Source organism: Mauremys mutica, unplaced genomic scaffold, assembly GCF_020497125.1.
Source record: "Mauremys mutica isolate MM-2020 ecotype Southern unplaced genomic scaffold, ASM2049712v1 Super-Scaffold_100270, whole genome shotgun sequence".
Lineage (NCBI taxonomy): Eukaryota > Metazoa > Chordata > Testudines > Geoemydidae > Mauremys > Mauremys mutica.
In genome coordinates, this window is record NW_025423299.1 from 285,110 (window position 1) to 420,535 (window position 135,426).

The 135,426-nt window shown below is 55.3% G+C and overlaps 1 protein-coding gene and 15 non-coding genes across 16 annotated transcripts in view; 11 read left to right on the top strand and 5 right to left on the bottom strand.

The window, feature by feature from the left end:
- The first annotated feature begins 1,300 nt into the window (after window positions 1-1,300).
- On the top strand, window positions 1,301-1,372 carry TRNAG-UCC. Its single transcript has one exon. It is a non-coding gene; the product is annotated as a tRNA-Gly (tRNA).
- A 13,804-nt stretch (window positions 1,373-15,176) lies between these two features.
- TRNAI-AAU lies at window positions 15,177-15,250 on the top strand. The gene has a single exon. It is a non-coding gene; the product is annotated as a tRNA-Ile (tRNA).
- Window positions 15,251-24,309: 9,059 nt separating this feature from the next.
- TRNAS-AGA lies at window positions 24,310-24,391 on the top strand. Its single transcript has one exon. It is a non-coding gene; the product is annotated as a tRNA-Ser (tRNA).
- A 1,820-nt stretch (window positions 24,392-26,211) lies between these two features.
- TRNAI-UAU lies at window positions 26,212-26,305 on the bottom strand. Its single transcript has 2 exons — window positions 26,268-26,305; window positions 26,212-26,247 (listed from the first exon to the last, which is right to left on the bottom strand). It is a non-coding gene; the product is annotated as a tRNA-Ile (tRNA).
- A 9,979-nt stretch (window positions 26,306-36,284) lies between these two features.
- TRNAI-AAU lies at window positions 36,285-36,358 on the bottom strand. Its single transcript has one exon. It is a non-coding gene; the product is annotated as a tRNA-Ile (tRNA).
- Window positions 36,359-36,470: 112 nt separating this feature from the next.
- Window positions 36,471-36,543, top strand: TRNAA-CGC. Its single transcript has one exon. It is a non-coding gene; the product is annotated as a tRNA-Ala (tRNA).
- A 19,076-nt stretch (window positions 36,544-55,619) lies between these two features.
- Window positions 55,620-55,693, top strand: TRNAI-AAU. The gene has a single exon. It is a non-coding gene; the product is annotated as a tRNA-Ile (tRNA).
- Window positions 55,694-66,834: 11,141 nt separating this feature from the next.
- Window positions 66,835-66,916, bottom strand: TRNAS-AGA. Its single transcript has one exon. It is a non-coding gene; the product is annotated as a tRNA-Ser (tRNA).
- Window positions 66,917-72,045: 5,129 nt separating this feature from the next.
- On the bottom strand, window positions 72,046-72,118 carry TRNAR-UCG. Its single transcript has one exon. It is a non-coding gene; the product is annotated as a tRNA-Arg (tRNA).
- Window positions 72,119-78,992: 6,874 nt separating this feature from the next.
- On the bottom strand, window positions 78,993-79,066 carry TRNAI-AAU. The gene has a single exon. It is a non-coding gene; the product is annotated as a tRNA-Ile (tRNA).
- A 14,507-nt stretch (window positions 79,067-93,573) lies between these two features.
- On the top strand, window positions 93,574-93,647 carry TRNAT-UGU. The gene has a single exon. It is a non-coding gene; the product is annotated as a tRNA-Thr (tRNA).
- A 5,435-nt stretch (window positions 93,648-99,082) lies between these two features.
- On the top strand, window positions 99,083-99,155 carry TRNAR-UCG. Its single transcript has one exon. It is a non-coding gene; the product is annotated as a tRNA-Arg (tRNA).
- Window positions 99,156-105,623: 6,468 nt separating this feature from the next.
- TRNAS-AGA lies at window positions 105,624-105,705 on the top strand. The gene has a single exon. It is a non-coding gene; the product is annotated as a tRNA-Ser (tRNA).
- A 2,739-nt stretch (window positions 105,706-108,444) lies between these two features.
- Window positions 108,445-108,517, top strand: TRNAF-GAA. The gene has a single exon. It is a non-coding gene; the product is annotated as a tRNA-Phe (tRNA).
- A 5,288-nt stretch (window positions 108,518-113,805) lies between these two features.
- TRNAQ-CUG lies at window positions 113,806-113,877 on the top strand. Its single transcript has one exon. It is a non-coding gene; the product is annotated as a tRNA-Gln (tRNA).
- Window positions 113,878-133,331: 19,454 nt separating this feature from the next.
- The window catches only part of LOC123360517, an 8,959-nt gene continuing 6,864 nt past the window's right edge, over window positions 133,332-135,426 (top strand). Inside the window, exon 1 of the mRNA XM_045001219.1 lies at window positions 133,332-133,393. The gene's annotated coding sequence lies outside the window, so the exon portion shown is untranslated. The remainder of the gene's footprint in view (window positions 133,394-135,426) is intronic.

Sequence of the window (135,426 nt, forward strand, 5' to 3'; positions counted from 1 at the left end):
GTGCTCCTGGCTGGCCTTGGTGAGATCAGCCGGGGGTGCCTGGGCAAAAATGGGAATGACTCCCAGGTCATTCTCTTCTTTAAGCGTCTCTCAACACCATCCAGTAGACATGCGGTGACAGTGAAAAAATGCTGAACGGCCTCCATGGTTGCCATGCTATGGCGTCTGCCCGGGCAATCCAGGGAAAAGGGTGTGAAATGATTGTCTGCCGTTGCTTTCACGGAGGGAGGATTGAGTGACAACATTTACCCAGAATCACCCACAACACTGTTTTTGCCCCATCAGTCATTCGGATCTCAACCCAGAATTCCAATGGGCGGGAGAGACTGCGGAAACTACGTGATAGCTATGGGATAGCTACCCACAGTGCAACGCTCTGGAAATCAAAACTAGCCTCAGTACATGGACACACACGGCTGAATTAATGTGCTTACTGGGGCTGCGTGCACTCGACTTTATACAATCTGTTTCCAAAAACCGGTTTCTGTAAAATCGGAATAATCCCGTAGTGTAGACATACCCTGTGGTTAACAACTTTGGTGGCCAGGAGCACCCATGACAGCAGCAGATGGTACAGTATAACTGGCAACTGTCATTGTCAACTTGCAAAGCAGCAGACGGGACGGTATGGCTGGTAACCATCTTTGCTAACTTGCAAAAGGCAAGGGGATGCTGCTGTGTAGCGCTGCAGTACCGTGTCTGTCAGCACCATCCACTAGAGATACGGTGACAGTGCAAAAAGGCTGAACGGGCTCCATGGTTGCCGTGCTATGGCGTCTGCCCGGGCAAACCAGGGAAAATGGTGCGAAATGATTTTCTGCCGTTGCTTTCACGGAGGGAGGATTGAGTGACGACATTTGCCCAGAATCACCCACGACACTGTTTTTGCCCCATCAGTCATTCGGATCTCAACCCAGAATTCCAATGGGCGGGAGAGACTGTGGGAACTATGGGATAGCTATGGGATAGCTACCCACAGTGCAACGCTCTGGAAATCAAAACTAGCCTCAGTACATGGACGCACACCACCGAATTAATGTGCTTAGTGGGGCCGCGTGCACTCGACTTTATACAATGTTTCCAAAAACCGGTTTCTGTAAAATCGGAATAATCCCATAGTGTAGACATACCCTGTGGTTAACAACTTTGGTGGCTAATTGAAAGGCTGATTGTTCAAACCCAAGTGAAGATGGAGGTGTTTTTTTTAGTGATGAGAATCCAGTACATTTTAACAGGCAGAAAATCTCCTCAATGCTACTCTAGCCTCATTGGACAAGCATAAGTAGCATTTTTGTCAGAGGCATTGGTGGTATAGTGGTGAGCGTAGCTGCCTTCCATGCAGTTGACCTGGGTTTAATTCCCAGCCAATGCAGGAACATGATATTTTCTCCCCTGGGAATTGGTTTTATTTCAGTCACATTGTATCAGTTTATCAATGAAACGAGAGAATCAATGTCCTGCAGGTCATTGAACACACAGTGGAGGAAGAAAGGGGTGGGACTATACAATGAGCTGTTGGAGTTATTCTGGTATTACAATGTTTGGTTTATTTAAAAAAAAAATTATTTACTTCCCTCTCCATTTTAGACTCAGAGCCTTTAAGGTCAGAAGGGAACAATGTGATCATCTAGTCTGACCCGTTGCACCTTGCAGGCCAAAAGACCCCACCCACCCACTCCTGTAATAGACCGAGGAGGGGAGGCAGCTCTGTGCACTGCCCCTACCTCAGGCAGCACATGGAGACCCTCTGCTCCCCTCCCCAATGGGTGTGCAGAGATGTGCCAGCAGCACTAAGGTGGCTCCCTGCCCACTCTGCCTCCGTCCCTCCGTGCCGTTCCCAGAAGTGGTTGGCACGTCCCAGCATCCCCTGGGGCGGGGGGAGTGTCTCCATTCACTGCCCCTGCCACGAGTACCAACTCCACAGCTCCCATTGGCCAGGAACTGCAGCCAATGGGAGCTCTGGGAGCGGCGCATGCAGGCAGCGGCGCACAGAGACCCCCTGGCATGGCCCACCTAGGAGCTGCTGCCGCAGGGTTGTGTGTACTGGTCACTTTGGGAGCTGCACTGCCCGGGGTAAGCGCCACCCCTCCTGCACCCCAACCCCCTCCCCCAGCGCAGAGCCAGCATCCCGCACCCAAATTTCCTCCCATAGCTTTCCTTGTTTTCCTTTCACCCAGAACCATCCTTCTTCTCCTGGGCTGCAAGTAGCCATCCCTGGGAAGCCAAGAGGTAGGCACAGGATTCTACCTCCCAGTAGCCAACCGCACCTCCCCAGGCTTTGCAGAACGACTGGTGGTACTCTACTAACCCCACTTAGCTGCACTGAGGCGCTTAGCTTCTGCCCTGCCTTCCTCAGCTCGACTTTCCTCTTTTGCCCCATTCCCGCCTCACTCCCTCCTTTGGCAAGTCACGCAAAGGAGCCAGCAGGAAGAGCCGGCCACCATAGGCCAACCTCCAAGGGCAGAGGAAACCAAGCCATAAGGCTTCAAAAGGTGACTGGCCCAGATCCTCTAGCTTTCCCCTGCTGATGCCAAGGCTTTTTCCTCACTCATTTCACCACCCTCTGTCATGCAGGGGTTGGGGTTATCGCAGGTGTTACCCAAAATTGGGCCAGCTAGTAAGCGAAGGGAGCACTAATGACCCACCAGAGTTTGGCAGAAAGCAGCACATTTATTATACTGACAGCTAAGCTCAAAAGAAGAAGTGGGGGGCAGGGCCGGCTCCAGACCCCAGCGCGCCAAGTGCACACGTGGGGCGGCATTTTGCCGGCAGGGCAGCAGGCGGCTCCGGCGGACCTTCCACAGTCATGATGAGACCCTCTTCTAGCAGCTGAGGTGTGAACACCAAGGGAGGAGAAACTGCTTTTGTAGTTGGATAGCCAGGCACAGAATTCCCACTCCATTCATCTGACCAAGTGGGGATTCACCCATGAAAGCTTATGCTCCTGTACGTCTGTTAGTGTATAAGGTGCCACAGGACTCTGTCACTTTTTACAGATCCAGACTAACACAGCTACCCCTGTGATACTCAAAAAGACAGTGTCCCCTGTTGGGTGTAAATCACTGACCTCTCTCCTCTCTGAGCACTGACTGCCCCTCTGTTTCCTTGCCTCTCAGTCTGTGCAGATGGGACCTTTCCCTCCAGTGCTGGAGGATTCTCCGGTCTCATCTACCCTTGTCCCAGGCAGCACAGCTGGTGGGAATCTTACATGTACTGAGGTAACTTAGAAGCAGAAACACCCCCAGACCTTGCATTCAGTTGGCACTTGCCCCTTCCTCAGCAGGATTAAAACTCCTGCAGGGAGACTGCTGGGCCACATCCCAGCTGGGCATCAGCAAAGTAGCCGGGTGAAAAAATGAACTGGGAGATTGAACACAGGACCTCATACATGCAAAGCATATGCTCTACCACTGAGCTACATCCCCAGGGGGGCTGCTAGCTACTCTCAGAGCTGTCCTATTTCCAGAGCATCCAGTGGCCTAAGAGCAGCATGGGGGACACATTCCCTGCTCTGAGGGCCATACCTGCTGTCCTGGAGGCTGCTGGTTCTTAGGGTCACTTTGCAGCAGGGCCAGATTCGATGTGTGGGGCAGAGAGAGTGGGTGCCCTGGACGCAGGCTGCAGAGATGCACTCAGCCCTCTCCCCTGCATTGGGTAGCGGGTGCTGCCACCTCCTGCTGGAAGGTAATGTGTCGGGAGGGGGCACTGTGAGTCGCTCAACACCTGACCCTGGTGGCAGCAGTGCTGTGTGGAGCGCTAGGTGTTTCTAGGATCTGCTCTTTCCACCTGCCTGTAAAGTCCAGCTTTCCCCAGCACATTCACTGCGGTGCAATTGGGTCACTGTTTCCATGGCTGAGCAGCAAAGAATCACTCCGAGTTTCCCTTCTATCTGCGGCAGGATTAGCCTGTGTCAGTGGTTAATGAGGTGGATCTAGTTGTAGATTGTTATTCTTTCCCCACCTTGACAATTCACAAAGTCCCTTTCCCAAGCAGCAAAGAATCCTGTGGCACCTTATAGACTAACCTTAAGATTCGCTATTGTGTGGCCAGGGAAGTTGAAGTGTTCTCCTACAGGTTTTTGTATATTGCCATTCCTAATGTCTGATTTGTGTCCATTTATCCTTTTCCTTAGAGATTGTCCAGTTTGGCCGATGTACATAGCAGAGGGGCATTGCTGGCATATGATGGCATATATTACATTGGTGGAAGTGCAGGTGAAAGAACCGGTGATGTTGTGGCTGATCTGGTTTGGTCCTGTGATGGTGTTGCTGGTGTAGATATGTGGGCAGAGTTGGCATCGAGGTTTGTTGCATGGATTGGTTCCTGAGCTAGAGTTACTATGGTGCGGTGTGCAGTTGCTGGTGAGAATATGCTTCAGGTTGGCAGGTTGTCTGTGGGCGAGAACTGGTCTGCCACCCAAGGCCTGTGAAAGTGTGGGATCATTGTCCAGGATGGGTTGTAGATCCCTGATGATGCGTTGTAGGGGTTTTAGCTGGGGACTGTATGTGATGGCCAGTGGAGTCCTGTTGGTTTCTTTCTTGGGTTTGTCTTCCAGTAGGAGGCTTCTGGGTACACGTCTGGCTCTGTTGATCTGTGGGTGGCCATCCTACAGCAAAAAAACTTTAGGACCAGACTTCAAAGAGAAACTGCTGAGCTCCAGTTCATCTGCAAATTTGACACCATCAGCTCAGGACTAAACAAAGACTGTGAATGGCTTGCCAATTACAGAAACAGTTTCTCCTCCCTTGGTTTTCACACCTCAACTGCTAGAACAGGGCCTCATCCACCCTGATTGATCTAACCTCGTTATCTCTAGCTTGCTTCTTGCTTGCTTATATATACCTGCCCCAGGAAATTTCCACCACTTGCATCCGAAGAAGTGGGTATTCACCCACGAAAGCTCATGCTGCAAAACGTCTGTTAGTCTATAAGGTGCCACAGGATTCTTTGCTGCTTCTACAGAACCAGACTAACACGGCTACCCCTCTGATACTTGACACCATGCAAGGCACTGCATTTAGCCGTATGGAGTGGAAATCCATCAACCTCATGAAGAAACTTGCACAAATACAGACAGATATCATCTTCCTTTCCAAATGCAAACGGATGGACATCATACCTAATGGACTAAAGGTAAAAAATCCACTACTATCTACATACTACACAGACCACAGTGAGAGATTATGCCATACTCTATCGAAGAAACTTGCTGTGCTAATGTCCTGTCCCTGGCCAGGCACATTGGAGGTTTGAGCTACTCCCTGTGGATCACCCCACTCAAGGAGCGTTTGTTCTAGGAAGCAAGTCGGCTAGACAGGAAAACATCAGACGCTGCTCCCAATGCTACACTCAATTTTTCAGAAATTAGTCGACTTTATGGCCACAAGAGACCATTAGAGCATCTAATCTGACCCCCTGCATATCACACGCCTCCTGTATGACATAATAGCTACTTTTGGAGCAAACACATTCCAGAAAGGCATCTAGTCTTCATTAAATGACATCAAGAGATGGAGAATCCACCACTTTCCTTGGTAGCTTGTTCCTGTGGTGAAACATCCTTGCTGTTGAATTTTTGTGCCTTAGTTGTAATATGAATTTGTCTCTTTTCACCGTCCAGCCATTAGGTCTTGTTATGCCTTTCTCTGCTCGATTCAAGAGCCCTTTAATACCCAGTCTTTTCTCTCCCCTGCGGCTCTGCCTGAAGCCAGCCAGCTCCCCACACCCCGCTGCCCGCACCAGCCCTACACCACCGGCCCTGCACCTCCTGCCCTGCCTGCAGCCAGCCCCGCACCTCCTGCCCTGTCTCCAGCCAACCCCTGCTGCACCCCCCTGCCTGAAGCCAGCCAGTCCCGCACACCACGTCTCCAGCCAGCCCCGCACCCCTTGCCCTGCCTGCAGCCCGACCCTACCTCCAGTCAGCCCCTGCCCTGCCTCCAGCCAGCCCCATGTCCACTGATGCCTGCAGTTCCCAGGGCAGTAACTCTGCTCACCTGTTTCAATGAGGGGGGCAGGGAGCAGCTGGAACCCACACATGTGCACACCGTAGGGTGACCAGACAGCAAGTGTGAAAAATCGGGACGGGGGTGGGGGGTAATAGGATCCTATATAAGAAAAAGTCCCAAAAATTGGGACTGTCCCTATAAAATCAGGACATCTGGTCATCCTAGCACACCCCCAGAGAGTGGCAGGGACCCACACATGTAAAACGGAATTCGTTTCTAGTTCAGGCCCATCTTTTTAAAAAAGAACTTTAGGTAGGGTTAACATACACCCATAGTTTCCTGGACATGTCAGGCTTTTTGGTTTTTAAATCACTGTCTGGGAGGAATTTTTAAAATTTAAAAATTTAAAAATTCCTCCTGGGAAAATACGGACGCATGGTAACACTATTGGTACAAAAAATACATACTGTGGCACATCCCTTAAATCAGAACTTTTTATAGGGAACCGGTTCCTAAGGAATGAAAGCCTTTTTTATATATACATATATAAATCTATATAAATTTTTAGTTATCCCTGCCGGGGCCCGGCTGAAAATGACTGCCCAGAGTTCGAGAACTGTCCCTGTTCTCATTGGACAGATGGGGAGAAGCCTGAAGTACAAAGAAGGGAAGTGACCTTCCCAAGGGCCTACACAGCAAGGTGGTGACAGAGCCAGAAAGAGAAGCCAACAGTCCTGACTCCTGTTCTAATGGACAAAAAAAACCCAGAGAAAGGGATAGAGCCCAGGAATCGAGATGGTGGGGAAATTTCATTGAAACCATTTCTGTCAGAAAATCCCCTCAGACTAAACCAGTTTGTTTCTCGAAATCAAAACAAGTGGGATGAAATTTCTTTGCAAAAATATTTTGTTGCAAAACAAAAGCATCTCCTGTTTGTCACAGTGTGTTAAACTGTCTCGTCGCACACAAAGAGGAGACACTTAGATCTCAAACATTAGATAAGATGCTTCAGTCTGAGCTAAGTAGTTGCTGCTCTTAACAATTTCAAAATAAAAAATACAAAGAAAATAGACTATTTCAGCTATTCTATTATGTCATAATCTGCTCGGAGCAAATGTGAAAGGACACCGCATATTACACACTACTCCTAGTGACACTCGCCAATGGATCCCTACCCACTGTGAGGTAGGTAGGAGCGGATCATTATTATCCCTACTTGAAAGAGGAAGAAGCTAAGGCTGAGAAAGGAGAATTGACTTGTCTTAGGTCACACAGCCAGCCAGTGGCAGAGTTGGGAATAGGACCCAAGAGCACTGATTTTCAAACTAACCATCAGATCTTGAATTTCAGACACTGAATGACCTGAATAAAGTGCTCTCAGATGAGCTCCAGACCAACAACAGTGCACAATAAATATTCAGCAAGTATTTGAGGAGAACTGCAATGTTAGAGAGAATCATGAACTGCTCAGACACAATTAATGCAGAGGAGCAGCAAAATTCATCAAACATATGACTGGTTCTGACTTATTTCCTTGGGCTTAAAAGAGAACAACAAGGACCTGAGTCTCCTCCCTGTCAATAACCCCCTGCTCAGCCAATCAGGGTAGAGACTGAGGACGGGAGGCTGAGGGTTCTCGCCCAAAGGATGGCCCAGGTCACCGGTGGGGATCACTGCCTGAGCACTATTTCAGCCCCACATTTTCGGGTGGACCTCCCACAGTGGGAGCTGCCGAGCACTCCCCTGAGACACATACGCACACCCCTCCTGGTGTTGGGAGGGGAACAGGAGAAAGGACAAATGAAGCAAGAGAAAAAGAGAAAGGAGGGAGGGATGGATGGAGGAAAAGGTGAAACCAAAAGGACAAACCCTAATGACCCCAGTGATTCAAAGGGACAAAATCCCAGGTGCGGAATAAAATTCTGCCTCCTTAAGCTCGTGTTTTCCATGCCTAGAATTCAACGGTCACCAGATGGATCAGACCGAACAGGTTTCAAACCTCGAGGAGGCTCTTACCTTCTAAACAGGGACGGCTGTTTTCTAGTAAAATCAGGAAAAGGGAAGGAGAAAACTCGAAAGAGGTTCCTCCTGGCGCTCACGTGCCTGAACCCGAATACTCTCTCAGTCCTCAAAGAGAGACCTGGAGAAGGAGACTTGCTGAAGCAAAGCCACAGGGGTCTCTGAGGTTTCCCTGGCCCCTCGCCCCTGTCCTGCCTGCCTGATGTCAGCATCTCTCTGTGAGGTCACCACCTCCCCACCACCTTTGACCAATAGTCTGAGGTCCTGCAAAAGGCCTTTGTGATGTCACTGCCACACCCCTCCCTTGCTGTGCTAATGTCCTGCCCCTGGCCAGGCACTTTGGAGGCTTGAGCTACTCCCTGTGGATCACCCCACTCAAGGAGCGTTCGTTCTAGGCAGCAAGCCGGCTAGACAGGAAAACATCAGACGCTGCTCCCAATGCTACACTCAGTTTTTCAGAAATTAGTCGACTTTATGGCCAGAAGAGACCATTAGAGCATCTAATCTGACCCCCTGCATATCACAGGCCTCCTGTATGACACAAGAGCTACTTTTGGGGCAAACACATTCCAGAAAGGCATCTAGTCTCCATTAGATGACACCAGGAGATGGCAAATCCACCACTTTCCTTGGTAGCTTGTTCCTGTGGTGAATCATCCTCGCTGTTGAATATTTGTGTCTTATTTCTAATATGAATTTGTCTCTTTTCACCTTCCAGCCACTGGGTCTTGTTATGCCTTTCTCTCCTCGATTAAAAAGCCCTTTAATACCCAGTCTTTTGTCTCCATTATGGCCCTTTAACACTTCAATGAAGTCACCTTTCAATCTTCTTTTGATAAGCTAAACAGGTTGAGCTCATTCAATAGCTCACTAGAAGGCATTTTTCTCCAGCTCTCAGAACACTTTGTGGCTCTTTGGTCATCAGACTCCTGAACTGCAGCTGGATGTGGCTCTTGTTCTTCTGCACAGCACAGCTCCTGGAGAAGAGGGATCTGCAAATGTACATTCATATGATACCTTTGTTTAACTGATGAAAACATAAACTAGACACTTAGAGGATTGGAACTGATTTCAGCTGATGGACAGCTTTGCTAGGTTTTTATGCATTTGGACAGTGAAATGTTGAGTGTTTACATTGATATCAAGCACGCCCGTATAAAGGAGCCCCTGAACATAATGGAGAATGGAAATGAAAATGTTTTCCTTTTTTTAAAAAAAAGAAAGAGGGTTATAAGACAACAGTGGGGTTTGAACTGAGGACTATTTGAACTGCAGTTAAGCACTCTACCACTGAGCAATATCCCCATGACACTAAGAGGGTGGAATCGTGATGTCCAGGACTTTGAAGGACAAACCCAGATTCATCGAGCTCCTTTGCCATTCCCAGACCACAGGTGGTTTTAAAAATGGGGTTTGATTAAACTTCTTAAATATGACAAACACCACAGCTTGCACACCCACCGATATAGCTTCTCCCAGTGACATAGGTGCCACCTCTTGGGAAGTGGATTAACTGCACCCACAGGAAAACTCTCTCCCATCAGCATAGAGCAGTGGTTCTCAAACTGAGAGTCAGGACCCCAAAGTGGGATGTGACCCTGTTTTAATGGGGTCGCCAGGGCTGGCATTAGACTTGTTGGTGCCTGGGGCTGAAACCAAAAGTCTGAACCCCACCACCCAGGGCTGAATCCCTTCAGCTCTGGTTTTGCCCTCCCCTCACTGGGGCAGGGCTCAGGCTTTGTCTCCTCTGCCTCTGCTCAGTGTAGAGGGGCTTGGTGCATCTTTCTAGGGTCATGTAGTAAGTTTTTTTTGCAAAAAGGGGTTATAGTGAAAGGAAGTTTGAGAAACCCTGGCATAGAGCCTCTGAATATGTCTAGACTTGGCTCCCTGTGGCAGATCAGACACTGAAAGTGCAGCCATGGAGACACCACACACCAGCCTTGCCTAGCAGGCAAGAATCCAACCTCCACAGACAAATGCCTGTTGCTTTCTAACCCATCTCCCTAAGCCCTCAGCCACCACCACTTAACAAAGGGGCTTTTCTACACGATGGTTCTGTTCTCACTGAAGGGTCATTTCCAACTGTTCGCTCAGACCAGCATTAGGGGAAATGGTGCCCTGGGCAAAGCTTGTACTTTGGCACTTCCCCATTGCCCCTGGACGATCCCCACTCCCCCTTTACCGCTAGCCCCTGCACTCCCAACCCTTGCACCTCCTTCACCCCTAACTCCTGCCCCTCCTGTGCCCCCTTTGCCCTTAACTCCCTGGGCCACCAGCCATTGCCCCTCTCCTGCAGCCCCTTCACATGGCTCCAGTGCTGGGGGCCCCGCACTTGTTCTCCCTTTCCCTGGGCTTTGGCATCACTAGCCCCTGCTTAGCCAGTAGGGTTCAGTGGTTCCCAAAATGTGGGGCATGACTCCTAGGGGGACACAGAGGAACATTTATGGAGTCAATGAAATCAGTTGAGCTTCTTCAGTCTCTCGCTGGAGACATTTCCCTTGTTTTTAAAGGCAAAAATCCTGATCTTTCCAACGGGAGCTGCTGCTTCAATGTTCAGTTTGGGGAGGGATTTGGCTGCACTCAGAGATCTGCCCGCGGGTTACAATCTGCAAGCTGAAGGGTCGAACGCAAACAGCGTTTAGATGGGACCGTTAGTGCCGCCCCCGTGTGGCCAAAGTTCAGAACTGACCAGCAGAGTTTACAGCTGGAGCCTGGGATGCTCCTGAACAAACTGGGCCCAAAGCCTCTCGCGTGGGACCCTCGCTGTGCAGCAAGAGGCGGAGGGAAGCTGATTGTCAGGGCTCAGGGCTGCACCCTGCCATGCTGAGCCGGTGTCTGTGCTAAGCTCGGCATCAATCAGGTGATTCTGGGCAGTTCGGGGTCCCCGGGCTCCCACAGGAGGGTGAAGCAGGTCACCCCTGGAGCAGGTTAAAGCTGCAGGTTGACAGTGGGGTTGCTGCCCCTGTGAACAGCTGCTGTAGCACCACCTGGGCAGGACAGGGAGAGTCAGTTATACCCCCCCCCCCAGCCTGTATCGGGGGATGGGAGCACTCACACCCTGGGGACCCACCCACCAGAGATCTACTGGGGGGGAGAGTGGCACCCACACACCCAGGATGTTGTGGGGGGGGACAAGGGCATCCACACTCCGGGATCCTCTGCAGAGGGACGGACACCCACACAGCCAGGATTCTGTCTGGGGGGCAGAGGTACCCGGACACCTGGGTGGGGGAAGGGGGCACCGAAACAGCCGGGATCTTACCTGGCAGGACAGCGGCACCTGCAGCTCGACATGAGACGGGGACGGGGGAAGCAGGAGCATTTCCCAGTCCCAGGCTGTCCCCGTCTGGCCAAGGCACAGAGCTCACAAGCAGAGTTTAAAGCTCCAGCTGCCAGGCCACAAAACAAGCCGGGCTCTGTGGCTGGCGCCTGTCATCCCAGCTCCTGGGGAGGCTGAGGCCGGCGGAGTTCTGGGCTGTAAGGGGCTGTGCTGATCAGGTGTCCGCACTAAGTTCAGCATCAATATGGTGATCCCGGGGAAGCTTGGGGTCCCCAGGTTGCCTAAGGAGGGGTGAACCGGCCCAGGTCGGAAACGGAGCAGGTCAAAACTCTTGTGCTGATCAGTAGTGGGATCGCACCTGTGAATAGCCCCTGCAGCGTAGCCTGGGCAAGACAGTGAGACACGGTCTCTTTTTACAGGTTTCAGAGTAGCAGCCGTGTTAGTCTGTATCCGCAAAAAGAACAGGAGTACTTGTGGCACCTTAAAGACTAACAAATTTATTTTAGCATGAGCTTTCGTGAGCTGCAGCTCACTTCTTCGGATGCATAGACACCCCTACCCCGCAGAGCCTGGCTGGGGGGATGGGAGCACCCACAGGATGGGGATTCTGACTTGTGTTGTCCCCTGCAACACAGATCTTGAAAATAGAAACAGCGACACCCACACACCACAGATCCTGGATGGGGTCAGGGGAAACCACACACGGGAGCTAGTTCATGGGGTGGGGGACACACCCTTATGCTCCGTTGCACCATTCTTAATGAGAAGAACGGGGGCATCCACACAACACGGATCCTTAACGGGCGGGGGGTCACCCACACACTCCACTATTAACCAGGAGGGACAGGGGCACCAGACACCCCCAGTAACATGGGGAACACCGACATCCACCAGATCCCTCATGGGGAGTAAGACAGAGGGGATTGTAATGGGGCCCGGCGCACCAATGCACCGGGGATTGTTAAGGGTTGAAGGGACAGGGACACCCACACACACTGAGATCACGGCCTTGAAGGAACGTAAACCCTCCACAGAAGGACCTGGTCTGTTCCATGATGGCACCCCAGCCTGGGTGAGTCAAAGTCTCTTTTTATACAGGCACGCCCCAGAGATCCTGACTAGGGGAGAGAGACACCCACCCCCCAGAGATCCTTAATGGTCTAGGGTGCACCCACACACCAGGGATTCTTATGGGTGGGAGGAATGGAGACAGCCAGACACACTGAGATCACTTCCTCCCAGGAGCCTGGGCCAGACAGGGAGACACAGTTCCCCTTTACAGATCTGCCAGACAACCTTCCTCCCACTCCCTCCACACAATGTACTTATTTGGAGGTGAAGCCAGGGAAACCACATGGAGGATTCTTATCTGGGGAACTGGGGGACCCACTTACCACCAGAGATTCTTAAGGGCAGGAGGAACAGGGACTCCCAGCTCTGCAGCATGGGGGTGGGTCGCCTGCTGGGATCATCGGGGCATATTTCACCTTGTCAGCTCCCTGCCATTGCCTTGGGGGGCCCTGGTTCGCTGCCTCTGGCACCCAGTTTAGCCTCCTTCCTGAGGGCTGAAACGCTTTGATCTGTCTAAGGTCTGTGGGATCAATGTGTGTCATGGTGTAATTCTGTGTTATTCGGGGCTCAGACTAGCTGAGCTAATGGCCCCTTCTGCCCTTAAACGCCATGAAAACATTTCCCTGGTTTCTCCTTGCGCCTGACAGACACCGCGGTGAGGGGCCCAATAGAAGATCCTGGACACCGCGCTCTGGCTCTTACTTTACTTGGGGACGTCAGCGCTTTCCTAGCAAAGCTGCTGCTAAAGCGCTGGATTTGGGGAACTGTTCGGCTCCGATTCAGAGATCTGCCTGCGGGGTGTGAACCTGCCACGAGGAGCGGGAAACGCAACCAGCAACGGGAGGCGTTGGCTGAGCTCCACGCTGCCCCCGTGTGGCCAAAGCTTAGAACTGAGCAGCGGAGTTTAAAGCTGGCGCTGGGAAGGACCTGAACACACGGGGCACGAAGGCTCCTGCGTGTAACACTTGTTGGGTGGGCAGCTGGGCGTAGCTGATTGCCAGGGTTCAGGGCTGCAACCCGGGGTGCTGAGCAGGTGTCTGTGGTCAGGTTGGCCTCGCTATGATGGTTTCTGGAAAGTTTGGGGTCACCAGTCTCCCTAAAGAGAGAGGAGCCAGGTCAGCCCACGAAAGGAGGCCGGCAAAACTCTGGTACCAATTGGCCGTGGGACTGCCCCTGTGAAGAGCCACTGCAGCCCTGCCAGGGAGAGCCGGTCTCTCTTTATGCAGCCCCGTCCCACCGCCACCATTCCTCAGGATGAGGGTTGTGCTCAAAGATCTGTGCCCCGTGTTTTCACCTCCATGTGAAGCGCACAGTGCAAATAACCCTCAGCACATCAGCTCAGTTCCAGGCTCCACTTCCACCGGCTCATGCAAGATGGTGCAGAGGAGCCCCTGGGTGGCTGTGGGCCTGGGGAGGATGGCTTTTGATTTTTCGGCTTGACTGCTACGGGCAGCAAGGCCAAAAGTCAGATGGCCGACTCTCCCGTCCACCACGCTCATCAGCAGCCCTTAGTCGACAGGCTCGGAGAATGCGGGCAGCGTCCCCCACTACCTCTCGCATGCAAAGCGAGCGCTCTGCCGCTTGAGCTAATTCCCTGCAGCTGGCCTGACTCTCAGGCACCGGGCAAAAAAAGGCAAGAGCTCTGTGGCCTTAAGCAGAACACAGCCTGAAATGGGGGCGGGGCGCTACCCAGAGCTGGGGAAGGGGGTCCGAGTCCCAGCCACGCTCGTCGGCACAAACACCAACGCTCCCTCCCTGGAGTGTGTCTGGGCTGAGAGTTAGCCCCTGAAACAAGCACCAAGCTTCAGAAGACAACGCAGGGATAGATCACTTGACGATTGCCTGCTCTGGCCATTGCCTCTGAAGCGCCTGGCATCGGTTACTGTCAGAAGACGGGATAGTGGCCTAGCTGGACCATCGGTCTCACCCAGGAGGGCCGTTCTTATCTTCACCACTTTCCTCTAACCCAAGCAAAGCCCGGAGCAGGCCCAGCTCAGCAACTCTAGCAGACTCCCTGGCCCCTGGCCCAGCATACAGCAAAGCGACCCTGCCTCCCCCAGGATAGACAGCCACCCACTCCCTCTTCCAGACCAACGCAGCCCTTCCCCGCTTTGGCTGTCTCCAAGCTGTCTGCGTGCTCTGCTCTGCTCCACGGCTGCCATGCTGCCTGAGATCAGGAGGCTGCGAGGTCTCACAGTCTCAGCTGAGCTGGTATCGCGTGCCACCCCGCCCATCTCCTCATTCCCTTCATGGACCCCTGGGATGTGAGTAATTCTGTATTTGAGTGGCTCTCCCTCCCGGCCAATGAGCTTGGCGTAGACTAGCAGGGAGGGAGGAGGAAAGGGATTGTGCTCCAGTGAGAGCTCAGAAAGAAAGGTGCAGATCCCCCACTAAAGCCCAGCCCAGCAGAGCAAAGCAGAGCAGAGCAGGCTGGAGAATGTGTGTATGGGTCTGACTACTTCTCCCCTGCTCTTCCATTTGAGCTAACTTCCCCCAGCTGTCTCCAGCCTCCCAGTCAGCGCAAGGGGGAGAAGGGCTGGGGAGGAAGAGCTTTGTGCTCCGCAAGGGCTGGCTTTTTGGGAGGCCAAGCGGGGAGAGGGATGGAGGCCACTGGAGGAGCTGAGCCGGCTGACTGTCCATGGCTTCTAGAAGAAGGTCCTGGGGCTGCCTTGCCGCTGGAGAATGCGGGCATTGATCCCGCTGCATCTCGCATGCAAAGCGAGCGCTCTACCACTTGAGCTAATTCCCCTACCTTGGCAGGTGGTGTCTCAATCCATCCATTTGATAACGGAGGCCACATCGTTCCCCGCGCCAGCCAGTGACTCCTTCCAAAAGGGTCAGGCAAGGCCGGCCTTGTCGTTGGCTGGCTAGCTCAGTTGGTTAGAGCGTGGTGCTAATAACGCCAAGGTCATGGGTTCAAGCCCCATGCTGGCCACTCCAGGAGGAAGAGGGTGGCTACAGCTCTTTTGGCTGACTGCTAGGGGTGGCAGAGGCCAAAAGCAGGTGGGCCTGGAGCTGGCAAGAGCCCTGCTGGGCGCAGGCGCCGGGCAGGACCAAGCTCCTGACACTTCCTTGGGCTCCCCTCCCTGGGCACCTCGCTCCACCTGCTGCCTGAAAGGAACTTGGAGACGGGTGAGCCCGGCCGGCTGCCTTCCAGGCTCATAGGAGGCCAGGCTTGAGCTGCCCGCCCGCGAAGCCAAAATCGCAGGCCTGCCGGCTCGCCCCCAGTGTCCACAGAGGGTTGACCCGATGGCCCAAATTCTTGCCGGCCGCCAGCTCCACCCAAATGTACCCGACGCCGGATCACGCTCCCCAGCCCAAGCCACAGAGGAAGGCTTAATACTCGGCACCCCAACCTAGGGGAGAGGCTTCACACTCCGCCGGCGCAGGGTGACCTTTGGGACTTCCCTGGACACCATCCTCCCACCGCCCACAGCCAGACCCCCCAAGCCCACACTCGAGCCCACCCCTCCGACAGGAAGGAGCAGGAGGACCACTCTGCCCAGGGGCACCACCACTCGAAGTCAGCTTCACTTGCTTTCTCTTCTACCCCTTTCCTCCCAAGTTATGCGCGCCTCACGGGAGCCGGCCCTGGGAAGACGCAGGCACGGCACTCTGACTGGCGCAAGCCAAACGCCCACACCGAGAGTTTAGCACGGGCTCTTGAGGCACTGGAGGAACCCCATGCAGACGCACTGATGGAGCTAAGCTTTACGGCCAAGGGCCCTACCTGTGCAGAAAGCCAACTTGCTTGTGAAAAAGACTCCTCTTTCGGCTCCCCTTCCAAACTTCCAAATGCCTCCCAATGGGAAAACACACCCACTGAAACACCCAAACGGTCCTAACGCTGGGGCCAGGCGAAAAAGAAAAGCAAGGAAAAGATTTCTAAATGGCCACCCTGCCAGAGTCGTACAGCTCCGCAAGTGAAACCCGTGGGAGGGACATTACACAGAAAAGGGGAATGGAAAGCTGCCCAAATTGAGATGCTGTGGAAAGCTACAGCCCCATCGCTACTCCTACTCTGCACACTTCTTGCAACAGCTGATGAACGGCCAGGTGCTTTTCGCATCCAAGCCCACACCAGGGGAAGACCTTGAAAAGTTTCCCGTGGCTTGCCTGGTTCAGCTGGTCAGAGTGCGGCACTCGTGGAGGCAAGATGGTGCAGAGGAGCCCCTGTGGGCCTGGGGAGGATGGCTTTTGATTTTTCGGCCTGACCGCTACGGGCAGCAAGGCCAAAAGTCAGATGGCCGAATTTCCCGTCCACCACGCTCATCAGGAGCCCTTAGTCGACAGGCTGGGAGAATGCGGGCATCGCCCCGTCATATGTTTATTCCCCACTTCGAACTTTAGCATCCACAAGATGGGGACCTGCATGGGCCCCTCTCAACTTAAATCCTAGTTTAGATCTGGTAAAGCTGCCACCCTCTGGAAGTTCCAGTGTCTAGCACATGCCCTGTTCCCCCAAACCTTCCCTGGGGAACACAGATCCAAACTCCTTGACTCGTAACCCTAAGGGAAATAAACCATTCCCCCACCTTCTTCCCCCTCTCCTAGTTGTTGGGAAAGATACCTTGATTCAAACTCCTTGAATCAAACAAAGAGGGATTCACTTTTCCCCCTCCACTTCCCCTGAAAATCCAAACAAGGGAAGAAATCAATCAGGTTCTAAAAAGAAAAGGATTTTATTAAAAGAAAGAAAGAAAGTACACTATCTCTGTAACACCAGGATGGAAAAACCACAAGGCGTGCTGCAGGATAGCCCCTCCCCACCAAAAAGCAATGCCGTGACCCGGATTTGAACCGAGGTTGCTGCGGCCACGGCGCAGAGTACTAAGCACTATACGATCAAGGCCAGGTGCTGGGGGTACAGGAAGCAGCACACTGGAAAATGCTCAGCTCTGTGCTCTCGGGGCGGCCACCTACTTCGCCGGCAGCCACAGGTCTTTCTCAAGTCTCCCCATTACAGTCACAGGTCAAATGCTGAGCAAAGGAAAAAAGACAGGAAGCCAATCCCATGCCTGTCCCTTTTTCTGTCTTCCTCCACCCCTGGACCAGGTCCCTCCCCGTTTGTCTGGGCCATTGTCCTCATGCCCCTGGCCAGCCTATTTCCCTTTGCCGCTCTGAAACGTGCCACACGTGCAGGCCCCGAAGGCGGAAGGCCAGGGAGAGGCTTTGGCTAGGGCCAGCGTGTCCTTGCGAGGTAATTGTCTCTCTGGAGGTGAAAGTCATCAGTGCGCGGTGTGAAGGGAAGTGGCCGTAGAAGGAGAATGGAAGGCATGGGGTGGGCAGGCCAGGGATTTCTTTGTTCCCCCCTTGAAAAGGGGTCACCCTCCCCGCCAGCGAATCAAACCCCGGTCTCCCGCGTGACAGGCGGGGATACTCACCACTATACTAACGAGGAAAGGGGCACGGTGAGTGGCCCCAGCTCCCACAGACCAGCTATGGTCAGCGTACACCTACACCGTCGCATGGGCCCCAGCAGGCAACAGCACCCCTGGCCCTCTTCTGCTTCCCAAAGGCTTTGGCCGCAGCAACAGCCCTGGGAAAAGCCCTGGCCCTCCTCACCTGCCCTTGCCCAGCAGGACGCTTTTCGGGGCCTACACAGCTCCTCACACAACACCCGCCTGGGACCTTGCCCTCACCTACCAGCTCAGCAGCACCTTTCTTCCTCTCAAAACCTCCTCTTGCCACCCTCCCCCTTCCACACTTCACACTCACCTCATCACAAACTCACCCACGGCCCCTTTGGCTTCCCAAGCGCCTCTGGAGGGACGCAGCTTCCCAGGCACGCTGATCCGGCTGATGGCTCCCAAGTGTGCAAGTCCGTCCCCGCAGAGCAGCCTCATAGTGTGACCTTGAAAAAACTGTGGAAAACGGGACAGTGGTGGGGGGGTAATAGGCTCCTATATAAGAAAAAGTACTCCCAGACCGGCCTGTCCCTTTAAACATGGGGCATCTGGTCACCCTGGAGCAGCCCCACACTCCTGCTCCCCGGTTGGTGCGTTTGTAACCCGGGGGCTGAAGCCGACGTGAGAAAGGGAAGTGAGCGAGCTCGGAGCTCTCCGGCGCCACCTGTTGGGAGCAGAGGGAAATGACTGAGCGGCGTCCTGGCTAATTTAAATATCACCTGGTTCTCTGCTGGGTGGCTCCACGGCAGAGCTCGGGTGTGGCCTGAGTGTGGCAGCACCTTATTTGCATATTAAAAGCGGCAGTTTCGGGCCATTGGGGTAAAATATGAGTAAGTTTTGGGGTTGGGCCCCACATGTTTAGTGCAGGCTGTGGGGAGCCGGGCTGAGCAGAGCCTGCCCCGACGGAGAGTGTGGTCACCCTGAGCTGGGAGCGTGTGGCCAGACATGGGGAAGGGGCTGCGGGGGTGGTGGAGGAGGAAAGCAGAAAGTTCCCCCCCCCCCCCCCTTTCTTTTTTGGTGCCTGGGTGGGGTTCTCGTTATCTAATGAAGAGCAGTGGTGGGGGAGGGGATTTGAGACTCTACTTTGGGGGTGTGATACTAGCCCCGGGTGCTGGCTGCTGCAATGGGGCATAGGACAGGTGGGGGCGGGGCTGTTTGGATCCTTGAGATCAGGGGCGGTTCCTGGTTGGCTGGTGCTGTCCTGCGTAGTGTTTTCTGACAGCTGATCTGCCATTGGCCCTCGTGCGGGGCAGGTCTCTGAAAGCTGGTCTCCCATTGGGCCCTCCCCTACTGACGTTTCTGACAGGCTCAGCTCCCATTGGTGACGTTGTCTGACAGCGATGCAGGGCGGAGCCGCCAGGGCCTTGTGCGCTCAGAGCTCAGCGCTGCCTGGCGAGAAGCCGCAGCGCCGGGGGGGGGGTCACAGGGTGCGAGGCGCTTCCGCGCGCGGCTGTTTCCTGCCGGTCGCGGGGTGACGGGTCCTGCCCGGGGCGGCCAGGGGCCGCGGGGTCCCGATGGCAGCTGGGGGCTCTGGCGTCCACCCGCGGCGGCTGGGAGCTGCGGGGCCACCTGCAATGGCCGGGGGCTGCGGCTTCTCCTCACCCCCCCCCCCGGTGACTGGGAGCTCCGGGCTCTGCCTGCGGTGTCTGAGCGCTGGGGGCTCCTCTCCTGCCTGGCGCGGCCGGGAGCTCCAGGGGCTTCGGCGCTGCAGGGTCTGTGAGCAGTGACGTGGGGCTGCAGGGTCCTCACGCCATCAAGGCCTGTTGGGAAATCCTGGGTCCATCCGCAGCGGCTGGGAGCTCTGGGGTCCACTCGTAGGAGCTGCAGGGTCCATACGCAGTGGGGTGGGGCTGTGGGGGCTCCCCGGCCACCCATGGCTGCTGGGAGCTCCAGGGTCTGCCCGTGGGAGCTGTGGGGAGATGAGGGGTTTGGGGTGGAGGAGGGGGCTCCAGGCTGCAGGGTGGGGCCGAGGGATTCAGAGTGCAGGAGGGGGCTGTGGGTTGAGGCAGGGGGTCGGGGTCCAGGACGGGGTGAGGGCTCTGGGGTGAGGGCAGGGATGAGGAGTTCCAGGTGTGGGAGGAAGCTCTGGGCTGGGGCACGGGGGTGAGGGCTCTGGGGTGCAAGCTCCAGCCTGGGGCTCTTCCTCCCTCCTGCCTAGCCCTGACTATCAATCCCAGCCCTGACACTCCTTTCTTCAAGCGCCATGTGGGCAAGAGGAAAAGTGTGGTAGAAAGCACAAGGGCCAAACTTGTGGGCATCAGAAATCCCAAACACCCAGTCAAACCATAGCCACTTCTAGACCCCATTCCAACCAAAGACCTGGCTCCAGTGGGTATGAGTCACTCAGCACAAGGTAAACAACTCATTTTCATACAGCTGGAGATAGGAAAGCACTTGGATCTCCAGGGATTTACCATAAGGTCCCACTGAGATTTGAACTCAGATTCCAGCATGCCAACCATTACACCATGGGCCCAGCTTGTGCTAGTGTTTCTGAACATTGGTGACCCTATCATAGAATACCAGGGTTGGAAGGGACCTCAGGAGGTATCTAGTCCAACCCCCTGCTCAAAGCAGGGCCAATCCGCAGACAGATTTTTATCCCAGATCCCTAAATGGCTCATCTCAAGGACTGAGCTCACACACCTGGGTTTAGCAGGCCAGTACTCAAACCACTGAGCTCTCCCTCCCTCACAGGCCCAGGTTGTGTAAGGGGACTGTTGGCCCTTTACTAAAACTGAGTGGGGTTTTTTTGGTTGGCTAGTTCCCAGTCCCAATAGAAGGGGGAAGGGTCAATGGGAAATCAGGACCCTGAGACTGACAGGCCCCTGGGGCAATGGTCACCAACTGGTAGGGAACAAGTGAGAATTTGTTAATGAGTAAAATTCCTGGTGAAAATTGGCAAAGCTGTGGAGAGTTTGAAAAGTTCCAGTGAATTTACACTTGAAGATACAAACAGAGAGAAAGAGACCATCACAGACTGCACAGGCCCACACAGACATAAACAAAAACCAAACCCACACAGCACACAGAGCCATATACACATAAGGGAAAGCCACACAAAACAGAACAAATCCAAACCAAAAAAATACAGCAAAAGCCCACAACAGGAAAGCACAAAAACCACATACCAAAACAATACTTAGCAAAAAACAATCTGCATGCAAAAGTCATACAGACACCCATGCATTCACACAAAACTATGCAAGGCATCTACAAAAATCACACAGGACCCACATGCACATCAACACGACAGACCAAAAAAAACCCCCAACATACAGAAAGCCAGGCAGGGTTTGAGTCTCACAGCGAAGAGTGTGAGCACACAGGTGGTTTGGGGAGCAAAGACTGAGGGGGAGTCGGGGGCAGTGCTCTGGGCTCTGCCTGACCCCTCCTGACACAGGCGGCTGGTGGAGAGCAGAGCCTGGTAGATCTGTGGAATCTGCCCTGCTCTCTGTAAAGCAAGGGGACCTTGGTGTCTTCTGAGCTGCGACTGTATTTTCTGCAGGGCAAAATGATTGGCAGAAGCCATTTGCTTAAAGGAAATTAGTGCTGTAGCTGAGGTTTAAACTCACAAGTTCAGCATGACTCCACTCAGCACTGCTCTGTAAGTCCTGGGCACTAACCCATTGCACCCCTGGACTCTGCTTTCAGGAGCTTGTCTCCATGTTTCATGGATGGATTAGCAGAGTTGGCGGGGGGGTGCATTAGCTAAAACAAATCCATATTAAAGGCTGCAGGATGGCAGCAGCAGAGGTGGGGAGCCTCCTTCCATGTGATAGAGCTGGTTCCCCCTTCCGTTGCTGAGGGGAAGGTTGGTGCTTTGAGCCCACCCGGGGGTGGAATGTCTCATGGGTGAGATTAACGGGACTCTTGAGAAGGGAAGGGAAGGGAAGTCTTTTCTATCCCTGCCTAGCTCCATTGGTCTCCTGTGGCCCTTTCGGCTCTCTGCTCCCCTGTTGGGGAGATGCAGAGACAAGCCCCCATCTGGGTGAGGCACCGAGAGGCTGTGTCCCATGGCGTGTGTGGGGGAGAGGGAGAGGGGGAGGGGTGGGATGGGGCTCAAGGGGAGAAGGTTGTGTGTGACAGTGTGTGGGGGAGGGGGAGGGTGTGTTCCTTAGGATAGAAATAATGGAAAACACAGGGGCAGTGACAGCGAAGCCCCGTGTCTGAGTGTTATGACCCTGTGTGTTGCCGCCGTTCACCTTCCCCTCCTATGGTCTCAGCTTTCATTGAATCCAGCATTTTTTCACCTGTCATCACCACAGAGGTGTCCCACCTGCCTCAGCTACCGAGTGTCCCTCTGAGAGATGCCGAGGACTTTAACTGATTTCAGCTGCTGGACAGCTCTGCTAGGTCTTTATTCATTTGCACAGGAAAATGCTGAGTGTTTAAATTCATTTCAAGCCCCCTGCCCCCATTCAGCGAACTCCTGAACATACTGGAGATGGGTCTGGAAATTGATTTTCATTCGAAAAAGTTTTTAAAGGGAATCATTTGGCTTGGAAGTAGGAACCTATTACCCTTCAGGGAAACATTCACCCACTGACCTACACTCACAACAGAGAGTGTCCTGTATAGCCCAGAGCAGGAACAGTTTTTAACCTGGGGGTTAGTAAACTTTATCTCTGTACAAACACCACAGCTTACAAACTCCCCACCCCCGCTCCGTGTCACCAGAGCACAACAACAACTCTCCTTGGAGCACACACAGCTCCCCAGCTCCCTGCCCGTCAGTCTCTCCAGCATTGCTCCAATCCCTTAAAGCAGAGTCTCAACCACAATTTACCTTAGGGCCAGGGCCAGTCCTGCAGTCCTCCCAGTGGGCCAATAATGTCACTCATACTGCCCAGAACCCGCCCCCCAAAACTCCACCCTCCACCTGCCTAAGGCTCTGGGAGGGAGTTTGGGTGGGGGGAGGAGGTCTAGGGTGCAGGCCCTGGGTTGGGGCTGGGGATTGGCATTCAGGAGGGGTGCAGGGTCTGGGAGGGAGTTTGGGGGCTGGGGGTGGGGAGGGAGGGGGTGCAGGCTCTGGGAGGGAGTTTGGGGGTGGGAGTGAGTATATGAGGAGGAGGTGGGGGTGCAGGCTCAGGAAGGGGGTCAGGGATGCAGCACTTACCAGAGGCTCCAAGGCGGAGTGGGCTGGGGGGCCTCCGTGTGCTGCTGCCCCCAGGCATCACCCCCACAGTGTCCCATTGGCCACAGGGGTGATCAGGCAGGGGCAGCGCGCGGAGGCACAGCCCCACCCTGCCCTGCCATGGAGAGGGGCCGGCAGCCACTGGAGCGAGCAGGCAGATGCTGCTCAGCTCCGCTGCACTGATATGGCCCCTGAGGGGGGAGCGCCTGGGAGCGGCAGGTGGGGCCAAGGGAGTGACCTGGTCCCAAAACTGCTGGATCCCAATGGGCGAGACCTGGGGACCAGGACTGCCAGCCAGACAAACACCTTTAAGAGGAGGCGTCCCTCTCCCTGTCAAAAACTGATCTTCCTCCTTCAGTTCAGTGACAGCCTGAATTGTTCCTTATCCCGCCAGAGCCAGAGGACTGAAAGCAGCAACATCAAACCCCTGTGTAGCTCGCAGGAATGGACATAAACACTCCCTGGTATCTGAGGAGATGTTCAGCTTTGCCCTTAGTCAACTACAAGGCCAAAGGGAAAGGAGGTGGCGCCAGGTATAAAGAGTGAAACACGACACATCATAGTTATGCCCATGGTGGCTGCAAAATCTTTTGATGTACTTCTTCTTATCAGCAGTGTATTGTTTTCTCTGGAGTCCAGGCCTTGACCAAGAAATTTGTACCTTGATAAAATAATCGACTGCCCCTGGTGAAGGCAATGGACTTGACACCCACTGGGGTGTCCCTACACAGGTACAAGTACTAACAACAGTGGCTGCCTTTTAGCCATTGATTTTAATCAGGGCAATAAATTGAAACAAACCCCTGTTAAATCATTTCTCAGCCCGAGTCCTTCACCCACATTCCATAGAGCATTGGGCCACCATGTGGACGTTTCATTTCAGACCTCAGTTTCACACAGAGACAAAATTTCCTTTGCACAGATCCATAAACAGCAAAACCTCCCTGTGTCTCTGGTCTGAGCCAGGGCGTTCGATTCCAGTGAACCCTTCTCTCCTGCAATGGCGATGGTCAGACAGAGGGGACGTGGCACCTGCATCCCTGCCAGGGAGATATTGGCTCAGGTCTTTCTTTCTGCTGCTGTTGTTAGTCCATGAAACATCAAGGGTGGAATGCAAGGCTGAATTCACGCACCAGCCCTCAGTGCCCCAGAGAAATCCTGCCCCCTGCTATTGGAACGATGTGCTGGAGATTTGACTAGGAAAGGGACTGTCTGAATTGTCAGAGTGGGGAATGAAGAACAATCTACAGCAATGTCGTTCACACAAACACACTCTCATGCTGCTCCAGACGGAAGGGAAATGGGCAGGAATTCTCGCTGTTCACCCAAGGACACACTTACACTGATGCACAGCCGTGAGTGTGCTGGGGAAGCTGGTCTGAGCAAACAATTTGAAGTGACAATTCAGTGAGAACAAAATCATCATGCAGTGAAATGGATGCATATCAAGTAGTTGTGGCTGAGTGGTTAAGGCGATGGATTAGAAATCCTTTGGGGTCTCCCTGCGCAGGTTCAAATCCTGCCAACTACACAAGCACTGTGCTGCTGTTGTTATTATTGCAGTCTTAGTGCCTGAGCATCCACAGTGCGAACTGGAGATAAATCTAATTTCACTCTGTCTACACTTAAAATGCTGCTGTGGCACTGCTATAGCACTTTGGAGTAGACAGTGACTGGAGGGATTTTCCCATCCCTCTAATAGCTGCATGGACAGAACAATTCTTCCTTTTCTTTAGCACTAACTAACCCGGGATTAGGTCACCTTAACTCTATGAGTTTGTGTGGGGGGTCACACCCGGGGAGACATCGCTTTGCCAGTTCAGTGCCCAGCGTACACCAGCCCTTAGATCCCTCTGGGTATTTCAATGCAGGCACTGACCTGTGAGAGGAAAACATCAGCTCACAAACACAGAGACTGAATTTCCCACATTTAATCTCGCTGCACTTTCCAGAAAGTCACAAAATTCAATTCATTCTTGCTAGGACAGAGAAAAAATAAGTGATACTAAGTTTTTGGCTTGATTAAATAAAATTAAGTGTTTAATTAACATAGTAAAAATCTGTCCTGATTCCTCTAACTAACACCATAGCGTGAAATAGGAACAGAGACAAATCTTGTCAGTGACGACTAATTTCACAAATGATCTTCCCATTATTAATTTCCACATTGCCCCTATTGGAGGTCTGGGCATCTCCAGTGTCATTGCTCTGCATTCACCTTCCCCTAGAATTGTTCTCGGACATTCGCTTTCCTCTGCCGCGTGGGGCACGGGTCACTTGCTGGAGGATTCCCTGCACCTTGAGGTCTTTAAGCCACAATTTGAGGACATCAATAACTCAGACATAGGTTAGGGGTTTGTTACAGGAGTGGGTGAGTGAGATTCTGTGGCCTGCATTGTGCAGGAGGTCAGACTAGATGATCATAATGGTCCCTTCTGACCTTAAGTCTATGAATCTAGTCCCAAATTTGGAAAACTGTGCAGTTCAGAATGAGAATAGTGACCCCATCTCCTTCCTGCACCTGCTCTACATTGCTCCACAGCAGCTTCTCCCCCTGCAGAGTCACCCCAGCACGGCAGTGCAACCCCCAGGGTTCAGCAGGGGCCCCTGGCAAGGACAGTGGGTGCAGCTAACAGCCCAGTGTGCCTGGCCGTGAGGCAGCTGTAAAAAAGCAAGACCCTCCCCACAGAAGTAGAGAGACTGAATTCCCCAACTTTAACATCATGACCCCCTGTAGAAAGCCACACGTGTCAGTTGTATTTTCACAGGGAGATGCAAAAATCAAGTGACACCAATTTTTAAGTTGAGTAAATAAAGTTGAGGAGATAGTTATTAACCTCACAAAAATACACTAAAGATCCCTCAACATAACACCTGAAGGTGAAATATGAACAGAGACAAACCTTGTCAGCAAAGGCTCATTTCCCAAACGATCCTCAAAATGTTACTAATTCCCACCCGTCCTCCGCAGGAGCTCTGTGCAGTGTAACTGTTCTGCAGGCAGCTTCCCATTAAATGCTGTTGTGGGACATTCCCAGGCCTGGAAATGTACCAACGACAGAATTTGAAGAGCAAACCTGGCTCCCCGCACCAGGTGGGATTTGAGTGTTTTGTCCCTGTCACTTAGTCTTTTTCAATAGTACAGACGCCAGGGGCAGGACTCCAGGCTCTGCTTGAGGGATCCTGGCACAGGGGCTGGGGGGAGAAAGGATGGTAGATTCTGACCTGGAAAGGAGGTAATAAGTGAAGGGGACATTTTTATCAGCCCCCTCCTGAGGGTCCCCAGAGCTGGAATTCTACCTTCCACAGGGCCAAATGAGGGGGTGACGAAACTTGGCTAATGAAAACCAGTGCTCCAGGTGAGGTTTGAACTCACAACCTCAGCATAGTTCCTATCAGCACTGCCCTATAAGTGCTGTGTGCTAACCAATTGCGCCACTGGAGCACCTGTTAATTAGGATTCTCTGAGACCCCTAGGCTGATAAAGCCAAGGAGTGACCCCAAAACATTCTCAGTGGGGCTGAGAGCAGGTAGCGACAAGTGTTGTACTCGGTGGGGTGGATTCTTCTTAAGGCTTCCAGGCCCCATTTGACCCTTTTGTTCTTCCCTGTGTAATAACAGAGCTGGTTAAGACTCAATGGAGAGTCTTGCTATAGACCAACAGATCTGAAATCGCTGATAACCAGCTCTAAGCACTAGTCCTGCTTTGGGATAGTGTCTCTCATGCAAGAAACTGCCCAGTCTGCGCTACCAGTGAGGCTCCCTCACTAACAGCTGAAATCAGGGAGAGCTGTGTGAAGTGCAGGGCCCCAGGGGTGCCTGAACAGGGGGAAACAACACCCCAGGTGCCCAGAGGAGGAGAGGTGTGTTGGGCTCCCGCCTGGGACTCTGCCTCCCTCCTGCCTAGCCCTGACTGTGAAGCCTGGCCCTGGCCCTCCTTCCTTTAAATGCCATGTGGGCAAGAGGAAGAGGGTGGCAGCTGCAGGGACCAAAGTTATGGACATCAGGTGAAGCAGCGAGAAACAAGCATATGATCAATCCACAGGACTCTCTAGCCAGACTGTTAAGTTCTAGGACCCCAACCTATAGCCGCCAGCCCACTGAACCAGCCAGACCAGAGACGTATCTCTAGTGGGGGGTCCCTCTAGTTGACCCTGAGAGAAGGTAGCCAAACACATTGAGCTCCAGGGCTTTGTAGCAAAGCAACGTATCACCACAAGGTCCCACTGAGATTTGAATTCAGATTCCAGGATTCAGAGTCCTGAGTGCTGCCCATTACACCATGGGACCTGCTGCTATTTCATTTTCTAGACCCCTGTGACTCTTGGCTGGTTTGCACTCTGCACTTATTGCTTCCCACCATCAGCTTCCTCTCGCGGGACTCTCTCTCCTCCTCCAGTGACTGTGGTCCTGCACTACCGGATCCGTGGGTCGTGCCCTGAGTCCCTGCATCCCCCTGCTTTGTCTCCATTCCCTGCAGGCTGCAAAAATGTCAGGGGAGTCTGCTCCTCCCTTCACTCGATGCTCCCGCTCATATCAGCCAGCTGCAGCCTCATCTCCTGGAACTCGGGCAGCTGTCGCTTGATCCGGTCGTACAGTCACACGCTGACTGGCTCCCCTGCCTGGATGGTCTTGTGGAAATCCCACAGGTGACGCTGCAGGACTTGGCACTGTTGGTTTCTTTAATGTTGTGGTGTTTCCCCAGCCGCTGGAACAAAGCAGCCAACTCCCCCCTCACCGACTCCCACCAATCCCCCTGGTTGCCATAGAACCCTCTGATGCTTTCCCGTTCTGCCAACACCTCCAGGCCTCGCCCCCCTGCTCCTTTATCTTGCAAGCTCTGGATGTTCATCTTCCAATGTCTTCTGCCCTGGGTCAGGGAATTGCCCACATTGAGCACACGGTGAGAGCTGCGTGATCCGAACAGTCCATTGGCACCACCCTGCACTGGGCTGTCGATGTGCTCTCCTTCACGGAAATCCGGTCAATGCGACTCCTGGCCTGTCCCCGCAGAAAGGTGTATCCCCTCTGCGGCTGGTGTGAGCTCGGGTCAGAGGAATAGGAGGCTACTGCCAACCCTCCACTGGTTCCACTGTGCAGAAACACGTTCTCTAAGCCGACCTCACTACAGACCTGCTCCAGGTAGTGCTCATCATAGAAGAGTTTGCTCTGACGGTCGGGAAAACAGGACCAGCAGTCCTCAGGCCGGTGCAACAATTGAAATCCCCCCCGACACCAAACACCGTGCGGTCTAGAAGAAGGGAGCCAGTTCCTTCATAGGACTTTCCTTTCATGCCTTAACTGGGGACCATACACACTAATATAGCCGTAACCAGTGCCATGGAGCACAAAGCCCACCAGTAATGCCCTCCCTGGTCGGAGCTCCAGCCCCTTCTGTACTCGCACTGCGAATGTGAAGAAAAAGACTCCAACCCCATCATTCTTCCCTGGCCTGGAGGACCAGAGATATGGGCCCTTCCTCCAATCACCCTCTGCCCATCAAGCTACCCTAGAGTTGTTAATGTGCATTTCCTGAACACCCACCATGTCCAAGCCCAGCTGCTCCAAGGCACTGAACATCAAGTGCCTCCTCCTGGGCCCCCAACTCCCTTCCACATGGCCACTTTCACACGTGCCCCTTCCCTGGTACTGCCCTCCCTCAGCTGCACAGAAGAGTTTTCATCCTCTATACCCGCCTGTCACTGCCCAGCACCCCCTCTAGCACTCTCTTCCTGCCATATTGGGTCCACAAATAATAACTGAGAAAACAAGCCACCACTGTGCAAAGAGGGATGACAGGGCCTGTCAAAGCCGGGGATTGAACCAGGGACCTTTAGAATTTCAGGCTAATGCTCTCCCAACTGAGCTACTTTGGCAGCTGTAGGGGAGTATTTTGGGCTGTTGCTTCTCTGCCTGAGATATTTTTGCAGCAGTTGCACACAAAAAGGACGTCATTGGGAGCGGCCCATGAAGACAAGACTCGCTTTTGCCTGCCTTGCTCAGCTTGACTTGCTGCCTCACCCCGTTCCTGCCCTAGTGCCCGGGTTGACCTGGCGGTGGAAGGGGACTGGGGGCCAGTGGCGCGGGGAGGAGGTTGAGCTGGACCCTGAGCTAGAGTAGACCCTGGCGGTGAGAGTCTGGCCACCACCTGCCGCCCCACCCTGTTGTCCTGGCTTCCCCCACTGGGCGTCAGTTCGGGAGGGAAATGGGGCTTCTGCCGCCCCTCCCCGATTTTCACACCGCAGAGGAGTGCGAACAGGAAAACGAACGGCTGCTCCACACCCCCACCGGAGGAACCCGGCGCCCTTCGCTGTGGGGAGTAAGAAGCGGCTGTTGGCTGACAGGGCCTGTCCCCGAGGAGCTGGAACAGCAGCTGCCGCCTCCCCCTCGGCTCCAGGCTGTGGGAAATGCTCATTGCCTGGCTGCATGGGCGGATGCTGCTCCGTGCTCTGGAGGTGATGCAGCCAAGGGTGCCTCACCCAACACTGAGATGCAGCCACCTCTGGGGTGGGTTGCACAAGTCAGCAAATGAATTTGGAACAGGAAACGCACTGAAAGGACCAAGGCAGCTGCAGGAGGTGGAGAAAACCAGAAGCCCTGGATCCCAGCCCTGCCCCTCCCCCACTCTACTCCCTAACCTCCACTCTCCTCCCAGAGTTGGGGGGAGAACCCAGGAGTCCTGATCCCCAGCCTTGCCCACCCCCATATTTCAATATGGCTCCATCCAACAGCTGCCCCCCCCCCCAATTGCAGGGCAGTGCCATGGGTCACACCAGGGCCTGCCTGTTTGCATAGGATGGGTGACACCAGTGCCCCAGGGTGGGGAGAGACGATGCTAAGGGAGAAGCAGGCAGCAGACACCCCCACGACAGAGTAAGAAGTGCTAGGGGGCGCCGTGCTGCAAGGAGTGAGGGGGGTTGGCAGGGAATGGGAGGATCTCCCCTCACAGCGGGTGCATCTGTCTCCCCCGCAATTCCTCCCCAGCCCTACCCCGGCCCAGGCTAACCCCGGCCCAGCTACCAGGGTTACATTTGGCCTGGATTCCCCAGCTGCTGGGGGAGGGGCGTGGGGCTGGGGAGCATGAGCCTCTACTCCCCCTTCCCCCGACACAGCTGCATGGGAACTGACCAAAGGAGCCTGCAGCACTGCTGCCTAGAGGAAACTGAGGCACCAGCCAGTGACAGACACATCATGGCTCTCCTCATCCTCATCCTCTTTTCCAGATACAACCCGGGGGGGGGGTAAACTCAGGGCAGTTGCATAGTTAACCTGTGGAACTCCTTGCCAGAGGATGTTGTGAAGGCCAAGACTATAACTGGGTTCAAAAAAAGAACTAGATAAATTAATAGAGGACAGGTCCATCAATGGCTATTAGCCAGGGTGGGCAGGGATGGTGCCTGTATCCTCTGTTTGCCAGAAGGTTTTCTCTGCAAATCTCAAAGGTTGATATAAAATACCCTAAACGTTTGTCCCACTTCTCTCTAGTTGTCTATTTCTAATTGAATATACCCTGAGATTTTCCCGTCTCTCTAATTATAAAATGCTAACAAAATCTCAGATTTGCACCTTTTCTCAGATTCTTGAACATAGCTTGGGGGGCAGGGCTGGGCTGGCAGGGGCTGTGGGTCAGGAGTGAGGGGCACCGGCAGAGCTGTGGGGGGCAGGGCTGGGCTGGCAGGGGCTGTGGGTCAGGAGTGAGGGGCACTGGCAGAGCTGTGGGGGGCAGGGCTCGGCTGGAAGGGTGCTGCGGGTCGAGAGTGAGAGGCACCATCAAAGCTTGGGTGGGGGCAAGACTGGGTTGGTAGAGGGCTGCGGGTCCAGAGTGAGGGGCACCATCAAACCTGGGGGTGGGTAGGGCTGGACTGGCAGGGGGCTGTGGGTAGCATAGGCGGCAGGTTCGTATAATTTTTGGTGGGGCCCAAAATGGTGGTCCCCCCCCCCGCTCTCACCCTGTAAGCTGATATAAAATGAAGCTACAACGCGTCAGCACCACAAGATTACAAGGGTCAATTAAAAGTGGAAAGTCAGAAGCAGCACTTGCCTGCTTCAATATACGGTATTAAATTTTGTTGCACCTGTTGTGACAAAGTGGGAATGTTCTTAATGTTTTCTCTGAATACTGTGTGGGTGCCTCAGTTTCCCCTGCAAAGTGCCAACTGACGGTGTTGGGGACAAAGAGATCAGGTGGCCTTCTTGTCCAGAAGAGACACAAAGGCCAGATGAGGGAGTGTCAGTTTGGAGGAATTATTTCAGCTCAGTGCTAATGTGAACACAAGGACAAACTGATATAAATTATCAGTTAGGAAATTTAGGCTTGAAATTAGACGAAGGTTTCTAACCATCAGAGGAGTGCAATTCTGGAACAGCCTACCGAGGGAAATAGTGGGGGCAAAGGACCTCCATGACTTTAAGATTAAGCTGGATAAGTTTATGGAGGGGATGGTACGATAGGATAACGGGTTTAGTCAATAGGTCAATTAAGTGCCACACTGGTAATTAGTACAATGGGTCAATGATAGGATATTGTTAGCCTTTTTCTAGAGGGTATAGCTGGAGAGTCTTGCCCGCATGCTCGGGGTTCAGCTGACCGCCATATTTGGGGTCGGGAAGGAATTTTCCTCCAGGGTAGATTGGCAGTGGCCCTGGAGGTTTTTCGCCTTCCTCCGAAGCATGGGGCAGGGGTCGCTTGCTGGTGGATTATCTGCTACTTGAAGTCTCTAAATCACGATTTGAAGCATTCAACAGCAGAGTCAAGGGAGAGAATTAGTTCAGGAGTGGGTGGATCGGCTTATGTGGCCTGCATCTTGCAGGAGGTCAGACTAGATGATCATCATGGTCCCTTCTGATCTTGAATTCTATGATTCTATGGAGCTGGCTGGGGAAATCGGGAGAGGCCCAGACCCAAGTTCTGGGCACCCCTCAAGATGGACCTGACTGAGGGGTCCTGTTTTCTGTACTTACAAGCTCTGTTTTAGACTGTATCCCTGTCATCTAATAAACCTTCTGTTTTACTGTCTGGCTGAGAGTCACGTCTGACTGCAGAGTTGGGGTGCAGGGACCTCTGGCTGCCCCAGGACCTGCCTGGGCACACTCGCTGCGTAAGGCACACAGTGTGGAAGGGCTGAATGCTCCGAGGTCAGACCCAGGAAGGTGTAAGCTTCTTGCCCTGGAGACAGTCTGCTCAGAGAGGAGGCTCCCCCAGAGTCCTGACTGGCTTTGTATGGAGTAGTTCCAAAGCATCCCAGCATCCCCTTCCACACCATGCGCTTCCCGGAAGTCCGCACAGGCACTGACACTCCCTCCTCTGGCTTTTGTCTCTTTTCCAGGCATTAGGAGGCCACCCGATCTCTCTGTTCTCCAACACCTTCAGTTGGCACCTTGCAGGAGAGCATCCCAGGCCACCAGGAGACAAGGTTGCAGCCATTCTCTGTGCAGATGGCATCACACTGGCCCTCTAGGGCTCTACAACAATCACACCCCCTTATCCCACCATCTAGATCCTTGAGAAATGCACAGGGGAAACTGAGGCAACCACACGGTAGTCAGAGAAAACATTAAGAACAGCCCCACTTTGTAACACCTGTATACGACTAGTTATACACTTTAAATGGGTGTAAAATAGTCAAGTATTGTGCTAAACAAAATGATACTCCAAACTGACCACCAAATTTAAGTTGCACGTTTTTCCCCTCAGGTGAGGGCTCTGGGGTGGGGCTGGGGATGTGGGGTTCACAGTGCAGGAGGGTGCTCAGGGCTGGGGTGCTGGGGGTGCAGAGCTGGGGATAAGGAACTTGGAATGCAGACAGGCTGCCCCAGGGCTAGGGCCAGAGAGGACTCCCCGTTGCCGTTACTGGCAGCCGCAAGCTCCAGGGGAGGGACCCATCCTCCCCACCCCCCGTAGCACACTCACTCTGCACCACAGTCACTGCACATGCTCCTAGGGACTCTCTCAGGTCCAGAAAGCCAACTCGCCTCCCCTGTGGTGGGTATCGGGTGTCACGGAGTCCCTGGGCGATGCTCTGGAACTGCTCCCCACAAAGCCAATCAGGACTTTGGGGAGCCTCCTCTCCCTTGGAGCAGACTGTCTGCAGGGCAAGAAGCTCACACGGCTTCACCTCCTGGGTCTCTCCTTGGAGCATTCAGCATCCTCTGTTCCTCCGTGCGCTTCCCCCAGCGAGTCCGCCCAGGCGGGGTCCTGGGGAAGCCACAGGGTCCTGCCCCCCCACTTCGCAGTCAGACGTGACTCTCAGCCAGCCAGTAACACAGAGGTTTATTCGATGACAGGAACAGGGTCTAAAACAGAGCTTGTAGGTACAGTGAACCGGACACCTCGGCCGGGTCCATTCTGGGGGCAGTGAGCCAGACCCTCCTTGTCTGCACTTCACGCCTGGTCCCCAGCCAGCGCCAGACTGAAACCCCCTCCAGCCCCCACTCCTCTCTGCTCAGTTCCTTTCCCGGGCCAGGAGGTCACCTGATCTCTTTGTCTCCAACACCTTCAGCTGGCACCTTTGCAGGGGAGGGGCCCAGGCCATCAGTTGCCTGGAGACAGGGTTTCGGCCATTCTCTGTGCAGACGGCATCACACTGGCCCTCCAGGGCTTTACAACAATCACACCCCCTTATCCCACCATCTAGAGCCTTAAGAAATGCATAGGGGAAACTGAGGCACACAGACAGTATTCAGAGAAAACATTAAGCACATTCCCACTCCGTAACACCTGCATACGACCAGTTACATACTTTGAAGGGTGTAAAATAATCAAATATTGTGCTAAATAGAATGATACTCCAAACTGACCACCAAATTTAAGTTGCACGTTTTTCCCCTCAGGTGAGGGTTCTGGGGTGGGGCTGGGGATGAGGGGTTCACAGTGTAGGAGCGTGCTCGGTGCTGGGGGTGCAGGCTTTGGGGTGGGGCAGGGCTGAGGATGAGGAACTTGGGGTGCAGACAGGCTGCCCCAGGGCTAGGGCCAGAGAGGACTCCCCACCACCACCACTGGCAGCAGCAAGCTCCAGGGGAGGGACCCCCCCTCTCCCCCCTGCCCCCCGCAGCACACTCACTCTGCACCACAGTCACTGCACATGCTCCTAGGGCCCCTCAGGTCCAGAAAGCTCACTCCCCTCCCCTATGATGGGTACTGGGGGGGGGTTGCCATCACAGGTGGCCTTCCGTGTTGCTGCCCCTCACCATAACTTCACTGGGGATGGGGGATGGGGCTGCCCCTTGCCCAGCATGGGGCAGAAGTGGGGTCTGCAGGGTGGTGGCTATGGCAGGGGGGGGAACAGGGTGTCATAAAATTCACCCAAGCCCCAGCTGCTCAGGTCTAGGAAGCCTCCCTCTCCCATCCCTCCTGTGGCGGGTGGGTTGGTGCGTGCTGGGGGAGTGGGCGTTGCCTTCACATGTGGCTTCCTGCCTCCCCTGTGCAGCCTGCTGTGCCTCACTGGGGGTAGGGGATGGGGCTTTCCCGTCCCCAGCGTGGGGCAGGAGTGGGGGGGGCTGCAGGGTGGTGGCTGGGGGGGGGGAACAGGGAGGGCAAGTTGGCACAAAATTCACCCAAGCCCCAGCTGCTCAGGTAGGCCTATGAACCCCCTCCCCCATCTGCCCTGTGGTGGGGAGGGGCACTGCCTTCACATGTGGCTTCCTGCCTCCCTGACCCCTGCTGCAGCCTGCTGCCCCTCACCACAGCTTCCCTGGGGGACGGTGGGAGGGGGTGGGGCTGCCCCTTCCCCAGCACTGGGCAGGAGTGGGGGCGGGGGCTGGGGCTGGGGGGAATCATAGGGACAAACACTCACGGAAGCCCCAGCAGCTGCTAAGGTGAGTAATGTCCGTCTCCTGACTGGAAGTCCCTTCACGTCTCCTCCAGGTAGGGGCAGGGGAGGGGAGGGCACGGCACGGCCCCCTCCCCTCCTGAGGTGCTACAGCACCAGCAGCTTGCACTGCTCTTATGCTGTAGCCCTTAGGCGGCGGCGGCAGCAGCAGCAAGGGAGAGAGACGCGCGCTGCACGCTCTTTACGTTCAGGCAGGGAAGCTCCATGGGCGGGGAGCGGGGGGGAAGCTTGAGCCCTGGCGGCGGCGGCGGCGGGGGGGATGAGAGGCGGGGGCAGGGGGGGGCGCTCCAAGCAGGGGAGAAACCTAGCTCCAAATATTGGTGGAGCAGAGCCCCTGACTGTGAATATTCCTGGGGCTTTAGCCCCAGGATCCCATATAAGTTGGTGCCCCTGGCCTCCACGAGTGCCGCACTCTGACCAGCTGAACCAGGCAAGCCACGGGAAGCTTCTCAAGGTCTTCCCCTGGTGTGGGCTTGGATGCGAAAAGCACCTGGCCGTTCATCAGCTGTTGCAAGAAGTGTGCAGAGTAGGAGTAGCGATGGGGCTGTAGCTTTCCACAGCATCTCAATTTGGGCAGCTTTCCATTCCCCTTTTCTGTGTAATGTCCCTCCCACGGGTTTCACTTGCGGAGCTGTACGACTCTGGCAGGGTGGCCATTTAGAAATCTTTTCCTTGCTTTTCTTTTTCGCCTGGCCCCAGCGTTAGGACCGTTTGGGTGTTTCAGTGTGTGTGTTTTCCCATTGGGAGGCATTTGGAAGTTTGGAAGGGGAGCCGAAAGAGGAGTCTTTTTCACAAGCAAGTTGGCTTTCTGCACAGGTAGGGCCCTTGGCCGTAAAGCTTAGCTCCGTCAGTGCGTCTGCATGGGGTTCCTCCAGTGCCTCAAGAGCCCGTGCTAAACTCTCGGTGTGGGCGTTTGGCTTGCGCCAGTCAGAGTGCGGTGCCTGCGTATTCCCAGGGCCGGCTCCCGTGAGGCGCGCATAACTGGGGAGGAAAGGGGTAGAAGAGAAAGCAAGTGAAGCTGACTTCGAGTGGTGGTGCCCCTGGGCGGAGTGGTCCTCCTGCTCCTTCCTGTCGGAGGGATGGGCTTGGGGGGTCTGGCTGTGGGCGGTGGGAGGATGGTGTCCAGGGAAGTCCCAAAAGTCACCCTGCGCCGGCGGAGTGTGAAGCCTCTCCCCTAGGTTGGGGTGCCGAGTATTAAGCCTTCCTCTGTGGCTTGGGCTGGGGAGCGTGATCCGGCGTCGGGTACATTTGGGTGGAGCCGGCGGCCGGCAAGAATTCGGGCCATCAGGTCAACCCTCTGTGGACAATGGGGGCGAGCCGGCAGGCCTGCGATTTTGGCTTCGCGGGCGGGCAGCTCAAGCCTGGCCTCCTATGAGCCTGGAAGGCAGCTGGCCAGGCTCACCCGTCTCCTCCCCGGGCCCAAGTTCCTTTCAGGCAGCAGGTGGAGCGAGGAGCCCAAGGAGGTGTCAGGAGCTTGGTCCTGCCTGGCGCCTGCGCCCAGCAGGGCTCTTGCCCGCTCCAGGCCCACCTGGTTTTGGCCTCTGCCACCCCTAGCAGTCAGCCAAAAGAGCAGAAGCCACCCTCTTCCTCCCGGAGTGGCCAGCATGGGGCTTGAACCCATGACCTTGGCGTTATTAGCACCACGCTCTAACCAGCTGAGCTAGCTGGCCGATGGGAAGCCTTCCCTGGCCTGACCCTTTTGGAAGGAGTCACCGGCTGGCGCGGGGAACGATGTGGCCTCCATTATCGAATGGATGGATCAAGAGGTAGCTCTCCAAGGTAGGGGAATTAGCTCAAGTGGTAGAGCGCTCGCTTCGCATGCGAGAGGCAGCGGGATCAATGCCCGCATTCTCCAGCGCCAAGGCAGCCGCGGGGACCTTCTCTTGCCCTTCTTTTAGAAGCCATGGACAGTCAGCCGGCTCAGCTCCTCCGGTGGCCTCCATCCCTCTCCCCGCTTGGCCTCCCAAAAAGCCAGCCTTAGCGGAGCACAAATCTCTTCCTCCCCGGCCCTTCTCCCCCTTGCGCTGACTGGGAGGCTGGAGACAGCTGGGGGAAGTTAGCTCAAATGGAAGAGCAGGGGAGAAGTAGTCAGACCCATACACACATTCTCCAGCCTGCTCTGCTCTGCTCTGCTCTGCTGTGCTGGGCTCTAGTGGGGGACCTGCACCTTTCTTTCTGAGCTCTCACTGGAGCACAATCCCTTTCCTCCTCCCTCCCTGCTAGTCTACGCCAAGCTCATTGGCCGGGAGGGAGAGCCACTCAAATACAGAATTACTCACATCCCAGGGGTCCATGAAGGGAATGAGGAGATGGGCGGGGTGGCACGCGATACCAGCTCAGCTGAGACCGTGAGACCTCGCAGCCTCCTGATCTCAGGCAGCATGGCAGCCGTGGAGCAGAGCAGAGCACGCAGACAGCTTGGAGACAGCCAAAGCGGGGAAGGGCTGCGTTGGTCTGGAAGAGGGAGTCGGTGGCTGTCTATCCTGGCGGAGGCAGGGTCGCTTTGCTGTATGCTGGGCCAGGGGCCAGGGAGCCTGCTAGAGTTGCTGAGCTGGGCCTGCTCCGGGCTTTGCTTGGGTTAGAGGAAAGTGGTGAAGATAGGAACGGCCCTCCTGGGTGAGACCGATGGTCCAGCTAGGCCACTATCCCGTCTTCTGACAGTAACCGATGCCAGGCGATTCAGAGGCAATGGCCAGAGCAGGCAATCGTCAAGTGATCTATCCCTGCGTTGTCTTCTGAAGTTTGGTGCTTGTTTCAGGAGCTAACTCTCAGCCCAGACACGCTCCAGGGAGGGAGCGTTGGTGTTTGTGCCGAGGAGCGTGGCTGGGACTCAGACCCCCTTCCCCAGCTCTGGGTAGCGCCCCCACCCCCTACCCCCATTTCAGGCTGTGTTCTGCTTAAGGCCACAGAGCCCTTGCCTTTTTTTGCCCGGTGCCTGAGAGTCAGGCCAGCTGCGGGGAATTAGCTCAAGCGGCAGAGCGCTCGCTTTGCATGCGAGAGGTAGTGGGGGACGCTGCCCGCATTCTCCGAGCCTGTCGACTAAGGGCTCCTGATGAGCGTGGTGGACGGGAGAGCCGGCCATCTGACTTTTGGCCTTGCTGCCCGTAGCGGTCAGGCCGAAAAATCAAAAGCCATCCTCCCCAGGCCCACAGCCACCCAGGGGCTCCTCTGCACCATCTTGCCTGAGCTGGTGGAAGTGGAGCCTGGAACTGAGCTGATGCGCTGAGGGTTATTTGCACTGTGCGCTTCACATGGAGGTGAAAACACGGGGCACAGATCTTTGAGCACAACCCTTGTCCTGAGGAATGGTGGGGGGGCTGCATAAAGAGAGACCGGCTCTCCCTGGCGGGGCTGCAGCGGCTCTTCACAGGGGCAGTCCCACTGCCAATTGGTACCAGAGTTTTGCCGGCCTCCTTTCGTGGGCTGACCTGGCTCCTCTCTCTTTAGGGAGACTGGTGACCCCAAACTTCCCAGAAACCATCATAGCGAGGCCAACCTGAGCACAGACACCTGCTCAGCACCCCGGGGTGCAGCCCTGAACTCCGGCAATCAGCTACGCTCAGCTGCCCACCCAACAAGCGTTACAAGCAGGAACCTTCGTGCCCCGTGTGTTCAGGTCCTTCCCAGCGCCAGCTTTAAACTCCGCTGCTCAGTTCTAAGCTTTGGCCACACGGGGGCAGCCCGGAGCTCAGCCAACGCCTCCCGGTGCTGGTTGCATTTCCCACTCCTCGTGGCAGGTTCACACCCCGCAGGCAGATCTCTGAATCAGAGCCGAACAGTTCCCCAAATCCAGCGCTTTAGCAGCAGCTTTGCTAGGAAAGCGCTGACGTCCCCAAGTAAAGTAAGAGCCAGAGCGCGGTGTCCAGGATCTTCTCTTGGGCCCCTCACCGTGGTGTCTGTCAGGCGCAAGGAGAAACCAGGGAAATGTTTTCATGGCGTTTAAGGGCAGAAGGGGCCATTAGCTCAGCTAGTCTGCCCCCCGAATAACACAGAATTACACCATGACACGTATTGATCCCACAGACCTTAGATAGATCAAAGCGTTTCAGCCCTCAGGAAGGAGGCTAAACTGGGTACCAGAGGCAGCGAACAAGGGGCCCCCAAGGCAATGGCAGGGAACTGACGAGGTGAAATATGCCCAGATGATCCCAGCAGGCGACTCACCCCCATGCTGCAGAGGTGGGAGTCCCTGTTCCTCCTGCCCTTAAGAATCTCTGGTGGTAAGTGGGTCCCCCCAGTTCCCCAGATAAGAATCCTCCATGTGGTTTCCCTGGCTTCACCGCCAGATAAGAACATTGTGTGGAGGGAGTGGGTTTCCCCTGCCTGACCCCATCTGGGATCTGTGGGTGTCTCTGTTCCCCTTTTCCAGATCCGTGTTGCTTGGGTGCGTCCCTCCCCGCCAGCGTGTGGGTGCTCCCATCCCCCCCTGCAGGCTCTGCGGGGGGTGTCTGTATAAAAAGAGACCGTGTCGCACCCAGGGTACGCTGCAGGGGCTATTCACAGGCACGATCCCACTACTGATCAGCACGGGAGTTTTGACCTGCTCCATTTCTGTTCTGGGCCAGTTCACCTCTCCTTAGGCAACCTGGGGACCCCAAGCTTCCCCAGGATCACGATATTGATGCCGAGCTTAGTGCAGGCACCCGATCGGCACAGCCCCCTGCAGCCCAGAACTCCTGAGCTCAAGCGATCCGCCGGCCTCAGCCTCCCCAGGAGCTAGGATCACAGGCACCAGCCACAGGGCCCGGTTTGTTTCACAGCCTGGCAGCTGGAGCTTTAAACTCTGCTTGTGAGCTCTGTGCCTTGGCCAAACGGGGACAGCCTGGAACTGGTAAATGCTCCTTCTCCCCCCGCCTCCGTCTCATGTCGAGCTGCAGGCACCGCTGTCCTCCCAGGTAAGATCTCGGACGTTTCGGTGCCCCCCATCCCCCGCCCAGGTGTCCGGGTACCTCTGCCCCCCATACAGAATCCTGGGTGTGTGGGTGTCCGTCCCTCTCCAGAGTATCCCGGAGTGTGGATGCCCTTGTCCCCCCCTACAAGATCTGGGGTGTGTGGGTGCCACTCTCCCCCCAGTAGATCTCTGGTGGGTGGGTCCCCAGGCTGTGAGTGCTCCCATCCCCCGATGATACAGGCTGGGGGGGGGGGTATAACTGGCTCTCCCTGTCCTGCCCAGGCGGTGCTACAGCAGCTGTTCACAGGGGCAGCAACCCCACTGTCAACCTGCAGCTTTAACCTGCTCCAGGGGTGACCTGCTTCACCCTCCTTTGGGAGCCCTGGGACCCCGAACTTCCCAGAATCACCTGATTGATGCCAAGCTTAGCACAGACACCGGCTCAGCATGGCAGGGAGCTGCCCTGAGCCCTGACAATCAGCTTCCCTCCGCCTCCTGCTGCACAGCGAGGGTCCCACGCGAGAGGCTTCGTGCCCAGTTCGTTCAGGAGCGTCCCAGGCTCCAGCTGTAAACTCTGCTGGTCAGTTCTGATCTTTGGCCATACGGGGGCGGCACTAACGGTCCCATCTAAATGCAATTGTGTTCGACCCTTCGGATCGCAGATTGTAACCCGCGGGCAGATCTCTGAGTGCAGCCAAATCCATCCCAAAACTAAACATTGAAGCAGCAGCTCCCCTTGGAAAGATCAGGATTTTTTCCTTTAAAAACAAGGAAAATGTCTACAGCGAGAGACTGAAGAAGCTCAATTGATTTCATTGCCTGGAGGCTAAGAGGCGATTTAATCACTGGTTTAAATACGTTTTACAAATTCCCAGAGGGAGGAATATGTGATTTAAAGGGTTCTTTAATTCACCAGACAAAGATTGAACAAGGCCCCATTGGCTTGCAGTCGATGTCAGAAAATCCCAACTGGAAATGACCGTTTTTTAACCGTGAGGCTAATTATCTAGTGGAACGAGCTCCGCAAGGGAGGTGGTAAATTCCCCATCACTTGCAGCTTGTAAATCAAGAACGCAGCTCTTGCTGCAAGACACCTGGTGTGTGGGTGCCCCTGTTCCGCGTTTCGGGATCCCTGGTACATGGTGCCTCCCTCCCACCAGTTCAGGATCCCCACAATGGGAGCTCCCATCCCCCCATACAGTCTCTGCGGGGGAGGGGGGTGTATAAAAAGAGACCGTGTCTCACTGTCTTGCCCAGGCTACGCTGCAGGGGCTATTCACAGGCACAACCCCACTACTGATCAGCAGGGGAGTTTTGACCTGCTCCGTTTCTGACCTGGGCCGGTTCACCCTTCCTTAGGCAACCTGGGGACCCCAAGCTTCCCCGGGATCACCATATTTTTGCTGAACTTAGTGCGGACACCTGATCGGCACAGCCCCCCGACCAGGCCAGAGAGAGCAGCAGGTTTCCCGTATTGTTTCCTGCTCTTCTTTTCTTGACTAGTTTCTCCTCTGCACCAAGTTGCTCTTTTGCTTCGTGAGCCTGCCTAGCTCAGTTGGCAGAGCGTCAGACTTTTAATCTGAGAGTCCAGGCTTCAAGTCTCTTATCAGATGATAAACTACTCACTGAGATCATAAACTGTCTTTCTCACATCTTCTTTGATGTTACTTTTTCTCTTCAGGATTTTCCCTTTCCTCGGAAGGGCCTTTTTGTGTGTGGGTTTGAAGGGGCAACTTCCTGACAGCCCCTCTGTCTTTGCAGCCTGGAGGAATAAAGGCCTCTGGGCATAGATCATGTTCCTTCCCTGCACAGACACACACAGACAAACACACAGAATGTCCCTAAGGAATTAGAATCACCTGCTGCCTTCCCCTGTCCTGCTGGATCCCCAAACGAAGATGCTCTTCAGCCTAAACCCATGTCCCCTTACTCCCAGTGCCCCTCAGTCCCAACCCACAACCCCTCCTATGCTCACTGCTCCTCACTCCCAACCAGAGCCTGCTCCTCTTCACCCTTCTCCTCTGTCCCAACCCACAGCCCCCTCCTTCCCTCCAGCAGCAGGTGCTTCAGACCCCCTCAGGGAGATTTTCTTGCAAGGTTTCGTGTATGAGTCTGCATGTGGATTTTACAGTATGTTGGAAATAGGTTGGGTTGCTTGCCGAAATGATCACTGGTGGCTGGTGTTGGATTCCCAGTCTCCATGTTATAGGGGCAGGAGAAATAAAGGGTTGTTATCCTTGTTGTGTGAATGGAAGGCAGCACAACTGTGCTTGGCAGACCCCAACGGAGGGACTCACCCTCAGTTCAATAGCACTTGCTAGGCAGGGGACAGGGTTTCCAAAGGCAAGTGGCCCAGGGTCTGGGTCCCAATACTAACATGTAGGTGTTAGACCAACGTTAGGACAGGGGGGCAGTGGAGGGATGAGTGAGTCCTTAGACACCATAGTGAGTACGGTGCCTTCTTATTTTCCCCCTTTTCCACCCAGGATGGCAGGTGAACTCTACAGAGGAACCTCTGGGCTTGCACTGACTAAGGACAACAGCTGTGAGAGGAGTGCAGGGCGGGGGGGTCATGTTAAAGGACTTTTGGTTGCTGGACTTATGAACCGTAGGGAGAAGGACACTGCCCAGCTTATTTGGGGGGGGGGTTTCTTTCCCTCGTGGTTTATGTTTATGTGTTGGGGCTCCTGAAATGACTTCTGCTAACCCTGGGCTTACATTGCAATGTAGACATACCCTGAGAGGGCATCTATACTGTGATAAAATCCCGCTGACCCGGCTGGCCTGGATGATCCGATTTGGGCTCCTGGGGCTCAGACTGGAGCCCAGGCTCGGAGATCCTCACCCCTCGTGGGGGTCTCGGAGGCTGGGCTGAAGCCCAAGTGTCTACACTGTAATTTTATAACCCTGCAGCACAAGGCCCACAAGCCTGAAACAACTGATCCAGGGTTTGAGAATAGTGACTTGGGTGTGTTAATGGCAGTGTAGACATAATGCTAGGCTATGTCCACACTGCAATGAAACACCCACGGCTGCCCCGTGCCAGTGCAGGCTCCCAGGGCTAGGGCCGTGGGGTGGTAAATTTGCAGTGTAGACATCTCGGCTCAGGCTCAATACCGGGCTCTGGACCCCACAAGGTTGGGAGGGAGTTTAGCAAGCGAAAAAGGTAAAATGGCAGTGGAGTATTACCTTGGACTCGACGGCATTTCTCCATTGGTCTGTCTGCTTTGGGGCAGGGACAATAACATGTCCTGCTGCATTCGTTATTCAAAGGGTGGTTTAGGATTTTCATTCTCACACACGGTGCACAAGCAGGGCTCAACCCTCGGTGTAAACTAAGGGCAGGTCTACACTACGGGGGAAAATCGATATAAGATAGCAACTTCAGCTACGTGAATAACGTAGCTGAAGTCGAAGTATCTTATATCGAATAACCTACCGTCCTCACAGCGCGGGATCGATGTCCGCGGCTCCCAATGGCGACTCTGCTACCGCCGTTCGGGTTGGTGGAGTTACGGAGTCGACAGGAGCGTGTTCAGGGATTGATATATCGCGTCTAGATGAGACGCGATATATCGATCCCCGAGAAATCGATTGCTACCCACCTATACGGCGGGTAGTGAAGACGTAGCCTAAATGAGCTGCCCACAGATTCTGGCAGCCCCAATGAGCCATTTGGTGTGAGTGCCCAGACCTCCCACTGTCCCAGAGGGAGGGGGTCATCTGCAAGGGGCTTAGAACACTCATTTACCAGCTCCTAACTCCCAAACTTTCAATAACTCTGTTATCAGTGCATGTGAGTGTAATTTAAACAGCCACCCTGGGCTAGACCAAAGGTCCCTCTAGCTCTTTATTTTGTCTTCTGACAGTAGCCAATACCAGGTGCCCCAACAGCCAGTCAATAAGGGACCACTGGGAGTTGAACCCAGCATCTCCTGCTTATGAATCAGGTGCTTTAGCCAGCTAAGCCATGGTGCCTGCCTGTGATTAAGGTGTCATGTCTGCCCCAACCTGACTCCCTGCTATCCCCACCGGGGCCTGACAAGCTTTGCTTGTGCTTGGATTCTTCAAAGCAGAGGGGCAGGTGACGTTTTCCTTGCAAGTTGTGTGTGTGTGTGTGTGTGTGTGTGTGTGTGAATCTTTGTCCAGGTCTGCACTACAAAGTTATTTCAGCAGAACTATATTGCTCAGGTGTGTGAAAAACACACAATGCTCCCTCGGTCGGCAGCTTGTGGCTGGTGTACACTCTGCAATGCCACGTCTGGCGACAAAACTGCTCTGTTTTGGTGACAAAATAAAATCACCTCGATGAGAAGCTTAGATCTTTTTGCAGCAAACTTAAAGTGACAAATTGTCAGTGTAGACGCTGCTGTTCATTATATCACCATAACTGGCCTCCTCCAGTATCCCACAATGCCTGCTGTGAACTCGCCTGCCCTGCATTCCTGCTACAGAGACATCGGCCCCTCCCCTTTCATAGCTCTGGGAAGTTCTGACAGCTGAACCTGCTGCTCTGCTCCGGCAGCCAGGAGCAAATCACTGCCGTGGATGCTGCTCTCTCCCGCCCTGCGAACACAGAGCAGGCGGCGGAAGCTTCCTTACAGTGTGGGGGGGGGCACTGGCATCAGAACTGTGGTGCCACCATGACACCCCTTCTCTAAGGCCCCACCCTCACTCCACCCCTTCTCCCTGAGGCCCCCAACCCCCACCACCCCTTCTCCCTGACGCCTCGTCCTCCCCCTCCCCCAAGGCCACACCCACAGAACCCCTCTTCCCCCCAAGACTCCACTCAGTCCACCCTTCTGTCGTTCATCCTTACGGCTTGTAAAAAGTAGTAGGGCCATGGCCCTCTAAACCCCCATGAGCCAGCACCCCTGACACCGAGCCAGGCAGGTAGCAGCATGTGTGTGTTTGACAGAGACTGTTGTGCTGTGTTGAGCCAGTGAGGGAAGCGGGGGCTGATATCAGTGCTGTCCCCCTTCCCCTGCCTCAGGACTGGTTGCTTCCAGCAGCTGTCTGAACTTAGAGACAGCGCGCCGACACGCTCACTCTTCTCTAACACACACACTCCCTCTCCCCCCCCCCACACACAGTCTCTGCCCCATCACACACACTTCAGGTGGAAAGCGGCTGTCAATGTAGTAGGATGTGATGCTGTACCAGCCTATGAGACATTGCAAACCCCTCCCAAAGCACCCTGCAGCCAGTTGCACAGTGGGATGGCTACCCACAGTGCACTGCTCTCGGTGGCGATCCAAGAGTTGCTAGCGTGGATGTGCTCTGGTGACACAAGCCGCATAGTGTGGATACGCAACAGCAGTTTAATTAAAATGCTTTAAGTAAAGCCGCATAACTCTGTTGTGTAGACACAGCCTGAGAGTGAGACAAGACCTAGCTCCTGTTGACACCAAGGATGCTCAGCCACTGAAACTAAATTGTTAAATTTAAAGAACTACACATTTCTCCATAGTTGGCAGGACTCAACCCCGAGCAGGGAGCCGCCAATGGATTTCTAGTCTACCACCTTAATCACTCAGCCACAACTACTTGCTTTATGCAGTTTTCTCACTACACTCTAGTTCTGATCTCACTGAGTGATCATTTCCAATTGTTTAACCAGACCAGCTTCCACACCACACTCACTGCTGTGCGTGTGTCCATGGCTGAACAGCAAGAATTCCTGCCCATTTACCTTCTGGCTGGAGTATGATGAGAATATGTTTGTGGTTAATGACGTTGCTGAGGATTGTTGTCCCTTTCCTGCCTTGATTAATCCTGCCTTAATTCAGACAGTCCCTTTCCCGCCATATCCCCAGCACATCAGTGATTGCGATAGCAGGGGGTAGGTTTTCTCTGGGGCACTGAGCTTTGCCAGCGGGTTGGTGGCTCCTTTCTTTCCTCACCCTGGAGTAAACTCAGCTTTTTATTCCATCCCTGATGTTTCTTTGAATAACAACAGCAGCATGAAGAAAGAGGTGGGCACAGCGGGTCTCAGGGGGGAAGAAGAGAGGTGCAAGCGGTGGGCTGGGCTGGGCTGGGCAGGGGAGGGGACAGAGATGTGTGGGTGGCAGGCAGGATGGGTGTCACAGGAGGGGCAGAGAGGTGTGGGTGGTGGGCAGGGCGGGTCTCAGGGGAGGGGCAGAGAGGTGGGGGTGGTGGGCAGGGCGGGTCTCAGGGGAGGTGCAGAGAGGTGTGGGTGGTGGGCAGAGCAGGTCTCAGGGGAGGGGCAGAGAGGTGTGGGTGGTGGGCTGAGCAGGTCTCACGGGAGGGGCAGAGAGGTGTGGGTGGTGGGCAGAGCAGGTCTCAGGGGAGGGGCAGAGAGGTGGGTGGTGGGCAGGGCGGGTCTCAGGGGAGGGTCAGAGAGGTGGGTGGTGGGCAGAGCAGGTCTCAGGGGAGGGGCAGAGAGGTGTGGGTGGTGGGCAGGGCGGGTCTCAGGGGAGGGGCAGAGAGGTGGGTGGTGGGCAGGGCGGGTGTCAGGGGAGGGGCAGAGAGGTGGGTGGTGGGCAGAGCAGGTCTCAGGGGAGGGGCAGAGAGGTGTGGGTGGTGGGCAGGGCGGGTCTCAGGGGAGGGGCAGAGAGGTGGGTGGTGGGCAGGGCGGGTCTCAGGGGAGGGGCAGAGAGGTGTGGGTGGTGGGCAGGGCGGGTCTCAGGGGAGGGGCAGAGATGTGAGGGTGGGGCATAGGAGTGGTGTCACGGGAGGGGCAGAGAGGTGTGGGTGGTGGGCAGGATGGGTGTCACAGGAGGGGCAGAGAGGTGTGGGTGGGGGGCAGACCTTGGGGCAGAGGGTGTAGAGGCACGAGCAGCAGGCAAGGAGGCCTCAGGGGAGGAGAGGAGTGAGCAAGAGGTGGACTAGCTCTTAGGGAGCTTCCAGCGCTCATGCCCAGCCTCCCCACATGCAAGAGTCATGGGCCACCTGTTCTCTGGGTCTTTGCTAACCAAGCCCCTCCCCGAGCTCTGTTGATGGGAGAAGCCCTCCTGTTGACACAGCGCTGTCTACACCGGGGCTGGGTTGATAGAACTGCATTGCTTGGGGGAGTGTAAATTTTTTACACCCCTAGTAATGTAGTTACACTGACCTAATTTTGTAGCATAGACCTGTCCAAAGAATCACACACATGCCTTGGGAGCAAAACTTCACCTGCTCCTCTGCTTTACAGAATCCAAACATGAGCAACACTTGTCAGGCCCCTGTGGGGGTTGGCAGAGAGTCAGGTGTGGGCAGACAGGAGGCTTTAAATAACAACAGGCACCATGGTGTAGCTGGTTAAAGCACCTGTTTTGTAAACAGGAGATCCTGGGTTCAACTCCCAGTGGTTCTTTGGGGAGTGGCTTTTGGGGCACCTGGCATTGGCTACTGTCAGAAGACAAGATTCAGAGCTAGGTGGACCAATGGTCTATCCCAGAGTGGCTATTCCTATGGTTTAAATTACAGGCACTGATAACAGAGTTACAGAAAGTTTGGGAGTTAAGAGCAGACAGACCAATGGAGAAATGCCATGAGTCCAGGGTAATACTTCACTGCGGTTTTACCATTTCCACTTGATAAACTCCCTCCCAACCTTCTGGGCTCCTAGTGCAGGGTACAGAGTCTGAGCTGAGACACATACACTGCAACTTTATCCAGACCAAGCTGCAGGATCCTGATTAATATGACACGGGCCAGCCGTGGGTGTTTCATTGCACTGGAGACGTAGCCTAACATTATGTCTACACTGTGATTAACACACCCAGGGCAACTGTCTCAAAGCCCGGGTCAGCTGACTCAGGCTTATGGGGCTTGGGCTGCAAGACTATAAAATTACAATGCAGACAAATGGGCTTGAGCCCAACCTCTGAGGCCCCATGAGGGGTGAGGGTTTCTGAACCCAGGCTTCAGTGTGAACACAAATATCTGCACCACAGTTTTTAGCCCCTCAGCTTTAGCTCCATGAGCCCAAGTCAGATGACCCAGGCCAGCCCTGCTGCCATCTTTATCCCAGGAGAGATGGACTCTAAGGGTACGTCTCCATTGCAATGGAAGCCCAGGTGTGGCACGCTGTGCTCAAAGCAGCACCTGGAAGCCCCATATTCACCACTCTCATATAATGATGCCATGGTTTGTACAAAGTCTGTCTGGTGAGGTATCATTTCAAACGTCTTGATCTGTTCAACATTAATATTGTGTTGGATTATGTGTGCTCGCATTGGTTGGGAAGTTATGAAGTTTTGCTCTGTGTGCGTTACTGAAATATGTTATGAGGTTGGGAAATGCCCCCCACCAGCCTTTCAGGTGTGACAATGGAGGAGCCAGACTCGCTGCTGGCCCATTGAAGGGATCCACACTCCCAAGGACTATCCCAGGAACCGTGTACAATGCAGACTTCTCCGAGATAGCACAGCAACAATGGACACTGCTTTACTCACATCGTAGCAAAGGAGCTTCCTAGCAAGTTGGAAGAAACTATGAAAGAGGGGAAGAGACATCATGACTTGGTCTCTCTCCCCCACAACTCAGCAGCTGGAAACACACCTGGAGGACAAAGACTGAACTGAACTGATTCAGAAATCAGAAGAGAATAATAACAATAATTGGGCTGTGAGGAATACAATCCTGTCCTGATATTCCTGTCACCTCCAGAGAAAGGGAAACTTAGTTTGGTAGCATCCTGTCTGGGAAGAACTCACTTATCAATAGACACAGCTGGAAAACCCTTATGTCTGTATAGATGTAGTTGGGAAATCCTCCCTTCTGTATTGTTTTGTATGTTTATTTACATGGTCTCTGTCTGGTTCTGTGATTGTTTCTGTCTGCTGTATAATTCATTTTGTTGGGTGTAAACCAATGAAGGTGGTGGAATATAATTGGTTAAATAACCATGTTACAGTATGTTAGGATTGGTTAGTTACATTTCAGTAAAATGATTGGTTAAGGAATAGCTAAGCAAAACTCAGGTTTTACTATATAGTCTGCAGTCAATCAGGAAGGCGGGTGGGGGGTGGGGGGGATGGGACCAGGGACTGGGGATGGGGGAATTGGGATCATGTTTTTCTACAGGGGGAAATGGGAACGGGGATGGGAACAGAAACAGGGACACAGACAAGGCTCTGTGGTGTGAGAGCTGAGAAGGGGACACTAAGGAAGGAAACTGGAATCATTGCTTGCTGGACGTTCACCCCAATAAACATAGAATTGTTTGTGCCTTTGGACTTTGGGTATTGTTGCTCTCTGTTCATGCGAGAAGGACCAGGGAAGTAAGAGGGTGAAGGAATAAGCCCCCTAACACTGTCATTTATTGCTCTAGGGTCCATTCACATCCCACTCCTGACACAATCACTGTCTTCTATCTGACGAAATAGCCTAATTTCAACCTCTCCTGTAACATTTCACCACCAACTATTTAGCATTTGTATGAGAGAAGTTGGAGGGAATTCAAACATCTTCAAATGGCAAAACTTTTCCCCCGACCTGGTCAGTGAATCCTGTGGTGAGAAACTTTCTGTGCAATTCAGTTTCTTGTATTGTTGGAGGGGGCTGAGGTGCTGGAAGGGAAATGTCCATGGAAAACTTGGACATCACTGTTGTCCGGAAAAAGGCAGGTGTTAGACACAATCGCTTCTCGTATTCCCGTGGAATCCGAGTCTAGCTGAAGAATTTCTGTCTATCCTAGAGAGAATCATTCCATTGTAAATACAAATGAAATGAGATCTTCAGGTCGAGTCAGCGCCTTTTAAAAGTATTTACTGAGAAAAAAGCCATTCTTTGCCTTGTTGATAAGGACAAGAAGCCCTCTTTTCCTTTCTATTTCAAATGTGAAATGAATGGAGATTTTCATTGAAAAACTTCTGGTTTTTAGGGGGAATTGAACCCAGGCCATGGCTATTAAAACACCAGAACCTACTGCTTAAAGCACCAGGGACGGGTGTTGTTCTCTGACAACCAGCATTGTTTTTTTCAGCCTCCTACTTCACCAATGTCAGACTCTGAGTGCAGTTAAGCTCTGGAATAGGCTCCCAAAGGCGTCTGTGGTGTCTCTGTCCTCAGAGGTTTTTAAGAACAGGTTGAACAAACCTCTGTCGAGGATACTCTGCATATACTTGGTCCCATAGACAACCTGCTCTTGCTCTATCTGCTACCTTCATCGTGTTTGGATGTAAAGGTGGGAAATGATGGAGAAATTGGCCCCTCTTTCAAGTTTAAATGTTGTAACTTCTACATCTAGACCGGGGTGGCCAACCTGAGCCAACGTAACTGCCAAACGTGCACCTTTGTATGCAACTGCTGAGTCAGTTGTGAACCTTGCTACCATTATCATTATCCCTTTGAAATAATGATGGTGATGGACACTTGGCTGTATATCCCAGAGTGCCCTGGACGTCTACAGGCTGCATTAGCCAATCCAACCATTTGGCACTTACAGATGGGCACCTCTGTATTGTGCCTGAGTCTTGTACAGCTATGAAAGGCTGGTAGATGCGGATATGTTCCCATCTTTTTAACCAGCGCTAATACCCAGCCAGGCCAGGGCTGGGAAGAGAGAGAGAGCAGCAGGTTTCCCCTATTGTGGCTGTCTCACTTTTTCTGGACTAGCTTCACCTCTGCACCAACGTGTGCTTTTTGTAGGTGACCCTGGCTAGCTCAGTTGGCAGAGCATCAGACTTTTAATCTGAGGGGCCAGGGTTCAAGTCCCTAGTCAGGTGAAAAACTTTTCACTGTGAGTATAAAAATCTGTCTTTCTGGAGTCTTGTTCAGTGTTGTTCTTTCTCTCCAGGATTTTGCCTTTCCTAAGAAGGGCCTTTCTGTGGGGGGGATTGAAGGAGCAACTCCTTGACATCCCCTCTGTCCTTGCAGGCTGGAGGAATAAAGTCCTCTGGGCATAGAGCATGTTCCTCCCCTGCAGACACAAACACACAGAATATTCATAAGGAATTAGAATTAGAATCCACCACTTTCCTTGGTAGCTTGTTCCTGTGGTGAATCATCCTCGCTGTTGAATATTTGCGTCTTATTTCTAATATGAATATGTCTCTTTTCACCTTCCAGCCACTGGGTCTTGTTATGCCTTTCTCTGCTCAATTAAAAAGCCCTTTAATACCCAATCTTTTGTCTCCATTAAGGCCCTTCAACACTTCAATGAAGTCATCTTTCAATCTTCTTTTGATAAGCTAAACGCGTTGAGCTCATTCAATAGCTCACTAGAAGGCATTTTTCTCCGGCCCTCAGAACACTTCGTGGCTCTTTGGTCATCAGACTCCTGAACTGCAGCTGGATCTGGCTCTTGTTCTTCTGCACAGCACAGCTCCTGGAGAAGAGGGATCTGCAAATGTACATTCGTATGATACCTTTGTTTAACTGATGAAAACATAAACTAGACACTTAGAGGATTGGAACTGAATTCAGCTGATGGACAGCTTTGCTAGGTTTTTATGCATTTGGACAGCGAAATGTTGAGTGTTTACATTCATATCAAGCACTCCTGTATAGAGGAGCCCCTGAACATAATGGAGAATGGAAATGAAAATGTTTTCCTTTTTTTTTAAAAAAAGAAAGAGGGTTATAAGAGAACACGCAGGTTTGAACTGAGAACTACTTAAACTGCAGTCAAGCACTTTAACACTGAGCAATATCCCCATGACAACAGGACTATGGAATCATGATGTCCAGCACTTTGAAGGACAGACCCTGCTTCATCGAGGTCCTTTGCCATTCGCAGACCACAGGTGGTTTTAAAAATGGGGTTTGATTAAACTTCATAAATGTGGCAAACACCACAGCTTGCACACCCACCGATATAGCTTCTCCCACCGACATAGCTGCCACCTCTTGGGAAGTGGATTAACTACACCCCCAGGAAAACTCTCCCCTCAGCATAGAGCAGTGGTTCTCAAACTGTGAGTCAGGACCCCAAAGTGGGTCATAACCCTGTTTTAATGGGGTCGCCAGGGCTGGCATTAGACTTGTTGGTGCCTGGAGCTGAAACCAAAAGTCTGAGCCCCACCACCCAGGGCTGAATCCCTCAAGCTCTGGTTTTGCCCTCCCCTAACTGGGGCAGGGCTCTGGCTTTGTCTCCTCTGCCTCTGCCCAGTGTGGAGGGGCTTGGTCCCTCTTTCCAGGGCCATGTAGGAAGTTGGGTTTTTTTTGGTAGAAAGGGGTTGTAGTGAAAGGAAGTTTGAGAAACCCTGGCACAGAGCCTCTGAGTATGTCTAGACTTGGCTCCCTGTGGCAGATCAGAAAATGAAAGTGCAGCCATGGAGACACCACACACCAGCCTTGCCTAGCAGGCAAGAATCAAACCTCCACAGACAAATGCCTGTTGTTTTCTAGCCCATCTCCCTAAGCCCTCAGCCACCACCACTTAACAAAGGGGCTTTTCTATACTATGGTTCTGGTCTCACTGAAGGGTCATTTCCAATTGTTTGTTCAGACCAGCATTAGGGGAAATGGTGCCCTGGGCAAAGCTTGTACTTTGGCACTTCCCCACTGCCCCTGGATGATCCCCACTCCCCCTTTACCGCTAGCTCCTGCACTCCCAACCCTTGCACCTCCTTCACCCCTAACTCCTGCCCCCTCCTGTGCCCCCTTTGCCCTTAACTCCCTGGGCCACCAGCCATTGCCCCTTTCCTGCAGCCCCTTCACATGGCTCCAGTGCTGGGGGCCCCGCACTTGTTCTCCCTTTCCCTGGGCTTTGGCATCACTAGCCCCTGATTAGCCAGTAGGGTTCAGTGGTCCCCAAAATGTGGGGCATGACTCCTAGGGGACACAGAGGAACCTTCATGGGGGCACCTCAGGGCCTGAGCCAGCCCCCATGGAGGGAGCAGCACTCAGCCCCACTCTGCCCCAGCTCTTCCCCAACCCCACCCTCAGCCTGGGCCTCTGGCTCCCAGCTCGGCCTCGACTCCCTTACCCCCGTGTGCACCCCTCTCCCCAGCAAGCAACAGCCCCACTCCCAGCCTCGGCACAGTTGGAAGCGGGAGAGCCTGTAACCAGCTGGGCCCCGTGGCTGGTGCCTGTGATCCCAGCTCCTGGGTAGGCTGAGGCTAGCAGATCGCTTAAGCTCAGGAGTTCTGGGCTGCAGGGGGCTGTGCCGATCGGGTGCCTGCACTAAGCTCGGCATCAATATCGGGAAGCTTGGGGTCCCCAGGTTGCCTAAGGAGAGGTGAAATGGCCCAGAATGGAAATGGAGCAGGTCAAAACTCCCGTGCTGATCAGTAGTGGGATCGCACCTGTGAATAGCCCCTGCAGCGTAGCCTGGGTGAGACACGGTCTCTTTTTATACAGACACCCCCCGCAGAGCCTGCAGGGGGGGATGGGAGCACCCACACGCTGGGGATTCTGACTTGGCGGGGAGGGACGCACCCAAGCAACACGGATCTGGAAAAGGGGAACAGAGACACCCACAGATCCCAGATGGGGTCAGGCATGGGAAACCCACTCCCTCCACACAATGTTCTTATCTGGCGGTGAAGCCAGGGAAACCACATGGAGGATTCTTATCTGGGGAACTGGGGGGACCCACTTACCACCAGAGATTCTTAAGGGCAGAGGAACAGGGACTCCCACCTCTGCAGCATGGGGGTGGGTCGCCTGCTGGGATCATCTGGGCATATTTCACCTCGTCAGTTCCCTGCCATTGCCTTGGGGGCCCCTTGTTCGCTGCCTCTGGCACCCAGTTTAGCCTCCTTCCTGAGGGCTGAAACGCTTTGATCTATCTAAGGTCTGTGGGATCAATACGTGTCATGGTGTAATTCTGTGTTATTCGGGGGTCAGACTAGCTGAGCTAATGGCCCCTTCTGTCCTTAAACACCATGAAAACATTTCCCTGGTTTCTCCTTGCACCTGACAGACACCACGGTGAGGGGCCCAAGAGAAGATCCTGGACACAGCGCTCTGGCTTTACTTGGGGACGTCAGCGCTTTCCTAGCAAAGCTGCTGCTAAAGCGCTGGATTTGGGGAACGGTTCGGCTCCGATTCAGAGATCTGCCTGCGGGGTGTGAACCTGCCACGAGGAGTGGGAAATGCAACCAGCACCGGGAGGCGTTGGCTGAGCTCTGGGCTGCCCCCGTGTGGCCAAAGCTTAGAACTGAGCAGCGGAGTTTAAAGCTGGCGCTGGGAGGGACCTGAACACGCGGGGCACGAAGGTTCCTGCGTGTAACGCTTGTTGGGTGGGCAGCTGAGCGTAGCTGATTGCCGGAGTTCAGGGCTGCACCCCGGGGTGCTGAGCAGGTGTCTGTGCTCAGGTTGGCCTCGCTATGATGGTTTCTGGGAAGTTTGGGGTCACCAGTCTCCCTAAAGAGAGAGGAGCCAGGTCAGCCCACGAAAGGAGGCCGGCAAAACACTGGTACCAATTGGCAGTGGGACTGCCCCTGTGAAGAGCCGCTGCAGCCCCGCCAGGGAGAGCCGGTCTCTCTTTATGCAGCCCCCCCCCATTCTTTAGGACAAGGGTTGTGCTCAAAGATCTGTGCCCCGTGTTTTCACCTCCATGTGAAGCGCACAGTGCAAATAACCCTCAGCACATTAGCTCAGTTCCAGGCTCCACTTCCACCAGCTCAGGCAAGATGGTGCAGAGGAGCCCCTGGGTGGCTGTGGGCCTGGGGAGGATGGCTTTTGATTTTTCGGCCTGACCGCTACAGGCAGCAAGGCCAAAAGTCAGATGGCCGGCTCTCCCGTCCACCACGCTCATCAGGATCCCTTAGTCGACAGGCTCGGAGAATGCGGGCATCGCCCCCCACTACCTCTCGCATGCAAAGCGAGTGCTCTGCCGCTTGAGCTAATTCCCCGCAGCTGGCCTGACTCTCAGGCACCGGGCAAAAAAAGGCAAGAGCTCTGTGGCCTTAAGCAGAACACAGCCTGAAATGCGGGGGAGGGGGGCGTGCTACCCAGAGCTGGGGAAGGGGGTCCGAGTCCCAGCCACCCTCCTCGGCACAAACACCAACGCTCCCTCCCTGGAGTGTGTCTGGGCTGAGAGTTAGCCCCTGAAACAAGCACCAGACTTCAGAAGACAACGCAGGGATAGATCACTTGACGATTGCCTGCTCTGGCCATTGCCTCTGAAGCGCCTGGCATCGGTTACTGTCAGAAGATGGGATAGTGGCCTAGATGGACCATCGGTCTCACCCAGGAGGGCCGTTCCTATCTTCACCACTTTCCTCTAACCCAAGCAAAGCCAGGAGCAGGCCCAGCTCAGCAACTCTAGCAGACTCCCTGGCCCCTGGCCCAGCATACAGCAAAACGACCCTGCCTCCGCCAGGATAGACAGCCACCGACTCCCTCTTCCAGACCAACGCAGCCCTTCCCCGCTTTGGCTGTCTCCAAGCTGTCTGCGTGCTCTGCTCTGCTCCACGGCTGCCATGCTGCCTGAGATCAGGAGGCTGCGAGGTCTCACGGTCTCAGCTGAGCTGGTATCGCGTGCCACCCCGCCCATCTCCTCATTCCCTTCATGGACCCCTGGGATGTGAGTAATTCTGTATTTGAGTGGCTCTCCCTCCCGGCCAATGAGCTTGGCGTAGACTAGCAGGGAGGGAGGACGAAAGGGATTGTGCTCCAGTGAGAGCTCAGAAAGAAAGGTGCAGGTCCCCCACTAGAGCCCAGCCCAGCAGAGCAGAGCAGAGCAGAGCAGAGCAGGCTGGAGAATGTGTGTCTGGGTCTGACTACTTCTCCCCTCCTCTTCCATTTGAGCTAACTTCCCCCAGCTGTCTCCAGCCTCCCAGTCAGCGCAAGGGGGAGAAGGGCCGGGGAGGAAGAGATTTGTGCTCCGCTAAGGCTGGCTTTTTGGGAGGCCAAGCGGGGAGAGGGATGGAGGCCACTGGAGGAGCTGAGCCGGCTGACTGTCCATGGCTTCTAAAAGAAGGGCAAGAGAAAGCCCCGCGGGTGCCTTGGCGCTGGAGAATGCGGGCATTGATCCCGCTGCCTCTCATATGCGAAGCGAGCGCTCTACCACTTGAGCTAATTCTCCTACCTTGGAGAGCTACCTCTTGATCCATCCATTCGATAATGGAGGCCACATCGTTCCTCGCGCCAGCCAGTGACTCCTTCCAAAAGGGTCAGGCCAGGGAAGGCTTCCCATCGGCCAGCTAGCTCAGCTGGTTAGAGCGTGGTGCTAATAACACCAAGGTCATGGGTTCAAGCCCTATGCTGGCCACTCCGGGAGGAAGAGGGTGGCTTCTGCTCTTTTGGCTGACTGCTAGGGGTGGAGCGGGGCCTGGAGCGGGCAAGAGCCCTGCTGGGCGCAGGCGCCAGGCAGGACCAAGCTCCTGACACCTCCTTGGGCTCCCCTCCCTGGGCTCCTCGCTCCACCTGCTGCCTGAAAGGAACTTGGGCCCGGGGAGGAGACGGGTGAGCATGGCCAGCTGCCTTCCAGGCTCATAGGAGGCCAGGCTTGAGCTGCCCGCCCACGAAGCCAAAATCGCAGGCCTGGCGGCTCGCCCCCAGTGTCCACAGAGGGTTGACCTGATGGCCCGAATTCTTGCCGGCCGCCAGCTCCACCCAAATGGACCCGACGCCGGATCACGCTCCCCAGCCCAAGCCACAGAGGAAGGCTTAATCCTCGGCACCCCAACCTAGGGGAGAGGCTTCACACTCCGCCGGCGCAGGGTGACCTTTGGGACTTCCCTGGACACCATCCTCCCACCGCCCACAGCCAGACCCCCCAATCCCACCCCTCCGACAGGAAGGAGCAGGAGGACCACTCCGCCCAGGGGCACCACCACTCGAAGTCAGCTTCACTTGCTTTCTCTTCTACCCCTTTCCTCCCAAGTTATGCGCGCCTCACGGGAGCCGGCCCTGGGAAGACGCAGGCACCGCACTCTGACTGGCGCAAGCCAAACGCCCACACCGAGAGTTTAGCACGGGCTCTTGAGGCACTGGAGGAACCCCATGCAGACGCACTGACGGAGCTAAGCTTTACGGCCAAGGGCCCTACCTGTGCAGAAAGCCAACTTGCTTGTGAAAAAGACTCCTCTTTCGGCTCCCCTTCCAAACTTCCAAATGCCTCCCAATGGGAAAACACACACACTGAAACACCCAAACGGTCCTAACGCTGGGGCCAGGCGAAAAAGAAAAGCAAGGAAAAGATTTCTAAATGGCCACCCTGCCAGAGTCGTACAGCTCCGCAAGTGAAACCCGTGGGAGGGACATTACACAGAAAAGGGGAATGGAAAGCTGCCCAAATTGAGATGCTGTGGAAAGCTACAGCCCCATCGCTACTCCTACTCTGCACACTTCTTGCAACAGCTGATGAACGGCCAGGTGCTTTTCGCATCCAAGCCCACACCAGGGGAAGACCTTGAGAAGCTTCCCGTGGCTTGCCTGGTTCAGCTGGTCAGAGTGCGGCACTCGTGGAGGCCAGGGGCACCAACTTATATGGGCTCCTGGGGCTAAAGCCCCAGGAATATTCACAGTCAGGGGCTCTGCTCCACCAATATTTGGAGCTAGGTTTCTCCCCTGCTTGGAGTGGCCCCCCGCCCCCGCCTCTCATCCCCCCCCCCGCCGCCGCCGCCAGGGCTCGAGCTTCCCCCCCCGCTCCCCGCCCTGGAGCTTCCCTGCCTGAACGTAAAGAGTGCGCAGCGCGCGTCTCTCTCCCTTGCTGCTGCTGCCGCCGCCGCCTAAGGGCTACAGCATAAGAGCAGTGCAAGCTGCTGGTGCTGTAGCACCTCAGGAGGGGAGGGGGCCGTGCCGTGCCTGGCAGCCCTCCCCTCCCCTGCCCCTACCTGGAGGAGACGCGAAGGGACTTCCGGCCAGGAGACGGACATTACTCACCTTAGCAGCTGCTGGGGCTTCCGTGAATGTTTGTCCCTATGATTCCCCCCAGCCCCAGCCCCCGCCCCCACACCTGCCCTGTGCTGGGGAAGGGGGGGGCAGCCCCACCCCCTCCCACCGTCCCCCAGGGAAGCTGTGGTGAGGGGCAGCAGGCTGCAGCAGGGGTCAGGGAGGCAGGAAGCCACATGTGAAGGCAGTGCCCCTCCCCACCACAGGGCAGATGGGGGAGGGGGTTCATAGGCCTACCTGAGCAGCTGGGGCTTGGGTGTATTTTGTGCCAACTTGCCCTCCCTGTTCCCCCCCCCCAGCCACCACCCTGCAGCCCCCCCCCACTCCTGCCCCACGCTGGGGACGGGAAAGCCCCATCCCCTACCCCCAGTGAGGCGCAGCAGGCTGCACAGGGGAGGCAGGAAGCCACATGTGAAGGCAATGCCCCCTCCCCCAGCACCCACCAACCCACCCGCCACAGGAGGGATGGGAGAGGGAGGCTTCCTAGACCTGAGCAGCTGGGGCTTGGGTGAATATTATGACACCCTGTTCCCCACACCCCATAGCCACCACCCTGCAGACCCCACTTCTGCCCCATGCTGGGCAAGGGGCAGCCCCATCCCCCATCCCCAGTGAAGTTATGGTGAGGGGCAGCAACACGGAAGGCCACCTGTGATGGCAACCCCCCCCCCAGTACCCATCATAGGGGAGGGGAGTGAGCTTTCTGGACCTGAGGGGCCCTAGGAGCATGTGCAGTGACTGTGGTGCAGAGTGAGTGTGCTGCGGGGGGCAGGGGGGGAGAGGAGGGGTCCCTCCCCTGGATTTTGCTGCTGCCAGTGGTGGTGATGGGGAGTCCTCTCTGGCCCTAGCCCTGGGGCAGCCTGTCTGCACCCCAAGTTCCTCATCCTCAGCCCTGCCCCACCCCAAAGCCTGCACCCCCAGCACCGAGCATGCTCCTGCACTGTGAACCCCTCATCCCCAGCCCCACCCCAGAACCCTCACCTGAGGGGAAAAACATGCAACTTAAATTTGGTGGTCAGTTTGGAGTATCATTGTATTTAGCACAATATTTGATTATTTTACACCCTTCAAAGTATGTAACTGGTCGTATGCAGGTGTTACGAAGTGGGAATGTGCTTAATGTTTTCTCTGAATACTGTGTGGGTGCCTCAGTTTCCCCAATGCATTTCTCAAGGCTCTAGATGGTGGGATAAGAGGGTGTGATTGTTGTAGAGCCTTAGGGGGCCAGTGTGATGCTGTCTGCACAGAGAATGGCCGAAACCCTGTCTCCAGGCAACTGATGGCCTGGGCCCCTCCCCTGCAAAGGTGCCAGCTGAAGGTGTTGGAGACAAAGAGATCAGGTGACCTCCTGGCCCGGGAAAGGAACTGAGCAGAGAGGAGTGGGGACTGGAGGGGGTTTCAGTCTGACGCTGGCTGGGGACCAGGCGTGAAGTGCAGACAAGGGGGGTCTGGCTCACTGCCCCCAGAATGGACCCGGCCGAGGTGTCCGGTTCACTGTACCTACAAGCTCTGTTTTAGACCCTGTTCCTGTCATCGAATAAACCGCTGTGTTACTGGCTGGCTGAGAGTCACGTCTGACTTCGCAGTGGGGGGGCAGGACCCTGTGGCTTCCCCAGGACCCCGCTGGGGCGGGCTCACTGTGGGAAGGGCATGGAGGGGCAGAGGATGCTGAATGCTCCAAGGAGAGACCCAGGAGGTGAAGCCGTATGAGCTTCTTGCCCTGCAGACAGGCTGCTCCAAGGGAGAGGAGGCTCCCCAAAGTCCTGATTGGCTTGGTGGGGAGCAGCTCCAGAGCATCGCCCAGGGACTCCGTGACACCCGGTACCCACCACAGGGGAGGCGAGTGGGCTTTCTGGACCTGAGAGAGTCCCTAGGAGCATGTGCAGTGACTGTGGTGCAGAGTGAGTGTGCTGCGGGGGGTGGGGAGGATGGGTCCCTCCCCTGGAGCTTGCGGCTGCCGGTAACGGGGACGGGTAGTCCTCTCTGGCCCTAGCCCTGGGGCAGCCTGTCTGCATCCCAAGTTCCTTATCCCCAGCTCTGCACCCCCAGCACCCCAGCCCTGAGCACCCTCCTGCACTGTGAACCCCTCATCCCCAGCCCCACCCCAGAGCCCTCACCTGAGGGGAAAAACATGCAACTTAAATTTGGTGGTCAGTTTGGAGTATCATTTTGTTTAGCACAATACTTGACTATTTTACACCCCTTTAAAGTGTATAACTAGTCGTATACAGGTGTTACAAAGTGGGGCTGTTCTTAATGTTTTCTCTGAATACTGTGTGGGTGCCTCAGTTTCCCCTGTGCATTTCTCAAGGATCTAGATGGTGGGAAAGGGGGTGTGATTGTTGTAGAGCCCTAGAGGGCCAGTGTGATGCCATCTGCACAGAGAATGGCCGCAACCCTGTCTCCTGGTGGCCTGGGACGCTCTCCTGCAAGGTGCCAACTGAAGGTGTTGGAGAACAGAGAGATCGGGTGGCCTCCTAATGCCTGGAAAAGAGACAAAAGCCAGAGGAGGGAGTGTCAGTGCCTGTGCGGATTTCCGGGAAGCGCATGGTGTGGAAGGGGATGCTGTGATGCTTTGGAACTACTCCATACAAAGCCAGTCAGGACTCTGGGGGAGCCTCCTCTCTCTGAGCAGACTGTCTCCAGGGCAAGAAGCTCACACCTTCCTGGGTCTGACCTCGGAGCATTCAGCCCTTCCACACTGTGTGCCTTACGCAGCGAGTCTGCACAGGCAGGTCCTGGGGGCAACCAGAGGTCCCTGCACCCCAACTCTGCAGTCAGATGTGACTCTCAGCCAGACAGTAAAACAGAAGGTTTATTAGACAACAGGATCACAGTCTAAAACAGAGCTTGTAGGTACAGAAAACAGGACCCCTCAGTCAGGTCCATCTTGAGGGGTGGGGAGCCCAGACCCAAGTTCTGGGCCTCTCCCGATTTCCCCAGCCAGCTCCATAGAATCATAGAATTCAAGATCAGAAGGGACCATTATGATCATCTAGTCTGACCTCCTGCAAGATGCAGGCCACATAAGCCAATCCACCCACTCCTGAACTAATTCTCTCCCTTGACTCTGCTGTTGAATGCTCCAAATCGTGATTTAGAGACTTCAAGTAGCAGATAATCCACCAGCAAGCGACCCCTGCCCCATGCTTCGGAGGAAGGCGAAAAACCTCCAGGGCCACTGCCAATCTACCCTGGAGGAAAATTCCTTCCCGACCCCAAATATGGCGATCAGCTGAACCCCGAGCATGCGGGCAAGACTCTCCAGCCAGACCCTCTGGAAAGGGCTAACAATATCCCAACATTCACCCTTTGTACTAATTACCAGTGGCACGGTATTGACCTATTGACTAAACCCGTTATCCTATCGTACCATCCCCTCCATAAACTTATCCAGCTTAATCTTAAAGTCATGGAGGTCCTTTGCCCCCACTATTTCCCTCGGTAGGCTGTTCCAGAATTGCACTCCTCTGATGGTTAGAAACCTTCGTCTAATTTCAAGCCTAAATTTCCTAACTGACAATTTATATCCGTTTGTCCTCGTGTTCACATTAGCACTGAGCTGAAATAATTCCTCCAAACTGACACTCCCTCATCTGGCCTTTGTGTCTCTTCCGGACAAGAAGGCCACCTGATCTCTTTGTCCCCAACACCGTCAGTTGGCACTTTGCAGGGGAAACTGAGGCACCCACACAGTATTCAGAGAAAACATTAAGAACATTCCCACTTTGTCACAACAGGTGCAACAAAATTTAATACCGTATATTGAAGCAGGCAAGTGCTGCTTCTGACTTTCCACTTTTAATTGACCCTTGTAATCTTGTGGTGCTGACACATTGTAGCTTCATTTTATATCAGCTTACAGGGTGAGAGCGGGGGGGGGACCACCATTTTGGGCCCCACCAAAAATTATACGAACCTGCCGCCTATGCTACCCACAGCCCCCTGCCAGTCCAGCCCTACCCACCCCCAGGTTTGATGGTGCCCCTCACTCTGGACCCGCAGCCCCCTACCAACCCAGTCTTGCCCCCACCCAAGCTTTGATGGTGCCTCTCACTCTCGACCCGCAGCACCCTTCCAGCCGAGCCCTGCCCCCCACAGCTCTGCCAGTGCCCCTCACTCCTGACCCGCAGCCCCTGCCAGCCCAGCCCTGCCCCCCACAGCTCTGCCGGTGCCCCTCACTCCTGACCCACAGCCCCTGCCAGCCCAGCCCTGCCCCCCACAGCTCTGCCGGTGCCCTTCACTCCTGACCCGCAGCCCCTGCCAGCCCAGCCCTGCCCCCCACAGCTCTGCCGGTGCCCCTCACTCCCGACCCGCAGCCCCTGCCAGCCCAGCCCTGCCCCCCCAAGCTATGTTCAAGAATCTGAGAAAAGGTGCAAATCTGAGATTTTGTTAGCATTTTATAATTAGAGAGACGGGAAAATCTCAGGGCATATTCAATTAGAAATAGACAACTAGAGAGAAGTGGGACAAACGTTTAGGGTATTTTATATCAACCTTTGAGATTTGCAGAGAAAACCTTCTGGCAAACAGAGGCTACAGGCACCATGCCTGCCCACCCTGGCTAATAGCCACTGATGGACCTGTCCTCTATTAATTTATCTAGTTCTCTTTTTGAACCCAGTTATAGTCTTGGCCTTCACAACAGCCTCTGGCAAGGAGTTCCACAGGTTAACTATGCAACTGCCCTGAGTTTACCCCCCCCCCCGGGTTGTATATGGAAAAGAGGATGAGGATGAGGAGAGCCATGATGTGTCTGTCACTGGCTGGTGCCTCAGTTTCCTCTAGGCAGCAGTGCTGCGGGCTCCTTTGGTCAGTGTCCATGCACCTGTGTCGGGGGAAGGGGGAGTAGAGGCTCATGCTCCCCAGCCCCACACCCCTCCCCCAGCAGCTGGGGAATCCAGGCCAAATGTAACCCTGGTAGCTAGGCAGGGATTAGCCTGGGCTGGGGTAGGGCTGGGGAGGAATTGCGGGGGAGACAGATGCACCCGCTGTGAGGGGAGATCCTCCCATTCCCTGCCAACCCCCCTCACTCCTTGCAGCACGGCGCCCCCTAGCACTTCTTTCTCTGTCGTGGGGGTGTCTGCTGCCTGCCTCTCCCTTAGCATCATCTCTCCCCACCCTGGGGCACTGACGTCGCCCGTCCTATGCAAACAGGCAGGCCCTGGTGTGCCCCATGGCACTGCCCTGCAATTGGGGAGGGGGCAGCTGTTGGATGGAGCCATATTGAAATATGGGGGTGGGCAAGGCTGGGGACCAGGACTCCTGGGTTCTCCCCGCAACTCTGGGAGGAGAGTGGAGGTTAGGGAGTAGAGTGGGGGAGGGGCCTTTAGAATTTCAGGAGCTGTCTCTCCTAAGTGAGTTATTGGTGGACCCAATATGACAGGAAGAGAGTGCTAGAGGGGGTGCTGGGCAGTGACAGGCGGGTATAGAGGATGAAAACTCTTCTGTGCAGCTGAGGGAGGGCAGTACCAGGGAAGGGGCATCTGTGAAAGTGGCCAGGTGGAAGGGAGTTGGGGGCCCAGGAGGAGCTGGGCTTTGGCCATGGTGGGTGTTCAGAAAATGCACATTAACAACTCTAGGGTAGCTTGATGGGCAGAGGGTGATTGGAGGAAGGGCCCATCTCTCTGGTCCTCCAGGCCAGGGAAGAATGATGGGGTTGGAGTCTTGTTCCTCACATTCGCAGTGCGAGTACAGAAGGGGCTGGAGCTCCAACCAGGGAGGGCATTACTGGTGGGCTTTGTGCTCCATGGTACTGGTTACGGCTATATCAGTGTGAATGGTCCCCAATTAAGGCATGAAAGGAAAGTTCTATGAAGGAACTGGCTCCCTTCTTCTAGACCGCATGGTGTTTGGTGTCGGGGGGGATTTCAATTGTTGCACCGTCCTGAGGACTGCTGGTCCTGTTTTCCCGACCGTCAGAGGAAACTCTTCTATGATGAGCACTACCTGGCGCAGGTCTGTAGTGAGGTTGGCTTAGAGGACGTGTTCCTCCTATTCCTCTGACCCGAGCTCACACCACCCGCAGAGGGGATACACCTTTCTGCAGGGACAGGCCAGGAGTCGCACTGACCGGATTTCCGTGAAGGAGAGCACGTCGACAGCCCAGTGCAGGGTGTGCCAATGGACTGTTCGGATCACGCAGCTCTCACCGTGTGCTCAATGTGGGCAATTCCCTGACCCAGGGCAGAGGACATTGGAAGCTGAACATCCAGAGCTTGCAAGATAAAGGAGCAGGGGGGCGAGGCCTGGAGGTGTTGGCAGAACGGGAAAGCATCAGAGGGTTCTGTGGTTACCAGGGGGATTGGTGGGAATCGGTGAGAGAGGAGTTGGCGGCTTTGTTCCAGCGGTCAGGGAAACACCACAACATTAAAGAAACCAACAGTGCAAAGTCCTGCAGCGTCACCTGTGGGATTTCCACAAGAGCATCCAGGCAGGGGAGCCAGTCAGCGTGTGACTGTTCGACCGGATCAAGCGACAGCTGCCCGAGTTCCAGGAGATGAGGCTGCAGTTGGCTGATATGAGCAGGAGCATCGAGTGAAGGGAGGAGCAGACTCCCCTGACATTTTTGCAGCCTGCAGGGAATGGAGACAAAGCAGGGGGATGCAGGGACTCAGGGCAGGCCCCACGGATCTGGTAGTGGAGGACCACAGTCACTGGAGGAGAAGAGAGAGACCCGCGAGAGGAAGCTGATGGTGGGAAGCAATAAGTGCAGAGTGCAAACCAGCCAAGAGTCACAGGGGTCTAGAAAACAAAACAGCAGCAGGTCCCATGGTGTAATGGGCCCCACTCAAGACTTTGAATCCTGGAATCTGAGTTCAAATCTCAGTGGGACCTTGTGGCGATACGTTGCTTTGCTACAAAGCCCTGGAACTCAATGTGTTTGGCTACCTTCTCTCAGGGTCAACTAGAGTGAGGTTTTTTCCTTCCTGCTGGGTGACTGATCCCCACTGGAGATGGGTCTTTGGTCTGGCTGGTTCAATGGGCTGGCGGCTATAGCTTGGGGTCCTAGAACTTAACAGTCTGGCTAGAGATTCCTGTGGATTGACCATATGGTTGTTTCTTGCTGCTTCACCTGATGTCCATAACTTTGGTCCTTGCAGCTGCCACACTCTTCCTCTTGCCCACATGGCACTTGAAGGAAGGAGTTCCAGGGCCAGGCTTCATAGTCAGGGCTAGGCAGGAGGGAGGAAGAGTCCCAGGCTGGAGCCCAACACACCTCTCCTCCTCTGGGCACCTGGGGTGTTGTTCCCCCCTGTTCAGGCACCCCTGGGGCCCTGCACTTCACACAGCTCTCCCTGATTTCAGCTGTTAGTGAGGGAGCCTCACTGCTAGCGCAGACTGGGCAGTTTCTTGTATGAGAGACACTGTCCCAAAGCAGGACTAATGCTTAGTTGGTCTGCAGCAAGACTCTACATTGAGTCTTAATCAGCTCTGTTATTACACAGGGAAGAACAAAAGGGTCAAATGGGGCCTGGAACCCTTAAGAAAAATCCACCTCACCAAGTACCAACACTTGTCGCTACCCGCTCTCAGCTCCACTGAGAATGTTTTGGGGTCACTCCTCGCCTGTATCAATCTAGGGGTTTTGGAGAATCACATTTAACAGGTGCTTGAGTGACGGTACTTATAGGGCAGTGCTGAGAGGAGCTATGCTGAGGTTGTGAGTTCAAACCTCACCTGGAGCCCTGGTTTTCATTAGCCAAGTGGCATCACCCCCTCATTTGGCCTGCGGAATGTAGAATTCCAGACCTGGGGACCCTCAGGAGGGGGCTAATAAAAATGCCCCCTTCACTTATTACCTCCTCTCCAGGTCAGAATCTACAATCCTTTCTCCCCCCCAGCCCCTGTGCCAGGATCCCTCAAGCAGAGCCTGGAGTCCTGCCCAGGGCGTCTGTACTATTGACAAACACTAAGTGACAGGGACAAAACACTCAAATCCCGCCTGGTGCGGGGAGCCAGGTTTGCTCTTCAAATTCTGTCGTTGGTACATTCCCAGGTCTGGGAATGTCCCACAACAGCATTTAATGGGAAGCTGCCTTTAGAACAGTTACACTGCACAGAGCTCCTGCGGAGGAAGGGTGGGAATTAGTAACATTTTGAGGATCGTTTGGGAAATGAGCCTTTGCTGACAAGGTTTGGCTCTGTTCATATTTCGCCTTCAGGTGTTATGTTGAGGGATCTTTAGTATATTTTTGGGAGGTTAATAACTATCTCCTCAACTTTATTTACTCAACTTAAAAATTGGTGTCACTTGATTTTTGCATCTCCCTGTGAAAATACAACTGACACGTGTGGCTTTCTACAGGGGGTCAAGATGTTAAAGTTAAGGAATTCAGTCTCTGTACTTCTGGGGGGGTGGGTTGCTTTTTTACAGCTGCCTCAGGGCCAGGCACACCGGGCTGTTAGCTGCACCCACTGTCCTTGCCAGGGGCCCCTGCTGAACCCTGGGCGGCTGCACTGCAGTGCTGGGGTGACTCTGCAGGTGGAGAAGCTGCTGTGGAGCAATGTAGAGCAGGTGCAGGAAGGAGACGAGGTCACTATTCTCATTCTGAACTGCACAGTTTTCCAAATTTGGGACTAGATTCATAGATTCATAGACTTAAGGTCAGAAGGGACCATTATGATCATCTAGTCTGACCTCCTGCACAATGCAGGCCACAGAATCTCACGCACCCACTCCTGTAACAAACCCCTAACCTATATCTGAGTTATTGAAGTCCTCAAATTGTGGCTTAAAGACCTCAAGGTGCAGGGAATCCTCCAGCAAGTGACCCGTGCCCCACGCTGCAGAGGAAGGCGAATGTCTGAGAACAATTCTAGGGGAAGGTGAATGCAGAGCAATGACACTGGAGATGCCCAGACCTCCAATAGGGGCAATGTGGAAATTAATAATGGGAAGATCATTTGTGAAATTAGTCATCACTGACAAGATTTGTCTCTGTTCCTATTTCACGCTATGGTGTTAGTTAGAGGAATCAGTACAGATTTTTACTATATTAATTAAACACTTAATTTTATGTAATCAAGCCAAAAACTTAGTATCACTTATTTTTTCTCTGTCCTAGCAAGAATGAATTGAATTTTGTGACTTTCTGGAAAGTGCAGCGAGATTAAATGTGGGAAATTCAGTCTCTGTGTTTGTGAGCTGATGTTTTCCTCTCACAGGTCAGTGCCTGCATTGAAATACCCAGAGGGATCTAAGGGCTGGTGTACGCTGGGCACTGAACTGGCAAAGCGATGTCTCCCAGGGTGTGACCCCCCACACAAACTCATAGAGTTAAGGTGACCTAATCCCAGGTTAGTTAGTGCTAAAGAAAAGGAAGAATTGTTCTGTCCATGCAGCTATTAGAGGGATGGGAAAATCCCTCCAGTCACTGTCTACTCCAAAGTGCTATAGCAGTGCCACAGCAGCATTTTAAGTGTAGACAGAGTGAAATTAGATTTATCTCCAGTTCGCACTGTGGATGCTCAGGCACTAAGACTGCAATAATAACAACAGCAGCACAGTGCTTGCGTAGTTGGCAGGATTTGAACCTGCACAGGGAGACCCCAATGGATTTCTAGTCCATCGCCTTAACCACTCGACCACAACTACTTAATATGCGCCCATTTCACTGCATGATGATTTTGTTCTCACTGAATTGTCACTTCAAATTGTTTGCTCAGACCAGCTTCCCCAGCACACTCACGGCTGCGCATCAGTGTAAGTGTGTCCTTGGGTGAACAGCGAGAATTCCTGCCCATTTCCCTTCCGGCTGGAGCAGCATGAGAGTGTGTTTGTGTGAACGACATTGCTGTAGATTGTTGTTCATTCCCCACTCTGACAATTCAGACAGTCCCTTTCCCATTCAAATCTCCAGCACATCGTTCCAATAGCAGGGGGCAGGATTTCTCTGGGGCACTGAGGGCTGGTGCGTGAACTCAGCCTTGCATTCCACCCTTGATGTTTCATGGACTAACAACAGCAGCAGAAAGAAAGAGCTGAGCCAATATCTCCCTGGCAGGGATGCAGGTGCCACGTCCCCTCTGTCTGACCATCGCCATTGCAGGAGAGAAGGGTTCACTGGAATCGAATGCCCTGGCTCAGAACAGAGACACAGGGAGGTTTTGCTGTTTATGGATCTGTGCAAAGGAAATTGTGTCTCTGTGTGAAACTGAGGTCAGAAATTAAACGTCCACATGGTGGCCCAATGCTCTATGGAATGTGGGTGAAGGACTCGGGCTGAGAAATGATTTAACAGGGGTTTGTTTCAATTTATTGCCCTGATTAAAATCTATGGCTAAAAGGCAGCCACTGTTGTTAGTACTTGTACCTGTGTAGGGACACCCCAGTGGGTGTCAAGTCCATTGCCTTCACCAGGGGCAGTCGATTATTTTATCAAGGTACAAATTTCTTGGTCAAGGCCTGGACTCCAGAGAAAACAATGCATGGCTGATAAGAAGAAGTACATCAAAAGATTTTGCAGCCACCATGGGCATAACTATGATGTGTCGTGTTGCACTCTTTATACCTGGCGCCACCTCCTTTCCCTTTAGCCTTGTAGTTGACTAAGGGCAAAGCTGAACATCTCCTCAGATACCAGGGAGTGTTTATGTCCATTCCTGCGAGCTACACAGGGGTTGGATGTTGCTGCTTTCAGTCCTCTGGCTCTGCCGGGATAAGGAACAATTCAGGCTGTCACTGAACTGAAGGAGGAAGATCAGTTTTTGACAGGGAGAGGGACGCCTCCTCTTAAAGGTGTTTGTCTGGCTGGCAGTCCTGGTTCCCAGGTCTCGCCCGTGGGGCTCCAGCAGTTTTGGGACCAGGTCACTCCCTTGGCCCCACCTGCCACTCCCAGGCGCTCCCCTCCAGGGGCCATATCAGTGCAGCGGAGCTGAGCAGCATCTGCCTGCTCGCTCCAGTGGCTGCCGGCCCCTCTCCATGGCAGGGCAGGGTGGGGCTGTGCCTCCGCGCGCTGCCCCTGCCTGATCACCCCTGTGGCCAATGGGATGCTGTGGGGGTGATGCCTGGGGGCAGCAGCACACGGAGGCCCCCCAGCCCACTCCGCCTTGGAGCCTCCGGTAAGTGCTGCATCCCTGACCCCCTTCCTGAGCCTGCACCCCCACCTCCTCCTCATATACTCACTCCCACCCCCAAACTCCCTCCCAGAGCCTGCACCCCCTCCCTCCCCACCCCTAGCCCTCAAACTCCCTCCCAGAGCCTGCACCCCCTCCCTCCCCACCCCCAGCCCCCAAACTCCCTCCCAGACCCTGCACCCCTCCTGAACGCCAATCCCCAGCCCCAACCCAGGGCCTGCACCCTAGACCTCCTCCCCCCACCCAAACTCCCTCCCAGAGCCTTAGGCAGGTGGAGGGTGGAGTTTTGGGGGGGCGGGTTCTGGGTGGTATGAGTGACATTATTGGCCCACTGGGAGGACTGGAGGACTGGCACTGGCCCTAAGGTAAATTGTGGTTGAGACCCTGCTTTAAGGGATTGGAGCAATGCTGGAGAGACTGACGGGCAGGGAGCTGGGGAGCTGTGTGCTCCAGGGAGAGTTGTTGTTGTGCTCTGGTGACACAGAGCGGGGGTGGGGAGTTTGTAAGCTGTGGTGTTTGTACAGAGATAAAGTTTACTAACCCCCAGGTTAAAAACTGTTCCTGTTCTGGGCTATACAGGACACTCTCTGTTGTGAGTGTAGTCAGTGAGTGAATGTTTCCCTGCAGGGTAATAGGTTCCTACTTCCAAGCCAAATGATTCCCTTTAAAAACTTTTTCGAATGAAAATCAATTTCCAGACCCATCTCCAGTATGTTCAGGAGTTCGCTGAATGGGGGCAGGGGGCTTGAAATCAATTTAAACACTCAGCATTTTCCTGTGCAAATGAATAAAGACCTAGCAGAGCTGTCCAGCAGCTGAAATCAGTTCCAGTCCTCGGCGTCTCTAAGAGGGACACTCGGTAGCTGAGACAGGTGGGACACCTCTGTGGTGAAAAAATGCTGGATTCAATGAAAGCTGAGCCCATAGGAGGGGAAGGTGAACGGCAGCACCACACAGGGTCATAACACTCAGACACGGGGCTTCACTGTCACTGCCCCTGTGTTTTCCATCATTTCTATCCTAAGGAACACACCCTCCCCCTCCCCCACACACTGTCACACACAACCTTCTCCCCTTGAGCCCCATCCCACCCCTACCCCTCTCCCCCCACACGCCATGGGACACAGCCTCTCGGTGACTCACCCAGATGGGGGCTTGTCTCTGCATCTCCCCAACAGGGGAGCAGAGAGCCGAAAGGGCCACAGGAGACCAATGGAGCTAGGCAGGGATAGAAAAGACTTCCCTTCCCTTCCCAAGAGTCCCGTTAATCTCACCCATGAGACATTCCAGCACCGGGTGGGCTCAAAGCACCAACCTTCCCCTCAGCAACGGAAGGGGGAACCAGCTCTATCACATGGAAGGAGGCTCCCCACCTCTGCTGCTGCCATTCTGCAGCCTTTAATATGGATTTGTTTTAGCTAATGCACCACCCCCCCAACTCTGCTAATCCATCCATGAAACATGGAGACAAGCCCTTGGAAACAGGGTCTAGTGGTGCAATGGGTTAGTGCCCAGTACTTACAGAGCAGTGCTGTGTGGAGTCATGCTGAACTTGTGAGTTTAAACCTCAGCTACAGCACTAATTTCCTTTAAGCAAATGGCTTCTGCCAATCATTTTGCCCTGCAGAAAATACAGTCGCAGCTCAGAAGACACCAAGGTCCCCTTGCTTTACAGAGAGCAGGGCAGATTCCACAGATCTACCAGGCTCTGCTCTCCACCAGCCACCTGTGTCAGGAGGGGTCAGGCAGAGCCCAGAGCACTGCCCCCGACTCCCCCTCAATCTTTGCTCCCCAAACCACCTGTGTGCTCACCCTCTTCGCTGTGAGACTCAAACCCTGCCTGGCTTTCTGTATGTTGGGTTTTTGTTGTCTGTCGTGTTGATGTGCATGTGGGTCCTGTGTGATTTTTGTGGATGCCATATAGTTTTGTGTGTGTGTGTGTGTGACTTTTGCATGCAGATTGTTTTTTGCTAAGTATTCTTTTGGTATGTGGTTTTTGTGCTTTCTTGTTGTGGGCTTTTGCTGTATTTTTTGGTGTGGATTTGTTCTTTCTATGTTTTGTGTGGCTTTCCCTTATGTGTCTATGGCTCTGTGTGGGTTTGGTTGTTTATGTCTGTGTGGGCCTGTGCAGTCTGTGATGTTCTCTTTCTCTCTGTTTGTATCTTCATGTGTAAATTCACTGGAACTTTTCAAACTCTCCACAGCTTTGCCAATTTTCACCAGGAATTTTACTCATTAACAAATTCTCACTTGTTCCCTACCAGTCGGTGACCATTGTCCCAGGGGCCTGTCAGTCTCAGGGTCCTGATTTCCCATTGGCCCTTCCCCCTTCTATTGGGACTGGGAACTAGCCAACCAAAAAACCCCACTCAGTTTTAGTAAAGGGCCAACAGTCCCCTTACATAAGCTGACCGTGTGAGAAAGGAAGAGCTCAGTGGTTTGAGTATTGGCCGGCTAAACCCAGGTTTGTGAGCTTTGTCCCTGAGGGGGCCATTTAGGGATCTGGGACAAAACTCTGTCTGTAGATTGGCCCTGCTTTGAGCAGGGGGTTGGACTAGATACCTCCTGAGGTCCCTTCCAACCCTGGTATTCTATGATAGGGTCACCAATGGTCAGAGAAACTAGCACAGGCTGGGCCCATGGTGTAATGGTTGGCATGCTGAAATCTTAGTGGGACCTTGTGGTAAATCCCTGGAGAGCCAAGTGCTTTCCTGTCTCCAGCTGTATAAGAATGAGTTGTTTACCTTATGCTGAGTGACTCATACCCAGTGGAGCCAGGTTTTGGTTGGAATGGGGTCTAGAAGTGACTATGGTTTGACTGGGTGTTTGGGATTTCTGACGCCCGCAAGTTTGGCCCTTGTGCTTTCTACCACACTCTTCCTCTTGCCCACATGGTGCTTGAAGAAAGGCGTGTCAGGGCCAGGTTTCATAGTCAGGGAAAGGCAGGAGGGAGGAAGAGTCCCAGGCTGGAGCCCAGCACATCTCTCCTCTTCTGGGCACCTAGAACAGAGGCAGCTGGTGCTGACAGCTCCAAGGGAAGGCTTAAAAGCCACAGAGCAACCAAGGGCAGGGCAAGAGGAGGGGAGAACCATGCCTATGCGAGGCCAGCAGACAGCCACAGAGATGCCCAGACAGGCTGCTTCCTGCTCCCTGGCATGCTGAACACCCACTGAAAACCACCCACAGCCAGCTGCTGATGTGGCCAACATGAGAAGATGGTAGGAAAGCAGGGCCAGCCCCCCTGGTGGGGCCTCTTACCGTTCCCACTCACTGTGCTGACTTTGGCAGTGGGGCAGGAGATTTTACCCCAAGAGGATTTTCCCCAGCTGGCGAGAAGCAGAGAAACACCCAGGCTCCCAAGGCGCTATGTAGCAAGTACCGTCCAGCACAGGGACAGGTGCACACTTGGAAGAGGGAAACTGCTCCACACTCCAGCCCGGGCAGCCACCCATTTTCTTTGGCAAGTCAGGAAGGGCAAAGGTGAGACTGGAAGCACCTGGGGCTCATGCCCCAGCCTTTGTGACACCCCCCCCCCAACTCCTTCCCGGGGCTCTAGCTGAAGCCAGAGCATTGGCCTGAGCGGCCAAGAAGAGGTTCCAGCCCTGAAGGGAGCAGGACTTGCAGCACAAAGGTAAAACTGCACAAGCACAACCACGAAGGGACTCGAACCCTCAATCACCTGATCCGAAGTCAGACGCCTTATCCGTTAGGCCACGTGGTCACAAGAACAAAACCTTTCCAAGCACTTATTTGGAAAAGGCAGACACTGTGTTTCTCAGGTCCTCTACTGAGGGGGGCCGAGACTCTCTGGGCACAAGAAGTCGAGTTCCCAGCGAGATGTGAGACAATTCTCTGGAGCCAGGTACAGGACTTGGCAGGGAGGCTCAGGCATGAGGGATTGGGGTGCAGCGGACAGACCGGCTATCTAGGTGTTTAGATTTGGTCTCACTGAGGAGGAGGAGGAATCCTGCTGACAGGCAGTGGCTGTGGAGAAAAAGTGGGATGTCCAGGCTGCTCAGGTCTCCTTCTTCCAGCTCCTCATCTGGCTGAGCTGCTCCACCGGCCTGGACAAGTCCTCTGCATGCACAGCAAATAGCCCAAGAGCCATTTCTGCCCAAACCTGTGCTGGGGGGGTGAGCTTTTGTCTTCCCTGTCCCATCCGCGCTAGAGCAGACCACTAGATTGAGAAAGACAGTCAACAACTATTAAGGCTAAGATTATATAAAGGGGGTCACAGAATTTGTGACTTTCAGAGATCTCAGTGACATTTTCCACCTCAGCCCTGGGGCAGCAAGACTGGAGCTGTCGGCCGGTGGGGGCCTCACAGCTATCAGCCACCAGTGTCGGAAGGGGCTCCCACAGGCCCATGCCACCACGGATGGACCCCACAGCTCCCAGCTGCTGTGAGTGGATCCCAGAGCTCCCAGCCACCACATGGGACAGGGGGACCCTGGAGCTCCCAGTGGGGTGACTGGGTTATAAAATCCAGTCAGCGGTGCTGCGGGGCTCAGGCAGGCTGGTCCCTACGTGTCCTAGGGCACCGCACTGTGCCCTGGAAGTGGCCAGTAGGTCCCCCCTGCTGCGCCGCTGACCAGGAGCCACCTGAGGTAAGTCTGCACCCCAACCCCTTGCCCCAGCCCTGAACCCCCCGAAACCCAGAGCCCCCTCTTGCACCCCAGAGCCCTCACCCCTCTGCACTTCAACCTCCTGCCCCAGCCCAGAGCTTCCTCCCACACCTGGAACCCCTCATCCCTGTCCTCACCCCAGAGCCATCACCACATCCTGGACCCCAACCCCCTGTCTCAACTCACAGCCCCCTCCTGCACTGCGAATCCCTCAGCCCCACACTGCAGCCTCCTCCTCCACCCCAAACCCCTCATCTCCCCACAGCTCCCACAGGCAGACCCTGGAGCTCCCAGCAGCCATGGGTGGCCGGGGAGCCCCCACAGCCCCACCCCACTGCCTATGGACCCTGCAGCTCCTACGAGTGGACCCCAGAGCTCCCAGCTGCTGCGGAGGGACCCAGGATTTCCCAACAGGCCTTGATGGCGGGAGGACCCTGCAGCCCCATGTCATTGCTAATAGACCCTGCAGCGCCGAAGCCCCTGGAGCTCCCGGCCGCCCCAGGCAGGAGAGGAGCCCCCAGCGCTCAGACACCGCAGGCAGAGCCCGGCGCTCCCAGTCACCGGGGGTGGGGGCGGTGAGGAGAAACCGCAGCCCCCGGCCATTGCAGGTGGCCCCGTAGCTCCCAGCCGCCGCGGGCGGACGCCAGAGCCCCCAGCTGCCATCGGGACCCCCCGGCCGCCCCGGGCAGGACCCGTCACCCCGCGACCGGCAGAAAACAGCCGCGCCCGGAAGCGCCTCGCACCCTGTGACCCCTCCCCCCGGCGCTGCGGCTTCTTGCCAGGCGGGAGGCGGCACCGCTGCTGCGGTCTCGGTTCCTCCGCCCGGCAGCGGGACCCGGCCCCGCACGGCCTCGCACCGCTTCTCGCGGGCGGCGCTGAGCTCTGAGCGCACAAGGCCCTGGCGGCTCCGCCCCGCATCGCTGTCAGACAATGTCACCAATGGGAGCTGAGCCTGTCAGAAACGTCAGTTGGGGAGGGCCCAATGGGAGACCAGCTTTCAGAGACCCGCCCCACACGAGGGCCAATGGGTGATTAGCTGTCAAAAAACACTAGGCAGGCCAAGGCACAAGCCAACCAGGAACCACCCCTCATCTCAAGCCCCCAAACAGCCCCCCCACCCCCCACCTGTCCTACTCCCCACAGCAGCAGCCAGCACCGGGTGGCTCGTGTCACACCCCACAGCAACCCCCATAGCAGAGTCTCAATTCCCCTCCCCCACCACTGCTCTTCATTAGGTAACAAAAACCTCGCCCAAACACCAAAAAAGAAAGGAGACACTTTCTGCTTCCTACAACCAAGCTTCTCCCACAGCCCCTTCCCCATGTCTGGCCACACGCTCCCAGCTCAGGGTGACCACACACCCCGTCGGGGCAGGCTCTGCTCAGCCCGGCTCCCCACAGCCTGCACTAAACATGTGGGTCCCAACCCCAAAACTTACTCATATTTTACCCCAATGGCCCCAAACTGCCGCTTTTAATATGCAAATAAGGTGCTGCCACACTCAGGCCACACCCGAGCTCTGCCGTGGAGCCACCCAGCAGAGAACCAGGTGATATTTAAATTAGCCAGGACGCCTCTCAGTCATTTCCCTCTGCTCCCAACAGGTGGCGCCGGAGAGCTCCGAGCTCGCTCAATTCCCTTTCTCCCGTCGGCTTCAGCCCCCCGGGTTACAAACGCACCAACCGGGGAGCAGGAGTGTGGGGCTGCTCCAGGGTGACCAGATGTCCCATGTTTAAAGGGACAGGCAGGTCCGGGAGGACTTTTTCTTATATAGGAGCCTATTACCCCCCCACCCCTGTCCCGTTTTCCACAGTTTCTTCAAGGTCACACTATGAGGCTGCTCTGCGGGGACGGACTTGCACACTTGGGAGCCATCAGCCGGATCTGCGTGCCTGGGAAGCTGCGTCCCTCCAGAGGCGCTTGGGAAGCCAAAGGGGCCGTGGGTGAGTTTGTGATGAGGTGAGTGTGAAGTGTGGAAGGGGGAGGGTGGCAAGAGGAGGTTTTGAGAGGAAGAAAGGTGCTGCTGAGCTGGTAGGGGAGGGCAAGGTCCCAGGCGGGTGTTGTGTGAGGAGCGGTGTAGGCCCGGAAAGGCGTCCTGCTGGGCAAGGGCAGGTGAGGAGGGCCAGGGCTTTTCCCAGGGCTGTTGCTGCGGCCAAAGCCTTTGGGAAGCAGAAGAGGGCCAGGGGTGTTGTTGGCTGCTGGGGCCCATGCGACGGTGTAGGTGTACGCTGACCATAGCTGGTCTGTGGGAGCTGGGGCCACTCACCGTGCCCCTTTCCTTGTTAGTATAGTGGTGAGTATCCCCACCTGTCACGCGGGAGACCGGGGTTTGATTCCCTGATGGGGAGGGTGACCCCTTTTGAAGGGGGGGACAAAGAAATCCCTGGCCTGCCCACCACATGCCTTGCATTCTCCTTCAACGGCCACTTCCCTTCGCACCCCGAACTGATGACTTTCACCTCCAGAGAGACAATTACCTCGCAAGGACACGCTCGCCCTAGCCAAAGCCTCCCCCGGGGCCTGCACGTGGGGGCACGTTTCAGAGCGGCAAAGGGAAATAGGCTGACCAGGGCCATGAGGACAATGGCCCAGACAAACGGGGAGGGACTTGGTCCAGGGGTGGAGGAAGACAGAAAAAGGGACAGGCATGGGATTGGCTTCCTGTCTTTTTTCCTTTGCTCAGCATTTGACCTGTGACTGTAATGGGGAGACCTGAGAAAGACCTGTGGCTGCCGGCGAGGTAGGTGGCCGCCCCGAGAGCGCAGAGCTGAGCATTTTCTGCTGGGCTGCTGCCTGCACCCCCAGCGCCTGGCCGTGATCGTATAGTGGTTAGTACTCTGCGCCGTGGCCGCAGCAACCTCGGTTCAAATCCGGGTCATGGCATTAATTTTTGGTGGGGAGGGGCTATCCTGCAGCACGCCTCGTGGCTCAGTCTGATGGCGTCCGTTTGCAAAGAGAGCCATCAGCCGGTCCTTAGTTTCTGCTTGGTAAAGGCAAGTCAGTGGGGTCCATCGGTCAGAAAAAGAGTCCCAGGACTTCTTGCTGGGCGCCAGGGTCCAAAAGCGGCGCATTCCCTCCTGGAAAGGGCTGTGTTTCGAATGTCCGTCCAGTGCGCGTTGAAGGGAAGGATCTGCGTGCCTGGGAAGCTGCGTCCCGCCACAGGCGCTTGAGAAGCCAAAGGGGCCGTGGGTGAGTTTGTGATGAGGTGAGTGTGAAGTGTGGAAGGGGGAGGGTGGCAAGAGGAGGTTTTGAGAGGAAAAAAGGTGCTGCTGAGCTGGTAGGTGAGGGCAAGGTCCCAGGTGGGTGTTGTGTGAGGAGCTGTGTAGGCCCGAAAAGGCGTCCTGCTGGGCAAGGGCAGGTGAGGAGGGCCAGGGCTTTTCCCAGGGCTGTTGCTGTGGCCAAAGCCTTTGGGAAGCAGAAGAGGGTCAGGGGTGCTGTTGCCTGCTGGGGCCCATGCGACGGTGTAGGTGTATGCTGACCATAGCTGGTCTGTGGGAGCTGGGGCCACTCACCGTGCCCCTTTCCTTGTTAGTATAGTGGTGAGTATCCCCACCTGTCACGCGGGAGACCGGGGTTTGATTCGCTGGCGGGGAGGGTGACCCCTTTTCAAGGGGGGAACAAAGAAATCCCTGGCCTGCCCACCCCATGCCTTCCATTCTCCTTCTACGGCCACTTCCCTTCACACACCGCACTGATGACTTTCACCTCCAGAGAGACAATTACCTCGCAAGGACATGCTCGCCCTAGCCAAAGCCTCCCCCGAGGCCTGCACGTGGGGGCACGTTTCAGAGCGGCAAAGGGAAATAGGCTGGCCAGGGGCATCAGGACAATGGCCCAGACAAACGGGGAGGGACCTGGTCCAGGGGTGGAGGAAGACCGAAAAAGGGACAGGCATGGGATTGGCTTCCTGTCTTTTTTCCTTTGCTCAGCATTTGACCTGTGACTGTAATGGGGAGACTTGAGAAAGACCTGTGGCCGCCGGCGAGGTAGGTGGCCGCCCCGAGAGCACAGAGCTGAGCATTTTCCAGTGTGCTGCTTCCTGTACCCCCAGCGCCTGGCCGTGATCGTATAGTGGTTAGTACTCTGCGCCGTGGCCGCAGCAACCTCGGTTCGAATCCGGGTCACGGCATTGCTTTTTGGTGGGGAGGGGCTATCCTGCAGCACGCCTCGTGGTTTTTCCATCCTGGTGTTACAGAGATAGTGTACTTTCTTTCTTTCTTTTAATAAAATCCTTTTCTTTTTAGAACCTGATTGATTTCTTCCCTTGTTTGGATTTTCAGGGGAAGTGGAGGGGGAAAAGTGAATCCCTCTTTGTTTGATTCAAGGAGTTTGAATCAAGGTATCTTTCCCAACAACTAGGAGAGGGGGAAGAAGGTGGGGGAATGGTTTATTTCCCTTAGGGTTAAGAGTCAAGGAGTTTGGATCTGTGTTCCCCAGGGAAGGTTTGGGGGAACAGGGCGTGTGCTAGACACTGGAACTTCTAGATGGTGGCAGCTTTACCAGATCTAAACTAGGATTTAAGTTGAGAGGGGCCCATGCAGGTCCCCATCTTGTGGATGCTAAAGTTCGAAGTGGGGAATAAACATATGACGAGGCGATGCCCGCATTCTCCCAGCCTGTCGACTAAGGGCTCCTGATGAGCGTGGTGGACGGGAAATTCGGCCATCTGACTTTTGGCCTTGCTGCCCGTAGCGGTCAGGCCGAAAAATCAAAAGCCATCCTCCCCAGGCCCACAGCCACCCAAGGGCTCCTCTGCACCATCTTGCCTCCACGAGTGCCGCACTCTGACCAGCTGAACCAGGCAAGCCACGGAAAACTTCTCAAGGTCTTCCCCTGGTGTGGGCTTGGATGCGAAAAGCACCTGGCCGTTCATCAGCTGTTGCAAGAAGTGTGCAGAGTAGGAGTAGCGATGGGGCTGTAGCTTTCCACAGCATCTCAATTTGGGCAGCTTTCCATTCCCCTTTTCTGTGTAATGTCCCTCCCATGGGTTTCACTTGCGGAACTGTACGACTCTGGCAGGGTGGCCATTTAGAAATCTTTTCCTTGCTTTTCTTTTTCGCCTGGCCCCAGCGTTAGGACCATTTGGGTGTTTCAGTGCGTGTGTTTTCCCATTTGGAGGCATTTGGAAGTTTGGAAGGGGAGCCGAAAGAGGAGTCTTTTTCACAAGCAATTGGCTTTCTGCACAGGTAGGGCCCTTGGCCGTAAAGCTTAGCTCCATCAGTGCGTCTGTATGGGGTTCCTCCAGTGCCTCAAGAGCCCGTGCTAAACTCTCGGTGTGGGCGTTTGGCTTGCGCCAGTCAGAGTGCGGTGCCTGCGTCTTCCCAGGGCCGGCTCCCGTGAGGCGCGCATAACTTGGGAGGCAAGGGGTAGAAGAGAAAGCAAGTGAAGCTGACTTCGAGTGGTGGTGCCCCTGGGCGGAGTGGTCCTCCTGCTCCTTCCGGTCGGAGGGGTGGGCTTGGGGGGTCTGGCTGTGGGCGGTGGGAGGATGGTGTCCAGGGAAGTCCCAAAGGTCATCCTGCGCCGGCGGAGTGTGAAGCCTCTCCCCTAGTTTGGGGTGCCGAGTATTAAGCCTTCCTCTGTGGCTTGGGCTGGGGAGCGTGATCCGGTGTTGGGTCCATTTGGGTGGAGCTGGCGGCCGGCAAGAATTTGGGCTATCAGGTCAACCCTCTGTGGACACTGGGGGCGAGCCGGCAGGCCTGCGATTTTGGCTTCGCGGGCGGGCAGCTCAAGCCTGGCCTCCTATGAGCCTGGAAGGCAGCCGGCCGGGCTCCCCCGTCTCCAAGTTCCTTTCAGGCAGCAGGTGGAGCGAGGAGCCCAGGGAGGGGAGCCCAAGGAGGTGTCAGGAGCTTGGTCCTGCCCGGCGCCTGCGCCCAGCAGGGCTCTTGCCCGCTCCCGGCCTACCTGGTTTTGGCCTCTGCCCCCCTTAGCAGTCAGCCCAAAAGAGCAGAAGCCACCCTCTCTCTCCCGGAGTGGCCAGCATGGGGCTTGAACCCATGACCTTGGCGTTATTAGCACCACGCTCTAACCAGCTGAGCTAGCCGGCCTACAGAAAGCCCTCCTTTGCCTGACCCTTTTGGAAGGAGTCACTGGCTGGCGCGGGGAACGATGTGGCCTCCGTTATCGAATGGATGGATCGAGACGCTACCTACCAAGGTAGGGGAATTAGCTCAAGTGGTAGAGCGCTCGCTTTGCATGCGAGAAGCAGCAGGATCAATGCCCGCATTCTCCAGCGGCAAGGCAGCCCTGGGACCTTCTCTTGCCCTTCTTTTAGAAGCCATGGACAGTCAGCCGGCTCAGCTCCTCCAGTGGCCTCCATCCCTCTCCCCGCTTGGCCTCCCAAAAAGCCAGCCCTTGCGGAGCACAAAGCTCTTCCTCCCCGGCCCTTCTCCCCCTTGCGCTGACTGGGAGGCTGGAGACAGCTGGGGGAAGTTAGCTCAAATGGAAGAGCAGGGGAGAAGTAGTCAGACCCATACACACATTCTCCAGCCTGCTCTGCTCAGCTTTGCTCTTCTGGGCTGGGCTCTAGTGCGGGACCTGCACCTTTCTTTCTGAGCTCTCACTGGAGCACAATCCCTTTCCTCCTCCCTCCCTGCTAGTCTACGCCAAGCTCATTGGCCGGGAGGGAGAGCCACTCAAATACAGAATTACTCACATCCCAGGGGTCCATGAAGGGAATGAGGAGATGGGCGGGGTGGCACGCGATACCAGCTCAGCTGAGACCGTGAGACCTCGCAGCCTCCTGATCTCAGGCAGCATGGCAGCCGTGGAGCAGAGCAGAGCACGCAGACAGCTTGGAGACAGCCAAAGCGGGGAAGGGCTGCGTTGGTCTGGAAGAGGGAGTCGGTGGCTGTCTATCCTGGCGGAGGCAGGGTCGCTTTGCTGTATGCTGGGCCAGGGGCCAGGGAGTCTGCTAGAGTTGCTGAGCTGGGCCTGCTCCGGGCTTTGCTTGGGTTAGAGGAAAGTGGTGAAGATAGGAACGGCCCTCCTGGGTGAGACCGATGGTCCATCTAGGCCACTATCCCGTCTTCTGACAGTAACCAATGCCAGGCGCTTCAGAGGCAATGGCCAGAGCAGGCAATCGTCAAGTGATCTATCCCTGCGTTGTCTTCTGAAGTTTGGTGCTTGTTTCAGGGGCTAACTCTCAGCCCAGACACACTCCAGGGAGGGAGCGTTGGTGTTTGTGCCGAGGAGCGTGGCTGGGACTCGGACCCCCTTCCCCAGCTCTGGGTAGCGCCCCCACCCCCTACCCCCATTTCAGGCTGTGTTCTGCTTAAGGCCACAGAGCCCTTGCCTTTTTTTGCCCGGTGCCTGAGAGTCAGGCCAGCTGCGGGGAATTAGCTCAAGCGGCAGAGCGCTCGCTTTGCATGCGAGAGGTAGTGGGGGGCGATGCCCGCATTCTCCGAGCCTGTTGACTAAGGGGTCCTGATGAGCGTGGTGGACGGGAGAGTCGGCCATCTGATTTTTGGCCTTGCTGCCCGTAGCGGTCAGGCCGAAAAATCAAAAGCCTCCCCAGGCCCACAGCCACCCAGGGGCTCCTCTGCACCATCTTGCCTGAGCCGGTGGAAGTGGAGCCTGGAACTGAACTGATGCTCTGAGGGTTATTTGCACTGCGCACTTCACATGGAGGTTAAAACACGGGGCACAGATCTTTGAGCACAACCCTCGTCCTGAGGAATGGGGGGGGGGCTGCATAAAGATAGACCGGCTCTCCCTGGTAGGGCTGCAGCGGCTCTTCACAGGGGCAGTCCCACTGGCAATTCGTACCAGAGTTTTGAAAGCCTCCTTTCCTGGGCTGACCTGGCTCCTCTCTCTTTAGGAAGACTGGTGACCCCAAACTTCCCAGAAAGCAGCATAGTGAGGCCAATCTGAGCACAGACACCTGCTCAGCACCCCGGGGTGCAGCCCTGAGCTCCGGCAATCAGCTACGCTCAGCTGCCCACCCAACAAGTGTTACACGCAGGAGCCTTCGTGCCCCGCGTGTAAAGGTCCCTCCCAGCGCCAGCTTTAAACTCCGCTGCTCAGTTCTAAGCTTTGGCCACACGGGGGCAGCCTGGAGCTCAGCCAACGCCTCCCGGTGCTGGTTGCGTTCCCCGCTCCTCGTGGCAGGTTCACACCCCGCAGGCAGATCTCTGAATCGGAGCCGAACAGTTCCCCAAATCCAGTGCTATAGCAGCAGCTTTGCTAGGAAAACGCTGACGTCCCCAAGTAACGTAAGAGCCAGAGCGCTGTGTCCAGGATCTTCTCTTGGGCCCCTCACCGTGGTGTCTGTCAGGTGCAAGGAGAAACCAGGGAAATGTTTTCATGGCGTTTAAGGGCAGAAGGGGCCATTGGCTCAGCTAGTCTGACCCCCGAATAACACAGAATTACACCATGACACACACTGATCCCACAGACCTTAGATAGATCAAAGCGTTTCAGCCCTCAGGAAGGAAGCTAAACTGGGTGCCAGAGGCAGTGAACAAGGGGCCCCCAAGGCAATGGCAGGGAGCTGACGAGGTGAAATATGCCCAGATGAGCCCAGCAGGTGACCCACCCCCATGCTACAGAGGTGGGAGTCCCTGTTCCTCCTGCCCTTAAGAATCTCTGCTGGTCAGTGGGTCCCCCCAGTTCCCCAGATAAGAATCCTCCATGTGGTTTCCCTGGCTTCACCTCCAGATAAGAACATTGTGTGGAGGGGGTGGGAGGAAGGTTGTCTGGCAGATATGTAAAGGGGGACTGTGTCTCCCTGTCTGGCCCAGGCTCCTGGGAGGAAGTGATCTCAGTGTGTCTGGCTGTCTCCATTCCTCCCACCCATAAGAATCCCTGGTGTGTGGGTGCACCCTAGACCATTAAGGATCTCTGGGGGGTGGGTGTCTCTCTCCCCTAGTCAGGATCTCTGGGGCGTGCCTGTATAAAAAGAGACTTTGACTCAGCCAGGCTGGGCTGCCATCATGGAACAGACCAGGTCCTTCTGTGGAGGGTTTGCGTTCCTCCAAGGCCGTGATCTCAGTGTGTGTGGGTGTCCCTGTCCCTTCAACCCTTAACAATCCCCGGTGCGTGGGTGCGCCGGGCCCCATTACAATCCCCTCTGTCTTACTCCCCATGAGGGATCTGGTGGATGTCGGTGTTCCCCATGTTACTGGGGGTGTCTGGTGCCCCTGTCCCTCCTGGTTAATAGTGGAGTGTGTGGGTGTCCCCCTGCCCGCTAAGGATCTGTGTTGTGCGGATGCCCCCGTTCTTCTCATTAAGAATGGTGCAATGGAGCATATGGGTGTGTCCCCCACCCCATGAACTAGCTCCCGTGTGTGGTTCCCCTACCCCCATCCAGGCTCTGTGGTGTGTGGGTGTCGCTGTTCCCCTTTTCAAGATCCCTGTTGCTTGGGTGCGTCCCTCCCCCCAAGTCAGAATCCCCAGCGTGTGGGTGCTCCCATCCCCCCCTCCAGGCTCTGCGGGGGGTGTCTGTATAAAAAGAGACCATCTCTCACTGTCTTGCCCAGGCTATGCTGCAGGGGCTATTCACAGGCATCATCCTACTACTGATCAGCACAGGAGTTTTGACCTGCTCCGTTTCCGACCTGGGCCGGTTCACCCCTCCTTAGGCAACTTGGGGACCCCAAGCTTCCCTGGGATCACCATATCGATGCCGAACTTAGTGCGGACACCGGATCGACACAGCCTGCTGCAGCCCAGAACTCCTGAGCTCAAGCGATCCGCTGGCCTCAGCCTCCCCAGGAGCTGGGAATCACAGGCACCAGCCACGGAGCCCGGCTTGTTTTGCTATCTGGCAGCTCGAGCTTTAAACTCTGCTTGTGAGCTCTGTGCCTTGGCCAGACGAGGACAGCCTGGAACTGGGAAATGCTCCTGCTCCCCCAGCCCACGTCTCATGTCGAGCTGCAGGTGCCACTGTCCTCTGATATAAGATCCCGGAGGTTTTGGTGCCACCCATCCCCCGTCCAGGAGCCCAGGTGTCCGGGTACCTCTGGCCCCCATACAGAATCTTGGATGTGTGGGTGTCCGTCCCTCTGCAGAGGATCCCGGAGTGTGGATGCCCTTGTCCCCCCCAACAAGATCCTGAGTGTGTGGGTGCCACTCTCCCGCCCTAGAAGATCTCGGGTGCGTGGGTGGGTGCCCCTGTTCGCCCTTACAGCATCCCTGGTGCACGGGGGCCTCCCTCCGTCCCAACTCAGGGTCCCCAGGGTGTGAGTGCTCCCATCCCCCGATACAGACTGGGGCGGGGGGGGGTATAACTGGGTCTCCCTGTCCTGCCCATGCGGTGCTACAGCAGCTGTTCACAGGGGCAGCAACCTCACTGTCAACCTGCAGCTTTAACCTGCTCCAGGGGTGACCCATGCGGGTCGGGAGTGAGGGGCACCAGCAGAGCTGAGAGTCTGGAGGTCAGGACTGGGATAGCAGGGGCTGCGGGTCGGGAGTGAGGGGCAGCAGCAGAACTGTGAGTCTGGAGGTCAGGACTGGGATAGCAGGGGCTGCGGGTCAGGAGTGAGGGGCACCACTAGAGCTGGGGGGAACCCAGGGGGCTGCGGGTCAGGAGTGAGGGGCACCGGTAGAGCTGAAGGAAGCCCAGGGGTCTGCGGGTAGGGAGTGAGGGGCACCAGCAGAGCTGAGAGTCTGGAGGTCAGGACTGGGATAGCAGGGGCTGCGGGTCGGGAGTGAGGGGCACCGTCAGAGCTGGTGGACACCTAAGGGGCTGCGGGTCGGGAGTGAGGGGCACCAGCAGCGCAGTAACTGGGAAGCTCAGCGAGGAATCCAGGGGGCTGCGGGTCGGGAGTGAGGGGCACCAGCAGAGCTCTGGGTGTGGAGATCAGGATTGGGATAGGAGGGGCTGCGGGTCGGGAGTGAGGGGCAGCAGCAGAGCTGTGAGTCTGGAGGTCAGGACTGGGATAGTAGGGGCTGCGGGTCAGGAGTGAGGGGCACTGGCAGTGCAGTAACTGGGGAGCTCAGTGGGAAATCCAGGGGGCTGTGGGTCAGGAGTGAGGGGCACCACTAGAGCTGGGGGGAACCCAGGGGGCTGCGGGTCAGGAGTGAGGGGCACCGGTAGAGCTGAAGGAAGCCCAGGGGTCTGTGGGTCAGGAGTGAGGGGCACCAGCAGAGCTGTGAGTCTGGAGGTCAGGACTGGGAAAGCAGGGGCTGCGGGTCGGGAGTGAGGGGCACTGTCAGAACTATGGGTGTGGAGATCAGGATTGGGATAGTAGGGGCTGGGGGTCGGGAGTGAGGGGCACCGGCAGCACAGTGACTGGGGAGCTCTGCGGGAAGCCCAGTCGCTGCAGGTCGGGAGTGAGGGGCACCAGCAGAGCTGTGGATCTGGAGATCAGGATTGGAATAGGAGGGGCTGCGGGTCGGGAGTAGGGGGCAGCAGCAGAACTGTGAGTCTGGAGTCAGGACTGGGATAGCAGGGGCTGCGGGTCGGGAGTGAGGGGCACCAGCAGAGCTGTGGGTCTGGAGATCACGATTGGGATAGGAGGGGCTACAGGTCGGGAGTGAGGGGCACCGGCAGAGCTGGAGGGGGAGCTCGGACAGGGGTGGGGGGGTCAGGCTATTGCGGGTCTCCCTGTGAATGGCAGCCCCCAACCTCGCACTGAAACTGGGGGGGGGGGAAAGGTTTCTTCTTGCGCTCCCATTGGTCAGGGCTCTGCCTCCTCTTCCTATTGGCTGTCTCGGGAGAGGCGGAGTTTCCGAGAGGGCGTCACGTGGCCTTGAGGCGTTCGCGAGGCGGCTCCTGAGCAGCCCAAACACCCCCCCGAGCTCCCCCTCCCCCAGTGCCGCCCCTCCCCCTCTTCTGCCCCGCCCACAACCCCCCCGAGCTCCCCCACCCCCAGTGCCGCCCCTCCCCCTCTCTGCCCCGCCCCCATCACCCCCCGAGCTCCCCCACCCCCAGTGCCGCCCCTCCCCCTCTCTGCCCCGCCCCCATCACCCCCCGAGCTCCCCCACCCCCAGTGCCGCCCCTCCCCCTCTCTGCCCCCGTCCCCAGCCCCCCCCCGAGCTCCCCCTCCCCCAGTGCCGCCCCTCCCCCTGTCTGCCCCGCCCCCATCACCCCCCGAGCTCCCCCACCCCCAGTGCCGCCCCGCCCCCTCTCTGCCCCCGTCCCCAGCCCCCCCCCCGAGCTCCCCCTCCCCCAGTGCCGCCCCTCCCCCTGTCTGCCCCCCGCCCCCAACCCCCCCCCCGAGCTCCCCCGCCCCCAGTGCCACCCATCCCCCTCTCTGCCCCCGACCCCAACCCCCCCCGAGCTCCCCCTCCCCCAGTGCCGCCCCTCCCCCTCTCTGCCCCCGCCCCCAACCCCCCCCCGAGCTCCCCCTCCCCCAGTGCCGCCCCTCCCCCTCTCTTCCCCCGCCCCCAACACCCCCCCGAGCTCCCCCTCCCCCAGTGCCGCCCCACCCCCTCTCTGCCCCCGCCCCCAACCCCCCCCGAGCTCCCCCTCCCCCAGTGCCGCCCCTCCCCCTGTCTGCCCCCACCCCCAACACCCCCCCGAGCTCCCCCTACCCCAGTGCCGCCCATCCCCCTCTCTGCCCCCGCCCCCAACACCCCCCCGAGCTCCCCCTCCCCCAGTGCCGCCCATCCCACTCTCTGCCCCGCCCCCAACCCCCCCGAGCTCCCCCTCCCCCAGTGCCGCCCATCCCACTCTCTGCCCCGCCCCCCAAACACCTCCCCGAGCTCCCCCTCCCCCACTGCCGCCCCTCCCCCTCTCTTCCCCCACCCCCAACACCCCCCCGAGCTCCCCCTCCCCCAGTGCCGCCCCTCCCCCTCTCTGCCCCTGCCCCCAACACCCCCCCGAGCTCCCCCTCCCCCAGTGGAGCCCGTACCACAGTCTTCCCCAACACCCAAACACCTCCCCGAGCTCCCCCTCCCCCACTGCCGCCCCTCCCCCTCTCTTCCCCCACCCCCAACACCCCCCCGAGCTCCCCCTCCCCCACTGCCGCCCCTCCCCCTCTCTGACCCCACCCCCAACACCCCCCCCGAGCTCCCCCTCCCCCACTGCCGCCACTCCCCCTCTCTTTCCCCCACCCCCAACACCCCCCCGAGCGCCCCGTCCCCGTCTGCCGCCCATCCCCCTCTCTGCCCCCGCCCCCAACACCCCCTCGAGCTCCCCCTCCCCCAGTGCCGCCCCTCCCCCTCTCTGCCCCGCCCCCAACCCCCCCGAGCTCCCCCTCCCCCAGTGCCGCCCATCCCCCTCTCTGCCCCCGCCCCCAACCCCCCCCGAGCTCCCCCTCCCCCAGTGCCGCCCCTCCCCCTCTCTGCCCCCGCCCCCAACACCCCCTCGAGCGCCCCCTCCCCCAGTGCCGCCCCTCCCCCTCTCTGCCCCGCCCCCAACCCCCCCGAGCTCCCCCTCCCCCAGTGCCGCCCCTCCCCCTCTCTGCCCCCCCCCCAACCCCCCCCGAGCTCCCCCTCCCCCAGTGCCGCCCCTCCCCGTCTCTGCCCATGCCCCCAACCCCCCCCGAGCTCCCCCTCCACCACTGCCGCCCCTCCCCCTCTCTGCCCCCGCCCCCAACACCCCCCCGAGCTCCCCCTCCCCCAGTGCCGCCCCTCCCCCTCTCTGCCCCCGCCCCCAACCCTCCCCGAGCTCCCCTCCCCCAGTGCCGCCCATCCCCCTCTCTGCCCCCACCCCCAAACACCTCCCCGAGCTCCCCCTCCCCCACTGCCGCCCATCCCCCTCCTCCCCCGCCCCCAACACCCCCCCGAGCTCCCCCTCCCCCAGTGCCTCCCATCCCCCTCCTGCCCCACCCCCAACACCCCCCCGAGCTCCCCCTTCCCCAGTGCCGCCCATCCCCCTCTCTACCCCCCGCCCCCAAACACACCCCCGAGCTACCCCTCCCCCGATGCCGCCTATCCCCCTCTTCTGCCCCCGTGCCCAACCCCCCCCCGAGCTCCCCCTCCCCCACTGCCGCCCCTCCCCCTCTCTGCCTGCCCCCACCCCCAAACACCCCCCCGAGCTCCCCCTCCCCCACTGCCGCCCCTCCCCCTCTCTTCCCCCACCCCCAACACCCCCCCGAGCGCCCCCTCCCCCAGTGCGGCCCTTCCCCCTCTCTGCCCCCGCCCCCAACACCCCCTCGAGCTCCCCTCCCCCAGTGCCCCCCCTCCCCCTCTCTGCCCCGCCCCCAACCCCACCCGAGCTCCCCCTCCCCCAGTGCCGCCCATCCCCCTCTCTGCCCCCGCCCCCAACCCCACCCCGAGCTCCCCCTTCCCCAGTGCCGCCCCTCCCCCTCTCTGCCCCCGCCCCCAACACCCCCTCGATCGCCCCCTCCCCCAGGGCGTCCCCTCCACCTCTCTGCCCCGCCCCGAACCCCCCCGAGCTCCCCCTCCCCCAGTGCCGCCCATCCCCCTCTCTGCCTCCGCCCCCAACCCCCCCCGAGCTCCCCCTCCCCCAGTGCCGCCCCTCCCCGTCTCTGCCCATGCCCCCAACCCCCCCCGAGCTCCCCCTCCACCACTGCCTCCCCTCCCCCTCTCTGCCCCTGCCCCCAACACCCCCCGAGCTCCCCCTCCCCCAGTGCCGCCCCTCCCCCTCTCTGCCCCCGCCCCCAACCCTCCCCGAGCTCCCCTCCCCCAGTGCCGCCCAATCCCCCTCTCTGCCCCCACCCCCAAACACCTCCCCGAGCTCCCCCTCCCCCACTGCCGCCCATCCCCCTCCTCCCCCGCCCACAACACCCCCCCGAGCTCCCCCTCCCCCAGTGCCTCCCATCCCCCTCCTCCCCCACCCCCAACACCCCCCCGAGCTCCCCCTACCCCAGTGCCGCCCATCCCCCTCTATACCCCCGCCCCCAAACTCACCCCCGAGCTACCCCTCCCCCGATGCCGCCTATCCCCCTCTTCTGCCCCATCCCCAAAACACACCCCGACACTGCTCCTGGTTTTGGGAGGGGAACAGGAGAAAGGACAAAAGAAGCAAGAGATGAAGAGAAAGGAGGGAGGGATGGAGGAAAAGGTGAAACAAAAAGGACAAACCCTAATATCCCCAGTGATTTTAAGGGACAAAATCCCAGGTGCAGAATAAAATTCTGCCTCCTTAAGCTCGTGTTTTCCATGCCTAGAATTCAACTGTCACCAGATGGATCAGACTGAACAGGTTTCAAACCTCGAGGAGGCTCTTACCTTCTAAACAGGGACGGCTGTTTTCTAGTAAAATCACTAAAAGGGAAGGAGAAAACTCGAAAAAGGTTCCTCCTGGCGCTCACGTCCGTGAACCCGAATACTCTCTCAGTCCTCAAAGAGAGACCTGGAGAAGGAGACTTGCTGAAGCAAAGCCACAGGGTCTCTGAGGTTTCCCTGGCCCCTCGCCCCTGTCCTGCCTGGCTGATGTCAGCATCTCTCTGTGAGGTCACCACCTCCCCACCACCTTTGACCAATAGTCTGAGGTGCTGCAAAAGGCCTTTGTGATGTCACTGCCACACCCCTCCCTTGCTGTGCTAATGTCCTGCCCCTGGCCAGGCACTTTGGAGGTTTGAGCTACTCCCTGTGGATCACCCCACTCAAGGAGCGTTCGTTCTAGGCAGCAAGCCGGCTAGACAGGAAAACATCAGACGCTGCTCCCAATGCTACACTCAGTTTTTCAGAAATTAGTCGACTTTATGGCCAGAAGAGACCATTAGAGCATCTAATCTGACCCCCTGCATATCACAGGCCTCCTGTATGACACAAGAGCTACTTTTGGGGCAAACACATTCCAGAAAGGCATCTAGTCTTCATGAAATGACATCAGGAGATGGCGAATCCACCACTTTCCTTGGTAGATTGTTCCTGTGGTGAATCATCCTGGCTGTTGAATATTTGTGCCTTAGTTGTAATATGAATTTGTCTCTTTTCACCTTCCAGCCACTGGGTCTTGTTATGCCTTTCTCTGCTAGATTCAAGAGCCCATTAATACCCAATCTATTCTCTCAATGAAAGCCCTTCAACACTTCAATGAAGTCACCTTTCAATCTTCTTTTGATAAGCGAAACAGGTTGAGCTCGTTCAATAGCTCCCTAGAAGGCATTTTTCTCCAGCCCTCAGAACATTTATTGGCTCTTTGGTCATCAGACTCCTGAACTGTAGCTGGATGTGGCTCTTGTTCTTCTGCACAACATAGCTCCTGGAGAAGAGGGATCTGCAAATGTACATTCATATGATACCTTTTTTAATTGATGAAAATATAAATTGACAGAGGATTGAAACTGATTTTAGCTGATGGACAGCTTTGCTAGGTTTTTGTGCATTTGGACAGTGAAATGTTGAGTGTTTACATCCATATCAAGCACCCCTGTATAGTGGAGCTCCTGAACATAATGAAGAATGGAAATGAAAATGCAGCAAAGAATCCTGTGGCACCTTATAGACCAGGGGTCTCAAACTCAAATGACCCCGAGGGCCGCATGAGGACTAGTGCATTGGCCCGAGGGCCGCATCACTGACACGCCCCCTTGCTGCCCCTGGCCCCACCCCTTCCATGAGGCCCCGCCCCTGCCCTGTCTCTTCTCCACCTCCTCCCCTAAGCGCGCGCAGTTTTAATAAATATATACACTCAGTAATGCACCTCACTCAAAGGACAAAACACGCACTTAGATTTACTGCCTAAGGCTCTGGGAGGGAGTTTGGGTGGGGGAGGGGGTCTGGATGCAGGCTCTGTGCTCGATGCAGGCTCCAAGCTGCGGCAGGGGGTGGGGGTGCAGGCTTTGGGACGGAGTTTGGGGATAGGAGGGAGTGCAGGGGTGAGGGCTGTGGGGCTGAGGGCGAGGGGTACATGATGCAGGAGGGGGCTCAGGGCTAGGGAAGAGGGTTGGGCTGTGGGGTGAGGGCTGTGGATGAGGGGTTCATGATGCGAGGGGGCTCAGGGCTAGGGAAGAGGGTTGGGCTGTGGGGTGAGGGCTGTGGATGAGGGGTTCATGATGCGAGGGGGCTCAGGGCTAGGGAAGAGGGTTGGGCTGTGGGGTGAGGGCTGTGGATGAGGGGTTCATGATGCGAGGGGGCTCAGGGCTAGGGAAGAGGGTTGGGCTGTGGGGTGAGGGCTGTGGATGAGGGGTTCATGATGCGAGGGGGCTCAGGGCTAGGGAAGAGGGTTGGGCTGTGGGGTGAGGGCTGTGGATGAGGGGTTCATGATGAGAGGGGCTCAGGGCTAGGGAAGAGGGTTGGGCTGTGGGGTGAGGGCTGTGGATGAGGGGTTCATGATGCGAGGGGGCTCAGGGCTAGGGAAGAGGTTTGGAGTGTGGGGTGAGGGCTGTGGATGAGGGATTCATGATGTGGGGGCGCTCAGGGCTGGGGCAGAGGATTAGGGTGCGGGGGATGAGGGGTTCATGATGTGGGGGCGCTCAGGGCTGGGGCAGAGGATTAGGGTGTGGGGGGATGAGGGCTCTGGCTGGGGCTGAGGATTAGGGTGCAGGGGGATGAGGGGTTCATGATGTGGGGGTGCTCAGGGCTGGGGCTGAGGATTAGGGTGCGGGGGGAATGAGGGCTCTGGCTGGGGCTGAGGGTTTGGGGTTGGAGAGGCTCAGGGTAAGGGAAGCCTGCCTTGCCAGTACTGGTGGAGGGCAGGCACTAGGACCTGCACCCTAATCCTCAGCCCCAGCCAGAGCCCTCATCCCCCCACACCCTAATCCTCTGCCCCAGCCCTGAGCGCCCCCACATCATGAACCCCTCATCCCCCCGCACCCTAATCCTCTGCCCCAGCCCTGAGCGCTTCCCTTCCCGCCCCGCCCCGCCCCGGCCCGGCCCGGCCCGGCCCGGCCGGTCCCGCTTTCCCCCCCCCCTTACCCGAGCGCGTCTCCGGCGGTCCCGCTCAGAGCCGCGTGGTGAGGGGGCGGGGCTGGGAGCTCCACGCCGAGCGCAGCGCTCAGCCCAGAGCTCCCAGCCCCGCCCCCTCCCCACGCGGCTCGGATCGGGGCGGGGCTCAGGCGCTCGGACGGAGACTCGGCGCTCTATGCGCCGAGGCTCCAGGAGAGGGGCGGAGGCGGGAGCCTCCGCTTTTCTCTTGGGGGCCCCTGCGGAGCTCCCCTGGGGAGCTCCGCGGGCCGCAGGGAAGAGCTCCGCGGGCCGCATGCGGCCTGCGGGCCGCATGTTTGAGACCCCTGTTATAGACTAACAGACGTTTTTGCAGCATGAGCTTTCGTGGGTGAATACCCACTTCTTCGGATGAAAATGTTTTCCTTTTTTTTTTTTTAAAAAAGAAGGTTATAAGAGAACATAGGGGGCTTGAATCAAAGACCACTTGATCTACCATCAAGCACTGTACCACTAAGCTATACCCCCATGACCATGGACTCATGAGCTCCAAGACTTTGAAGGACAGACCCTGCTTCCTCGAGATCCTTTGCCATTCCCACACCAGAAGTGGTTTTAAAAATGGGGTTTGATTAAACTTCTTAAATGTGGTAAACACCACAGCTTGCACACCCACCGATATAGCTTCTCCCACTGACATAGCTGCCACCTCGTGGGGAAGTGGATTAACTGCACCCACATGAAAACTCTCTCCCCTCAGCATAGAGCAGTGGTTCTCAAGCTATGGGTCAGGACCCCAAAGTGGGTCATAACCCTGTTTTAATGGGGGTCACCAAGGCTGGCATTAGACTTGTTAGTGCCTGGGGCTGAAGCCAAAAGTCTGAGCTCCACCACCCAGGGCTGAATCCCTCAAGCTCTGGTTTTGCCCTCCCCCAACTGGCTAAGAGGGCACAGTGTGAAATGTTTGGGGACCACTGTTTTAGGATGACGTTCTCAATCACTTCTACAAAGTCCAATAAAAGCTATTCCTCACCCACCCACCCCTCCATCCAGACTGACTAGGTATGTTCTGCTGCCCTTCACTCATGCAGGAAGGATAATAACATTTCATTCCACTCAATCCTAAAGTGATTTGTAACCCGCCACCAGCCAAAACTGGTCATTTTGGGAAAGTGGCTCCATCATGCTGCATACCTAGGCAGAGTAGGTGTGTCTGTGCATACACGGTCTGTTCCTGAAGTCTTTCCCCCAGCTTCCACTTAGTATATAAAAATTCCTTATTGTCCCTCTCTCTGCTGACATTAGATTTCTCCTCCTGTCTTTTCATTGATAGTTCTGATGAGGTGGCTGAGTGGTTAAGGTGATGAATTGCTAGTCCATTGTGCTCTGTATGCATGGGTTCCAATCCCATCCTTATTGGACGCATTTAGTCATTACTCCTCCTTTGTAGACAACCATGTCCCTGTTTGATATGATGTTGCTTCTTGCAAACAAAAACCTTCTCAGAAACTCAGAACTCCCTTTCTTTAAATAAAATGTCTAAATCCCAGATTTCTTAAAAAAAGAAAAATTCTCTAGTACTGTATTTCTTAATTTATATCTCAAAAGGTAACATCCTCGTCATCTCCTCCAAACACCCTGGGACCTGCCCAAATTATTAAAATACCCTCAACCCGAGCAAGGCCAGAGCAGTGAACCAGAGCTAGTGTCTAGGCCAAGCTGTTCTGAAGGAGGCAACTCAAACATTTTCTCCCTGCTTCCCTTGGCAAGGTCTGACTGAGAAAACAAAATTCCCCAAACTGAAAAACCAATACTAGTCTGGTTGGGGACTTTGGTTTGAAAGTATTATTGTTATTATTCTCTTCTGATTTCTGAATCAGTTCAGTTCAGTCTTTGTTCTCCAGGTGTGTTTCCAGCTAAAACCACATTGAGGGTACTGGACCACTGACCTATCAGCTCTTAACACCCAAACTTTCAGTAATTCTTTATCAGTGCCTGCGAGTGTAATTTAAACCATAGGTCCTTCCAGCTCTGAATCTTGTCTTCTGACAGTAGCCAATACCAGGTGCCCCAAAAGCCACTCCTTAAGGTACCACCGGGAGTTGAACCCAGGATCTCTTCTTTACAAAACATGTGCTTTAACCAGCCAAGCCATGGTACCTGCTGTTACTTAAAGCAGCGTGTTTGCCCACACCTGACTCTCTGCCAATCCCCACTGGGCCCTGACAAGTGTTGCTCGTGTTTGGCTTCTGTAAAGCAGAGGAGCAGATGAAGTTTTGCTCCCCAGGTGTGTGTGTGATTCTTTGGACAGGTCTACACTATGAAATTAGGTTGGTGTAATTACACCAGGCTGGCAATGCAGTTCTATCAACCTAATCCCAGTGTAGATAGCAGTTCAGCTGTCAGAACTTTCTGGAGCTATGAAAGGGGAGGGGCCCAGCCTCTGTAGCAGGAATGCAGGGCAGGTGAGTTCACGGCGGGCATTGTGGGATACTGGGGGAGACCAGTTATGGTGATATAATGACCAGCAGCATTTACACTGACAATTTGTCACTTTAAGTTTGCTGCACAAAGCTCTAGGCCTCTCGTCGAGGTGGTTTTATTTTGTCACCAAAACAGGGCAATTTTGTCACCAGACGTGGCATTGCAGTGTGTGCACCAGCCACAAGCTGCCGAGCGAGGGCTGAAATAACTTTGTAGTGCAGACCTGGCCAAAGATTTACACACACACACACACACACACACACCTTGCAAGGAAAACCTCACCTGCTCCTCTGCTTTGCAGAATCCAAACAGAAGCAAAGCTTTTTAGGCCCCAGTGGGGATGGCAGGGAGTCAGGTGTGGGCAGACACTGTGTTGTTGCCACAGGCAGGCACCATGGCTTAGCTGGTTAAAGCACCTGTCTTGTAAACAGGAGATCCTGGGTTCAATTCCTAGTGGTGCTTTGTTGACTAACTCTTGGGCAACCTGGTATTGGCTACTGTGGGAGGACAAAACACAGAGCTCTTTGGTCCAGCGCAGTATGGTTGTTTAAAATATACTCACAGGCACTGATAACAGACTTACTGAAAGTTTGGGAGTTAAGAGCTGATAGGTCAGTGGTCCAGCCTGTCACAGATGATCCTGCTTCCTCTGGGACAGGGGCAGATCTGGGCTCTCACACTGAATGGCTTGTTGTGGCTGCCAGAACCTGTGGGCAGCTCATTTAGTTTACACGGAGGGTTGAGTCCTGCTTTGTGCACCGTGTGTGAGAATGAAAATCCTAAACCGCCCTTTGAAATAACGAATGCACCAGGACGTGTTATTGTCCCTGCCCCAAAGCAGACAGACCAATGGAGAAATGCCATTGAGTCCAGGGTAATACTCCACTGCCATTTTACCTTGTTTGCTTGCTAAACTCCCTCCCAACCTTGAGGGCTCCCAGAGCCCGGTATTGAGCCTGAGCCGAGATGTCTACGCTGCAAATGTACCACCCCACGGCCCTAGCCTGGGAGCCTGCACTGGCACGGGGCAGCCGTGGGTGTTTCATTGCAGTGTGGACATAGCCTAGCATTATGTCTACACTGCCATTAACACACCCAAGTCACTATTCTCAAACCCTGGGTCAGTTGATTCAGGCTTGTGAGGCTTGTGCTGCAGGGTTATAAAATTACAGCATAGACACTTGGGCTTCAGCCCAGCCTCCGAGACCCCACGAGGGGTGAGGGTCTCCGAGCCTGGGCTCCAGTCTGAGCCCAGATGCCTACGCTGTAGTTTTTAGCTCCACAACCTGAGCCCCAGGAGCCCAAATCAGACCATCCAGGCCAGCAGGATTTTGTCACAGTATAGATGCCCTCTCAGGATATGTCTACACTGCAATGTAAGCCCAGGGTTAGCAGAAGTCATGTCAGCAGCCCCAACACATAAACATAAACCACGAGGGAAAGACCCACCCCCCCAGATAAGCTGGGCAGTGTCTTTCTCCCTACGGTTCGTAAGTCCAGCAACCAAAAGTCCTTTAACATGAGCCATCCCCTCTCTGCACCCCACTCACAGCTGTTGTCCTTAGTCAGTGCAAGCCCAGAGGTGCCTCTGTAGAGTTCACCTGCCATCCTGGGTGGAAAAGGGGGAAAATAAGAAGGCACCGTACTCACTATGTTGTCTAGGGACTCACTCATCTCTCCACAGCCCCCCTGTCCTAACGTTGGTCTAACACCTACATTTTAGTATTGGGACCCAGACCCTGACCCACTTGGCTTTGGAACCCCTGTCCCCTGCCTAGCAAGTGCTATTGAATTGAGGGTGAGTCCCTCAATCAGGGTCTGCCAAGCACAGTTGTGCTGCCCTCGATTCACACAACAAGGATAACAAACCTTTATTTCTCCTGCCCCTGTAACATGGAGACTGGGAATCCAACACCAGCCACAAGTGATCATTTCGGCAAGCAACCCAACCTATTTCCAACATACTGTAAAATTCACATGCAGACTCATACACGAAACCTTGCAAGAAAATCTTCCTGAGGGGTCTGAAGCACCTGCTGCTGGAGGGAAGGAGGGAGCCGTGGGTTGGGATTGAGGGGCACTGGGAATAGGAGGGGGCTGTGGGTTGGGACAGAGGAGAAGGGTGAAGAGGAGCAGGCTCTGGTTGGGACTGAGGAGCAGTGAGCATAGGAGGGACTGAGGGTTGGGATTGAGGGTCACTGGGAAAAGAGGGGACCTGGGTTTAGGCTGAAGAGCATCTTCATTTGGGGATCCAGCAGGACAGGGGAAGGCAGCAGGTGATTCTAATTCCTTAGGGATATTCTGTGTGTTTGTATGTGTGTGTGTGCAGGGAAGGAACATGCTCTATGCCCAGAGGCCTTTATTCCTCCAATCTGCAAGGACAGAGGGGCTGTCAGGAAGTTGCCCCTTCAAACCCACACACAAAAAGGCCCTTCCGAGGAAAGGGAAAATCCTGAAGAGAAAAAGTAACATCAAAGAAGATGTGAGAAAGACAGTTTATGATCTCAGTGAGTAGTTTATCATCTGATAAGAGACTTGAAGCCTGGACTCTCAGATTAAAAGTCTGACGCTCTGCCAACTGAGCTAGCCAGGCTCACAAAGCAAAAGAGCAAGTTGGTGCAGAGGAGAAAGTAGTCAAGAAAACAAGAGCGGGAAACAATAGGGGAAACCTGCTGCTCTTTCTGGCCTGGTCAGGGGGCTGTGCCGATCCGGTTTCCACAGTACGTTTGACATCAATATGGTGATCCATGGGGACCTTGGGGTCCCCAGGTTGCCTAAGGAGGGGTGAACTAGCCCAGGTCGGAAACGGAGCAGGTCAAAACTCCCATGCCGATCAATAGTGGGATCGCGCCTGTGAGTAGCCCCTGCAGCATAGCCTGGGCAAGAGATTGAGACACGGTCTCTTTTTATACACTCCCCCTCCCCCGCAGAGACTGTAGGGGGGGATGGGAGCACCCATTGTGGGGATCCTGAACTGGTGGGAGGGAGGCACCATGTACCAGGGATCCCGAAACGCAGAACAGGGACACCCACACACCAGGTGTCTTGATTTACAAACTGCAAGTGATGATGAATTCACCACCTCCCTTGCGGAGCTTGTTCCACTAGATAATTAGCCTCACGGTTAAAAAATGGTCATTTCCAGTTGGGATTTTCTGACATCGACTGCGAGCCAATGGGGCTTTGTTCAATCTTTGTCTGGTGAATTAAAGAACCCTTTAAATCACATATCCCCCCCTCTGGGAATTTGTAAAACGTATTTAAACCAGTGATTAAATCGCCTCTTAACCTCCAGTCAATGAAATCAATTGAGCTTCTTCAGTCTCTCGCTGTAGACATTTTCCTTGTTTTTAAAGGCAAAATTTTGATCTTTCCAACGGGAGCTGCTGCTTCAATGTTCAGTTTGGGGAAGGATTTGGCTGCACTCAGAGATCTGCCCGCGGGTTACAATCTGCGATCCGAAGGGTCGATCGCAAACAGCGTTTAGATGGGACCGTTAGTGCCGCCCCCGTGTGGCCAAAGATTAGAACTGACCAGCAGAGTTTACAGCTGGAGCCTGGGACGCTCCTGAACAAACTGGGCACGAAGCCTCTCGCGTGGGATCCTCGCTGTGCAGCAGGAGGCGGAGGGAAGCTGATTGTCAGGGCTCAGGGCAGCTCCCTGCCATGCTGAGCCGGTGTCTGTGCTAAGCTCGGCATCAATCAGGTGATTCTGGGAAGTTCGGGGTCCCAGGGCTCCCAAAGGAGGGTGAAGTAGGTCACCCCTGGAGCAGGTTAAAGCTGCAGGTTGACAGTGGGGTTGCTGCCCCTGTGAACAGCTGCTGTAGCACCGCCTGGGCAGGACAGGGAGAGCCAGTTATACCCCCCCCCAGCCTGTATCGGGGGATGGGAGCACTCACACCCTGGGGACCCACCCACCAGAGATCTTCTAGGGTGGGAGAGTGGCACCCACACACCTAGGATCTTGTGGGGGGGGGACAAAGGCATCCACACTCCGGGATCCTCTGCAGAGGGATGGACACCCACACACCCAGGATTCTGTATGGGGGGCAGAGGTACCCGGACACCTGGGTGGGGGAAAGAGGCACTGAAACATCTGGGATCTTACCTGGCAGGACAGCGGCGCCTGCAGCTCGACATGAGACAGGGGCGGGGGGAGCAGGAGCATTTCCCAGTCCCAGGCTGTCCTCGTCTGGCCCAGGCACAGAGCTCACAAGCAGAGTTTAAAGCTCCAGCTGCCAAGCTGCAAAACAAGCCAGGCTCTGTGGCTGGTGCTTGTGATCCCGGTGCCTGTGATCCCAGCGCCTGGGGAGGCTGCGGCTGGCGGATTGCTTGAGCTCAGGAGTTCTAGGCTGCAGGGGGCTGTGCCGATCAGGTGTCCACAAGAGCAGGAAACAATAGGGGAAACCTGCTACTCTCTCTGGCCTGGTCAGAGGGCTGTGCTGATCAGGTGTCCGCACTCAGTTCAGCATCGATATGGTGATCCCGGGGAAGCTTGGGGTCCCCAGGTTGTCTAATGAGGGGTGAACCAGCCCATGTCGGAAACGGAGCAGGTAAAAACTCCTGTGCTGATCAATAGTGGGATTGCACCTGTGAATAGCCCCTGCAGTGTAGCCTGGGTGAGACACAGTCTCTTTTTATACAGACACCCCCCGCAGAGCCTGGAGGGGGGGATGGGAGCACCCACACGATGGGGATTCTGACTTGGGGGGAGGGATGCCCCCCTGCAACACGGATCTTGAAAAGCGGAACAGAGACACCCACAGTTCCCAGATGGGGGCAGGCAGGGGAAACCACACACTGGAGCTAATTCACGGGGTGGGGGACAGAGACACCCACTGGAGATCCTGGATGGGAGCACCCACATGATGGGGATCTTGAACTGGGAGGAGGAAAGCACCATGTACCAGAGGTTCTGAAGGGGGAACAGGGACACCAGGTGTCTTGCAGCAAGAGCTGCGGTCTTGATTTACACAGGGCAGTGATGGGGAATTAACCACGTCCCTTGCGGAGCGTGTTCCACCAACTATTCACAGGCGCGACCCCACTACTGATCAGCACGGGAGTTTTGACCTGCTCCGTTCCCAACCTGGGCCGGTTCACCCCTCCTTAGGCAACCTGGGGAGCCCAAGCTTCCCCGGGATCACCATATTGATGCTGAGCTTAGTGCGGACACCCGATCGGCACAACCCGCCATGGCTGGGAGCTCTGGGATCCACCCACAGTAGCTGAGAGCTGTGGGGTCCATCCGTGGTGGCATGGGCCTGTTGGAGCCCCTTCCGACACTGGTGGCTGATAGCTGTGCGGCCCCCACCGACCGACAGCTCCAGTCTTGCTGAGGTGGAAAATGTCACTGAGATCTCTGAAAGTCACAAATTCTGTGACCCCCTTTATATAATCTTAGCCTTAATAGTTGTTGACTGTCTCTCTCAATCTAGTGGTCTGCTCTAGCGCAGGTGGGACAGGGAAGACAGAAGCTCACCCGCCAGCACAGGTTTGGGCAGAAATGGCTCTTGAGCTATTTGCTGAGCATGCAGAGGACTTGTCCAGGCCAGTGGAGCAGCTCAGCCAGATGAGGAGCTGGAAGAAGGAGACCTGAGCAGCCTGGACATCCCACTTTTTCTCCACAGCCACTGCCTGTCAGCAGGATTCCTCCTTCTCCTCCTCAGTGAGACCAAATCTAAGCACCTAGATAGCCGGTCTGTCCGCTGCACCCCAATCCCTCATGCCTGAGCCTCCCTGTCAAAGTCCTGTACCTGGCTCCAGAGAATTGTCTCACATCTCACTGGGAACTCGACTTCTTGTACCCAGAGAGTATCGGCCCAACTCAGCAGAGGACCTGAGAAACACAGTGTCTGCCTTTTCCAAATAACTGCTTGGAAAGCTTTTTGTTCCTGTGACCACGTGGCCTAATGGATAAGGCGTCTGACTTCGGATCAGGTGATTGAGGGTTCGAGTCCCTTCGTGGTTGTGCTTGCGCAGTTTTACCTTTGTCCTGATAGTCCTGTTCCCTTCAGGGCTGGAACCTCTTCTAGGCCGCTCAGGCCAATGCTCTGCCTTCAGCTAGAGCCCAGGGAAGGAGGTGGGGGTTGGGTGTCACAAAGGCTGGGGCATGAGCCCCAGGTGCTTCCAGTCTCGCCTTTGCCCTTCCTGACTTGCCAAAGAAAATGGGCGGCTGCCCAGGCTAGCGTGTGGAGCAGTTTCCCTCTTCCAAGTGTGCACCTGTCCCTGTGCTGGAGGGTACTTGCTAAATAGCACCTTGGGAGCCTGGGTGTTTCTCTGCTTCTCGCCAGCTGGGGAAAAGCCTCTTGGGGTAAAATCTCCTGCCCCACTGCCAAAGTCAGCACTTTGAGTGGGAATGGTAAGAGGCCCCACCAGGGGGGCTGGCCCTGCTTTCCTACCATCTTCTGATGTTGGCCACAAAGCATCAGCTGCTGGCTGTGGGTGGTTTTCAGTGGGGGTTTGGCATGCCAGGGAGCAGGGAGCAGCCTGGCTGGGTGTCTCTGTGGCTGTCTGCTGGCCACGCATAGGCATGGTTCTCCTCTCCTCTTGCCCTGCCCTCGGTTGCTCTGTGGCTTTTAAGCTTCCCTTGGAGCTGTCAGAACCAGCCACCTCTGTCCTAGGTACCCAGAGGAGGAGAGGTGTGCTGGGCTCCAGCCTGGGACTCTTCCTCCCTCCTGCCTTTCCCTGACTATGAAACCTGGCCCTGACACTCCTTTCTTCAAGCGCCATGTGGGCAAGAGGAAAAGTGTGGTAGAAAGCACAACGGCCAAACTTGTGGGCATCAGAAATCCCAAACATCCAGTCAAACCATAGCCACTTCTAGACCCCATTCCAACCAAAGACCTGGCTCCAGTGGGTATGAGTCACTCAGCACAAGGTAAACAACTCATTCTTATACAGCTGGAGATAGGAAAGCACTTGGATCTCCAGGGATTTACCACAAGGTCCCACTGAGATTTGAACTCAGATTTCAGCATGCCAACCCTTACACCATGGGACCAGCTTATGCTGGTTTCTCTGAACATTGGTGACCCTATCATAGAATACCAGGGTTGGAAGGGACCTCAGGAGGTCATCTAGTCCAACCCCCTGCTCAAAGCAGGGCCAATCCACAGACAGATTTTTATACCTGATCCCTAATTGGCCCTCTCAAGGACTGAGCTCACACACCTGGGTTTAGCAGGCCAATACTCAAACCACTGAGCTCTCCCTCCCTCACAGGCCCAGCTTGTGTAAGGGGACTGTTGGCCCTTTACTAAATCTGAGTGGGGTTTTTTTTGTTGGCCAGTTCCCAGTCCCAATAGAAGGGGGAAGGTTCAATGGGAAATCAGGACCCTGAGACTGACAGGCCCCTGGGGCGATGGTCACCAACTGGTAGGGAACAAGTGAGAATTTGTTAATGAGTAAAATTCCTGGTGAAAATTGGCAAAGCTGTGGAGAGTTTGAAAAGTTCCAGTGAATTTACACATGAAGATACAAACAGAGAGACAAATAGAGAGAAAGAGAACATCACAGATTGCACAGGCCCACACAGACATAAACAAAAACCAAACCCACACAGCACACAGAGCCATATACACAGCGGTGAGCTCCAGCCGGTTTGCACCGGTTCGCAAGAACCGGTTGTTAAATTTAAAATTAGAATTGTTCCAGGACAACCGGTTCTAAAAAGCTTTTAAATTTAACAAAGGCTCGGGCAGCTGTCTGCCCGGCCCCCGGCCACAGCTCACCTCCCCCTCTCCCCTGAATCATCCGCCCTCCTTCTCCTCCCCTTCTCCTGCTTCCCGCGAATCAAATGTTCACGGGAAGCCTGAAAAAAGCAGCAGCAGCAGCAACAGGCAGGTAAGCCGGGTGCGGGCGGGACGGCTCCCCCTGGCCCCGGCCGAGTGCCCCAGCCAAGCACCCCTGGCTCGGGCTGGTTCCGGCTGCACGGCTCGGACCCAGCCCAGCTCTGGACCCGAGGCTCCGGCCCTGGTGCCGGCAGAGCGGCTCCGGCCCCGGTGCCAGCCCGACCCGAGGAGTCGGGGCCCGCGGCTCTAGCCCCGGTGCCGGCCTGGCCCGGGGAGTCGGGCCCCACAGCTCCGGCCCCAGGCAGTGTGGTAAGGGGGCAGGGAGCAGGGAGGGGGTATTTGTTTGGTTGTGGGGGGGTGGATAGGGGTCAGGGCGGTCAGAGGGCAGGGAACAGGGGCATTGAATGGGGGCAAGGATCCCGGGGGGCAATCAGGAAGGAGCAGGGGTTGGATGAAGTGATGGGGGCACTCAGGGACAGAGAGAAGGGGTGGTTGGATGGGGCAGGGGTCCCGGGGGGCCATCAAGAATGAGAGGAGGGGTTGAATGGGGCTGCAAAGGGCAGTCAGGGGACAGGGAAAGGGGGGGATGGGTCAGGGGTCCCGGGGGGGTGTCAAAAAACATGGGGGGTTGGATGGGGCACGACCCCCTCGTGAAGGAGGGAACCGGTTGTTACTATTTTGGCAGCTCATCAGTGCATAAGGGAAAAGCCACACAAAACATAGAACAAATCCACACCAAAAATACAGCAAAAGCCCACAACAGGAAAGCACAAAAACCACATACCAAAAGAATACTTAGCAAAAAACAATCTGCATGCAAAAGTCATACACACACACACACACACACAAAACTACACAAGGCATCCACCAAAATCACACAGGACCCACATGCACATCAACACAACAGACGAAAACCACACCGACATACAGAAAGCCAGGCAGGGTTTGAGTCTCACAGCGAAGAGGGTGAGCACACAGGTGGTTTGGGGAACAAAGACTGAGGGGGAGTCGGGGGCAGTGCTCTGGGCTCTGCCTGACCCCTCCTGACACAGGTGGCTGGTGGAGAGCAGAGCCTGGTAGATCTGTGGAATCTGCCCTGCTCTCTGTAAAGCAAGGGGACCTCGGTGTCTTCTGAGCTGCAATTGTATTTTCTGCAGGCAAAATGATTGGCAGAAGCTATTTGGTTAAAGAAAACTAGTGCTGTAGATGAGGTTTGAACTCACAACCGCAGCATGACTCCACTCAGCCCTACTCTGCAAGTCCTGGGCACTAACCCACTGCACCACTGGACACTACCTACAAGAGCTTGTCTCCATGTTTCATGGATGGATTAGTGGAGTGTGGGGGTTGCATTAGCTAAAACAAATCCATATTAAAGGCTGCAGGATGGCAGCAGCAGAGGTGGGGAGCCTCCTTCCATGTGATAGAGCTGGTTCCCCCTTCCATTGCTGAGGGGAAGGTTGGTGCTTTGAGCCCACCCGGTGCTGGAACGTCTCATGGGTGAGATTAACGGGACTCTAGAGAAGAGAAGAGAAGAGAAGAGAACGGAGGGGAAGTCCTTTCTATCCCTGCCTAGCTCCATTGGTCTCCTGTGGCCCTTTCGGCTCTCTGCTCCCCTGTTGGGGAGATGCAGAGACAAGCCCCCATCTGGGTGAGTCACCGAGAGGCTGTGTCCCATGGCGTGTGGGGGGAGAGGGGTAGGGGTGGGATGGGGCTCAAGGGGAGAAGGTTGTGTGTGACAGTGTGTGGGGGAGGGGGAGGGTGTGTTCCTTAGGATAGAAATGATGGAAAACACAGGGGCAGTGACAGTGAAGCCCCGTGTCTGAGTGTTATGACCCTGTGTGGTGCTGCCATTCACCTTCCCCTCCTATGGTCTCACCTTTCATTGAATCCAGCATTTTTTCACCTGTCCTCACCACAGAGGTGTCCCACATGCCTCAGCTACCGAGTGTCCCTCTTAGAGACGCCGAGGACTGGAACTGATTTCAGCTGCTGGACAGCTCTGCTAGGTCTTTATTCATTTGCACAGGAAAATGCTGAGAGTTTAAATTCATTTCAACCCCCCGCCCCCATTCAGAGAACTCCTGAACATACTGGAGATGGGTCTGGAAATCGATTTTTATTCGAAAAAGTTTTTAAAGGGAATCACTTGGATTGGAGCTAGGAAGTCATTACGCTGCAGCGAAACATTCACCCACTGAGCTATACTCTCAACAAAGAGTGTCATGTATAGCCCAGAGCAGGGCCAGTTTTTAACCTGGGGGTTAGTAAACTTTCTCTCTGTACAAACACCACAGCTTACAAACTCCCCACCCCCGCTCTGTGTCACCAGAGCACAACAACAACTCTCCTTGGAGCACACACAGCTCCCCAGCTCCCTGCCCGTCAGTCTCTCCAGCATTGCTCCAATCCCTTAAAGCAGGGTCTCAACCTCAATTTACCTTAGGGCCGGTGCCAGTCCTCCAGTCCTCCCAGTGGGCCAATAATGTCACTCATACTGCCCAAAACTCCACCCTCCACCTGCCTAAGGCTCTGGGAGGGAGTTTGGGTGGGGTAGGGGTTCTGGGGTGCAGGCTCTGGGATGGAGTTTGCAGCGCTGTAACATGGGCGAGGCGAGTGAGGCACTTGCCTCGGGTGCGCAAAGTGGAGGGGCGCAGCTCTACCACGATCAGCGGCACTTCGGCGGCAGCTCTACTGCTGCCACTTCTTCGGCAGCAATTCGGCAGTGGGTCCTTCTCTCCGAGAGGGACTCAGGGACCCGCTGCTGAACTGCCACCGAAGGATGAATGAAGCGGCGGTGGCAATTCAGTGGCAGGTCCTTCCCTCTGACAGGAACTCAAGGACCCGCAGCCAAAGAGCCTGGAGCTGGCCCTTGCCTCGGGCACAAAAATTCCTTGTATGGCTCTGGGAGTTTGGGTGCTGGGTGCAGGCTCTGGGCTGGGACAGGGGGTGGGGGAACAGGAGGAGGGGTGGGGGTGCAGGCTCTGGGAGGGAGATTGGGGCAGGCGGGAGGGTTTGTGTGGAGGGAGGGGGCACAGGCTGTGGGAGGGAGTTGGGGGCAGGCGTGTGTGGACCGGGGTGCAGGCTCTGGGAGGGAGTTTGCGGGGAGGAGGGGGTATGTGGGGAGGGGATGGTGTTGCAGGCTCTCGGAGGGAGTCAGGGGTGTGGCGCTTACCTGGGGCTCCAAAGCAGGGCAGGCTGGGGGGCCTCCATGTTCTGCTGCCCCCAGGCATCATCCCCACAGCGTCCCATTGGCTGCAGGGGCTCGGGGCGGGAGCAGTGCGCGGAGGTACAGACCCACCCTGCCCTGCCATGCAGAGGGGCCGGCAGCCACTGAACGAGCAGGCAGATGCTGCTCAGCTCCGCTGCACTGACGGGGCCCCTGGGGGGAAGCGCCTGGGGGTGGCCGGTGTGGCCAAGGGAGTGACCCGGTCCCAAAACTGCCGGAGCCCCACGGGCGAGACCTGGGGACCAGGGCTGCCAGCCAGACAAACACCTTTAAGAGGAGGCGTCCCTCTCCCTGTCACAAACTGATCTTCCTCCTTCAGTTCAGTGACAGCCTGAATTGTTCCTTATCCCGGCAGAGCCGGAGGACTGAAAGCAGCAACATCAAACCCCTGTGTAGCTCACAGGAATGGACATAAACACTCCCTGGTATCTGAGGAGATGTTCAGCTTTGCCCTTGGTCAACTACAAGGCTAAAGGGAAAGGAGGTGGCGCCAGGTATAAAGAGTGAAACACGACACATCATAGTTATGCCCATGGTGGCTGCAAAATCTTTTGATGTACTTCTTCTTATCAGCAGTGTATTGTTTTCTCTGGAGTCTAGGCCTTCGCCAAGAAATTTGTACCTTGATAAAATAATTGACTGCCCCTGGTGAAGGCAATGGACTTGACACCCACTGGGGTGTCCCTACACAGGTACAAGTACTAACAACAGTGGCTGCCTTTTAGCCATAGATTTTAATCGGGGCAATAAATTGATACAAACCCCTGTTAGATCATTTCTCAGCCCGAGTCCTTCACCCACATTCCCTAGAGCATTGGGCCACCATGTGGATGTTTCATTTCCCGCCTCAATTTCACACAGAGACACAATTTCCTTTGCACAGATCCATGAACAGCAACATCTTCCTGTGTCTCTGCTCTGAGCCAGGGCATTCGATTCCAGTGAACCCTTCTCTCCTGCAGTGGCGATGGTCAGACAGAGGGGACGTAGCACCTGCATCCCTGCCAGGGAGATATTGGCTCGGCTCTTTCTTTCTGCTGCTGTAGTTAGTCCATGAAACATCAAGGGTGGAATGCAAGGCTGAGTTCACGCACCAGCCCCCAGAAATATTTCAGTGCCCCAGAGAAATCCTGCCACCTGCTATTGGAACGATGTGCTGGAGATTTGACTAGGAAAGGGACTGTCTGAATTGTCAGAGTGGGGAATGAACAACAATCTACAGCAATGTCATTCACACAGACACACTCTCATCCTGCTCCAGCCGGAAGGGAAATGGGCAGGAATTCTCACTGTTCACCCAAGGACACACTTACACTGATGTGCAGTCATGAGTGTGCTGGGGAAGCTGGTCTGAGCAATTTGAAGTGACAATTCAGTGAGAACAGAATCATCATGTAATAAAAAAAGTATGCATCAAGTAGTTGTGGCCGAGTGGTTAAGGCGATGGACTAGAAATCCATTGGGGTCTCCCTGCGCAGGTTCAAATCCTGCCAACTACGAAAGCTTGTTGTTGTTATTATTGTAGGCTTAGTTCCTGAGCATCCACAGTGCAAACTGGAGCCAGATCTATTTTCACTCTGTCTACACTTAAAATGCTGCTCTGGCACTGCTATAGCACTTTGGAGTAGACAGTGACTGGTGGGGTTTTCCCATCTGTGTAATGTCTGCATAGACAGAACAATTCTTCCTTTTAATTAGCACTATCTAACCCGGGCTTAGGTCACCTTAACTCTATGGGTTTGGGGGTGGGTCACACCCTGAGAGACGTCGCTCTGCCAGTGAAGTGCCCAGCGTACACCAGCCCTTAGATCCCTCTTGGTATTTCAATGCAGGCACTGACTTGTGAGAGGAAAACATCAGCTCACAAACACACAGACTGAATTTCCCACATTTAATCTCGCTGCACTTTCCAGAAAGTCACAACATTCAATTCATTCTTGCTAGGACAGAGAAAAAATAAGTGACACTAAGTTTTTGGCTTGGGTAAATAAAATTAAGTGTTTAATTAATATAGTAAAAATCTGTACTGATTCCTCTAACTAACACCACAGCGTGAAATAGGAACAGAGACAAATCTTGTCAGTGACGACTAATTTCACAAATGATCTTCCCATTATTAATTTCCACGCTGCCCCCATTGGAAGTCTGGGCAACGCCAGTGTCATTGCTCTGCATTCACCTTCCCCTTAGAATTGTTCTCGGACATTCGCCTTCCTCTGGAGCATGGGGCACGGGGTCCCTTGCTGGAGGATTCCCTGCACCTTGAGGTCTTTAAGCCACGATTTGAGGACTTCAATAACTCAGACATAGGTCAGGGATTTCTTACAGGAGTGGATGGGTGAGATTCTGTGGCCTGCATTGTGCAGGATGTGAGACTAGATGATCATAATGGTCCCTTCTGACCTTAAGTCTATGAATCTATGAATCTATTCCCAAATTTGGAAAACTGTGCAGGTCAGAATGTGAATAGTGACCCCGTCTCCTTCCTGCACCTGCTCGACATTGCTCCACAGCAGCTTCTCCCCCTGCAGAGTCACCCCAGGACGGCAGTGCAGCCGCCCAGGGTTCAGCAGGGGCCCCTGGCAAAGACAGTGGGTGCAGCTAATAGCCCAGTGTGCCTGGACGTGAGGCAGCTGTAAAAAAGCAACACCCCCCTCCTCTAGAAGTACAGAGACTGAATTCTCCAACTATAACATCATGACCCCCTGTAGAAAGCCACACGTGTCAGTTGTATTGTCACAGGGAGATGCAAAAATCAGGTGACACCAATTTTTAAGTTGAGTAAATAAAGTTGAGGAGATAGTTATTAACCTCACAAAAATACACTAAAGATCCCTCAACATAACACCTGAAGGTGAAATATGAACAGAGACAAACCCTGTCAGCAAAGGCTCATTTCCTAAACGATCCTCAAAATGTTACTAATTCCCACCCCTCCTCCACAGGAGCTCTGTGCAGTGTAACTGTTCTGCAGGCAGCTTCCCATTAAATGCTGTTGTGGGACATTCCCAGGCCTGGAAACGTACCAACGACAGAATTTGAAGAGCAAACCTGGCTCCCCGCACCAGGCGGGATTTGAGTGTTTTGTCCCTGTCACTTAGTCTTTGTCAATAGTACAGACGCCAGGGGCAGGACTCCAGGCTCTGCTTGAGGGATCCTGGCACAGGGGCTGGGGGAGAGAAAGGATTGTAAATTCTCACCTGTGCTCTGGAGAGGAGGTAATAAGTGAAAGGGGCATTTCTGCCTCCTCCCCTCCTCAGTGTCCCAGGGCTGGAATTTTACATCCCACAGGGCCAAATGAGGGAGTGACACCACTTGGCTAATGAAAACCAGTGCTCCAGGTGAGGTTTGAATTCACAACCTCAGCATAGCTCCTCTCAGGACTGCCGTATAAGTACTGTGGGCTAACCAATTGCGCCACTGGAGCACCTGTTAATTATAATTTTCCAAGACCCCCTAGGTTGATACAGGCAAGGAGTGACCCCAAAACATTCTCAGTGCAGCTGAGAGCAGGTAGCGACAAGTGTTGTACTTGGTGGGGTGGATTCTTCCTAAGGGTTCCAGGCACCATTTGACTCTTTTGTTCTTCCCTGTGTAATAACAGAGCTGGTTAAGACTCAATGGAGAGTCTTGCTGCAGACCAACAGATTTGAAATCACTGATAACCAGCTCTAAGCATTAGTCCTGCTTTGGGACAGTGTCTCTCATGCAACCAACAGTTAGCTAGTCTAGCTCAGGGTCCAGCTCAACTTTCACCACGGTCCACTGGCCAAGGGCGGCTCTAGGCATTTTGCCGCCCCAAGCATGGCAGGCAGGCTACCTTCGGTGGCTTGTCTGCAGAGGGTCCGCTGGTCCCGTGGCTTTGGAGGCACGCCCGTGGGAGGCCCGCCGGAACTGCGGGACCAGCGGACCCTCCGCAGGCACGCCTGTGGGAGGCAGCCTGCCTGTCGCCCTCGCGGCGCCAGCAGAGCGCCCCCCCGCGGCTTGCCGCCCCAAGCACGCACTTGGTGTGCTGGGGCCTGGAGCCGCCCCTGCCACTGGCCCCCAGTCCTCTTCTGCCACCAGGTCAACCCGGAACTCAGGCAGGAATAGGGTGAGGAAGCAAGTCAAGCTGAGCAAGGCAGGCAAAAGTGACTCTTGCCTTCAAGGGCTGCTCACAATGACGTCCTTTTTGTGTGCAACTGCTGCAAAAACATCCCAGGCAGAGAAGCAACAGGCCAAAATGCTGCTCTATAGCTGCCAAAGTAACTCAGTTGGGAGAGTGTTAGACTGAAGATCTAAAAGTCCCTGGTTCAATCCCAGGCTTTGGTAGGCCCTTTGATCCCTCTTTGTGCAGTGCTGGCTTGTTTTCTGGGAGCACAGCAGTCCCTGCACCCAAGGTGAGTCCCTGAGCTTGGGCTCTGCAGTAGGAAAAGATAGTGTGGGCTTCTTCTGCTAGTTGGCCCACCTGACCTTTAAGGATGAGAGCTGTCTTTCTCAATATCTCAGGAAAAGAGTGAGGCAAGGCAGCCCTCAGGAATGGTGCCAGAGGGCTGCTAGGCAGGGATTGGGGATGAAAACTCCTCTGTGCAGCTGAGCAAGGGCAGTACCAGGGAAGGGGCATCTGTAAAAGTGGCCATGTGGAAGATGGCAGGGGTTTGGGGGCCCAGGAGGAGGTGCTTGATGCCCAGTGCCATGCACATTCATGACTTTAGGGTAGCATGATGGGCAGAGGGTGATTGGAGGAAGGGCCCATCTCTCTGGTCCTCCTGGCCAGGGAAGAACCATGGGGTTGTAGTCTTGTTTTTCACAGAAGGTGCTGGAGGGCATTACTGGTAGATTTTGTGCTCTGTGGAAAGTGTGTATGGTTCCCTGTTAAGGCGTGAACGGGAAGATCAATGGAAGGGACTAGCTCCCTTCCTCTGGACAACACGATGTTTGGTCTGGGCAGGGGGGGATTTTAATTGTGTCAGCTGGCCTGAGGACCACTGGTCCCGTTTTCCCAACTGTCAGAGGAAATGTTTGTGCAATGAGCACTACCTGGCACAGGTCTGTAGTGAGGTCAGAGGAGCTCACTCCAGCCACAGAGGGGATACACCTTTCTGGGGGACAGGCCAGGAGTCACACTGACCGGATTTCTGTGAAGGAGAGCACGTCGACAACCCAGTGCAGGGTGGTGCCAATGGACTGTTCGGATCACGCAGCTTTCACCGTGTGCTCAATGTGGGCAATTCCCTGACCAAGGGCGGCTCTATGTATTTTGCCACCCCAAGCACAGCAGTCAGGGAGCCTTCGGCGGCATGCCTGCTGGAGGTCCTCTGGTAACGCAGATTCGGCGGCATGTCTGCAGGAGGTCCTTTGGTAACGCAGATTCAGCGGCATGCCTGAGGGAGGTCCTCTGGTAACGTAGATTAGGCGGCATGTCTGCAGGAGGTCCTCTGGTAACGCAGGTTCGGTGGCATGCCTGTGGGAGGTCTGCTGGCAAGGCGGATTCAGCAGCATGCCTGCGGGAGATCCTCTGGTAATGCAGATTTGGCGGCATGTGTGTGGGAGGTCTGCCAGTCCCGCGCCTTCGGTGTACCTGCCGCCGAATTGCCGCTGAAGCTGCAGGACCGGTAGACCTCCCGCAGGCACGCCGCCAAAGGCTGCCTGACTGCCACCCTCACAGCGACCAGCAGCCCGCCCCCCCTGCAGGTTGCTGTCACAGGCACGCGCTTGGGGCACTGGTGCTGGAACCACCCCTGTCCCTGACCCAGGGCAGAGGACATTGGAAGCTGAACATCCAGAGCTTGCAAGATAAAGGAGCAGGGGGGTGAGGCCTGGCGGTGTTGGCAGAATAGGAAAGCATCAGAGGGTTCTATGGTAACCAGGAGGATTGGTGGGAGTCGGTGTGGGAGGAGTTGGCGGCTTTGTTCCGGCGGTCGGGCAAACACCGCAACATTAAAGAAACCAGTGGTGCCAAGTCCTGCAGCGTCGCCTGTGGGATTTCCACAAGAGCATCCAGGCAGGGGAGCCAGTCAGCGTGTGACTGTACGATCGGATCAAGCGACAGCTGCCCGAGTTCCAGGAGATGAGGCTCCAGCTGGCCGATATGAGCGGGAGCACCGAGTGAAGGGAGGGGGCGGCCTCCCCTGACATTTTTGCAGCCTGTAGGGAATGGAGACAAAGCAGGGGGATGTGGGGACTCAGGGCAGGACCCGGGGATCCGGTAGAGCAGGACCACAGTCGCTGGAGGAGGAGAGAGAGTCCCGTGAGAGGAAGCTGCTGGTGGGAAGCAATAAGTGCAGAGTGCAAACCAGCCAGCTGAGAGTCACAGGGGTCCAGAAAAGGGCCTAGCAGCAGGTCCCATGGTGTAATGGGCAGCACTCTGGACTCTGAATCCTGCAATCTGGATTCAAATCTTAGTGGACCTCTTGGTAGGTTTGCTGCAAAGCCTCAGAGCTCAATGTGCTTGACTACCCTCTCTCTTGGTGAACTAGAGTAAGGTTCCCCCCGCTCCCCTCCTGCTGGGTGACTGAGGCCAGGGCCGGCACCAGCGCAGCAAGCAGGTGCTTAGGACTGCCAATGGAGAGAGGGAGCATGTCTGGCTCTTCGGCGGCAATTCAGCAGCAGGTCCCTGCTGCTGAATCACCATTGAAGAATGAAGTGTCGGTGGTAGAGCTGCCACCGAAGTGCCGCTGATCGCAGCCTTTTTTTTTCGCCACTGGGGGCAGCAAAATTGCAGGAGACAGCCCTGACTGATGCCCACTGGAGATAGGTCTTTGGTCCAGTTGATTCAATGGATTGGTCGCTATAGGTTGGGGTCCTAGAACTTAACAGTCTGGCTAGAGATTCCTGCGGGTTGACCGGCTGGTTGTTTCTCGCTGCTTCACCTGATGTCCACAACTTTGGTCCCTGCAGCTGTCACACTCTTCCTCTTGCCCACATGGTGCTTGAAGAAAGGAGGGCCAGGGCCAGGCTTCATAGTCAGGGCTAGGCAGGAGGGAGGCAGAGTCCCAGGCTGGAGCCCCACACACCTCTCCTCCTCTGGGCACCTAGAGCAGAGGCGGCTGGTGCTGACAGCTCCAAGGGAAGGTTTAAAAGCCACAGAGCAACCGAGGGCAGGGCAAGAGGAGGGCAGGACCATGCCTATGCATGGCCAGCAGACAGCCACAAAGACACTGGCCAGCCTGCTCCCTGCAATGCCAAACACCCACTGAAAGCCACCCACAGGCCAGTTGCTCTGTGGCCAACATCAGAAGATGGTAGGAAAGCAGGACCAGCCCCCCTGGTGGAGCCTCTGACCGTTCCCACTCAAGGTGCTGACTTTGGCAGTGGGGAAGGAGATTTTTCCCCAAAAGGCTTTTCCCCAGCTGGTGAGAAGCAGAGAAACACCCAGGCTCCCAAGGCGCTATGTAGCAACCCCCTCAAGCACAGGGACAGGGGCACATTTGGAAGAGGGAAACTGCTCCACACTCTAGCCCGGGCAGCCGCCCATTTTCTTTGGCAAGTCAGGAAGGGCAAAGGCGAGACTGGAAGCACCTTGGGCTCATGCCCCAGCCTTTGTGACACCCAACCCCCAACTCCTTCCCGGGGCTCTAGCTGAAGCCAGAGCATTGGCCTGAGCAGCCAAGAAGAGGTTCCAGCCCTGAAGGGAGCAGGACGTTCAGCACAAAGGTAAAACTGAACAAAGACAACAACAAAAGGACTTGGACCCTCAATTGCCTGATCCAAAGTCAGACACCGTATCCATTAGGTCACGTGAGAAAAACCACTTCCAACACTTCTTTGGAAAAGGCGGACACTGTGTTTCTTGGGTCATCTACTGAGGGGGCAGAGATTCTCTGGGCACAAGAAGTCGAGTTCCCAGTGACACGTGAGACTTAATTCTCTGGAGCCAGGTGCAGGGCTTTGGCAGGGAGGCTCAGGCCTGAGGGATTGGGGTGCAGCGGACGGACCGGCTGTCTAGGTGCTTAGATTTAGTCTCCCTGAGGAGGAGGAATCCTGCTGACAGACAGTGGCTGTGCAGAAAAAGAGGAGGGGTTTTGGGGACTTTTTGTGCCTCTGTTTTGCCTGCCTGCTCACTCTTGTGGTGAATGGTGAAGATTTTTCTCAACAAATCCAGGTAGCTCAGTTGGTAGAGCATCAGGCTCTTCGTCTTAGGGTCCAGGGTTCAAGCCCCTGTCTGGGCGCTCAGCTTTTTAAGTTGCCTTGTGTGCCAGGAGCCAAATACTGTTCACAGCCACATGCGGATTCCCAGAAGCCATGGCCATTTCCTGGAACAGTTCCTTTGTAATCAGGAGAGAGGCCACATCCACATCCACAGGAGCAGGCGTAGAAAGCACAGTCTCTGGCTGGCAGGAAGCGCTGTAGGGCCAGGTGCTGAGAAAGCCCAGAGGGGGAGCAGCAGAGGTGGGTGTGGGAGAGAGAGGGAGCAGCTGCAGAGAAGCAATGAGGACAGAGGACAAGTGTAAAGGGGGCTCTGGTCCTACTGCTGTGGGGAACTTCCCTGGCTTATACGTGAAGGATCTGAGCCCAGAGGCTGCCTGACCCCAAGGACGCTCTTTCTACTCTCCTGTGTGGCAGAGACCTCGTAACCCCAACAAGGCTGGGCCCAGGAATCCTGGGGGGTTTGATGACCCCCGATCTTGCCATGATCACTTGAACAGGGCTACAGGGTCCCCACTCTGGGCACTTCCCTGACCCACTCCGCATTGCATGTGCTTCAAGCAAACACCATTTATTACCCAGCAATCAATGTAAAACATAAGGAAAGATGGGAAAGGAAAACACGTCACCCTGTTCTGTGGCGCAGGGAGATCACAACCAGCGTCTCTGGAGGGTCAGGGCAGGTCACAGTCTCTCCCTCACATGTCCCAGGCCTCCTCCCCAGGCCCTGGCTGTGCTGCAGGGACACCACGGGCTGGACACTTGCTCTGGCAGTGGCCACATGCTCTAGGTGACAGGCCCTTGTTCCCAGTGTCAGCCCCCATGTACGGGATATGATCCCCCCACCCCCAAAAGTCTGGCCTGCAAGATCTCTTGAGGGGTGGCATCTCCTTGCACTGGGCCTTCTGCCCAGGGTCCCCCTCGCTCTCCCACGCTGCTCACTGCACCCACCTCCAGCCCCAGTGCTGCTGCGGCTCTGCCTCCAGCTCCCTGGGCTGCTCCTCTGGCTCCGCTTGCTGCAGCTCTTCTCCCAGCACAGATCTGCTCCCTGGGCAGCTTCTACGGCTCGTGCTGCTGCGGCTCGGCTCCCAGCACAGATCTGCTCTGGTTCTCCCCGGCTGGTGCAGCTCTGCTCCCCGGCTCTTCTCGGGCTCCTGCTCTCTCCTTAGCTCTGCCCCACTCTGGCCCAGGCAGTTCCAGCTCCCATGGAGGATGGGACTCCCTGGCCTGGTGACTCCCTCATTACACTGCCTGGCCTGTCAGTGCGGCTAACTTGGAGCTTTGGCCTCTCCCCATTGCCCCTGGGGACAGTCAGTCTCAGGAGCCTGATTTCTCATCAACCCTTCTCCCTTCTATTGGGACTGGGAACTAGCCAACCAAACCCCTCACTAAGTTTTAGTAAGGGGCCAACAGTCCCTTACATGAGCCAGCCCTGTGAGGGTCACCGATGTGCAGCAAAGGAAGTATGAGCTGGTCCCATGGTGTAATGGGCAGCACTCAGGACTCTGAATCCTGCAATCTGAGTTCAACTCTCAGTGGGACTTTGTGTTGGTTTGTGGTAAAGCCCTGGAGCTCACAGTGCTCAACTTCCCTGTCTCCAGCTGTGCAAGAGCAAATCTTTCCCCTCCTGCTGGGTGACTTGCCCACTGGAGCCAGGTCTTGGGTCGTGATGGCCAAAATTGGTTGGGGGCTCTAGAATTTGTTACCTTGATGCCTGTGGTTTGACCAGGTGGTTGGGATTCTTGCTGCTTCACATGAGGCCCACAAGTTTAGCCATGTTGCTTGCAGCCACATGTTACCTCTTGCCCACCTGGCACTTGAAGGAAGGAGGGCCAGGGCCAGGCTTCATAGTCAGGGCTAGGCAGGAGGGAGGCAGAGTCCCAGGCTGGAGCCCAACACCTCTCCTCCTCTGGGCACCTGGAGCAGAGGCGGCTGGTGCTGACAGCTCCAAGGGAAGACTTAGGCCTTGTCTACACTACAAGACTATTTCGAATCTACTTAAGTCGAATTTGTGGATTCGACCTTATGAAGTCGAATTTGTGTATCCACAGTAAATACACTAATTCGAATTTCTGAGTCCACAGTAACGGGGCTGGCGTCGACTTTGGAAGCGGTGCACTGTGGGAAGCTATCCCACAGTTCCCGCAGTCCCCGCTGCCCATTGGAATGCTGGGTAGAGCTCCCAATGCCTCCTGGGGGAAAAATGTGTCGAGGGTGCTTTTGGGTAACTGTTGTCATTGAACCGTCAATCACGCCCTCCCTCCCTGAAAGCTCCGGCGGGAAATCTGTTCGCGCCCTTCTCTTGTCAGTTACAGCGCGTACGCCACAGCACTGCGAGCATGGAGCCCGCTGCGATCATCGCTGCACTTATGGCCGTTGTCAACTCCTCGCACCTTATCGTCCACCTCTTCCACAGTCAGCTGCTGAGAAATCGGGCGAGGAGGCTCCGGCAGCGCGGTGAGGAGAGTGGCGAAGACCTCTCACAAAGCAGGGTACGCCTCGCCGTGGAGATCATGGTGGCAATGGGTCAAGTTCATGGTGTGGAACGGCGATTCTGGGCCCGGGAAACAAGCACGGACTGGTGGGACCGCATAGTGCTGCAGGTCTGGGATGAATCACAGTGGCTGCAAAACTTCAGGATGCGTAAGGGCACTTTCCTTGAACTGTGTGACTTGCTGTCCCCTGCCCTGAAGCGCCAGGACACCCGGATGCGAGCAGCCCTGAGTGTGCAGAAGCGAGTGGCCATAGCCCTCTGGAAACTTGCAACGCCAGACAGCTACCGGTCAGTAGCGAACCACTTTGGCGTGGGCAAATCTACCGTGGGGGTTGCTGTGATTGAAGTAGCCCACGCAATCGTTGAGCAACTGCTCTCAAAGGTAGTGACTCTCGGAAACGTCCAGGACATCATAGATGGCTTCGCCGCGATGGGATTCCCAAACTGCGGTGGGGCTATAGATGGGACTCACATCCCTATCCTGGCACCAGCCCACCAGGCCAGCGAGTACATTAACCGAAAGGGCTACTTTTCAATGGTGCTGCAAGCACTGGTAGACCATAGGGGACGGTTTACCAACATCTTCCTTGGGTGGGCAGGCAAGGTTCATGACGCGCGTGTGTTCAGGAACTCTGGTCTGTTTAAACGTCTCCAGGCAGGTACTTTCTTCCCGGAACACAAACTAATGGTTGGGGATGTGCAGATGCCTACAGTGATCCTCGGGGACCCAGCCTACCCGCTAATGCCCTGGCTCATGAAGCCCTATACAGGCGCCTTGGACAGAGAGAGGGAACTCTTCAACTACCGGCTGAGCAAGTGCAGAATGGTGGTGGAGTGTGCTTTCGGACGTCTCAAGGGGAGATGGCGGAGCTTACTGACTCGCTCGGACATCAGCGAAAAGAATATCCCCGTAGTTATTGCTGCTTGCTGTGTGCTACACAATCTCTGTGAGAGCAAGGGCGAGACCTTTTTGTCCGGATGGGAGGTTGAGGCAAATCGTCTGGCTGCAGTTTACGCTCAGCCAGACACCCGTGCCGAGAGAATATCCCAGCGGGAAGCGCTGTGTATCCGGGAGGCTTTGAAAGCAAGTTTCCTTGGAGAGCAGGGTAACCTATGACTCTCCACTTGCTTTCAAGAGAAACTGACCCTGGGCCTGTGTCTCTATGTGTTGAGTGAGATCTGCGGTTACATACCCCGTTCTCCAAGTTTCCCCCACTTCCAAAGCACGTTTTAAAGCAAATTAATTGTTACACTCATTATTAATAAATGTTTGTTTTACTTTGCATTTCTGTTCAGGTGTTGAAACATGGACGCATACTGTGCTGGGCACGGTGTGCACTGATGTACAGACCGCTTGTTCCATAGAGGAATGACATCCTCCTGCTCCTACATAGGTCTCTGGGGTGGGGGACGGTTGCAAGTGGTTGTGCATGGAGGGGAGGGATTGCAGGAAGGGGTGGGTTTGCAGGAAGGGGCGAGTGGTGCCTTCTTTGGATAGGGGTTTGGATGACGGCAGTGGGCTGCGGGTTTGGGCGTAGGAAGGGGTGAGGGGTGTGGGGGAAGGGTGAGTATCTGTCCGTGGATGAGGGCTCTTGTTGGGGCTCAGGGCAGCGGAGAGGCTCATTGCTACGGTGGAAGTGCATGGTAAGGGCAGCGTGCCTTAACATTAAGGGGGTGGCAGGCGCTAGGACCCTGGACAAGCATACACATCACAGAATGACCCGGGGCAGCATACACCACACAGAGTGACCCTGGTGCCTACTGACTGCAGTGTGTGTGTGCCCTGCAGTTGATCATGCCCCCAAGTCTGTACCCTGGTAATGTAGGCTATACCGTGCAATTATAAATCCACTACCCCCCCATACACAAAAAAATCCTCTGACACGAAAGACGTGACCGAAACAGTGAATAACAGCAAACAGCTTTTAATAATCTAATACACAGTGGGGGGATGAAACTTGGATTTGGGACTGGGTGAGCCTGTAAGGGAAGCACTTCTACAAATTTATAGCGTGAGAGGTGTGTGGTACATTAGCTCTATGCAGTGGTGCAGTGACAGTTCTCACGGCCCCTACCGCCCCTCCGTCTTGTACTTTTGGGTGGGGGGGGCAGGACTTCTTGGCGGAGGAGGGCGGTTGCAGATACACTGCAGGGGGGCTCTGTCCTCCTGCCTGCGGTCCTGCAGAACATCAACAAGGCGCCGGAGCATGTCCGTTTGCTCCCTCATTAGCCCAAGCAGCGTTTGAGTCGCCTGCTGGTCTTCCTGCCGCCACCTGTCCTCCCGTTCGATGTGTGTGCGATGCTGTTGACATAGGGTCTCCCTCCACTGTCTCTGCTCTGCCGCCTCGGCTCTGGAGCAGGCCATCAGTTCCGCGAACATCTCGTCCCTAGTCTTTTACTTTCACCGCCTAATCTGCGCCAGCCTCTGCAAGGGGGATGCCGGGGCAGTCTGGGAAAGAGCCGAAGCTGTGTGATGGGAAAAGTAACTGATTTCCTTGAACAGATACATGTTTGCGAACAGTGAACACAGTCTAGTCAGTTTCTCTGAACAAGACCATACAGGGCAACAAGTCTCACGAGATCTCAGGCCAAGTTCGAGATTTCGGAATACGCTCTCATTGGCTGCGGCATTGCACAGGAGAGCGGACAAGTGGGGAGAGACAGCTGAATCCGTCTAGCAGACAGTCCTGGTAAGCCTTACAGTACATTCTGCTTATCAGTTAATGGATAGCTGTGCCCTCCCGCTAAAGGCAATCTGGAAATCATATACTCTGACCCTTTTCCAGCCACTCCCGCCAGTGCACGGGAAAGATCAATGTATGCTTTTCCTATGTGGCCTACAACACGTGGCTGTTAAGCGAGGGTCATTGTTATGCAAAGTAAAAGTCAACCATTCACAACAGTAACAATACACTAATTGCCCTAATTAGATGCAGCATTTCATGAACGAGATCACCCTGATGCGGGTCCCTCGGAGTCACAAAGAGCGGATGCTAAGGGAAGCCCTGCAGAGACCAGGACCATATGCGGCCATGCTTGTCGAGGCGATGATTCCCATCTACATAAGGATGTCTTGGCGCGGAAGAGTGTGCTTCCACGGAGCATCCAACAAGGCACCTCTCCCCAGGAACCTCCTGCGGAGGCTTTTCGAGGACCTAAATGAGACCTTTCTTGAATTGTCCCTGGAGGATTATTGTTCAATCCCTATATGTGTGGACCTACTTTTCATATAGTTTTTCATTGAAAATTTTATATATAGTATTTCTATTTTTTTATACCTGTTTTATAAAAAATAAATGTTTACATGTTTAGAGCACTTACCGCCTGATCCTTCCCCTGATTCAGAGTCCGGGTTAACGGCCGGGGAGGGTTGGTAGGGGATCTCTGTGAGGGTGATGAAGAGATCCTGGCTGTCAGGGAAAGCGGTTTTGTGTTCGCTGTCGCCTGCGCCGTCCTCCACAGACCCTTCCTCATCTTCCCCATCGGCGAACATCGAGGAGGAACTGTCCAGGTTCACTATGCCATCCACTGAGTCCATGGTCACTGGTGGGGCAGTGGTGGCAGACCCACCTAGAATGGCATGCAGTGCCTCGTAGAAGCGGCATGTCTGGGGCTGGGCTCCGGAGCGTCCGTTTGCCGCTCTGACTTTTTGGTAGCCTTGTCTCAGGTCCTTGATTTTCACGCGGCACTGCATTGCATCCCAGCTGTATCCTTTCTCTATCATTGCTTTGGAGACCTTCTCGAAGGTCTTTGCATTCCGCTTGCTGGAGCGCAGCTCCGACAGCACAGACTCCTCGCCCCACACACCGATCAGATCCAGGACTTCCCGGTCTGTCCATGCTGGGGACCTCTTTCTATTCTTGGATTGGCCGGACTCCTCTGCTGGAGAGCTCTGCATCGTTGCAGGTGCTGCGGAGCTCGCCCCGATGTCCAGCCAGGACGTCAGATTCAAAGTGCCCAGACAGGAAAATGAATTCAAATTTTCCCGGGTCATTTCCTGTGTGGCTGGTCAGAGAATCCAAGCTCTGACTGCTGTCCAGAGCGTCAACAGAGTGGTGCACTGTGGGATAGCTCCCGGAGCTACTAAGTTCGATTTGCATCCACACCTAGCCTAATTCGAGCTAGCCATGTCGAATTTAGCGTTACTCCACCTGTCGGGGTGGAGTACCAAATTCGAACTAAAGAGCCCTCTAGTTCGAATTAAATGGCTTCCTGGTGTGGACGGTTGAGCGGTTAGTTCGAATTAACGCTGCTAAATTTGAATTAAAGTCCGAGTGTAGACCAGGCCTTAAAAGCTACAGAGCAACTGAGGGCAAGGCCAGAGGAGGGCAGGACCATGCCTATGCGTGGCCAGCAGACGGTCACAAAGACACAGGCCAGCCTGCTCCCTGCTATGCCACACCTCTACTGAAGATGAGCTTAATCCACTTGCTGATCAGGAGGAAAACCTGTCAAAATCTGTGTGCGAGGAGAACCCGCTTGGCTTGGAAGAAGCGAGGAAAAAGAGCAAGTGAAAAAAATAACCAGCGAGAGAGAGAGAGTGAAAAGAACGTGAAAGGCAGAGAAAGAAATAAAGAGAGAAAAAACATTAGAAAAAGAAGGAAAGAAAGCAAGAGCGTGAAAGGTAGAGGGGAAAAAAGAAAGCAAGAACATACAAGCTAGAGAAGGAAAGGAATGAAAAAGAACGAATGAACCACAAGCGCTAGTTGAAGCTGGAATGGGAGAGTCAGAGAAAGGACAGACTGACCCGTTAAGTAAGGTTGCACCCCAGATTCTCCATGTTGGGGGCACAGGCCTCCCATTTCCATCCTGGCCCTGCTTGGGGGGACCATCCATAGGTGTGTGGCTGTGGGGGGTTGTGTTTGTGGCTGTGCAGGTGTGTGTGTTCGTGTGGCTGGATTTTTGTGTGTGTTTGCATCTGTTAGCAGTTGTGTGGGTGTGTGGCTGGATATGTGTGGGTATTTTTGTGTTAGTAATGTGTGTGGTGTGTGTGTGTGTGTATGCTGTGCTGCCCTCTGCCGGCTGTAGCGACAACTGCTTCTCCATGTGTCACAGTCCCCATATCACCGACCCCGGTGGTGATTTCCCCATGTTACAAGGGCTGGCTGGTCTGACCCTTCTCCCCTCTGTGGAGTGTGGTGGGGCTGCAGCTCACCCGCTGTGGGGCAGGAGGGCCCAGGTGCAGGGCACTGGGCTGCGATGCACCTGGAGAGCAGTTCAGGTGAGGTGGGGCAGGGCGTGTGGTGTCCGTTCTGTGTTGCCTGGTGCTGGGCCATTGCACAATCCCCAGCCACGCCGCACAGCGCGCCCGGAGAGGGGACAGGGGGCCAAGCAGACGATCCAGCACGAGGGGGAGAGGATGTGTGGTTGGGGGGAGGAAAAGCCTTGGGCTGCACTGGGGGAGTGCAGAGCAGGGGTGACACCCCAGAAACCTGCAGCAAAGGGATGGACAGGTGTGGTGGGTGGATAGAAGAGGCAGCGGGACTAAAATATAAAAGGGGAGTGTGGGGTCTAGTGGTCAGACCGGGGGCGGGGGCAGGTTTGGTGGTCAGAATTCCTGGGTTTTATCTCCAGCCCTGGGAGGGGAGTGGGGTCCAGTGGTTAGAGTGTGTGTTGGGGGGGAGCCAGGACTCCTGGGTTCTCTCCCTGGCTCTGACTCTCTCGTGCAATCCCTCTGCAGTTACCCAACTCGCCAGCTTGTGGGAGCGAGGGGCTGGGGCCAGGTTGTGACACGGCCCAGAGTCCTGTGTTGCCCCTTTGTTACCCAACCCGGGGCAGGGTGGGGGATGGCCTGGGAGATCCGCTAAGAAAAGCGCTTCTGGTGGGTTTGTGTGTGGGTCACGCTGCCCCCTGCTGGATAGACCCCTCTAGGTCAGAACCAGCCTCAGCCCAGGTCAGACCCTGGGAGCCCAGCCCCCTCTGTCACCACGGCTATGTCTATTGGTCTCCTGGAAAGAAGAGAAAGGAGGGAGGGAGGGACGGATGGAGGAAAAGGTGAAACAAAAAGGACAACGCCTAATGTCCCCAGTGATTCTATGGAACAAAATCCCAGGTGCGGAATAAAATTCTGCCTCCTTAAGCTCGTGTTTTCCATGCCTAGAATTCAACTGTCACCAAATGGCTCAGACTGAACAGGTTTCAAACCTCGAGGAGGCTCTTACCTTCTAAACAGGGACGGCTGTTTTCTAGTAAAATCACTAAAAGGGGAGGAGAAAACTCGAAAGAGGTTCCTCTTGGCGCTCACGTACCTGAACCCGAATACTCTCTCAGTCCTCAAAGAGAGACCTGGAGAAGGAGACTTGCTGAAGCAAAGCCACAGGGGTCTCTGAGGTTTCCCTGGCCCCTCTCCCCTGTCCTGCCTGGCTGATGTCACATCTCTCTGTGAGGTCACCACCTCCCACCACCTTTGACCAATAGTCTGAGGTCCTGCAAAAGGCCTTTGTGATGTCACTGCCACACCCCTCCCTTGCTGTGCTAATGTCCTGCCCCTGGCCAGGCACTTTGGAGGTTTGAGCTACTCCCTGTGGATCACCCCACTCAAGGAGCGTTTGTTCTAGGCAGCAAGCCGGCTAGACAGGAAAACATCAGATGCTGCTCCCAATGCTACACTCAGTTTTTCAGAAATTAGTAAACTTTATGGCCAGAAGAGACCATTAGAGCATCTAATCTGACCCCCTGCATATCACACACCTCCTGTATGACAGAAGAGCTACTTTTGGAGCAAACACATTCCAGAAAGGGTTCATTAAATGACATCAGGAGATGAAGAATCCACCAATTTCAGTGGTAGCTTGTTCCTGTGGTGGATCATCCTCACTGTTGAATATTTCTGTCTTATTTGTAATATGAATTTGTCTATTTTCACCTTCCAGCCACTGGGTCTTGTTATGCCTTTCTCTGCTAGATTCAAGAGCCCTTTAATACCCAATCTATTCTCTCAATGAAAGCCCTTCAACACTTCAGTGAAGTCACCTTTCAATCTTCTTTTGATAAGCTAATCAGGTTGAGCTCTTTCAATAGCTCACTAGAAGGCATTTTTCTCCAGCCCTCAGAACATTTGTGATCAGACTTCTCAACTGCAGCTGGATGTGGTTCTTGTTCTTCTGCACAGCATAGCTCCTGGAGAAGAGGGATCTGCAAATGTACATTCATATGATACCTTTGTTTAATTGATGAAAACATAAACTAGACACTTAGAGGATTGGAACTGATTTCAGCTGATGGACAGCTTTGCTAGGTTTTTATGCATTTGGATAGTGAAATGTTGAGTGGAGCTCCTGAACATAATGGAGAATGGAAATGAAAATGTTTTCCTTTTTAAAAAAAAAGAAAGAAGGTTATAAGAGAACACTGGGGTTTGAATCAAGAGCCACTTAATCCGCAGTCAAGCACTGTACCACTGAGCTATACCCCCAGGCTGACAGGAGTATAGAATTGTGATCTCCAGGACTTTGCAGGACAAACCCTGCTTCATCGAGCTCCTTTGCCATTCCCAGACCACAGGTGGTTTTAAAAATGGGGTTTGATTAAACTTCTTAAATGTGGTAAACACCACAGCTTGCGCACCCACCGATATAGCTTCTCCCACTGACATAGCTGCCACCTCTTGGGAAGTGGATTAACTACACCGACAGGAAAACTCTCTCCCCTCAGCATAGAGCAGTGGTTCTCAAACTGTGAGTCAGGACCCCAAAGTGGGTCATAACCCTGTTTTAATGGGGTCACCAGGGTTGGCATTAGACTTGTTTGGGCCTGGGGCTGAAGCCAAAAGTCTGAGCCCCACCACCCAGGGCTGAATCCCTCAAGCCACTGGGGCAGGGCTCAGGCTTAGTCTCCCCTGCCTCTGCCCAGTGTGGAGGGACCTGGTCTCTTTTTCCAGGGACATGTAGTAAGTTTTTTTTGGCAGAAGGGGGGTTTGAGAAACCCTGGCATAGAGCCTCTGAACATGTCTAGACTTGGCTCCCTGTGGCAGATCGGACACTGAAAGTGCAGCCATAGAGACACCACACCCCAGCCTTGCCCAGCAGGCAAGAATCAAACCCCCACGGAGAGACACCCATTGCTTTCTAACCCATCTCCCTAAGCACTCAGCCACCACCACTTAACAAAGGGTTTTTCTACACTATGGTTCTGGTCTCACTGAAGGGTCATTTCCAATTGTTTGCTCAGACCAGCATTAGGGGAAATGGTGCCCTGGGCAAAGCTTGTACTTTGGCACTTCCCCACTGCCCCTAGACGATCCCCACTTCCCCTTTACCACTAGCTCCTGCACTCCCAACCCTTGCACCTCCTTCACCCCTAACTCCTGCCCCCTCCTGTGCCCCCTTTGCCCTTAACTCCCTGGGCCACCAGCCATTGCCCCTCTCCTGCAGCCCCTTCACATGGCTCCAGTGCTGGGGGCTCCGCACTTGTTCTCCCTTTCCCTGGGCTTTGGCATCACTAGCCCCTGATTAGCGAGTAGGGGTCAGTGGTTCCCAAAATGTGGGGCATGACTCCTAGGGGGACACAGAGGAACATTCATGGGGGCACCTCAGGGCCTGAGCCAGCCCCCATGGAGGGAGCAGCACTCAGACCCACTCTGCCCCAGCTCTTCCCCAACCCCACCCTCAGCCTGGGGCTCTGGCTCCCAGCTCGGCCTCGACCCCCTTACCCCTGTCTGCACCCCTCTCCCCAGCAAGTAACAGCCCCACTCCCAACCCCGGTTCTTGACCGCGGCTTCTGAGGGGCCACAGCCATGGCTAAGAGGGCACAGTGTGAAATGTTTGGGGAATCACAGGTTTAGGGTGACGTTCTCAATCACTTCTACAAAGTCCAATAAAAGCAATTCCTCACCCACCCACCCCTCCATCAGGACCGACAACGTATGTCCTGCTGCCCTTCACTCATGCAGGAAGGATAATAACATTTCATTCCACTCAATCCTAAAGTGATTTGTAACCCACCACCAGCCAAAACTGGTCATTTTGGGGAAGTGGCCCCATCATGCTGCATAGCTGGGCAGAGTAGGCGTGTCTGTGCAAACACGGTCTGTTCCTGAAATCTTTCCCCCAGCTCCTCACTAGATGTGAGGGGGGAGCTCATTCAGCCCCTGCTTCCGCTTAGTATTTAAAAACTCCTTATTGGCCCTAGCTCTGCTGGCCTTAGATTTCTCCTCCTGTCTCTTTTGTGACAGCTCAGATGAGGTGGCCGAGTGGTTAAGGTGGTGGACTGCTAATCCATTGTACTCTGTCTGCATGGATTCAGATCCCATACTTTATCAGATGCATTTAGTCTTCACCCCTCCTTTGTAGACAGCCATGTCCCCCTTTGGTACAATGACAGATCAAACAATGTTGCTTCTTGCAAACAAAAACCTTCTCAGAAACTCAGAACTCCCTTGCTTTGAATAAAATGTCTAAATCCCAGATTTCTAAAAAAAATTCTCTAGTGCTGTATTTCTTAGTTTTTATCTCAAAATGGAACATCCTCATCATCTCCCCCAAACACCCTGGGACCTGCCCAAATTATTAAAATACCCTCAACCCGAGCAAGGCCAGAGCAGTGAACCAGAGCTAGTGTCTAGGCCAAGCTGTTCTGAAGGAGGCAACTCAAACATTTTCTCCCTGCTTCCCTTGGCAAGGTCTGACTGAGAAAACAAAATTCCCCAAACTGAAAATTTTCTGCTGAAAAACCAATACTAGTCTGTTTGGGGACTTTGGTTTGAAAGTATTATTGTTATTATTCTCTTCTGATTTCTGAATCAGTTCAGTTCAGTCTTTGGCCTCCAGGTGTGTTTCCAGCTGCTGAGTTGTGGGGGAGAGAGGCCAAGTCATGATGTCTCTTCCCCTCTTTCATGGTTTTTTCCAACTTGATAGGAAGCTCCTTTGCTACCATGTGAGTCAAGCAGTGTCCATTGTCTCCGTGCTATCTCGGAGAAGCCTGCATTGTACACGGTTCCTGGGATAGTCCTTGGGAGTGTGGATACCTTCAATGGGCCAGCAGCGAGTCTGGCTCCTCCATTGTCACACCTGAAAGGCTGGTGGGGGGCATTTCCTAACCTCATAACATATCTCAGTAACACACACAGAGCAAAACTTCATAACTTCCCAACCAATGCGAGCACACACAATCCAACACGATATTAATGTTCAACAGATCAAGACTTTTGAAATGAAACCTCACCAGACAGACTTTGTACAAACCATGTCATCATTATATGAGAGTGGTGAATATGGGGCTTCCAGGTGCTGCTTTGAGCACAGCGTGCCACACCTGGGCTTCCATTGCAATGGAGACGTACCCTTAGAGTCCATCTCTCCTGGGATTAAGATGGCAGCAAGGCTGGCCTGGGTCATCTGACTTGGGCTCATAGAGCTAAAGCTGAGGGGCTAAAAACTGTGGTGCAGATATTTGTGTTCACGCTGAAGCCTGGGTTCAGAAACCCTCATCCCTCGTGGGGCCTCAGAGGTTGGGCTCAAACCCATTTGTCTGCACTGTAATTTTATAGTCTTGCAGCCCGAGCCCCATAAGCCTGAGTCAGCTGACCCAGGCTTTGCGACACGTGCCCTGGGTGTGTTAATCACAGTGTAGACATAATGTTAGGCTACGTCTCCAGTGCAATGAAACACCCTTGGCTGGCCCGGGTCACACTAATCAGGGCCATGCGGCTTAGTCTGGAGTAAAGTTGCAGTGTCCGTGTCTGGGCTCAGGCTCAGTCCCCTGCTCTAGGAGCCCAGAAGGGTGGGAGGGAGTTTAGCGAGTGGAAATGGTGAAACCGCATTGAGGGGACTGGACCACTGACCTATCAGCTCTTAACACGCAAACTTTCAGTAACTCTATTATCAGTGCCTTTGAGTGTAATTTAAACCATAAGAAAAAACACACTGGGCTAGACCAAAGATCCATGTAGCTCTTGTTTTCTGACAGTAGCTAATGTCAGGTGCCCCAAAAGCCACTCCCCAAGGCACCACTAGGAATTGAACCCAGGGTCTTCTGATTACAACGCAGTGGGTTTAACCAGCTAAGCCATGGTGCCTGCTCTTACTTACAGTGCCGTGTCTGCCCACACCTGACGCTCTGCCAATCCCCACTGGGCCCTGACAAGCTTTGCTCGTGTTTGGATTCTGTAAAGCAGAGGAGCTGTGTGGGTGAGTGGTTATTTGCACAGGTCTACGCTACAAAATTAGGTCTGTGTAACTACATTACTTAGAGGTGTAAAAAATGTACACCCCCCCCCAAGCAATGCAGTTATATCAACCTAATCCCAGTGTAGACAGCGGCTTAGCTGTCAGAACTTTCTGGAGCTATGAAAGGGGAGGGGCCTAGCTTCTATAGCAGGAATGCAGGGCAGGCAAGTTCACAGCAGGCATGATGGGATACTGGTGGAGGCCAGTTATGGTGATATAATGACCAGCAACATTTACACTGACAATTTGTCACTTTAAGTTTGCTGCAAAAAGCTCTAGGCCTCTTGTCGAGGTCGTTTTATTTTGTCACCAAAACAGGGCAGTTTTGTCGCCAGACGTGGTATTGCAGTGTGTGCATCAGCCACAAGCTGTTGACCGAGGTAGCGTTGTGTATTTTTCACATACCTGAGCAATATAATGATGCTGAAATAACTTTGTAGTGCAGACCTGGCCAAATATTCGCACACACACACACACACACACACACAGCTTGCAAGGAAAACCTCACCTGCTCCTCTGCTTTGCAGAATCCAAACAGAAGCAAAGCTTGTCAGGTCCCGGTGGGGAGTCAGGTGTGGGCACACATGACACTTCAGTTGCAGGCAGGCACTGTGGGTTAGCTGGCTAAAGCCTCTGTTTTGTACATAGGAGATCCTGGGTTCAACTCCCAGTGGTGCCTTATTGACTGGCTGTTGGGGCACCTGGTATTGGCTACTGTCAGAAGACAAAATACAGAGCTAGATGGACCTTTGGTCTAGCCCAGGGTGGCTGTTCTTATGGTTTAAATAACACTCACAGGCACTGATAACAGAGTTACTGAAAGTTTGGGAGTTAGGAGCTGGTAGATGAGTGTTCTAAGCCCCTCGCAGATGACCCCCTCCCTCTGGGACAGGGCAGGTCTGGGCTCTCACACCAAATGGCTCATTGTCGCTGCCAGAACCTGTGAGCAGCTCATTTAGTTTGCACCAAGGGTTGAGTCCTGCTTTGTGCACCGTGTGTGAGAATGAAAATCCTAAACCGCCCTTTGAAATAACAAATGCAGCAGGACGTGTTATTGTCCCTGCCCCAAAGCAGACAGACCAATGGAGAAATGCCATTGAGTCCAGGGTAATACTCCACTGCCATTCTACCTTTTTCCCTTGCTAAACTCCCTCCCAACCTTGTGGGGTCCAGAGCCCGGTATTGAGCCTGAGCCGAGATGTCTACGCTGCAAATTTACCACCCCACGGCCCAAACCCTAGGAGCCTGCACTGGCATGGGACAGCCGTGGGTGTTTCATTGCAGTGCGGACATAGCCTAGCATAATGTCTACACTGCCATTAACACACCCAAGTCACTATTCTCAAACCCTGGGTCAGTTGATTCAGGCTTGTGGGGCTTGTGCTGCAGGGTTATAAAATTACAGTGTAGACACTTGGGCTTCAGCCCACCCTCCGAGACCCCACGAGGGGTGAGGGTCTCCAAGTCTGGGCTCCAGTCTGAGCCCAAATGTCTCCACTGCAGTTTTTAGCCCCACAACCTGAGCCCCAGGAGCCCAAATCAGATCATCCAGGCCAGGGGGATTTTATCACAGTATAGATGCCCTCTCAGGGTATGTCTACACTGCAATGTAAGCCCAGGGTTAGCAGAAGTCATGTCAGCAGCCCCAACACATAAACCTAAACCATGAGGGAAAGACCCACCCCTCAAATAAGCTGGGCAGTGTCCTTCTCCCTATTGTTCGTAAGTCCAGCAACCAAAAGCCCTTTAACATGAGCCCCCCCTCTCTGCACCTCACTCACAGCTGTTGTCCTTAGTCAGTGCAAGCCCAGAGGTTCCTCTGTAGAGTTCACCTGCCAGCCTGCTTCATCTCAGATCTGCTTTGGGTTTCAAGAGGGGGAAACCTTAAGCCATAAGGACTGAGATCCCCAGTCACTGACTGGAGTCACCCTGAATATGGAAATTGGACTATAACTTCTCGACCATTTCTAAAAGGACTTTTGGCAACTACAAGCTCATCTCTGCTATGCATCTGAACCTCAAGAATTGAATTCAAGTCTGTCTGTATATTGATCTTTTAACCAACACTCTCTCTGTCTCTTTTCTTTTTAAATAAATTTTAGCTTAGTTAATAAGAATTGGCTGTAGCGTGTATTTGGGGTAAGATCTAAGTTATAATTGAACCTGGGTATGTGGCTGATCCTTTGGGATTGGAAGAACCTTTTCTTTTATATGATGAGATCAGATTTTCAGGGATTATCATCATATCTGACATGTGTGTCTGGATGGAGGCCTGAGGCTGGGCACTTTAAGGGAACTGCGTGGTTTGGATTCTGAGTAACCAGTGAGGTGCTACAGAAGCTGTTTTGTGCTGGTTGGTAAATCTAAGTTTTAGAATAACCACCAGCGTTTGGGGTGTGTCTGCCCCATTTTGTTTGCAGTTCACCCTGATTGAGTGGCCTCAGCTTGCTCCCACGGGCAGCACCGTCACACTGCTCCTTTCTAGTCACACTTTCTACACATCTAACATTAGTATATAATGTAATACAGATCTATCCCAACACCTGCCGGAGGTCCTCTGGTAAGGTGGATTCGGTGGCATGCCTGCGGGAGGTCTGCCGGTCCCGCGCCTTCGGCGTAACCACCACCGAATTGCCGCTGAAGCTGCGGGACTGGCAGAGCTCCCGCAGGCATGCCGCCTAATCCGCATTACCAGGGGACCTCCTGAAGGCAGCCTGACTGCCACCCTCACAGCGATTGGCAGGCCGCCCTCCGCAGCTTGCTGCGCTGGTGCCTGGAGCCGCCCCTGTCCCTGACCCACGGCAGAGGATATTGGAAGCTGAAACATCCAGAGCTTCCAAGACAAAGGAGCAGGGGGTGAGGCCTGGCGGTGTTGGCAGAACGGGAAAGCATCAGAGGGTTCTATGACAACCAGGGGGATTGGTGGGAGTCGGTGAGGGAGGAGTTGGCGGCTTTGTTCCAGCAGTCGGGCAAACACCACAACATTAAAGAAACCAGCAGTGCCAAGTCCTGCAGTGTCGCCTGTGGGATTTCCACAAGAGCATCCAGGCAGGGGAGCCAGTCAGCATGTGACTGTACGACCGGACCAAGCGACAGCTGGCCGAGTTCCAGGAGATGAGGCTGCAGCTGGCCGATATGAGTGGGAGCATCGAGTGAAGGGAGGGGCGGCCTCCCCTGACATTTTTGCAGCCTGCAGGGAATGGAGACAAAGCAGGGGCATGCGGGGACTCAGGGCAGGACTCGCGGATCTGATAGTGCAGGACCACAGTCGCTGGAGGAGGAGAGAGAGTCCTGTGAGAGGAAGCTGCTGGTGGGAAGCAATAAGTGCAGAGTGCAAACCAGCCAAGAGTCACAGGGATCTAGAAAATAAAACAACAGTAGGTCCCATGGTCTAATGGGCAGCGCTCAGGACTTTGATTCCTGGAATTTTGAGTTCAAATCTCCCTGGGACCTCCTGGAGATATATTAGTTTGCTGCCAAGCCCTGGAGCTTAATGTGCTTTGTTACTCTCTCCCTGGCTGAACTAGAGTGATGTTTTTTTTACTCCTCCTCCTGGGTCACTGGTGCCCATTGGAGATAGGTCTTTGGTCCAACTAGCCGCTAGAGGGTGGGGTCCTAGAACTTAACAGTCTGGCTAGAGATTCCTGCGGGTTGACCTGATGGTTGGGTTTCTTGCTGCTTCACCTGATACCCACAACTTTGGTCCCTGTAGCTGCCACACTCTTCCTCTTCCCACATGGAGCCCAGCACCTCTCCTCCTCTGGGCACCTAGATGGCTCCAAGGGATGGCTTAAAAGCCACAGAACAATTGAGGTCAGGGCAAGAGGAGGGCAGGACCATGCCTATGTGTGGCCAGCAGATGGGCACAAAGACACCCGGCCAGCCTGCTCCCTTCCATGCCAAACCCCCACTGAAGGCCACCCACAGACCAGCATTCGTTCATGCGGGGTGGCTGCTGATGCTCTGTGGCCAACATCAGAAGATGGCAGGAAAGCAGGGCCAGCCCCCTGGTGGGGCCTCTGACCGTTCCCACTCTCTGTGCTCACTTTGGCAGTGGGGCAGGAGATTTTACCCCAAGAGGCTTTTCCCCAGCTGGCGAGAAGCAGAGAAACACCCAGGCTCCCAAGGCGCTATGTAGCAACCCCCTGAAGCACAGGGACAGGCGCACACTTGGAAGAGGGAAACTGCTCCACACGCTAGCCCGGGCAGCCGCCCATTTTCTTTGGCAAGTCAGGAAGGGCAAAGGCGAGACTGGAAGCACCTGGGGCTCATGCCCCCGCCTGTGTGACACCCAACCCCCAACTCCTTCCCGGGGCTCTAGCTGAAGCCAGAGCATTGTCCTGAGCGGCCAAGAAGAGGTTCCAGCCCTGAAGGGAGCAGGACGTTCAGCACAAAGGTAAAACTGCACAAACACAACCACGAAGGGACTCGAACCCTCAATCGCCTGATCTGAAGTCAGACGCCTTATCCATTAGGCCACGTGGTCACAGGAACAAAACCTCTCCAAGCACTGATTTGGAAAAGGCAGAAACTGTGTTTCTCAGGTCCTCTACTGAGGGGGGCCGAGACTCTCTGGGCACAAGAAGTCGAGTTCCCAGTGAGATGTGAGACAATTCTCTGGAGCCAGGTACAGGACTTTGGCAGGGAGGCTCAGGCATGAGGGACTGGGGTGCAGCAGATGGACCGGCTAGGTGCTTAGATTTGGTCTCACTGAGGAGAAGGAGGAATCCTGCTGACAGGCAGTGGCTGTGGAGAAAAAGTGGGCTGTCCAGGCTGCTCAGGTCTCCTTCTTCCAGCTCCTCATCTGGCTGAGCTGCTCCACCGGCCTGGACAAGTCCTCTGCATGCACAGCAAATAGCCCAAGAGCCATTTCTGCCCACACCTGTGCTGGGGGTGAGCTTCTGTCTTCCCTGTCCCATCCGCGCTAGAGCAGACCACTAGATTGAGAGAGAGAGTCAACAACTATTAAGGCTAAGATTATATAAAGGGGGTCACAGAATTTGTGACTTTCAGAGATCTCAGTGACATTTTCCACCTCAGCCCTGGGGCAGCAAGACTGGAGCTGTCGGCCAGTGGGGGCCTCACAGCTATCAGCCACCAGTGCCGGAAGGGGCTCCCACAGCCCCATGCCACCACGAATGGACCCCACAGCTCCCAGCTGCTGTGGGTGGATCCAAGAGCTCCCAGCCACCACATGTGACAGGGGGACCCTAGAGCTCCCAGTGGGGTGACTGGGTTATAAAGTCCGGTCAGCCATGCTGCGGGGCTCAGGCAGGCTGGTCCCTACGTGTCCTAGGGCACCGCACTGTGCCCTGGAAGTGGCCAGTAGGTCCCCCCTGCTGCGCCGCTGACCAGGAGCTGCCCGAGGTAAGTCTGCACCCCAACCCCTTGCTCCAGCCCTGAACCCCCCCAAACCCAGAGCCCCCTCTTGCACCCCAGAGCCCTCACCCCCGTGCCCCAGCCCAGAGCTTCCTCCCACACCTGGAACAGATCATCCCTGTCCTCACCCCAGAGCCATCACCCCGTCCTGGACCCCGACCCCCTGTCTCAACCCACAGCCCCCTCCTGCACTCTGAATGCCTCAGCCCCCACCCTGCAGCCTGGAGCCCCCTCCTCCACCCCAAACCTCTCATCTCCCCACAGCTCCCATGGGCAGACCCTGGAGCTCCCAGCAGCCATGGGTGGCCGGGGAGCCCCACAGCCCCACCACCACTGCGTATGGACCCTGCAGCTCCTACGAGTGGACCCCAGAGCTCCCAGCTGCTGCGGATGGACCCAGGATTTCCCAGCAGGCCTTGATGGCGGGAGGAACACTGCAGCCCCATGTCATTGCTAACAGACCCCGCAGCGCCGAAGCCCCGGGAGCTCCCGGCCGCCCCAGGCAGGAGAGGAGCCCCCAGCGCTCAGACACCGCAGGCAGAGCTCCGGAGCTCCCAGTCACTGGGGGCGGCGGGGTGAGGAGAAGCCGCAGCCCCCGGCCATTGCAGGTGGCCCCGCAGTCTCCCAGCCCGCCGCGGGCGGGCGGATGCCAGAGCCCCCAGCTGCCATCGGGACCCCCCGGCCGCCCCGGGCAGGACCCGTCACCCCCGCGACCGGCAGGAAACAGCCGCGCCGCGGAAGCGCCTCACACCCTGTGACCCCCCCCAGCGCTGGCGGCTTCTCGCCATGCGGGAGGCGGCGCCGCTGCTGCGGTCTCGGTTCCTCCGCCCGGACAGCAGGACCCGGCCCCGTGCGCCGCTTCTTGCGGGCGGCGCTGAGCTCTGAGCGCAACAAGGCCCTGGCCGGCTCCGCCCCGCATCACTGTCAGACAACGTCACCAATGGGAGATGAGCCTGTCAGAAACCGTCAGTTGGGGAGGGCCCAATGGGAGACCAGCTTTCAGAGACACGTCCCCGCGCGAGGGCTAATGGGTTGATTAGCTGTCAGAGACCCGCCCTGCACGAGGGCCAATGGGAGAATCAGCTGTCAGAAAACACTAGGCAGGCCAGCACCAGCCAACCAGGAACCGCCCCTCATCTCAAGCCCCCAGATAGCCCCGCCCCGACTCTGTCCTATGCCCCACAGCAGCAGCCAGCACCCGGGTGGCTCCTGTCGCGCCCCACTCCCAGCAACCTCCAAAGCAGAGTCTCAATTCCCCTACTCCCACTGCTGCTCTTCCTTAGGTAACGAGAACCCCGCCCAGACACCCAAAAAGAGGGACAGACCCTTTCTTCTTTCTACAACCACCACACCCCCCCCCCTTCCTGATGCGCAGCCCCTTCCCCATGTCTGGCCACACGCTCCCAGCTCAGGGTGACCACACACCCCGTCGGGGCAGGCTCTGCTCAGCCCGGCTCCCCACAGCCTGCACTAAACATGTGGGGCCCCAACCCCAAAACTTACTCATAATTTTACCCCAATGGCCGCAAACTGCCGCTTTTAATATGCAAATAAGGTGCTGCCACGCTCAGGCCACGCCCCAGCTCTCCAGTGGAGCCACCCGGCAGAGACCCATGTGATATTTAAATTAGCCAGGACGCTGCTCAGTCCATTGCCCTCTGCTCCCAGCAGGTGGCGCCGGAGAGCTCCGAGCTCGCTCACTTCCCTTTCTCGCGTCGGCTTCAGCCCCCGGGTTACAAACGCACCAACCGGGGAGCAGGAGGGCGGGGCTGCTCCAGGGTGACCAGATGTCCCATGTTTAAAGGGACAGGCCGGTCTGGGAGGACTTTTTCTTATATAGGAGCCTATTACCCCCCCACCCCGTCCCGTTTTCCAGTTTCTTCAATGTCACCCTATGGGGCAGCTCTCGGGGACGGACATTGCACACTTGGGAGCCATCAGCCGGATCTGCGTGCCTGGGAAGCTGCGTCCCTCCAGAGGCGCTTGAGAAGCCAAAGGGGCCGTGGGTGAGTTTGTGATGAGGTGAGTGTGAAGTGTGGAAGGGGGAGGGTGTCAAGAGGAGGTTTTGAGAGGAAAAAAGGTGCTGCTGAGCTGGTAGGGGAGGGCAAGGTCCCAGGCGGGTGTTGTGTGAGGAGCTGTGTAGGGCCCGGAACGGCGTCCTGCTGGGCAAGGGCAGGTGAGGAGGGCCAGGGCTTTTCCCAGGGCTTGTTGCTGCGGCCAAAGCCTTTGGGAAGCAGAAGAGGGCCAGGGGTGTTGTTGCCTGCTGGGGCCCATGCGATGGTGTAGGTGTACGCTGACCATAGCTGGTCTGTGGGAGCTGGGGCCCCTCACTGTGCCTCTTTCCTCGTTAGTGGTGAGTGTCCCCGCCTGTCACGCGGGAGACCGGGGTTCGATCCCCGATGGGGAGGGTGGCCACTTTTGAAGGGGGGACAAAGAATCATCCCTGGCCTGCCCGCCACATGCCTTGCATTCTTCTTCGACGGCCACTTCCCTTCGCACCCCGAACTGATGACTTTCACCTCCAGAGAGACAATTACCTCGCAAGGACAACGCTCGCCCTAGCCAAAGCCTCCCCCGAGGCCTGCACGTGGGGACACGTTTCAGAGTGGGCAAAGGGAAATAGGCTGGCCAGGGGCATGAGGACAATGGCCCAGACAAACGGGGAGGGACTTGGACCAGGGGTGGAGGAAGACAGAAAAAGGGACAGGCATGGGATTGGCTTCCTGTCATTTTTCCTTTGCTCAGCATTTGACCTGTGACTGTAATGGGGAGACTTGAGAAAGCACCTGTGGCCACCGGCGAGGTAGGTGGCCGCCCCGCGAGAGCGGCAGAGCTGAGCGATTTTCCCGAGCTGGGTTGCTAGCCTGCGCCCCGCAGCGCCTGTGCCGTGGATCGTATAGTGTGTTTAGTAACTCTGCGCCGTTGTTGGTAGTCACTGGGCGTAGCTTACCAGGTAAACTCGGGGGAATTGGAAGACCACTGAAGTCTCGATGAAGGGGTCCCCCGCTGCGTCTGGGGTCTAAGTGAGGGCCCACAGTAACTCCATCTTGTGAACTATTAACCAACCTAACATAGACTAACATGCCTAAATAAGCAGAATAATGTGAGAGTCAGCTTTTTTCCAGCAGACATGCTGCGGTCCTGCTTAAACTAGCAAAAGTAGTGATCATAGAGGGGGAGTAAAAGGGGAGAAGTCTTCATGTGCCCTGGAAGCTGACAAGAGCAACAAATAAACAAGCAGATGAGAACGTCTTCTAACAAGCTATAAAGTAATGCCTAATGTAGCTGCAGTTAACAAGGGAGGGGTAGAGGGGAATGAAACAAAGGCTTTTTACAAACATCTTGACATATAAAAACGGAAAATTGCTTGTTTTTGTTGCGCTGGGATTTGAGATACTGATTCCTCCTAATGCCTGCTTTGAGATCCTCAAATAAACTCTTGTTTTGCCTTCTCCACCTTGGTGTGTTTATTGGAGCGAAGCACACCGGTGCAAACCGAACCACTGTTAGCTTGTCGCCGTCAGGCCTTTGTGCCGGCAACAGTTTTTGGGCATCCCAGGGTGGGCATGCGAGGCAAAAATTTAGCCTTGCCCGGATCCCTCCTGGTGGCCGACCGTATTGCGACAACGACCGACACCCAGCGCGCACCGGTGACTTCATCGGGGGCCTCGGCGGAGACATGGATTTGGTCGACCCCGGAGGGCACAATGGTGCTACGCACAGATAAGTGAAGAAGGAGCTGCGTGCGACGGTGAGGAACCGGTCCTGTGGATAAGGAAGGAACGGTCCCAGTGGTGTGGACTTTTTGCTCTGTTAGGACCTGGGGATGCCCAGATTCTTCTCCATATTCCAGAGAGTATGGGACAGGGACAGCGTACAGCCTGCAGAACACAGTGTAAACCCTTAGGATGCATTCTAGCCCACTGGGAATGTGTTCTCATCCAGATTCAATGCTTAGAAGTAAACTAAAAAGGTTCTGTACAGATTGACTGGCCTCAATACTCAGCTAGCGGACAAGGAAATGGTGTCCACCAGAAGGATCACTTAATTACAAC